At 48.7% G+C, this 142,955-nt stretch overlaps 2 protein-coding genes and 1 pseudogene across 4 annotated transcripts in view; all 3 read left to right on the top strand.

Moving 5' to 3' along the window:
• The first annotated feature begins 954 nt into the window (after positions 1–954).
• LOC117889552 lies at positions 955–1,512 on the top strand (annotated as a pseudogene).
• An 11,929-nt stretch (positions 1,513–13,441) lies between these two features.
• ARRDC1 (arrestin domain containing 1) lies at positions 13,442–78,793 on the top strand. The gene is made up of 8 exons (XM_034793902.1): positions 13,442–13,866; positions 41,137–41,247; positions 66,108–66,158; positions 67,528–67,682; positions 69,171–69,353; positions 69,994–70,170; positions 70,868–71,279; positions 76,732–78,793. Exons 1-8 carry the CDS (start codon positions 13,749–13,751, stop codon positions 76,794–76,796), a joined length of 1,272 nt encoding a protein of 423 aa, XP_034649793.1. The 5' UTR covers positions 13,442–13,748; the 3' UTR covers positions 76,797–78,793.
• Positions 78,794–103,073: 24,280 nt separating this feature from the next.
• Positions 103,074–142,955, top strand: part of EHMT1 (euchromatic histone lysine methyltransferase 1) — a 163,107-nt gene continuing 123,225 nt past the window's right edge. The window contains exons 1-2 of one of the 3 annotated variants that reach the window (XM_034793328.1): positions 103,074–103,153; positions 111,696–111,867. The gene's annotated coding sequence lies outside the window, so the exon portion shown is untranslated. Of the gene's footprint in view, positions 103,154–111,695; positions 111,868–127,468; positions 127,563–141,819; positions 141,948–142,955 lie in introns of those variants that run through there. The other 2 variants (XM_034793330.1, XM_034793331.1) reach the window with 2 other exon arrangements.

Genomic DNA, 142,955 nt, shown 5'->3' on the forward strand with positions numbered 1-142,955 from the left:
GCTTAGGTAGGGTGACCAGATGTCCTAGGGACAGTCCCAATTTTTGGGTCTTTTTCTTATATAGGCTCCTATTACCCCCCACCCCCGCCCCAATTTTTCACACTTGCTGTCTGGTCATCCTAAGCTCAGGGAATTGAATCCCAGCTCCCCACGTTGAAGGCGAGCTCCTGAACTTCTAGATCATCCTTCTTTCCGGGGGAAAGGCTGAACTGCAGTGGAAAGAGTTTCTCTCCAATGGGGAAAACAGTCAGCCTTGAGCGCTGTTTGTTGTAAGTTTCGATACGTATTTAAATCTCGGTGGGTGGGGAGGAGCAGACGTAATTGACTTTTAAATTAGCTTCTTTTTTGTTAACTTCGGGCCAATTGTGCAAGTCTCACTTACTCACAGGAGCAGTCCCAGTTGAACCACTGGTGTGAGTAGGGGATCACCCCTGTGCTGAGGGCCAACACCCCACTTAAACCCTCAAAATAGGATGTAAGCAGAGCATAATCCCTTGTACTGGCCTTTTGCACGTGTGTGCATTTCACCCCACTGTGAATAAAGGATGGCAACGGCAGTGCAGCTGTGGTTGCACAGATGGTGGGAGGGGCTAGCCGAGCCGGGTATGTACTTAGTATTTCAGACAGGATCATACTCAGGGCAGCTAGCCCATCCCACCGCTCACACCATCAGGGCTGCGCTAGTATTTTTGGAGTGCTGGCTGGACCACAGCTAGTGCACGTGTGGCTGCCTGAGCTGAAGATTACACCTGCAGCTGTTGTGCAGATGCACCCTGCAGGGAACAAGAGGTGTGTTCTCGGCTCAGGCTGGCTAACCCCAGCTGGGATCCTAGACAAGTCAAGGCAGTTGCAGTTTTCAGCCAAGTTAGTGGGTCGAGTTGAAACCCAGGCTGCCTTGTAGTCTTTGACTGGGCACTGCTGTTCCTGTTCTGTGCTGTGTGAGTAGCGATCGAGATGCCTGCGCCGGCGAAATCTGCCCTTGCATCCAAGAAGGGCTCCAAGAAAGGGGTGACTAAGACCCAGAAGAAAGGGGATAAGAAGCACCACAAGACCAGGAAGGAGAGTTACTCCATCTAAGTGTACCAGGTGCTGAAGCAGGTTTACCCTGACACCGGCATCTCTTCTAAGGCCATGGGCATCATGCAGGGCCGGCGCAACCCATTAGGCGACCTAGGCGGTTGCCTAGGATGCTACAATTTGGGGGGCGGCGACCGCGGCGGTATTTCGGCGGCGGGACCTTCCGCTGCCTCTGTGGGGGGCGGCATTTCGGGGCAGGACCTTCCACCGCCTAGGGCGGCAGAAAAGCTGGCGGCGCTCCTGGCATCATGAATTCCTTTGTCAATGACATCTTCGAGTGCATTGCTGGGGAGGCGTGGTGCATTATAACAAGCCCTCGACCATCCCTCTCGGGCCATCCAGACCGCCGTGCACCTGCTGCTGCCTGGAGAGTTGGCTAAGCACGCGGTGTCTGAAGGTACCACGGCTGTTACCAAGTACACCAGCTCCAAGTAACCGGTCTGTGTGCTCCCCAAGAGACTTCAATTTAAAAAAACTTGTGTTGGAGCTGCAGCCGCCTTGGCTTCACTAGAATTTGAATTGAAGTTGGCTAACTTCAGTTAAGAGCACACCTTCGTTTTCAGTGAAGACAAGGCCCAAAAAAACGATTCAGTGGGAAGAATGGTATCGGAATCTGCCCCTCCGTTTTAATTCAGTCTTTACTCAGGCAAAGCCCCATTGACTTCAATGAGAGCTTGGATTGAGGGAGGCCTATTTCCTGCAGGGCTTGTAGATGAAGACAGATTAACTGTAACTTCCACTATGCTCTGAACTGCATAGGGAGGGAAGAGAGATTGCCCATCTAGCCGTTGTCCCTCTCTCTGTATTTTAATGCCAAAGTCTCAAAGAGAAACTTCCCATCAGCGAGGAGAGCAGAAATCCAGCTAACCAGATTAGCATGATCATAATCATACCTTGCACGTCTCTGGTGCTTTTCAACAGAGGATCTCAAGGTGCGGTGGAGGCGTTCACCTGTTCAGGCTCACAGCACCCATGGCAGGTAAGCACGTGCAGGGTAATGGGGCTGGCCTAGCTGAGTCCTTGGCTTGCTTACAGTGCTCCTCCCTGATTCTCTTTGCTAGTCTGGAGTTAGAATTAAAAGGAAGGAGGTGACTCGCAGGGAGTGGGACTTCTCTCCCTTAGCCCTCTCCCCAGGCAGGGGCGGCTCCAGTCACCAGCGCAGCAAGCCGTGAGGGTGGGAGTCAGGCGGCCTTCGGCGGCGTTTCTGCGGGAGGTCCGTCGGTCCTGCGGCTTCGGCGGCAATTCGGCGCGGGACCGTCAGATCACCTGCAGAAACGCCACTGAATCCGCGTGACCAGCGGACCGCCCGCAGGCATGCCACTGAAGACCCCCGGAGGGTGAGGGCTGGTCTGCATGAGAGGAAGCAGTTCGGGGGTTCCATCGTTCCAAATAACGAATCCCCATCTGCCTATAACCCAACGGATTCAATGGGAGAACCCCTCCCTTTAGCATAGGTACCATCTTCACTGAAGCACTACAGCAGCATCTAAATGTAGCCAAACCCTTGGATTGGAAACTCTTTGGGGCGTGGACAGTCTTTTTGTTCTGTGTTTGTACAGCACCTAGCGTAATGGCGTGGTAAATGGTGATGAAGACAGGGCAGTCCTACAGAAGGAGCTGAATCACTAGTTATGCTGGCCCATTCAAACACAATATGTTTTAATACAGCCAAATGCAACGTTTCACATTTAGGAAAAAGGAATGCAGGCCACACCTACAGAATGGGGAACTGTATCTTGGAACAGGGCTGCCCAGAGGGGGTGGGCAAGTGGGGCAATTGCCTCAGGCCCCGGGCGCCACAGGAGCCCCCACGAGAATATAGTATTCTATAGTATTGCAACTTTTTTTATAGAAGGGGCCCCCGAAATTGCTTTGCCCCAGGCCCCCTGAATCCTCTGGACAGCCCTGTTTTGGAGAGCAGCAAGAACTGTGTCTGGAAAGGATTTAAGGATCGTAGTAGACACACAACTCAGCATGAGTCCTAGGGTGACACGACAGCAAGTGTGAAAAATCGGGACGGGGGGGTAATAGGAGCTACAGAAGAAAAAGACCCAAAAATCAGGACTGTCCCTGTAAACTCGGGACATCTGGTCCCCTAATGAGTCCTGCGTACAATGCTGTAGCAAAAGTGGGTGATCCTTGTATGGCTAAACAGGGAAGTGAGGAGATGATTTTACCACTGTATACAGAAGGGGTAAGATCAATCCTGGAATATTGTGTATGATCCGCGTTTTAAAAAGGATATTGAAAAATTGGAAAGGGTGAAGAAAAGAGCCACAAAAATTATTCGAGGGCTGGAGACTTTATGGCAGGGGTGGGCAAACTACGGCCCGTGGGCCGGATCTGGCCCCTCAGGGCTTTGGATTCGACCCGCAGGATTGCCCCTCATGGTGCTGCGGGCCCCGCACTGCTCTCAGAAGTGGACGGCACCACATCCCTGTGGCCGCCGGGTGGGGAGGCAGAGGGCTCCATGCATTGCCCTTACCTCCAGGCACTGCCCTCTGCAGCTCCCATTGGCTGGGAATGGGGAACCGCGGCCAATGGGAGCTTCGCGGGAGGGACCTGGAGGCGCGGCAAGGGCAGCGCACGCGGAGCTCTCCCCCTCCACCCCCAGGGACCGCAGCGCTTCCTGGAGCAGCACAGGGACAGGGACAGGACAGGCGTGCAGGGAGCCTGCTCTGGCCCCGGTGCGCGCCGCTGCCACCTCGGAGCCCGAACCCCTCCTGCACCCCACCCCCCAACTCCCTGCCCTAAGCCCCCTGCCTGCACCGCGCACCCGTCCTGCACCCAAACTCCCTGCCCTGAGCCACCTTTGTACACCCCACACCCCTCCTGCACCCCAACCCCTGCCCTGAACCCCCTCCTGCACTCCGCACCCCTCCTGCACCCAGAAGCACCGCCAGCTTTTCTGCCGCTCTAGGCAGCGGAAGGTCCCGCCCCGAAATGCCACCCCCCACAGAGGCGGCAGAAGGTCCCGCTGCCGAAATACTGCCGCGGTCGCCGCCCCCTAAATGGTCGCCTAATGGGTTGTGCCGGCCCTGCCTGCACCCCAGTCCTGTTCCCTGAGCCCCTTCCTGCACACACCCCCCCCCACACCCCACACTCCCTCTTGCACCCTGACCCCCTGCCCCAGCCCTGCATACAATTTCCCCACCCAGATGTGGCCCTTGGCCCTGCCTTATAGTGAGAGATTTAAAGAGCTCAATCTCTTTAGCTTATCAAGAGAGGTGAATTGATAATAGTGTATAAGGACCTTCATAGGGAGAAAATATTGGGTACTAAAGGGCTCTTTAATCTAGCTGAGAAAGGCAGAACAAAACCATTGGCTGGAAGCTGAAGCCAGACAAATTCAAATGAGAAACGAGCACAGATTTTTAACAATGAGAGTGATTAACCGCAGGAACAAACTACCAAGTGAAGTGGTGGCGTCTCCAGCTCTTGACGTCTTCAGATCAAGACTGGCTGCCTTTCTGGGAGATGCTTTAGTCCAACACAAGTTATTGGGATCAAAACGGGGTCAATGGGTGAAATTTAAAGGCCTGTGCTATCCAGGAGGTCAGACTAGATGATCTAATGGTCCCTTCTGGATTTAAACTCTGTGAGTCTATGAATGGGGTCCTGCTCGGTGGCTGGGGTTCCTAGGTGCTATGGCAGTACAAATAATAAATGGATGGGTCAAGGATTAGCAGCGACTTCTGAGTCACAGAGAATAGCTCAATAAAGACATCGGCTTGATTTTGTTATATTTTTGGACTGTTCTTAGCACAGTGGGGTCCTAGGCCATGAGTGGTGCTATCATAAATAAATAACAACACTAGAGTGTGGTGGTCAGAAACCAGCTAAGATGTTACGGCGTGCTGAGACGAGGACAGAGAATGGTGAGGGAAATGTTATAATACCAGTATTTAAATAAATCCGTGGTGTGACTTCACCTGGAATACTCTGGTATTTGCTACTTTGTCTACAAATGCCTGCAACAGAAGTCGAAAAGATCCAGACATTGGCCTGCCGAACCCAGGGTTGTGAGTTCAATCCTTGAGGGGGCCAGTTAGGGATCTGGGGCAAAATCAGTACTTGGTCCTGCTAGTGAAGGCAGGGGGCTGGACTCGATGACCTGTCAAGGTCCCTTCCAGTTCTAGGAGATAAGATATCTCCATTAATTAATTAGCTGGCTTGAGGGGTATGTGTTTTCAGATGAGGCTTCAGTTTCCTGTCATTGGTTCTTGCTATGCCTTTCTTCGCTAGATTAAAGAGCCCTGTTAGTACCCGTGAGGTGCTTAGACAGTATAATCAAGTCACCTCTTGATCTTTTTGATATAAATCCAGGGGCCCGACTCAGCTGCACGCTCTGTCTACCTTGGCTTTGCCTATTCTAGTATTTTTCTTCTCCCACCATGGCTGTAGCCTAGCTTATGACATTATGGGAGGTTCATTACACTGCACGGCTTTCTCTCCAGTGTTAATACGTTGCCTAGAAAAGATAACCGGCCAAGGAATTGTGACAGTGCTCATCAGTCTATGAAATCCACAACGCGTGCCTGGCTCCCACAGCACACTCCTGGGATCACAAATCATCTGGAAATGGTCCTGTGATTTGCAATTGCACTAAAGATAAAGAGGGGTTGCCTCACCTTGATGCGTTCACATAACTGGCCTATGTGTATGTGCCTATCAGTCATTGCGTAGTTATTTAGGGACATTTCGATAGCACTTCTCACTGAAGTCACCGGTTGCCTCACAAATTCAGCCTCACAACCTGCCTTGGCAAGGTAAGTGTTATCATCCTCAGTTTGTAGGTGGAGAAACTGAGACACACCTGGCCCAAGTCACCCAGGAAGAGACGGCGAAGGAATGGAACTTAGATCTGATTCAGAAGAAAACTCCGGTGCTTTAATCATTACCCCTTCCCCCGTACAGATAGCTCTATTATATACGAATAATATTTTGCACTTACTGCTGGTCTTTGCACATGTACATTGGTATCCTCATTTTATTTCATAAATACAGCTACTCTTTGCTCCCCGGGTAGAGGCTGGTGTCTTTGGTCCCAAAGGAGAACAGATGCGGTTATTTGTTTTTTAACCTGGGATTTTGACAACAATTACATTTTTCAAGGAAAAATTTCATATTCCTCAAGGCTTTTAGATTTTTGATGAGCTTTCCAAATGAAAAATTTGTTTTAAAATTGTAGGGAGAATCTCGCTTCGTCGTACTTTTAAAATGTATCTTTTTTCAGCAGAAAAAAAGAGGGGAAGGGAGAGGTTTTTAAAAAGTAAGAGAAAGTGGGATTACACCTCCCCGCCCACAAAAACATGTCAGAACCATTTTTTTTAAAACCTAAAATTTTTGTTTAGACATTTTTGTCAAAAAAAATTCTGTAAACATTCAAATTAAACAAAAATACTTTAATTCAAATGTTAATGTAACATACTTTTTTCCCACCAACTCTAGTTGTGATTTTCATTCCTCATGCTTCTTTATGTGCTGTTAGATAAGAATTGTACTTTCAGTGCATACATGTAGCTGCAGATGAGCAGACGATTAGGTATGTAAATAGCCTCTGAATACATACCCCATAGGCAGAACATAATCAAGAGGTGAGGAGTAGGGAATGGTGAGTGAGGCCTGGTCTACACTACGACTTTAATTCGGATTTATCAGCTTTAATTCGAATTAACCCTGTAACCGTCCACACAACGACGCCATTTAATTCGATGTAAAGGGCCCTTTAAATCGATTTCTGTACTCCACCCCAACGAGCGGAGTAGCGCCAAAATCGATTTTAGCAATTCGAATTAGGGTTAGTGTGGCCGCAATTCGATGGTATTGGCCTCCGGGAGCTATCCCACAGTGCATCATTGTGACCGCTCTGGACAGCAATCCGAACTCGGATGCACTGGCCAGGTAGACAGGAAAAGCCCCGCGAACATTTGAACTTCATTTCCTGTTTGCCCAGCGTGGAGAGCACAGGTGACCACAGATACCTCATCAGCACAGGTAACCATGCAGGCTGATAATCGAAAAAGAGCACCAGCATGGACCGTGAGGGAGGTACTGGATCTGATCGCTGTATGGGGAGAGGATTCAGTGCTTGCAGAACTTCGTTCTAAAAGACGAAATGCAAAAACTTTTGAAAAAATTTCCAAGGGCATGATGGAGAGAGGCCACAATAGGGACTCTGAGCAGTGCCGCGTGAAGGTCAAGGAGCTCAGACAAGCCTATCAAAAAACAAAGGAGGCAAACGGTCGCTCCGGGTCAGAGCCACGGACATGCCGCTACTACGCCGAGCTGCATGCAATTCTAGGGGGGGCTGCCACCACTACCCCACCTTTGTTCGTGGATTCTGGGTCGGGGATAGTCTCGACGCCTGAGGATTCTGCCGAGGGGGTAGAGGAGGAGGAGGAGGAGGAGGAGGATGAGCTTGCAGAGAGCACACAGCACTCCCTTCTCCCCAACAGCCAGGATCTTTTTCTCACCCTGACTGAAGTACCCTCCCAACCCTCCCAAGCCAGTACCCAAGACTCTGACCCCATGGAAGGGACCTCAGGTGAGTTTACCTTTTAAAATATAAAACTTGTTTTAAAAGCAAACGGTTTTTAATGATTACTTTGCCTGACTTTGCATTCGCGGTCAGTTCAGCTACTGGAAAAGTCTGTAGCTACTGGAAAAGTCTGTTAACGTGTATGGGGATGGAGCGGAAATCCTCCAGGGACATCTCAATGAAGCTCTCCTGGAGGTACTCCGAAAGCCTTGCCAGAAGGTTTCTGGGCAGTGCATCTTTATTCCCTCCTCCATGGTAGGACACTTGACCACGCCATGCTTGCAGCAAGTAATCTGGTATCATTGCCTGACAAAGCCTGGCAGCGTATGGTCCCGGTGTTTGCTGGCATTCAAGCAACATCCGTTCTTTATCTTGTTGTGTAATCCTCAGGAGAGTGATATCACTCCTGGTAACCTGGTTGAAATACGGGAACTTAATTAAGGGGACAGAGGTGGCCGTTCCTACTGGGCTGTTTGCCTGTGGCGGAAAATAAATCCTTCCCTGCAGTTAGCCAAGCGCAGATGGGAAATTGGCCCTGAGTTTTTCGCGTTTGGCTAGCAGGGATCTTCCCTGTTACCAGCCACGCGGTGGGGGGAGGGTACCGTGATCATCCCAGAGAATTCATGGAGAGGGGGGGGGTCGGCGGCGGGGGGGGGGTGGTTGTTTGGTGCCTGCAGGGATCTTCCTGCAGGGTTAGTTTGTTTTCTGGTGCTGCTGAATGTTAACAGAAAAACCGCAGCACTCTACTTGCCTGAAGGGGCCCAGACAAGCACCACCACACTGCCCCCCCCCCCAACTGGCTGAGATTGGCCAGGCTTCTGCAGCACTCTACAAGCTATGCTTGGTATGTTGGAAAGCACGGACGGCGCTGAAGCTTACCATGGCCGCATGCAAGCCGAATTCTGTTGCCCAGACCTGTGATTGATCTCTAGCAGCAAAGCCACAGGCACTCAGCATTAAGAGGCAAAATGCGACCTTGCACAGAAATCACATGTGCTATGTAATGTGAACAGTGTTGGTCACCGTGAAAGAGTATAAGCATTGTTCTGCAAAATGTAGCTTTTAAAACAATTCTCTCTTTTTTCCCCTCCCTACAGCAGCTGCAAATTCCTCAAGCCTCCCTCCTCCATCCCGAAGGTTATCACAGATAAGGCGTCGTAAGAAGAAGACGCGGGAGGACATGTTTTCTGAAATTATGCAATCCAGCAGGAGTGACAGAGCTCATCTGAATGAGTGGAAGGAAACAGTTTCAAAGTATAGGAAAGAAGTCAGTGAACGTGAGGACAGGAGGGACCAACGTGAGGAGAGGAGGGACCAACGTGAGGAGAGGAGAGACGATCGAGATGAGAGATGGCGGCAGGAAGACCAGAGGATGAAGGATGCAACGCTGGGGCTGCTCCGGCGTCTGGTGGAGGTTCAGGAACGGCTGCTGGAAAACAGACTGCCGCTTCAGCCCCTGTTCCACCCTCCCCCCTCCCCATGTTCCGTATCCTCCTCACCCAGACGTGTAAAAACGCGGGGGGGGAGGCTCCGTACACCTTCCCATTCCACCCCAGTAGACAGCCCAAGCAAAAGGCTGTCATTTTTTTAACCTTTTCTTTGTGGCTTTTTCCTTCCCAGCAATCCTCCTCCCAAATACCACCCGGGTTCCCTCCCTCTTTTTCTAATCTATTAATAAAGAATAAATGATTTTTAAATGATAGTGACTTTATTTGGTTTGAAAGAAAGCTGGGGGAAGGGGCAGGGTGGGTTCCTTACAGAAAATCAGTCAGTAAAGGGGGAGGGTATTCATGAAGGAGAAACAAACAGATATTTCACACGGTAGCCTGGCCAGCCATGAAACTGGTTTTCAAAGCTTCTCTGATGCACAGCGCTTCATGGTGTGATCTTCTAATCGCCCTGGTGTCTGGCTGCGCGTAATCAGCAGCCAGGCGATTTGCCTCAGCCTCCCACCCCGCCATAAAGGTCTCCCCCTTACTTTCACAGAGATTGTGGAGCACACAGCAAGCAGAAATAACAATGGGGAGATTTCTTTGGCTGAGGTCAGAGCGACTCAATAATGAACGCCAGCGGCCTTTTAAACGGCCAAATGCACATTCTACCACCATTCTGCACTTGCTTAGCCTGTAGTTAAACAGCTCCTGACTCCTGTCCAGGCTGCCTGTGTATGGCTTCATAAGTCATGGCATTAAGGGGTAGGCTGGGTCCCCAAGAATAACTATGGGCATTTCAACATCCCCAACGGTTATTTTCTGGTCCGGAAAGTAAGTCCCTTGCTGCAGCCCTTTAAACAGAGTAGTGTTCCTGAAGACGCGAGCGTCATGAACCCTTCCCGCCCAGCCCGCGTTGATGTTGGTGAAACGTCCCTTGTGATCCACAAGTGCTTGCAGCACCATTGAAAAGTACCCCTTGCGGTTTATGTACTCGGTGGCTTGGTGCTCCGGTGCCAAGATAGGGATATGGGTTCCGTCTATTGCCCCACCACAGTTAGGGAATCCCATTGCAGCAAAACCATCCACTATAGCCTGCACATTTCCCAGAGTCACTAACTTTCGTAGCAGCACCTGAGTGATTGCTTTGGCTACTTGCATCACAGCAGCCCCCACAGTAGATTTGCCCACTCCAAATTGATTCCCGACTGACCGGTAGCTGTCTGGCGTTGCAAGCTTCCACAGGGCTATCGCCACGCGCTTCTCAACTGTGAGGGCTGCTCTCATCTTGGTATTCTGGCGTTTCAGGGCAGGGGACAGCAAGTCACAAAGTTCCATGAAAGTGCCCTTACGCATGCGAAAGTTCCGCAGCCACTGGGAATCGTCCCAGACCTGCAACACTATGCGGTCCCACCAGTCTGTGCTTGTCTCCCGGGCCCAGAATCGGCGTTCCATGGATAGAATCTGCCCCATTAACAACATGATCTCCAAAGCACCGGGGCCTGTGGTTTCACTGAATTCTGTATCCGTGTCTGTGTCCATGTCCTCATCATGCTGCCGCCGCCGCTGCCTCCTCCTCTCCTCGTTTTTCTGGTCCTGGCTGAGCATAAACTCCACGAGAACGCGCGAGGTGTTTGCAATATTCATGAGTGCTGTCTTGACCTCAGCGGGCTCCATGCTTGCCGTGGTATGGAGTCTGCAGTGTTCACCCACCCAGGAAAAAGGGCGCGAAAATGGTTGTCTGCCGTCCGTTGCTTTCATGCAGGGAGGGAGGGAGGGAGGAAGTGAGACTGTACCCAGAACCACCTGCGACGATGTTTTTTGTCCCATCAGGCACTGGGATCTTAACCCACAATCCCAATGGGCGCGGGAGACTGCGGGAACTATGGGATAGCTATGGATTTGCTACCCACAGTGCAACGGTGCAGAAATCGACGCTAGCCCCGGTACTTGGACGCACACCACCGAATTACTGTGCTAGTGTGGCCGCACTCATTTCGACTTTATACAACCTGTTTCTCAAATCCGAATTATCTAAATTCGGATTAATCCCGTAGTGTAGACATACCCTGAGTTGGCATTCAAGTGGTAAGACATTGGGTCCATATAGTTATGTCATGTAAATTGCTAAGCAAACTGCAACCATGGATCCTTGTAGCTCCTGGCAAAAGAGTCAATTCTGAGGTTTCATAACCATCCATATAAGAAAAATACTCATTATCCAGAAAGAGATATAAAATGTATAGCTTGCAGTTGTATTACAGCACAGGGAGCATACCTAGTGGATACACCAGCGAATAGGGGGCCTATGTTCTATTCCTGGCTCCGCTACTTATTCACACTTTGGCCTTGGGCATGTCATTTCACTTTTCAGTGCCAGTTTCCCTTGTGTAAAGTGGGGATAATAATGATATCAGATTGGAGGGAGGTCTCAAGTGGGATTCCATAGGGATGTGTTCTGGGTCCGGTGTTGTTTAACATCTTTATTAATGACCTGAGCGTCCGGATCAAGTTTGCTGATGACACAAAGTTGGGTGAGTTGCCAATACTTTGGAGGATGGAACTAAAATTCAGAGGGTGACACATTGGAGAACTGGGCTATAGACCACAAAATGAAATTAATCAAAGACAAAGGTAAGGTGCTACACTTAAGGAAGAAAACCCAAATGCACAAATACAGAATGGGGGATAACTGGCTTGATGACAGCACTGCTGAGAAGAATCTGGGAGTTGTGGTGGATCACAACCTCAACATGAATCAGCAATGGGATGCTGTTGCAAAAAAATGCAAATGCAATTTTAGGTTCCATTAACAGAGGCATCGCATGCAAGTCAAGGGAAGTGATAGCACCTCTCTACTCAGCGCTGGTTAGGCCTCAGCTGGAGTACTGTGTCCAGATTTGTTCACCAATGTATAGAAAGGATCCAGAGGGAGCGACAAAGATGATGAAAGGGATAGACTCTTTAGTTTGGAAAAGAGGAGATTAAGGGAGGACCCAATAGCAGTCTTCAGATATTTGAAAGGCTGCCATAAAAAAGTTGAAGAAAAGTCTCTTGCCACAGAGGGCAGGAGAAGCGACAATCGATTCAAACTACCCCACAGCAGATCTAGATTAAATCTCAGGAAAAACTTCCTAACTGTAAGAACAGAAGGACAAAGGCACAGACTGCCTAGGGAGGTTGTGGGAGCTCCTTCACTGGAAATTTTCATAAGGAGGCTGGAGAGCCACCTGTCTTGGATGGTTTAGATGCAAATCCTGTCTCTTGGCACTAGATGACCTTTGCTCCCTTATAGCCCTATAATTCTATGCCTACTGACTTCAGAGAGTTGTGGTGAAGTTTAATTATTAGCACTGGTAAAGTACCTTGGATGAAAGCCACTAGGGATGGGATCATTAGTGGGGCAGAACACTCCCACTTTTGCTATTACAATACTAGCGGGACTGTACCAATGCTAGTGCAAAGGAGACTTTAAGAAAAGTGCTAGCAGAGCCCAGGCCTTAATCACCCGTGTGAATCCAGCCAGGTTGGTGGTAACCAATAGCTGTTCCCTTTCCCAGCTAAGGGCTGCTAAGGGATCCAGGTGAAATTAATTGGAATTTCAAGTCCATTTCTACTGGATAGCCATTCTCATCACAGGAACTACCATCAGGACTGACAGTTCTTGCCCCCCTCTTTACTGGCAGTCTCATCATAGAGAGACCCAGGACAGAATAATTGGTCATATCAACTGGAGTCTCTTAAAAGTCTGAGTTGAGAAATGGAGCAGCGTGGGGGAAGTTTACAGGGCTGCTGTCAATACTATCCCTGTTCTGTGGATAAACAGGGCTTATTAATTCTTCCAGTGTGCACAACCTGCCTGTCCTCACCCAGGCTTGAGTCTCCAGGAGGAGCCTTTCACCAGCACTAAAGTCACACCAGTTAATTGCTAAATAAATGGTATTTTGACTGTATTGACTTGCTCAGCACATACAACAGGCATGGAGACACACCAGGAGAAGGAGGGAGGGAGGGAGGTAGATGGTTCTGAGGACAGAGCATTCTCACAACCTGGCACCTCGGGTGCAAGGTGCGGCCCACCCCCCACTAGTTGAGGAAGGCTGGATTCTTCATAATCCTCCCCACTAGTCGGGTAACTGCCTGGGAATAAAGGACAGATGGCTCTTATCTTCAAGAGGCACTTGCCCACCCTGTTTCCCCTTTCCTTACGATGCAGGGTAGGAAGTGGTGCATTTGGAGCACAGTCCCTTTGCCCCTAGCCGCTGCAGGCGATTGGTTTTATCTCCCTGAGACAGGCGGGCAGTTGGACAGAGAGAGGCAGGTTGTTTTTGCTGATACAGACTAACAGGGCGACCACTCTGAAACAAACAGCTCCCTGCTTGGAAACCAGCTTTCTCCCTGGCTCGATCCAGATCTCAGGGCATCAGACCAGGAGGCAGGGGTCCCTCCCCGGCGAGCTGCAGGGTGCGGGATGGGGCGCGCCGGGGCGGGACACCCCGTTTGGGGCCACACCTCCTAGGCATCCCCCGCCGCGGGAGGCGGCTGCCAGCCCGGGGGAGGGCGGTGCTGGCCCTTTAAGAGGCAGGACATGCCCGGCCCGGCGCGTCACTAGCAGCAGGTAGAGCCGCCCCCGCGCCGGCCAGGGAAGAAGCAGCCGCCGCCGCCCGGAGCCCTGCGGGGAGCAGCAGCGGGGCCCGGCCATGGGGAAGCTGCAGCTGTTCGAGATTCGTCTGAGCGAGAGCCGGGTCGTCTACAGCCCCGGGGAGCCGCTGGCCGGCACCGTCACCGTGCGCCTCTCCGGGAGCCTGCCGTACCGCGGTGAGCCCTCATGGCCGGGCTGCGGGCTTCCCCGCCGCAGTGCCACCCTCCCCTGCTCCCCCCCCCCCGCGTGTCCGGGCCCCTCTCCCCCAATAGCCCCTCCTCGGGCTGCGGGCTTCCCCGTCGCAGTGCCAGCCCCCTCTCCCCGCGGTCCCTCTCCCCCAATAGTGCCCTCGGGCTGCGGGCTTCCCCGTCGCAGTGCCAGCGCTGCTCTCCCCACCCCCGCGCATCATCCCCGGGCGGCGAGGCCCCTCTCCCCCAATAGCGCCCTTCTCGGGCTGCGAGCTTCCCTGCCGTAGTGCCATTCCGCTCTCCTCGCCCATTGCATTTCTGGGTGTAGGGCCCCCGCTCCCCAGGGCTGTGAGATTCCCGGCCGCAGCGCCTGCTGGCTTTACCTCTCCATTTGCTGGCTTCCCCTTGTCCTCCTGGTCCATCTGCCCCTGAACTTAGAGGTTGAGTTCAGGATGACCATATTGAGCCCCATCTGACCCTCCACTCCCCCCACACACATACTACCTTAGTACTGGGAGTTTCATTATTTGTGAATGTCAAGAGACTGGTTTTCATGCAGAGGACTGGGGGAGAGGGGCAGCTTTTTGGACCATCCAGCCCCTCTCCTTGCTAGTAGGGCTTGGATTACGTTGTCTGTTGTTTCATTTCTACCTCCTGTGGGCTTCAGCAGGAGTGTGACTAATATTTCACCACCTTCCCCCATCCTCTGCTCCATTCTCCCTCCTCCCCTTCCCTTTCAGGGGAGGGGTGGGGATGGGGGAGTTTCTTCCTTGGATCATGGGCAGCAGGAACAAAACTTTCTCTGCTCAGGGTCTGTGCGTGCGGGGGCGGAATAGCCTTGGTAACAGACTGTGTATTAAGTATAGTGGGTACTAGCAGGCTTCTGGCAACTGTCTCCCTGTCTAGGGTAAGTGTGGGTTTCTCCTCTGTGTTTCAGGCGTGAGAGCCATCTGGTCAAAGCAAGTGTGTGTGTGCGTGCGCTCCCCCACCCCTGGTTTGGGGAGCAGTGGATAAACAGTGTGCACAACCTGCCTGTCCTCACCCAGGCTTGAGTCTGCAGGAGGAGCAGTTGCTTAGACCCCCTTTTTAACAATTGCTCAAATTCCGTTGTTGCAGGCATGGCTCTGACAACAGTGTTGATTTTATGCGGCAGGCACTCAGATGCTGTGGTGACGGGCGGTGGTGTAAAACCCTAAAACAGACCCGGAGTGTTGACCTAAAGCTCAGCTGTGAGTCTGAACTTCCCCATAAAGTTTGGGGAATTGCTGGGGTTTGGAACATAGGACTTGTCAGATGGGTTCAGCTCCAGGATCTATCTACTCCAGTACCTGGTCTTCAACACTGGTTCCCACGGTAAACTAATGTGGGATAAACTGCCCTTCCACCCATTTCCTCCCCCTCCTCACTAGATCTCTTCCTTATAGTTTTAAGATCTGAAGTGTGAAGTTGAATATCTGGGTTCTGGCCTGTTTCTAGTTTGTCCCAGCTTGTGTGATTAGGACTGAAGTGAGTTAAAAGTCCACAGCCATACCCAAGTCATCTTTAGCTGGGTTGGAGCATGTGTTATGTGCTTGGTCCTAACTCGATATGACTGTGTTTAGAGGCCAAACCATAGTGGAGGATATTTGAAACACAAGCAAGTGTAAGGGTTAAACTCAGTGTGTGTTTGGGGAAGGGAGGCCATATAGATACTTGCCCTAAAATCTGAATTCTCAACACCTCATGTTAAATGATTTATTTATGTTAAGACCCTGGTTCTGATATGGAAGGTGCTCGGAGAGAACTGTTTGAAGAGTGTCTTGGTGCCTCTCTTTTTATAGAATTATTGACCCTGAAGGAGCAGTTCAGGGGAGTGGGGAACGATTGTGTATACTTGTGTACCTTGCAGAGAATGTTTTCTCTCCCCCTGAATATCCCCCTTCCCTCCAAAAAAACCAACCAACAAAAAACCCCTATACCACTTGATTCACAGAAGTGCCAGCAATATGCTGACACAGCTCTGACTCCAATGCTTACCCAAACATGAGGTCAGAGAGAGATGACCACCTGAGTAGCTTGGCGGCAAAGCCCAGCAGAGCTGGGTCCAGGTGATCATCTGATGCCTCCATTTCTCACACTGTTCAGTCTATGCGGCTCCGGAGTTGTGATGTGATGGTGAGAAGCAGCTCCTTGGTGAAGGGCTCGCGCTCCAGTGTGCGGTTGAAAGTGGGATTTCTACATCTTCCCTCAGGTCCAGTTGGACTGTGACTAATGAAATTGGCAAGCAGGCCTGCTGCTCTCTGGGGACCGCTGATGTGGTGGCTGAGGAGAGGGGGAACGGAGACTTTCTCAGACAGTGGGGATGGGAGGGTAAGGGGACTATGAGGAGCTAGGCTGTATGGTGTCTGTGCCAGACACTCTGGCTGTAGTCGAGGAAGAGCACTGCGGCACCTCCTTGTTAGCAAACCTGACCATTGCAAAACTTTTCATAGCCGAGTAGGCGAATCCTGTGTTGTTTTTAGTTCACTGGAATTCTGCCAGTTGTGAAACCCAGACTTAGACCGGAATCTTCCTCTGAAAACTTCCAAACTCTAAGGCCTGGTCTATGCTAGGGGGAAATCTTCTAAAACTGTTTTAAAAAGAATTAAACCCCCTCCCATCATTGCTAATGCTAGTTCAGCTCTACCAGTGTTGGCCGTGTTGGGGACCCTAGCCCTGCAGACACCCATGGAACTGACCTGATAGTGATGGAAAGTTATCTTATAGAATTTCCTTAGCATAAACAGGGCTTCGCTGTATAAACAAGGGATGGTTAATGGGATGGGGGTGGTTGGGGATTGAACCAAGATCACCTATCTCAGCTCTGCCACAGGCTTCCTGTGTGACTTTTAAGGCAAACCACTTTTGTCTGTACCTGTTTCTCCTTTTTTTGTAAAATAGATATTAGCATCCTCCCTATCTTCATTATTGCTTGCAAAGTACTTTGATAGCCCTGGCACTTCAGAAATGCAAATTATTTCGTGCTTCCCCTAAGGCTGAGTCTCTCCCTCCTCCATCTTCTGCTCTTGTTGCCTCGGTCTCTGATTCTTGGGACTGTTTCCAAGTATTTAGATTTAGTCCTTCTGGGCCAGGACCTTGTTCTGTTGACCTTGTCTGGAAAGCACAGTTGCTGTAGAAGCAAGTATGCCTGTCTCGATTTAAAACCTCTCTCCCATTGGTCTTTCTGGCTTCTGAAAGCTATTGTACAGAACTTGTTAGAGGCTCGGTGAGGGTGGTGTTTTACACCCATTTTCTTTAAGAAATGCTACTTACCTCTTTCAGCATGAGACTTCTAATGCAGTAGTCACTGATTTCTCTCTCCTTCTCCCCCCTCCCCGTACCTATGGACTGACTTCTCTCTTCCCAAGAACCTGCTCCCAATAATAGCGCAGAGAGTTGTAGTATCACAGGCGTCTGAGCTAGTCCAACTAGCCCTGATGCATTATTGGCCAGCTGTGAGGTAATTATGGTTACACCAGACTACTGACTGCTGTTTGTGTGTGGGGCAGCCATAGGCAATTAGATTTTCTGGAGAAAGAACAAGAGTACTTGTGGCACCTTAGAGACTAACAAATTTATTAGAGCATAAGCTTTCGTGGACTACAGCCCACTTCTTCGGATGCATATAGAATGGAACATATATTGAGGAGATATATATATACACACATACAGAGAGCATGAACAGGTGGGAGTTGTCTTACCAACTCTGAGAGGCCAATTAAGTAAGAGGAAAAAAAACTTTTGAAGTGATAATCAAGCTAGCCCAGTACAGACAGGTTGATAAGAAGTGTGAGAGTACTTACAAGGGGAGATAGATTCAATGTTTGTAATGGCTCAGATTTTCTGGAGAGTGTCTCTTCTTCCCCCCCCCCCCTCCTCTTTTTTCACTTTGCCTTCAGTTACGGGTTTTCTTTAACCCCATTGACCGCTCAAGATCTGTTGTATGAGCCCTTTTTTCCCCTTCATTTTGGAAAAGTTTCCCCCCCACCCTGCTATAGCGACCTATGTGGACTTGAGCCTAGGAAATTTTGGAGTCTTGTATAAGCTTTAGCAACAAAGATAGGAAGACTTTTTCACCAGCCCCTGGCCTTTCAGTACTCGGGTAGTGTTTAGTAACCCACTGGTGAGCCGTGGGCTGTAATGGGACCTGAGCAGGGTTTTTGGAAAACTTGTTGGGAAGTGCTAGCTGATGACGGCTGCTAGACAAGTTTTATTTTTAATTGCATGCAGGGATGGCCTTCGGCATAAGCATCTGCTCTAGGCAGAGGAGTCCTGGTTGACTCGGCAGCTCACGGAGCAGCCTTTTCTCCCCTCTGGCTGTGGCACTGCAGAGGGAGACAGTCGGTGGCCCAGTTTCCCTATGACAGCTTGAGTGAGCCCTTGTGAATCTGCACGTCTGGCTCTGCTCTCCGGGGCAGGAGTCTGCATATTTTTAGACTCCAGGATTTGGTGTGATACCATCCCCTGGCTGGTGTCTGAATGTGTCCAAATGGGAAGCCTGCATGAAGGGCCAGTGGCACGCAGGCTGTCTGATTCATTCCTATCCATCCTCCCTAGTGACTTGGCTAATATCTTATTTATTGCGTTTGTGGGCGACTAGTATCTCAACTCTAAGCAGCTGAGTTGGGGGGTTGTAGTTTGCCCCCTGAGGCTTACAGCTTCTTCTGTTTGCTCTCTGGCCAATGGCAATAAGGTTGCTGTGTGCCCACGGTAGGAAGGGGACTTCTCAATGGGCTGCTGCCGGGGGGACATCCAGTTAGTTGTGGTGTGGTGGTGTGTCTAGGAGCCCTAGTCAAAGGCTGAGATCCCACCATCTTTGCCCCCAAAAATACACCGACTTGAGGCTACTTCGTGTTATGGCTCATATTGTCTGGCTCTCAGATGCTGTCTGATGCCACAATTGGCCAGCACAGAAGTATCTTGGTCATTCTGCCTTGCCCAACACATTGGAAACCTCAAGCATTTCCTTTGAAAGGACTTCGATACCAACACACCTGCACCTTTAAGATCAAAACCCATTTCTCTGATCTGCCCACCTTTCGGTGCCAGCTCCATAACTAGAAATATTTGTGTTTAGCCAGAGGTCTCCCTTAAGGAATGTCCCACAATGAAGCCATAAATACTAACTCTGCCCTGCTAAAGAACAGGAAGCCGCCATCTTGACAACTGGCGACTGAGTCAAATTGGAAGACTCGGCTTCAGAGTTGTAAGGAAAACACTACAACGGTTTGTTACTTTTTTTTATTTATTTAACCACTTGCTTCATCTGTGGAGGTGCTTTTTTTAACCTTTCAACAACTTTAAAGCTTCTGATTTCCAGTGGTAAAGCAGATTGTTTCAGTTCTGCTTTCCATTATCAAACTGAGCTCCTCCTGGAAAATATTGTTAAAAGAACAGCCCTGACTCCCACACCCCCACCAGTGACGGACCAAGAATGAAGAGACTAAGAGTGCTTCTAAAAGCAGCTCTGAAAATTCCTCTGTTCCACACACACTTATTTAGCTGTCCAGATTAATATAGTAATGGCTCTACTGAGTGAGACTTTTATACCTTTAACATTTCAAATACACACATTTTAGGTCTGATGTATACCTTTTTTTTTAAACATGCTAACTCTTTATTCAGGTACTAAAATACGGCAGTGATGGGGCTATCTGATTATCCCCTGGGTATTTATCCTTATTACAGGTATTATAGCCCCATTTGATAGATAGCAAAAGTGAGGCACAGAAATCCAGGTCACAGAGGAAATTGATAGTAGAGCTGAGAATTGAAACCATGTCATTCAATGCCAATGCTATAACACCATAGAATATCAGGGTTGGAAGGGACCTCTGGAGGTCATCTAGTCCAACCCCCTACTCAAAGCAGGACCCAATCCCCGAGACCATCTTTCTTCTCCTGGCTTGTCTAGATTAGAAAAGGATGGTGGGGTTAGCTAACTTAACTTGCACCCATGCTAGGGAAAAAACTTGTGGCGAAGTCACAGGTGGTTATCTCTATCTTCCATTTAGCTGGCCCAGTTGGACCTTCAGCTCACCCCCATGGGGATCTTGGCCAGATAAATGGAAGTGAAAGTTATTAACCTGAATCCACACTAGGGAGCAGGTCCTGGCTGGCTATGCTGAACATGGTAAAATGATATTGAAAAGATGGCATCTGAAGCAGTGCCCTATCTAAGACAGGGTCCCACTGATGCAAATGGTCAGTAACTCCAGTAAGAGTGGATTTGGAATATGTACAGATGACTACATAGCTCCTGGGTCACCCCGAATAGCGCTTCTATAAAACCGTTCTGGATGTGACAGTCAAGCAGTGGGTCCTTTTTTGGGAAATGCAGGTCAGGGACAGAGCAAACATGTTTACTGTCTAGAAGTGTGCAAATGTCCTTGTCCTTCCTTCACCCCTGGACCCCCTCCCCCATGCTAGCTATTCAAACTAGCCTGGTATTTCTTTGCTGATCTAACACTCACCACTGCATGTTCCTGTATGTCAATGCAATGAACAGTGTAATTCTGTGTCTATCAGGCTGACTGTTTACTACTTCCCAGTTTCAGAATCCAATTCCGCTACGTGGGGGAGGAGAGCACCTTAGCTCTGTGGCGGAGTCTGTCTGCTGAGACATGGAGCAAAAGGGGATTTCTGCCCCTCTGTTTAGTTCACTGGTGGATCAGAAATGCCATGTAAATAATTATTCTCAAGCTTGTGCCGTATGACTTGGTCTGTGGTGCACTCCTTTCGCCCTCCCCTCCCCCAGCCTCGCCTGTGGGCAAAGCTTTGCTGTTCAATTCCTCTTTGCTGATGGAGACATGAGAACAGGAGCCATCTGTGGTGTTTGGTGCATCGTTGGGCAGGTGGAATGTAGACCTGAGAGCTGGTGGCCAGCATCTGATATGCTGCCAAATGTGGCGAAGGGGCACTGGGGCATGACCGTTCCAGGAGAATAAGCAAATAAGAGTGGGCAGGACTGTTGCTTTGCAGCATAAAAGTCTGTTGCTAAGCAGGGGAGTGGATTTAGTGGCTCCCTTGCTTGAAGGAGTAACTTTTCTTACTGTTGGCTACCACTTGAAAATTCATAGCCTTTAATGGAGAGGGAGGCTGAGTTCATATTGGGATCCCGAGGTCCCCCTGATCTAGGGAATGTTCTGCTCTAGGGGTCAGTCTGTTAATTCATGTTTACTTTTCCATGGTGGTGGGGAAGACTTGGAAGTAGGTGGCTGGTGTATTGTCGTGTAACCTCTCTGACAGAGAGACATCTAAAGTATTTTGCAGGGAGTTGGGGGATCAACCATTTCTTGGTAGGCAGTCATGTTGGCTCTCGTAGGTTCCATGAGAACAGGTGTGATTTGGGGAGGGTTGTTGGAGTGAAGGTGGGGAGAAAGGGGAGCAGAGGATGTGGAAGAGGGCTATCGTAAAGGGGAAGGTGCAGAATGGATCTGATCAATGATCGAAAGAAGGAGGCTGAGGGTGAAGAAACAGACCAGAAAATGCATGGAAAGAAGTGGCAACTGGGCTCTTGGTGTTAGACCTCAGTATTTAAGTCTTTTATTTAATTGTTGATTAAACTTGGAGGGCAAGATACTCAAAAGTTGCTGTGCACCCAGTGAGAATGAGGAAGAATCAATCCCCCGCTGTTTTCGGTCATAATCTTGCATTTAAAAAAAAAAAAAAAAATCTATGTCCGTGTCAGGCCATTCCATGACATCTCGCCCTGTTACAGGATTGCTATGAAAGATAATCATCTTTCCTGTGGCTTCTCTAACTTCTTTTGTGTGGAAGTGAAAAGTGCTTGGAGAAGAAATGTACGAAGGCTGTAACTGCCTCCAGTTAGCAGATTTGTGTATGTATGATGTGCTCTTCTCCCATTTCCTATTTGTTTCTGGGATCTGAAAGCAGAGATGAACTGATGCCTGACCACAAAGATGCTCTTCACAGGCTGACAAAATCCTGAATTTCCTTTGCCCACTTAAAAATAGATGACACTCCAGTGTCTGGTGTGATTTGACTTTTGCTGGGTGTCTTTAAAATTTGCAATATAAAGGCCTGCCCCAGAATTAACAGGTTTTACTCTAATGGTATGGGGGATATTTGTAACTAGTTCTTGGATCGACACAATCGTGTCTGGGACCAAATACTGCCCTTGGTTATCTGCATGCAACCCCTACTGGAGTCAGATGTACATGAGTGGAATTGTAGGGCCTGATGGAAGCCCTATAATATAATGCCAGTGGAGGTGTAAGTCTTTTAGAAAGCTGGATGGCTGCAGAGGAGGGATGCTGTGAGTATCCCAGTGCAGGAAGGGATGTCTTTTGATAAGAATTTGGGGGTGAGGGGGTCATAAATTAGCTGTAGATTGCCACTTCCAGGCACTCTGTAATTGACTTTCAGCTCAGAATAAAACCTTGGGCTTCTCTGATAACAAAATGCTTGTTATGGATATGTCCACATGGAGTCATACGCTTAAATTGTGTAGGTGAACAAATACACTGTCTCAACCTTTCACCACCTCCTTGCCAAAATAGGTGCAGGTGATGTCCTTGTTCCCCATCTTCCCTGCCCCAGTGACTCAAGTCAGACCCTGCTCACGAGTGGGAATAGAGACTGAAGAGGGAAGTTCAGCTCCATATGTTTTTTTTTTTTTTTTTTTTTTTTTTAAGGCTGGCTCTGCACTACAGGCTTCTGCTGGCACAGCTTGGTCCGTCAGAAGTGCGAGGAGGTGCGATTCCCTGACCTGACAGCAGGGCCAGCTCCAGGCACCAGCTTAACAAGCAGGTGCTTGGGGCGGCCAAGGGAGAGGGGCGGCACCTGTGGCAATTCGGGGGCGGCAGGTCCCTCACTCCCTCTAGGGCGTGAACTGCCGCCGCTGATCGTGGGGGTTTTTGGCTTGGGGCGGCAGAAATGCTGGAGCCGGCCCTGCCTGACAGATGCCCCTAGTGTAGAAGCAGCTTTGCGAGGCGCTGTTTCCAATATAGCTTGGATTTGCTGGTGGGTGTGTGGAATAAGCTAAGCCATATCAGTAAAAGTGCAGCTTTGCTGGTATAGCTGCATCCACACTAGGAATACGTTGGTGGGATAGTGTCAGTAAAGTGCTCCTAGCATAGACATGGCTGAAGTGCCAGAACAGGCCCTATTTCTCCAGGAAGTGGCCTGAGGGGATAGCTCAGCGGTTTGGGCATTGTCCTGGTAAACCCAGGGTTGTGAGTTCAATCCTTGAGGGGGCCATTTAGGGATCTGGGGCAAAATTAGTACTTGGTCCTGCTAGTGAAGGCAGGAGGCTGGACTTGATGACCTTTTAAAAAAGAAATAGAGATGGGGGGGATAGCTCAGTGGTTTGAGCATTGGCCTGCAGTTTGAGCATTGGCCTGCTAAATCCACGGTTGTGAGTTCAATCCTCATTTAGGGATCTGGGGCAAAAATCTATCTGGGGATTGGTCCTGCTTTGAGCAAGGGGTTGGACTAGTTGACCTTCTGAGGTCCCTTCCGACCCTGAGATTCTATGAAGGTGCCCAAACAATTGGAAAGAGACTCTGATTGAGGTCTCACAAGGGCTAACCCCTTCTTAAAAGGTGTTTAAGGGGCCGTCATCTCTGTACCTCTGTTAACTAGTGTTTTAGGTGCATGTACATTTCTGAGCATAGTAGGCACCATTTGATATGTTGGAAAAGGAGGCCATGCAAAAATGAACATAAATGAAGGAACTGGGTGTGTACAATTTCCTGGACTGTAGTAGTTGCTAGTTAAATCCCAGAAAGACACTACATGGTGCTGTCCAAAAAAAAAGGGGGTGGGGAGGACAACTGTCCTATGCCTGGTGACCTGTGTCCTCACTTACACAAGTGCAGAGCATCGAGGATCAGGGCCAACATGAACCATTGTTTCCTTGGATATAAAAATAAACCCATGACGTGTAAATTTCCTTTCCTTATTGAAGCCCTCTCTTAAAATGAGGCTGGAAAGGCAGCAGGCCTGGTCAGTGACTAAAGCCCTTTGTGGTGATGGGTGAAATGCTGATTGGCCCCGGGAGTTTTACACGGGAGTCTCAGTGCCATATGGGGTCCCGGCCCTTTGAACCAATGTCTGTGGTACGCACAATGGCGGCTGCTGAGGGGAAGGATTGATTGTTTTCTTCCCACGGCCCTCATGAGCTAGCTTACGTTGCCGTTGGTATTGGCCAGATTTAAAGGACTCTGTGCTCCCAGGATGTCTGAGCACGAGGTCTCTGGGCCTCTGACTGCTTATTGATGATCTCGCTCATTCAGAGAATTGCTTGCTCGCCCTGGCAGACAGACAGGGATGGGATGGTTTGCTTTGTGCATGCAGGGAAAGAACAATACATGGATAACGTGTTTGAAGGGGCAGCTTATTGGGCTGTAGACTTGACTGGCATTAAAGCGCCTTGTGGGGAATGTTTGCCAGAACCTAGAGAGTCATTAGAGCTTGTCTAAATGTGAAACTGGCACCAGAATAATTTAAGGTATGAATTTAAACCAGTGTAAAATGTGGTGTGGACACTCTTACTTCAGGTTTAGCAACCTGTTTTTGTCTAGCTAAAGTCCATTTAGGATCAGATTTAAGCTAAATCAGAATGAGCCATTGGTAACTGAAATGAGAGGACGTCTGGCTCAGTGGCAAGGGTGCTAGTCTGAGACTCTATTCAGTTCCCAGTTCTGCCACAAACTTCCTGTGTGAGTAAGTCGCTAGGGGATGTCTGTACTGTGGCTTCAAAAGAAAAGTGTGCAAGCTGTGGTCTCAGAACCTGGGTAAACGGACCTAGCGATGTAGGCATGCGTACCTGCCTTGCTGGGTTTCAGAGCCAAGTGGGAACATCTACACGACTGCTAGCCCCGTAGCATGAGCCTGAATTGGTTGATCTTGGTTTTGAGACGATTACTGCTGCCGATGTTTGCTGTATAGATGTACTCTTAGTCTCCCTGTGCCTCTGTTCCCCTGAAATTAGGAAGTAATAGCACTGCCTTGGCTCACAGGAGCGTGGGGGTGTTTGTGCAGCTCTCGGACGACAGCGCTAAGGGCTGTATCGGTATACGCTGGCTTAACTCGGCCGGAGCACGCACCCCAACCTCCTGCCCCAACCCGGTGAAAATGAACGAGTGAGCGAAGGTGGGGGAGAGCAAGCAATGGAGGGAGGGGGGAATGGAGTAAGCAGGGGGCGTGGCCTCAGAAGGGGCGGGGCAAGGGTTTGGTTTTCTGCAAATAGAAAGTTGGCAACCCTACCTGTATTCCAGGGGTGGGATTCTGCACTCCTACCCCCATACACGTTTTGGGAGAAGAACAATGACCCACTGGGGAAAGGCTGGCACTGATGTTGGGCTACCAGAAGTGGCCCTACAGATGCTCCTTCTGTCTTTCCCCCCCATTTCCTTTGCAAGCCCAGGTCTAGGAATATTGTCCTTCCTGGACTTCAGTCTGGGGTAACGTGGGGGAGGAGAGTAAAGGAAACATCTGTGCAGCAGGTTGATCCTAAAAGCCCATGAACCTACTTGGGGATCTGGAGTGTTAGACTAAGTCTCCAGGAGTCAGGATTATTAGGCAGAAGGGTAAATCAAAGGTGCAGCCGATCACATGGCTCTGTAATTACCCGGACATGCCCACTGTGCATGTGTCAGATGAAGGGAGATAACGAGAGTTATCAGGGGAAAGCACCTTCCCCATTCCACAAGACTTACAGAAGCAGGATTTGGAACTAAAGCACAGTCTCTGAGTTCAATAAATCCTTGTATGTCTGGGGTTGGGGGATGGGAAATCTGTGAAGAGATGCTCCCGTGCCAGTGGAGTGACAGAAGGGGGTTAAAAATGAGATATTAACGCAAAGCTGCTGGATGTCAGTTTCTAGACTATGTCCCAGAAGGTAAGGTGCTTGATGCCTGTTGCTAAGATACTACAGTTGTCTCTGGCAGTTTTTTGAAAATTACCAGCACGCATTGGTTGTACTTTCCTTTTGTTTCTTCTTTTCCCCTCCCCCTCCAAACAACCAAAACAAAGTCTACGTGGGATGCATTGGTTCACTTTCCACTCCCCGCCTTGCAGCTTGTGTAAAGAACCAGGCGTGGTAAACATTCTCAGGTTAGATTTTGTTCCAGCTGTGCAAGGTGACTCATTTTTTCTTTCTCCAGGGGCAGCCAGTGTGCTGATAACCCGCACGGTGCTATAAATAAGTGAAGTTTAAACACACGGACTCCTGTTTATAATGAACTCAGCAGTTAACTTTTTTCTTCCCCTCCCCTGGGATGCATGCAGACGAAATCCCCGGTGGGGAAAGAGAACAGGTCCTCTTGTCATGTTCAATTTGTCTGTGATGGAAGAAAATCCTTGCAGACTGGAGACTATCGACCCATGTGTCGCATGGGGGAGATTTGGACAAGTGAACTGTACTTAGAGCCCCACGGTGAAGAATCTGTACAGCACTTTGGGAAAAAGCTGTATTTGCTTAAATCAAAACTTCTCCTTAGCATGGATGCAGTTACCCAGAAAAATAAATAAAATAAAAACCCTACCTGACCAGCTTCTTGGCATTATGGACATGGGCTACGTAACCTTTTGCAGCAATGTGCTGAAAGGCCAAGGAAGGGTAAAGTGTGGCTAGGGGGATGCTCTTTAGGATTCCTTTGAAGTAAAACCCAGGGGGAAGATGGTCTGGATATTGCTAATGCAGAGACTGCACAAACCCAGATGCTAGTCCTGCCCAAGGGGATGCAAATTGCCTGTAGCCCCAGAGCTGTGCCTAATTTGAATCTTTGCATGTATTATCCAGCTTTACTCTGCCGGAATACTTGCTCCTATTTCTCTTCCTGGTGGAACAAACTCAAACTGTCTGATGGAGTTGACCAGCAATACCGACCTGCAGCTGAACTCTACAGAGGGAGGGATGCTACAGGCTGGATTTGGCAGTTAATCTGGACTTTCTACAACCCTTCTGCAGACACAGTCCAGACGTAGTGTTGAGCTAGTGCTGAATGCAACCCCCTTGGCCATCATGATTTGTTGTAGTCAACCACTAGCTAGTCCAGTTTGTTCCATGTTAACTGGTGGGCTTCTAAGAGTAACTGTCTTCCCTAGTCCCTTTCAAGAAGCAGCTTTCAGCCGATTCCCTTAAGCAGTCCGTGTAGGTGGGAGGTTTGAGCACTTCCCTTGTTTCCCAAGGCATGATGCAACATACACAGGGCTGAATGTTGCACCCATCCAGAGGTCTAGCACCAAGTCTATGCAAAATCCTACTTATCCCCTCAAAGTGGGACTGGACCGTTGGTGTGTAGGTCTTGTGTTGGCTCTCTGCATCAGAGTCATCTTCCACCAGGATGGTGGGATTCCTAGAGCGAAGTGTGGTGAGATGGGGGCGTAAGATGCTCCCTCAGAGGAGGGTTCCTATATTTAGAATTGGTCTCTCTCTCCCGCCTCCCCTGGCTTTGGTCCCTACATACTACAGTACTCTGACTGCAGTGTTTGTTTCTGGTAGCTGTGTGCTTGAATGTCTGTAGAGCCATGTGTGCATGGCTGTTGTCAGAAATCTGGTCAGCTTAGCTACTTAAGCAGAGGGAAAACAGTGGCATTTACAGCTGCTTCTCTTGCTCCGGGGGGAGTGGTGTGTGTGTGGGGGGGTGTCTCTCTGATGGATTTGATCATGGTTGGGGTTATTGTAGAGTAGTAGGGAAGGACACATTCTGTGGAGATGCTCCTCCCCTTTGCTCAACACAACCCTTTTGCAAAACAAGGACATTCTGTCTTGCAGCTGCTGTCCTACCTGTTGGGCCATGCCGGGGGGGGGGGGGGGGAGGGCAGAACTCCTTGCTGAAATCAGTGAGGGAATCTGGCTCTAATGACCACTGTTTCATGCCTGAGCATATTGGCAACCGTAGTGAGAGGCGTGGAGAACACTGGGCAGCATTGCATTCCCGTCTGACTTTATCTACCTTCAAATAACAAGTGAATCCTGAACCCAAGAAGGTCACTGAATAGTTTATAGTCACCTGCTGGAGTAATAGCTGTTCTAGATTCCTTAATTTCTCAGCTTGATTTTGATCCCAGCCATTCTTGTGCTGTCCCTCTTGTGATGGCCTGTGTCTCCGTACAGGGTCTACCTCCCAGGCCTAGTGTACAAAACTACATAGGCTTTTTTCCACCCCTGAAGATCAATACCCATGATATTGGGTTAAAGAGGAACTCTAAAGTTACCACACTAGAATTATGCAGTGTCTTCCTAGGATTTGCTGCCGTAATATAAATGGCAGGAAAATGTACAATGGCTGTTCTCCATCTTGGGCTAATCAAGGATTGTTCTGCAGCTTCTTGGAGCTATTGGGCACTCACTGCATACCATGGCTTTTTGGTGTGTGCTAATACTTGAGGAAAACCTTATGGTCAGCCAAGAGGCCACGGCACCCTCAAGCAGAAAAGAGACCTCTAGGGCTTGGTCTAGCCCTCTCCTTACAATACACAATTGTTCTCTAAACTATTTTTCCAGTGCTTTGTTCTGTCCACTTCCAACTCTCCCAAGCAATGTGGTGTGAGTACTTCAGATTTGCATTTCTCTCCCATCACTCTTGGTATTCAGCCTACCTTTCCCTGTTAAACTCATATTAATGTAGGACCCTTGGCCTCCACCCGGCCAATCTCCCTCTTCATCCTTCATCTAATTAAAGATTGCTATCCCCTGCTTGATCATCCCTTAGCTAGACTATACATATCTGGCTCTTGGAAATCTTATACCTCTCTAGCACTGGACTGTCTTTGTTGTTGTGCTCTGAACACAGGTTGTGTTACAACATCGCCTCGGACGAGCCACAAAGGGTGGTGTAATAGTTCGAACAATGGGAGCAGAGAGTATAACCGGTCTGAGCAGAGCAGAAGCGACAAGGTCAATTGGCGGTGAAAGTAGCCTGGGTCAGAACCGCAACTTAATGTTGTCATTAGACTATAAACTGTCTGTCTGACTCTGAACAGAGAGAAAAGGTAGGTGAGGTCATATCTTTTATTGGACCAACTTTTGTTGGTGAGAGAGAGGCTTTTGAGCTACACAGTGCTCTTTCAGGTCTGGGAAAGGTACTCTGAGCGTCACCGCTAAATGCAGGAAAAAACCGATTTGTTTAGCAGAAGTAGTTAGAGCATATTCTAAGGGACTGTTCAAGGTAGAGTGGCCTGGTAACACCTCTGCAGTCATAGGACAAAAAGAGGGTTAGTGGGTTACAGAGTCCTGTAATAAGCCATAAATCCAGGGTCTCTGTTCAGTCCATGATTTTTAGTATCCAGCAGAGTTCTGAATTTAACTTCCCCAGGCTCGACTTTTGAAAATGTTGTGCAGGTTTCCTCTGAGGATGGAGACAGGTCGATAGGGAGTGATCGCTTTGTGAACAGTGTTCACCCACCGGTGATAAGGTGTTTTTGTCTCTTATCACTTCTCTGACTAGAACTATTTCAACCGTGATTCATGTGATCGCATCTGACGCAAATCCAACTCCTGGGAAGCGTGCTTTCCCTCTTGTCACGATGATCAAAGTTCAGTTACCACAAGAACTCAAGTTCTCCCACCCTTTTTAATGCTGTAATCCGTATGGGTGACAAGCATCTATTCCAGACCAGTGGAATCTGAATCCCCTTCTGTATTACAAATAGCCATGCCAGGGGGCTGGTTACACCATGGACCCCTGACATAGTCTTAAGCATGTCTGCCCCATTTTGTAGAAGCATAAACCCTGTTCCCGGAGCATGCTTTTAAGTGGGGGAATGATCCCACCCCCCTTGCAAATGAAGGGTCGGCTAAATTAGAATCTGGATCCAAACCGCTCTTGGTTTTGGTTTTGCAAAATCAAAATACTGCCTCCTCAGCACCTCTTACTATAGGTATCTCTCTTACCCTTTCCTCTCTCACCTTACTCGGATGACTTGCTCTAGTGTTTGTTATAGGACTTTTTTGTGGGTGGGTGGGTGTATATATAAAAATGTACAAGAACTGATAGGACAGCCCCAGCAGGGTGGGGACAGCTAAATTAATTAGTAGTTATTGCTTAACTAGGAGTGTCTCTTTTCCCAATTTTAGCAATTTATGCAAATTATTTAAGTTAAGGTTGCCAGCTCTTCTGTTGAGGCTTCCCAGCCCTTTCTCCAATCTATTTCCTTGCTCCTCAGACATGAAGGGGTCGAAGTTTTTTAAATCTGTGTGAACTTAAGGTGCTTTTCACCTTTTTGAAAATTAGTCCCCTTTGTTCTGCTACCAATGAAGTTTTCATTGACCTTTTCAAGATGCACTCTATTTTAATTTTCTTTCTTCTTTCTTTCTTTTGAGCAGAGACTAAAAGTAACTCCTTTTTTTACCTAGAGATTTTGTAGTTCTTCACAAATTTTCCAGCTTCCCAGAGTCTTGTCTTTATTATAACCCCATACAATGCTGGGGCCTACCATACACTCAGCAAGGCCGGCAAGAACTCCAAACACACTTGAGTTTTGACTTCTGTCTCTGAGATGAATCCTTCAAGCTGCTGATATGTTGAGACACCTGCTGCTTGTTACAGCAACTTGCTGAGAGCTTTGTAGCATTTTATAACCCGCTGCATGTCTTGGAATACAGAATCTCGTGCCTCCGCTTCAGCAAATTGATGTGGGCTTCTTATTTTTCTGAAGCCAGGTCTGCTCACTGATTCCCACTCTTGGCAGGTGGTGCAGAAGTGTGCGTGTATGTGTCCTTGTTGTGACTTGGCCATACTAGATAATTGACCCATTGCTGACAATGATAGTTCAGTAACATGTCATCAGGGCCAGCTCCAGGCACCAGCTGACCAAGCATGTGCTTGGGGCGGCCAATGTTGGGGTGGCGAGGGGCGCTCAAGGTTTGTTTTTTGTTTTCAGCGGGGCAGCGCAGGGAGTGTTTCGGCAGTGGCCCGGCCCGGCACTTCGCGGGGGCGGGGGTTTGAGCGGCCCAGTCTGGCACTTGGGGGGGGGGGGGGGCGGCGCTCTTCTTTTTTGCCTGGGGCAGCAAAAAAGTTAGAGCCGGCCCTGCATGTCCTCCATCATTCGATCATCCCACTTCAATCCCATCAACTGGTGCTAAAAGTGGTTCTTCAGCTGCTAGTGTAGGCAGAGGGACAAATGTCTTAATTATTTGTACTGCACAAGAGTCTAGCAGATCCAACTGAGATCAGACCCCGCCCCCCCAGCAGAGCTCAGTCTCCCTAGGCAAGCCAAGGATGGAAAGGGGCTGCGGCCTGAGCCTGGAGGGCTACACAGCAATGAAACAGCCTTGCAGCCCGCTCCGGAGTCAGCTGCCATGGGTCAGCAATGGGTTTTTCTTCGCTGTGTAGACGACATCCTCTCTCTGCTCAATGACTACACAAGTGGAACCGCTTCAACAAGCGACACTGAGCATGCCCTACCCCAGCGTACACTAGGGTGACCAGATATCCTGATTTTATAGGGACCGTCCTGATTTTTGGGGTCATTTTCTCACATAGGCACCTCTTACCCCCCACACCTGCTGTCCCAATTTTTGACACTTGCTATCTGGTCAGCCTAAAGGGTCACCAGAGGCAATGTTACTTGCCCCAGGCTGCCCAGCTGGTCCATGGCCAAGCTGGGCACAGAACTCATCTCATGCAGTAGCGTAGCTGGGGGGGAGTGGGGCAGCAGACGCTCCCCCCACTGAGCACAAGCAGCTCCTTGTCAATTTCTTGGCTCCTTTTTACTCACCCAGGGGAGCAATAAAAAAAAGGTGCCACCCGCTGCAGCGCTTTTATTTTACTCCCCCAGCGGCGCTCCGGGTCTTCGGTGGTGAGACCTTCACTCGCTCCGCAGGTCTTGGGTGGCATTTCAGCGCCGGGTCCTTCAGTGCCGCCGAGGAGTAAAAGCGCCGCAGCAGGTGGCACTTTCTTAATCGCTCCCCCTGTTCCCTCCACCTGGCTACACCACTGATCTCCTGTTTCCCAAGCCAGTCGGTCACTTTTGCTAGAATGGTGCTCAAGGTCTGAAAACAGCCTGTGCGATCTATACTAGCACTTAATTTGCTCTTATTACCCTACTGGGACTGGAGTGGGGACCTGGATGTACTGTTGCTATCGCCAACATTGTGCTGGTTATGAAGGGCTTCCTCCCCTTTATTCATGGGTGCTCAGGATAATTCTCTCCTTTCTCTTTAGGGAGGGAGGGCTTGGCTTGGCTATTGCTATTTTTGGTGCCTTCAGCTCTCGACTGACTCTTCTGAAAGCCTCTCTCTGGGGTCTAGCTGCAGATATGTGGGAGGCACTCCTGGTCTCAAGTGTGTGTGTGTGTGTGTACACGCGGGGAATCTAATTAAAACGTGGTGCTTGGCTGACTGCCCTCTAATTGGGGCCCAGGTCTCCTCCTCCCTCCAAGTTAAGGCTGGTGTTCAGATAAATCTCCATGTCACAAAAAATCTCTAGTTTCCCAGAGCACTTGCTGTTCCCTGCTGGATCCTAGAATGAGTGAGCTGCCCCTCAAGAGACTGAGAAATGCCATTCTCTCGCTCCATGTCACGCTGGAAAGGCCCCTCTCTAGCTCCTGGGCCGGTGGTGCTCAGTAGGGAGCGGGGTCCGTGTTTAACGTGACACACGGGCTGCAGAGACCAGCACCCTGTAGCTCAGGCAATTTAAACCGCTCTGTTTAAAGAGCATCCATCCCAAGCTCTGGGCACTCTGGATAAACTTTACAAACACACTGTATGTCTGTAGACCGGCTCCAGCGTTTACTCGGATAATGTTGCATGGAGAGCACCTGGGATAGAACAAATTTACCAAACATGCCACCGCTTCCCCTCCATCCCACCAACCCACAGCCCGGCTCTAATTTAACCTTGGTAATGGCAATGCAGCTGTTTCCCTGCCCCCAACCCCCCAGAGTAGTGACCTGAACCTTGTCTGAAATATCCCCTAAAGGAGGTCCCTGCAGTCTCCAGCCTCCCCCATCAGTGCTAGGGGTTGGTTGCGTTAGAGGCTCCAACCAGGGTGCGATTTCAGATTTTCAGGGGGAGGGGGTAACTGTAACTGATCCCAGGGGGTACTTAGGCACCTGAAAACACTATGCTGGGGGGTTGGGGGGGGGGGGATAGTTTGACTTCTCAGGCCAGCTCCACATGCTGGGGCCTAATGAGAGAGCACCACCTCCATCCTCTGACTCACATCAGCAGTTCCACCCAGCCTGTCTAGGTTTGGGGGGGGGGGGCTCAGCTCAAAGTTTGAAACCCAGTGAGGGAGCAGGCAGGGGGTAGTGCTGTGTGCCAGAAGAGGGGGTAGCTCAGGTTATAGGGAGTGGGTAGGTAGGGGTTGTGCCAGGCATCATGGCAGGGCAAGGGGTGCGCTCTACCCACCCAGGTACATGATGGAGGCCACTCCTGACATCAGCCCCCACCCAGCTCTGCGCAGCAGATCAGGGCAAGTTCCTGGTCCCTAGCAGTGCAGCCAGCCACAGCTCCATGGGCAGGGGGTGGCAGCGTCTTCCCTCCTATTGCGAACTTCACCCAAATGTGGTATGACACTTGGGGGGCAGGGATGAGGAACTACCTTCCTGCTCTCCTGAAATGGCACTCTGGCTCCAATCAAAATTGGGGCCCCTGTTTGTTAGGTGCTGTGCAGACCTACTGAGAGCTGCTTGCTAACCTGAAGAGCTTAAAATCAAGCCAAGGGTGGGCAGAGAAACAAGACACGGAGGGGAAGTGACTTGCCCAAGGTCACACAGCAAGGTAGTGGCGGAGCTGGGAACAGAGCCCTGGTCTCCTGACTCCTAGCCCCGTTGTCATGGGGATCCTCATTCACAAAGAAGTGGCTGTAGGAGGAAGACCTGCCTGAGGTGATTCAGAGTAGCTGGGGTGGGGGGAGGGATTGTGACCTTCTGGATTTTATTTTGTTGCCAAACTTCCTGCTGCGCATTGTATTCACTCCTCATGCAGGACAGCAGGTGACATTCTGTGCACATTCGCGACATCTGGTTTGCGCTCTGGGAAGTAGAAGAGATCTTAGCCCTCTGTCGCTTGCTTCCTACTCTTCCCCGTTTTCCCCTGCAGGGGAGTGTGCTGTACACAGCTTCTCATTCACATGTCTGTCCTTGCTTTTCTCCCATCTACAATGGAAATTGAGCTTCCCTGAGGGTAGGCGCTGCAACACTCTGAATCAATGGAGAAAAGCCACTCAAGCTCTGAACAGGACTTGGCCACTCTCCTAAATCACCTGGAGGGGAGGACGGTGTCAGCAGAGGAGCCTAAGCCCTCTGTTTACCCGCTAAATGTGGCTGATCTGTCTGCCTTCCTCTCACCATCACTTGATTCTCCTACTAGAGACCCATAACGTGGGGCATCACTGGATGCATGCAGATACCGCTGCCTATCTGGTAGGTTTGGCTGTTCTGCAAGTGCAGGGTACTTCTGGTTTTTGCACTGTGTACATGTGGGGGGGAGTGGGTGTCTTTGCTGTTGAACCCTGGAGCTCTTAATATTTGAATGTCAAGTCCACCCAGTGGAACAGGAAAATGCAGAAATATGGGGCTGCTGTGTCACTTTAGAGGCTGTTTTGTTTTCTTGTAAATGTGGCTCAGAGAGCTGGAATTGGCTAGTATGATGGGGAAATTACCCACACCCTTCCTCTCCCTGGGAAGTGCACCCAGGCAGAACATTTGGAACCTCTGCACCCATGAACGCCCCTCCAGGACAGCACATGCTAATCCCTGTGGCATAGACCCATAGCAGTGAGAAATGCAACTTCTGTGCCCAGGCCGTGACTGTTCACCTTTCCATCCATCACTAGGTAATGATCCAGTGGAACTTCTCTTGTGCTACAGACAGACAATACTGTATCTCAAGAGATTAAAAATCATGAGTCAGCCCACCCCAAAAATAAGGTGGCCCCCAAAATGATCAAATAGTGTTTAGTCTGTCTGATTCTCTAACTCCCCTCTGCTCTGCCTGTGTGTGGTGTTTTCAGGTTGAAAAGTCAAATTTCAATGCATGCCTCTCCCTGGCTGCTCAGATCGAGACTCCACTTGCCCTCCCTCCCCCTCCCCTCCTGAGACAGGGAAACGGCCATGAGTACTCCTGGCATATATCTTTTGATAAAAGAAGGGCTGGATGGCAAATAACTTGAGAACCACAGAGCTGATTAATGTATCACGCTGGTACAGGGTTGATGAGTTAGATACTCATTAGAGAATTTTGGACTCCTAACCATCATTGCTGTGGGTGGTGGTAGCCCCTAAAAACAATGAGACTGGCTTAACCTTTGGCAAGGAGCAGCGCTTCCCTGAACACCACCACCTGCCCCCTCACATTCTTCTCTGCCTGACAGTAAGGGCCTGGCTACACTTGCAGCTGTAGAACGCTGTGAGTTAAACCCACCTTGGTAGAGCGCAGTAGGGGAAGCGCTGCAGTCTGTCCACACTGACCGCTTCAAGCGCAGTGGCGTGGCCACATTTGCGGTACTTGCAGCAGCATTGGGAGCGGTGCATTGGGGCAGCTATCCCAGCATGCAAGTGACTGCAACGTGCTTTTCAAGTGGGGTGGGGTGGAGTGTGACAGGGAGTGTGTTGTGTGTATGTGGTGGGAGAGTGGGTTTTGGGGGGGCTGAGAGCATGTCAGCATGCTGTCTTGTAAGTTCAGACCCCCCGCGCCTCTCTCACTCCAAGCAAACAGTAAATGTTTGCTTTTTCTCAGGGCTGCTGCCGGCTTCTCCAAACAGAGCTTTGAAAGGGCATTTCCTCATTCCTGCAGCCGATTTCACAATGACAAGAGCGGCCACTTGACTTTAGGGGATTATGGGACATTTCCAGAGGCTGATCAGAGCGCAGTAGTGCAACACCTCGTTCACACTGACGCTGGGGCGCAGCAAACGTTATTCCACTCGCCGAGGTGGAGTACCAGCAGCGCTGTAGCTGTGGAGTCAGCACTGTACGTGCCTTGCCAGTGTGGACGGGGAGCGAGCTAGGGCATCCGGGGCTGCTTTATTGCGCTGTAACTCGCAAGAGTAGCCAAGCCCTAAGCGGCAGGACTCCTTCACTCCACCCTATCTCCGCCTATCTTAGGCCCCTCTTCGTCCTGCTCCCATCCATCAGTCAGTGTCTCTGCTGTCCAGCCCCCCGAGCCATAGAGTGGCAGCTGTTTTTGCCTGTGGGCATGGCAAACTCCAATCTCCTCCACACTGCCACCTCCCACTGTAAACTTTAAGGGCAGCGTCACTTCCACAAGCAGGCCGTAGGGACATAGTGGTTATGTTGCTGGCTTCAGCCCCACTGAGAGGACTAGGACACGGTAGCCATTTTGAATAAGGGAACATTCCAGAGTGGGCACCTGGCATTGTGCTTTCACGACACAGGTTAAACATCCCAAATCGCTAGTCATGATAAAATGGTGAGAGCTGGCAATATAGGGGGTGCAGTTATCTTTCCAAAGCCTTTTTCTGTCATCCACCAGCCCCTACTGCTCATTAGGGAATTTGGTTTTAAAGGATGAGGACGGCTTTAGCTTTCCTTTTTACTCTTTCAAAAGCAGGAGGGTTTTCCCACCCATGTAACTGCGGCTCAGCTCCAGGCAAGGGATTTTAGGCCTTGGTGAGCCAATCCTAACCTGAGCAAACTGGTGCTGAAATGCCGGTGCCCATGTGTGGTCTGGAAACCCTGCCGTCTAACAGCTCTTCCTGTAGCGGGTGTGGGGCTAGAACTCTCAGAAGGAACATGGCCGTAATGGAGCCTGTAACAGGATTCCACTGGATCGACAGAAAACGAATAAATGGCAGACCGTTGAGGACAGTAGCCTAGCTAGACCACAGTCTTGCTCCCATTTCCTTGACAGAAAGCCAAGGAGTCCGTAGGTGCCGAAGACGCCATGGTTCTGGCCTGTGATAAAGGGAGATCAAGCATCCACAGCTGTGCGCTAGACTAAAGCAAACCACAAGCTTGGCTGTGTCCCCTGTGTTTCACATGCATACATCTGTGCCTAGATAACACAAACTTTGCAGAGTGCCGTCTCAGATCAGGCAGGCCCTAACTGCCAGGCAGTAATCCTCCCACATTGCAACAGATGCTGATCACTTATGAACATCTGAAATGGCCCGTGGAGGTTTCCTGTTGAGACCCTGTTGTGTCCTTTGGACTATAAAGATTAAGAATTTGATAGGAAAATTACAATCTTCATTGTGAGGGAAAATGTAACTGTGGTGGGAGAGGAGCTGGCTGGGTTTTGGAACAGTTAATCTGTCACAGATGGGCTGGCTAAGCAATTGGTGTGAGCTCCCCCCTATGGGAAGGATTAAACCAAGAGACACTGGCAACTATGTAGTGGAATTCGTCTCAATGTGCGGTTGGTGTGCTTTGGAGTCCTGACGGCAGTAAACCTGGGCTTCCCTCTGCTGTTCTTTCTGGTATCTGCCCTGGTGAACAGTGACCGGTTGTAGCTGAGCCTTGAATTCCCTTCCCTGTTGTGGGCACCCCCTCCTGCTAGGGTGGAAGGGTTGGATTTTTCCAAAGCTGCCTAGCGGATTTGGAAGCACACTTCCCATTAATTTTTAATATGGGCCTGTCAGGTGACCTGTACTGGCTCAGAGACTGAGGGGTGTCTATATGTCTGCACGACTGACCAAGAGATCACCACTGGTGGCCAAACAATTTAGTCTCTCATTTGGCCACCTGCTTGGGAAATATTGTAGTGGTGAAGGCATCCCTCAAACCAGCCTGGTAGCCTTTTACAAAAGACCTTGCCTCTGAGCTAAGGGAAGTCCAATGCAGTGGACTCTCAATTGTATTGACTCTTAATGAGAATTGCCCTTTATGATGCTATATAAAGAACTCTTCTGGATTAAGCCAGTCGAGTTACGTACACATGCCAATCTCCACGCATTATGGAGTGGGAGGGATGGGGGGGTATTCCGTCTAACTACTGGTAACCAATGGATTTTCTGGTGGTTGCTCTTTGCTTCATTCTGTGATGACTATGGCCCTGCCGGCACAAGAAACCTAATGGAGTAAATTGGCACCTTGAGTCTGAATGGGGGAGAACGCTGACTAGAGAACTAAATGCAGTGCAATGGGGAAGGCAACGATTCCGAGTGGTATGGTCAGAGGACTGGCTAGGGAGACTATCTCCAGAGCTGTAGACTGGAGGGTATGACATGGGTGTGAGGGACACTGGGCAGGAGACTACAGCAATAAGGTGAATGTTGAAGCCTGGCTGAGAATCTGCATGGACCTGAAATGTTATAGCAAGATCTGGACACTGCTTGCTTGGCTGTGTCAGGAGGAGCTGAGGAGAACTCCCAGGGTATAGGCCTGTGTGGCAGGGAGGATGGTGGGATCACAACAGTGGAAGGGGAGTAAGTTTAGGCCAAGATGAGTGAAGATGGCAGGACTCCCCCCTGGCAGGAGATGTCTGAGGCAGGTTTTAGATGCAAGATTGGATGGAGGGAGACCCCTCAGGTAGGGCCGTGTAGATCTGAGTCAGATACTTAGTGGCTTCAGTTACTTCACATCAATGGGTCACCCAGAGAGGCTGCCAAAGGAGGAACCCTGTGGAAGCCTCAGAGTGGGAGAGGATGAAGACCCCAAAAAAGAGCTAAAGTTGCTGCCAGGGAACTAGAGGAGAACCAGGAGAGGACCGTATTAAGACACTGGATGTAGTCCTGGTCCCATCAACTTGTATCAGGGTCTACATGCACACCCTTCTCCCCAGCAGAGAGGTAGCGCTCCCACTGTAGGAGGACAATCTCTGTATAACAGTCTAGTTTTACATGTCTGTCTCTCTCCATGGTTCAGGATATAAAGCCATACTTTGACTCCAGCTCCACTATGAGTTTGCTGGATTAACTGCTCTGCCTGATGCTGTCTGTCAGAGCAGCCCAGAAGGCATAACCGCCAAAAGCCCAAAGTGAAAATCTTTTGGTTTAAAGAGTCTCTGATCTTGGAGATGCTGCCCAGAAGCTTGGTCTAAAAATCTGGATCTAATTATACTATAATCTGGGAAAGATCAGGTTACGTCCATAGTGCAGCTGGGGACTTCAGAGGGAAGCTGTGAACAAGTGAAGCTATTCTGCTAAAATCCTGTTTGGGAAGAATGTTTCCAGCACGGTTACGTCCTTCCAGGATTGGTGGTGCTCAGTTGGTGTGTACTAACACCGAATTGGGCCAGCCATAGCTGTGTTGTAAAGCCCAGGGTCTACTTGCTACGTAGGCAGCTCCATAAACCCAGTGGTGAGAGGGAGTTGTTCAGCGTACTGCCCTAGTTTCTGATCAGCCCTTCCTGAAACTCCGCACAAGGGCTCTTGCCTTTTGTAAAAGGTTTTGTCAAGTCACAAAGCACCAGCCTTTGTTTCAAGACCGGCCAAGGTAAACACCAATCGCTTACTTCGCTTGCCAGGGAACTGTCTTCCGGGTGAGCTGTAAGGGATCAGCAGTGAGGAAAATTCCCTCCCCCCCCCCCGCCCCTCCAGAGTGCTTTCAGAGAAACCAGAATTGCAGTGTGTTTAGTCTTGATTCTTACTGCCCCCAAGAATGCGCTATGTTCCCTCCCTGCAGCCTAGCAGAGAAGAATTCCTGCTGGTTAGTCTGGCCAGCCATCATGCCTGGTGCTGTGCTGAATGTTAACCTGCCTGCATGAGACTTTTCCACCCCTACTCCTTTTCCCTAGTAGAAAGGGAAGGTTTGTGCTTTCAGAACCACCAGGATGGGAAAGATGGTCTAGTGCAGCATCTCCCAGGTGGTGGGAAGGTTTTAGGTGGGCCATAGGCCAGGTGCAGACAGGTGGCCTCAGGGAGGAGGGGGGTGGAGACCAAGCCCATCCTGCACACACCCTCCAGTGGCAACTCCTACCCCTCGGGGCTGGCCCTGATTCTCTTCCTCCTCCCCCTCCCCAATTGGTTCAAACTGGGCTCCAGGGTCACAATACCACTTGCTCAACCCCACCCACCTCAGCCTCCGTTCTGGGCTGGGATTAGGTCTGCAGTGCAGGGGCAGAGAGCGCTGTTGCAGGTGGCTGGTGCGCCGTCAGTGGGGCAAGGAGAAGGACACTGGCCTGTGACCTTGGGGGGAACCCCCCATGAATTTGGACCCCCTGTGGATAACAAAATAGACAGTGCAGTTGGTGGGTTGCTTAAGTAAAGTTTGGGAACCTTTGCTCTAGCAGCTAGGATGTTGGAGTGGGATTAGACCCAGGTTCAGTTCCTTGCTCTCCCATAGAGTCCCTGCGTGACCTTGAGGAAGCTTCATCATCTACTTGTACTTCAATTTCCCCATCTTTGCAACCCTTCCCCTCCTCCCATAGGCGTGTGGTGAGGGTAAAATCCATTAACTTTTGTGAGATGCTCAGATAGTCTGTATAGGTACTTGCAGAACTCACTGTCCTATCTCGGCTCCCGTCCCCTAAACAGTTTTGTCTTGTGTCCCGCTGAGCGAGTGGCGTTGCTGCCCCTTTGAGAACAGGTAGGCCAGATGGTGTCACAGGTTCTCCTTTCTTCATACAATTCCTAGGTTAGTGTGTGAACTGACTTTGCTGTGAAGGGGCAGAGGGAGCTATTGGTGGGCTTGGTACATCTGGCTCCCTTCAAATGAAAGGAGACACAGTCCTTTTCCCTGAAGGGTTCAAGGGTTGTGGGGCTCTTGCCGCTCTCTGCTCCCTTCGCTGCATTAACAGGTCCTTCTGGCACTGAGAACGACCCACCTTTGGATCAGTGGTTGCTCTGCTTGTGCACAGGAATTGGGGCTGAAACCACAAGTTACCTGGTGTGGGGGTGTTTGAGGAGGATTAGTTGAACTGAAGGGGAGGGGAGCCAGAGAAAAATGGGAGACCAGGTAAAATTTTCAAAGACCCCTAAGTCCCACTGATTTTTCTAGGAGGTTTGAGCTCCTAGTTGCTAGGCAAGTTAAAAGCCTCTGGGTAAGATTTTTCAAGAGCAAGTGTGATGAGACTAGCTTAGAAAATGCCCTGGCTTGCTGGAGAAAGATGCTGCATTTAGAGCAATCCCTTTTGAGTAAAGGGAGAAAAATACCCTTTGAACTGAGAGCCACTGACCTCCGTCTCATCTCCACTCGTGTGTGTGTGTGTGTGTGTGTGTGTTTAAAAGGGGCACTGTCAACAGCAACTAGTGCACAGATGCTCTACTTAAAAGTAAATTGGCTGTGTCTCAGCAGAGGAGGAAGCCCACAGGAGGTAGCAGGATGAGACCCAAGTTGGGACCTGTAAATTTCTTTTACTGGCCTGGGAAGACCACTGAAAACTCTATTGCAGTATTGATGTAGATGTATTTTTTTTCCTAGCTATCAAAGTGAGCTGCGTTGGATCTTGCGGCGTGTCCAACAAGGCCAATGACACCGCATGGACTGTAGAGGAGCAGTACTTTAACAGCACGCTCTCGCTGGCGGATAAAGGTAAGATCAGCAAGGGATGGGGCTATAGGTGGTGGAGAACTGTGTCTGATTAGTAGGAAGGGTCCTTCCCTTTGGATACCTTTTTTGGGCAGGTTTTTATTATGATGCAAGTTCTGCACGTGTGTGCCAACGAGATACCGAACGCCTCCATCTCCTGAAATACCCCTACGTTGAAACTGGCTCAGCTGCATGCAAAGTACAGGTGACTTCATGTTAGCGGGGCTATATGCAAGACAGCTAGGGGTTGTCTACACAATGCAGAAAGGCCATGGAATGCCAGTACAACACAGCACCTGTCTCCTGTAGCTTTCAAACATTGCTTGCAACATCTGGGCCAAGATCTCTAGCTCATGTCTACACTGCACAGTGATTGCTCTCTGGTGCAATCAGAGTCGACAGGTGTTGCAGCGGCACCAGTTTTGCACAAAGTCTTTAGAAACGACAAAGGCCCTGCCTGCCGCTTCAGGCAGGGTGCTTCAGGAACCGCAGAGTGCACTGGCCTAACCATAGGGCTGAGGTGCACTGTAGCGATTCAGTGCTAGGACTGTTGCAAGAACGAAATCCCTGCAATGCTTCCCTTGCTTAGCAGATGCACACCTAGTGAGGAGCTGTGTTTTAGATATTCCTGCCACAAGTCAGAATGACTTGGGTGAGCTCCAGGGACTCTGCGTTTGAATGAATGCCGCCTTTCAGCCAGTAAATAGGTCAGTACACCACAAATAATTCACGCTGTATCTAGGCTTCAAGTGAAACCGATCGGTACCAGCATTCACCTGCCACAGCGGTGTATGTAGTTATAACTTGTATACTGAAGTGTGTGTGGCAAGGAAACAAACTAATGGGCCTTCAGAGGCTTCCTCGCCTAGTAGGAAATGGGTAAGAGGCAGTAAAACAGGACTGACAGCTTTTGCTAAGTCAGCAGTCTGCAAGCAGAGCTTTTAGCACATGCCGGGGAAAGATCAACTCTATCCTGCAGTGTTTCCTGGGATAAACCTCTCTCCAGCCCAGACCCCGGGGGTGAAGAGGAACCAGCAGGGTTACTTTCCTGTTGGGTTGCCACACAGATCGATACGCTGGAGGAGTGGGTTGAATCACAACTTTTGTTTTCCACATGCAGCGTGGGAGGGGGAGTAGGAAAAGCCCCAGAACAAAGCCAGACAGTGCATACCCCCGGCTGGTGAATATCTGGTGAATCCCAAAGGGTTTTATAAAGCACTCCAGGTAAAACAGCCCTAAGTGAGTTGAGAGCTGGATGCTTTCTGTGCTGGACTGTAGGGCTTTTGGCTGGCTTAAGACTCCATTTAAGTCACTTTAAGGTGGTTACAGGTTAAAGTCTGAGCATTGGAGCGTGGTGATTTTTTTTTTTTTTTTTTTTTTCTTTTTTTCTTTTTCGTGCCAATGATTTCTGTGAGGATCCTGGATCTGAAGGACTGTCTGCTCTAGAAAAGCTTAACCATGTAGCCGCCTAGGTGGCGGACAGGGAAAGGGAGCCGCATGGACTATGCGACTTTGAAGTGTCCCAACCCCAGAAGTTCAATTGAGGGATTCAGGCAAAATAAGCAAATACATTCTGTCCTAGCAGTGCTGTTGCCATCAGGCATCCTCCTATTTTTCTGGACTAAAGCACAGGCTTCAGTCTCCCCACCCTAGCACCCAGGTGGAGGCAGAACTGTCCATTGGGGGCATGCATTGCCTGTGGAATCTTTACATCATTGTCAAGGGAGAAACAGTCATACGTGTGCTTCTGTCCTGAGTCACTCAAAGTAGATGAAACCGGTGTGGCCCTTGGGATCCTTGGAGCCTCTAAATCAGGACTCCCCTGCCCTAACCTGGGGGGTGGAGGAAGGAATGGAAATCCCTGGCACAGATGGAGAATGGACTGTTGAAGTCATGAGAGCTCAGACTCTTTAATGTCTTCAAAATGAACCAAGAGACTTAAGCCTGGGTTTCCAAAGCAGCTGCAGTTAACTGGCCAGTTCCCACCGAGTTTCACTGAAGTGTGGGTGCCCTGCTTCCTGGGCTCACTTGACAAGCCCTGCCAGTGCCCTTAAAATCTCTAAAGTCCGGTAACCGTGTCTTGGCTAACATTGAGAGAGGCTAGGAGGCGGCTGGGAGTCAGTCCGTCCCAAGCTGTGGCCACAGACCACTCACTTAAGACCTGATTTATCTTCAGAGGTGTTGAGTGCTTAATCTCCAGTTCAAGACCGTGGGAGCTGGAAGTGCTCAACACCTGTGAAAACAGACCTGGGCTGTCTTTCACTTCATCCTTATTTTCAGTGCACTTAATACAGACCTCGCAGAGGTGCCTGTGTTGAATTAGATGTTTGTAAGGGGCTTTGGAATGCACCAAAAGGTAAAGTCAAACCCTAATTTTGGTGGCTTTCCTACAGTTTTGTTGCTTGATTAATTGGCTAAGTAGAAGGGACTGTCTGAGTAAGGCGGCTAAAAACCAGCTAGTGAATACCTGCCAAGGGTAAAATCTGATACATTTGAAGGTGTGCTCAGCTACATACTGGGGAGTTGAGTATTATCCCTATTTTTATAGATTTGGAAACTGAGGTGAAAAAGGTCAAGCCACTTGCTTGGAGCTGGTGACGTGGACTGGCAGATTGGGCATTAGACACACAGACGTGGGTATAAGAACTCAGATCAGATACGGACTTTGCTGTGTAACCATGGGCATGTCACTGTTTGCAGCACTGTAGTGGCTGTGTTGGTCCCAAGGTGGGTGAAGTGATGTCTTTTATTGGACCAATGTCTGTTGGTGATCTTCGCCTATTCCTCAGGCATAAATAATCCTGTACAGTGCTTTTTAAATACAACGTAGTACTGAGGCCGGTGCAGTCGCTTTAGGTGAATGTAGCACTCATGACCTCCTGCCTCCCATCCCTCTTGCTCATTTCCCTAGAAGAGCATGTTGTTTGTGCTAGGCTCTAGTCTCCCCTGCCAGCATCTGTCTTTCAAAATCCTCCAGTACAAAGCTTGGCAAGAAAGTGCCTGTCTATTTTCCACACTAGAACAGGAACAAACCATTCAGCAAAAAGTCCACCTTTTTTAAATGGCTGCATTTTTTTAAAATGAAGTCTCAGGCAAACTTCATAGAGAGAGTCTTAGACTAGGTACTATTATTCATAAATAAAAATATTATTGATCTGAGTTCATGCTGTCATAAACTGAAAAATGACTGAACTTGTAAAGTGCTGTCATCTTAGTGGTCCAGCGTTAAATGTTACACACCTGTTCAGATTACACACAAAAATCCACCCTGTGTTAACTGCCAGCCCTGCAGACTCCACCTGAGATCTGAGGGTCAAGCTGGGCACTTTGAGGCTTGCCTACAATTGCCAGGAAGTAAGTGTGTGTGTGTGTGTGTGTGTGTGTTTTCCAGTTGGCACTTACCCACCAGTTTTGTTTGAAGCATGATGAACAGAATGCAGCTCATTCGCCTATAGCTGTGTTGGTTTTGCAGGGCTAGCAGGGGTAAAAAGCACTCGCAAATGGTTCTTTGTCAGTAAAGTCAGCAGATGCGTCTCAAAAATGCACAGGGAGCAGATCTGTTGAGTAATAAGATGGTTTAGCTATTTATTGCTATTCAACTGCACTCTAAAGCAGTCATTAGTCACTTCACTTCTCTCCCCACACACCTGTCACTTATTCTGCTGTCTTGCAAATTTGTAGTACAATTATGGGAAGAGACTTGGTACTATTTCAAATAGAAATTCACAGCTGAGTACCAGGTAGTCAGGTCAGTGACTTCCAACTGTATTATTGCCTTTTGCATCTCAAAACCACGGTGGCACCATCAGTTGCTGTCGCCCAGGAAGTGACAGACACAGAGGCCCTGGCTGTGCTGAGTGCTATGACGCGGTCATGTAGATGGGGAGTTTTTCCGTCACTGTAGTTTAATCCACAGGAGAACGGTGGGTGGGTGGGTTTCCCAGGACTACACCAGGAGTTGGGGTCAGCAAAGCTACAGCATTCAGGGGGTATGAATTTTTCACACGTCTGAGCGCTGTGGCTATGTCAACCTAATTTTTAAATGGTGTGGGGGTGTGTGTGTGGGGGGGGGGTGTGTGTAACCCACACACCACCTGAGTGTGGTGCTCTGTCCCATCTACGGGCACAAGACCACTTAGAGAGAGAGAATGATGAGTCTGCTCTACAGCTGCGAAGGGCCATATGGCTTTTAGCTCATGCAATACAGGGTTATGGATTTAGCTCCAGAGGTCCCAGGTTCGATCCCGCCCGCCGACGACTGGGGTCTGTTGGGGTTACATGTGCACCATTGGTGCATTACTCCCCTGACCTTTGTTCCTGTTCTGTCCGGCTTTCCCGAGAGACTTTCTGATGAGGCAGGCAGTGGTTTCCAACTCCTAGATCTACTGACCTCCAGCTCAGCTGCTGTCCCCTGGTCCGTTGGCTTGCGGTTGAGGTACAGTCCTGTGGAAACTAACTGTAGATTTGAATATGTATACGGTCTACTCATTGTGCGAGCCTGCTATGTAGTGCGACATTCCCAACTGCCTGCCAAAGGCAAAATAACGAGTTACAGGCCCCTTTGAAATGGTTCACCATCTTCTGGGTATGGGTGGGGGGAGGGAGAAAGGACAAACCGCTCTTTGTGTAGGATCTTTGCTAAGGGTGGCATTTGCTGGGCGTTCGCTGTTGAATGAATGGTATGTGCTAGAACCGCAGACTCACTGTGTTAGTCATCCCATCTGGGCGACTGGAGGCTGGATTGCAGCAGAAGCCGGCTGTAAGAGAGAAGCTGGTACCTCGGGGTGGTAGAGAATGGAACTAGGTTGGCCTTGTGTGTTCATCCTTCCATTTGCATCTTGGCTCTGTGTTCAGACCGTGCAATAAACTCGCTTGGTGAGCTCGGCAGTCCCAAGTTCTCAAGCTTAGGCAAGTTGACCTCTTCTCTTCCCCTTTAATCACGCGTCTGTGTCTCCAGTTACCTCGCCCCTCTGTTCTGTGGGTGCGCCAGTGAGAGCCAGGCAGATCCAGCATGACAAATTGTCCCCTTCTTTATTTGAAGGACAAGGCCTTTATTATAAGCAGCTGAACAGGAAGGAATCTCCAATTTTCCATTCATTTGGCTGCTTTTCTCTTCTGTATGTGCTGGAGGAAGGTGTGTGACTTCTAAATATGGGTTATTAGTACAGTGCCTCAGGACATGCCAGAAAGCGTACCCAGAACTCACAATCTGGAGGTGGGTTGGGTTCCTCCTCCTGGACTATGCTCCTACTTTGTGCCTTGTCGGGGGGGAGGAATGCCCCCTGCCCCGTTACTCCTTGCATGCTGAAGCACACAAGAAGCTATTTCTGATGAGCAAAAAAGAAGCCCAAGAAGGGACAGCTGCGTAGCCTACAGTGGTCCTGTCCTTGTGTGTTTAGACGTGTCCGCTGACAGCCTAGTTCTTAAAAGGGAACTGCAGGCAAACGGCCTGTGTGCTTTGCTCCCCTGTGATGTACAAAGATGCCCCATGAGTTCTTGTACCCATCTCTTGGCTCGGGAGATCTCTTGACCCTGAATTTCCATCTTCTAGTGGGAGGACTTCAGCTGGAGCTCTGGAGGACCATAGTGGTGGCTTCATGTGAGGCTGAAGCCTGGGCCTCCGCTTCCCTATCACACTCCCTGTAAAGCCGTGGTTCTCAACCGATTTACCATTGTGGTCTGCATATGCAACTCTGTTATGGGAGCCACATCCACACAATCTGTATACTACCTGTATGGCCCTGAGGATGTCACATGGGCCACAGCTATGTGCTGATTGGGCTGCAAGTGGCCCATGGGCCACAAGGGGGTTGAGAGCCACTGCTGTAGGGGGTGAGGGAGGGAATGTAAAGTTTAATGGGAGGTGGGGGTTTGGGCTGGAGCTTAGCTTCAGCCAAGGGAATAGCACTTACAGCTACCGAGGCCCTCCAGTTGGCAGGCAGGAGGGGAGAGCCTTCCTCTGAAGGCATTCTTGGCTCTGGAATGTGTTTTCCCTCTTTCTCTGGGCTGGCTTTGCATAGCCAATGTGCAACTCCCCCTCCCCCTGCCAGAATTTGGCAAAAATGTGAGCTTTTTTTGGAGTGGGGGGGCAGGCATGTATTTACATACGTTTCTGGAACCAAGGACTAGTTGCAACTACACCATAAACTGTGCATCCCTTCTGCTCCCTCTCCCCCTGCCCCACACTGTTAGGGGTCCGGGTTGCTGGGACAGCTGATGCTCAGGTTTGGGTTTCCCATATATCCCTGTTCAGGCCTCTCCAAAACTGAATGACGTTCCCTGTGTCTCTAACGAAAGCCGAGCAAGCAGAGGAAAGCCAGTCTTACGGCTGTAACTGCTCCTTTGTTCTGTACACCGCATCCTCTCCTTAAAACCGCTTCGGTTCTCTGTCCAAGGTCTGTCACCGCTTTCTGTATCCCTGCCGCTCAGCGCTGCCCGCCCTGCTGCGGAACAACCCCCATCTCTGGAGATCGCACCACAAAAGCTGCCTTGTTTCGGTTGGGAAAGGCACAAGTTGGGCAGGCCGCTGAGCTGTGTAAAAGCTCCTTGACCTTTAACCAGTTGTATCTTCACTCCCAGCCGACCGAAACCCACGCACCGGGGAGCAGCTTGGGGAGAATGTGGCGAAGCAGCAGGAGGTGGAAAGCAGCCAAGAGACCGGACTTTCCAAAGTCTCCCATCTGCACATTTCTCCTTCCTCCCTCCTGCCCAACCCAGACTCCCTCCTAAGACACTTGAGTGCTAATTTGGAGTGTTTCTGGAACTGGGATGGGCAGGGAGAACAAGCCCCTGGGAGTTGAGTAACCAGCAAGAAGGTGGTTGAAAAGTGTTCTGATCAAAGCATCTAACCTGTCTTTTCCCCCCCCCCCCACCCCTCCCTTCTCTCCCAGCTTTGTCCTAAACAATCAGGTCAACCAGCCCATTGTGACTTTATTCCAGATTCCTGAATGGGGCCAGGAGGTCAGGCTGCCACCCCGTATCTGGAGGTGGGGTGGCAGATGTGATGGGAAAATCTGGCTTTTCTCCAGCATTAGTATGTCTCACTCTTGCAAGAAGCCAGTTTATCAAGCCCGACAGCATGTCTGTTCCAATTCAGAGGAAACCCAGCAGGTGGGCTGCAAGGCCAGGTTACAAACAGATCTTGCCTGTTTTTCATGGAACTGTTTTCTCTCTAACAGTTCAGCCACATATTTCCCCCCCCCCCCCCCCCCGCCTTGTAACCAGACGGGGGAAAACCTGAATTCAGGGAGATGCTCCCTAAGATAAATAAAATCCCTGGCTTCCTCTGTACTTCAATCAGTCTCTTCCCTACCCACCCACCCCCTTAAAAAAAACAACCCCAAGCTTGCGGATTTTAGACTGGACACATTTTGGAGCACTGGTGCTGTCAGCCTGGAAGGTCCTGGTCTGCACCTCGCTAGGGAAACTGCAACAACTCAGCAAAAACAGCCATTGAAACTGGCCCGCAGTCTCCAAGATACCATTATAAGTAGCCTGGCATCTTCTTTGTTTTCCCCAACCTCCACCCACACCACCCTGCCCAGAAATCAGTGGGGGGTTGAAAAATCTTGTTTCCATAAGCTTTAGGCTTCATTTAAACACACTGGGCGGGGGGGGGGCAGTTGTACTGACCCAAACTATTTTGATTAGAGGTAACTTTTATTTATATATAATATATATTAAATAAACCTAAAATAGCATGGAAACTGTTTATATACAGCACCTTTTACACTAGTGTAACTGCATCCATTCTACAGGGTGGTATACCTTAAACCGGTGGGGGGTGTCAGCCTTTTTCTTTGAGGCCCCCCACAACATGGTATTAAAAACTCCAGGGCCCAGGGGGACACTCAGGGCTCTGGGCTGTGGGGATGGTGGTGGTGGTGGTGGGGGCCATAACCAAAAATTATAATAAAAGATTGGGGGGGGGGCTCAGCTCAAAAAGTTTGAAAACTGCTCAGGGTGCAGGCAGACAGATAGCTGGGGGCTGTGTGAGGGCAGGGGTAGCTCTGGGCAGGGGGGTAGCCCTGGGTGGGCAGGGAAGAGTAGCTAGGAGTTGTGTGAGGGCAGGGGGGTAGCTCTGTGGGCAGGGGTGTAGCTCAGGGGGCAGGGAAGGGAGTAGCTAGGGGCTGTGTGAGGGCAGGGGGGTAGCTAGTGGCTGGGTGCTGGGGGAGCTCCCCTGCGGTCCGTGTTCCCAGAGGGCTCTGCCAGCTACTGAGCTGGGTCCCCTACCGAGGCGGCTCTTACTGGCTGTATGAGCAAAGGTGTTGAGAGCTGAAGAGCAGCTTCAACCTCCAGCAGCAGCTGGAGACGAGGGAACCCTGCATCACTACCCTGCCTCTGGCTTCCTGCCTCTGACCTGGCCAGGGGGCTGGGAGAGAAGGAGGTGGAGTGGATGTGTGGAGCTGCCCTGGGACCGCATTGGTCTTGCACGGTGGGGGTGTTTTTTTGGGGGGGGGGGGGGAAGGGCAGAGGGGAGCAATGACCCCTGTGCCCCCCAACTCTGCCCATGGGCTCAGGGCTTCTGCCCTGTGGGGAGCACTAGAGCTCGGGAATTCAGCTCTGCTGCTCCCAGTTTCAACCCCACAGGGGGCAGCAGGGATCAGGGCTTCAGCGCCGCAGGAGGTGCTCTGGGTTTTAGCTGTGGGGCTCCGTGGCCCACCTGAAAGGCTTTGTGGACCCCCAGGGGGCTGCAGACCCCCTGTTGAGAACTGGTGCCTTAAACCATACTTGTCTCAAATGCAGTTAAAGCAGTAAAGAAACTGCATAGACAAACTCTTGAACTGTGACAGGGAAGACGCTTGTTAAATACGACGTGTAAACTTTATTTTTAAAATGCCAATTTTGTCTTTCACAGCACGATAATGTTGCCCTGCTTGGGGGACGGGGTGTGAGAGGGAATCACTGGAATTCATTTATCTTAAAATCTGACGGGAACCAAGTAGGTTTGAACTCCCTCGTTCTGTAGCTATGTCAGGGTCAGAAATGGGCTTGTGGCTTGCTGTGGTTTGAAGAGTCATGCGCGCAGTATGTGATCGCGTGCTGCGGTCTGTAGCCTTGGCCTGTTTGCACTAACGTGTGACATAATGGGCTCTGATTTTTCACATAAAAAAACCACTGGAAACTGGTGAGTGACCCAGGTGATTTCGAATGGAATTGGGCAAGAGGCTTTCCAAGATCTCTGGTTTCTGCTGTTTGCTTGAGTACACACCAAGTTAGGTCATCTCCTTCTGACTGCAGTGTTGCCCTTTAGTGGAGCTTAGTTAAATGTCTGCTTTCCATAGTGAGGAAAAGGCGCATTTGCAGACTCTCTCCCACTTGGTTTGGCTTTTGTGGTTTGTCTGTTCGTCTTGGACTCTCGCTTATTTCCTCTTGTGTATTCAGTGGGTGGCGTTGCTCTTGTACGACACCCTGAGCACTGGGGGGTGAGCGCACTAGTATTTATAAACTAGAGATATCTGAGGCATTAAGTGAATCCATCATGGGGGTAAAAGCCTGTCAGCTGGTTCCATTAAGCTGGGCAGCCCCTGTGGAGCTGCCTGCTCGTGAGATCCCCAAGAGGACTGCAGCTCCCACTTGCTGTCCACGTGTGATTCTGGGCTTGCTCTTGCTGGGGGAGGAGCAGCAGCACAGGACACCTGTGCACCCACACGTACCTGTTCTGAGCAGCAGGTGTAAAAACCATTCCCTCTTCAAGAGCAGGAACACTTCCAGGGGACGTGGTAATGGCGTGAGTCAGCGGAGTGTCCCCATCTCAAGGTGGCTCAAGCCTGATCTAGGTCTATAGAACGCCTCGAACAAGGGGATGTTCTGTGGCGGGGCAGGGTTGGAGAAATCCAACCTCGCACCCACATTGTTGGGCAGATTTGGTGCTGCATCTTCTGACAGACAGAGCATAGACAGCCCGGTGGGGTGGGTGTGAAGGCACAGGTGGACTTAAATACCCTTTGGTGGCCTGGATTCTGCCTATCCTGCTGGCTGGCACAGGTCTCAATTGTCCCTTGCATTGGTACAGCTGCTTTCCATCCTGCCACGCTCCTTACATCAGCAGCTGCAAGGGGGAGCAGCATAGAGCCCCCTACGCATGCTCAGTCCTCTGATAGCCTGTCATGTGCGTCTCCTCCACTGGAGGAGTTCTCTTTGCCTGGCTATGCCACCCAAGCGCTGTATGGGGGGGCTAGAGCAGCATCTCCACGCTCAGTATAATTCATTTTCAATACCTTTTTAAAGGGCAGGCTGACTGGCTGTTGACTGGCATGGAGTCTCTGTTCCGGGCTCAGAAATAACTTCCATCTAACATGCGCCCCAGGCCTCTGAGCAACAGCGTGGGAGGCAGTGTGGCTGAGTGGTTAAAGCACTAGACTAGGGCTTAGGAGACCTATTTCCAGCTCTGCTACTGATTCTACTGGGTGACCTTGGGCAGGTCACTTCATCTCCTCCTGCCTCAGGTTTCCCCACTTGTTTTTAAAAGGGGGGGGGGAAGGAGGTAAAGATCCCAATCTCTGCTGTATCGCTCGCTCCATCAGATCTCAAAGCACTGCACAAAGGCTAGTGGTTTTATACTGTCTGCAGTGGATAGTTGATCCCATCATACAAACCTTCACTACGGTGAGTGGCCTCACCAGGTACCAGGAACAGAGTGGCACCTCTAGAGACAGTCCCTCCAGCTCTGGTCTGGGAAGAACATGCAGAGGGGGCCGAGCCTGCTCAGTGGTGGAGCGGCCCTTGAGATGCTGTCTTCCTTCACCTTGATCAGCTGTGCCACTAAGTCGCTGCCTGTGCTCTCCTTCCAGAGAGCTGGAATACCTCCCATCTGAGGCCCTTGGGCTACGGCTGCCTGGGAGCAAGCCCCAGGGGTTGTACAAGCCCTGACCTCTTGGTAACTTGCAGCAGCAACTTACGAGCCTGGGAAGGAGAGGTGGATGACCTGAAGATGACATTTAATCTGAAAGCCTGCGCGGTGGGAAGCCCACTGGCTGACTATCGTGATTGTAGTAACCTAGAGGAGAGCTGCTACTCTTGCTGAGATGCCCTATTACCACAGCGCCTCGGGACTCTAGTCCTAGGCTCAGACCCCAGGGTGCCAGGCGCCCTGCAAGCACAGAACAAAAACCCTAGTGTCTTGAAACATAGCAGAACTTCGGCTCCTTCCCCGTCTCTTTCTGGGCCCTGACAAAAACTTGAAGTTCCGATGCCTATAGAGAAGCAAGAAGCTTTAAGTGGAATCCACCAGACCTGGAAGAGAATTCGTGCTGGGACAGAGCCGTGCTAACAGCACTGTAAATACCAGACGTCTGCAGGAGCCCCTCTCTCCTCTAATGAAATCTTCGGCGCTGGAGGGCTAATTACAGCATACAGGAGGGTTGTGCTATTGTGATGGGCGGCAGGGGGACCAACAAAAGGCACTGTGTAATTTCTTCCTCTCCGGAGGATTCGGCTGAGCGTGTTAATGCATCATTCTCTAATAAGTAGCCTGAGAGAAATTACCATATTGCCGGGCCTGCTGTTTGTCAAATGGTCTTGAAAGTCTCTTGCATTTTTGTTTAAAGCAGCAGCAGCGTTTTTATGCATTTGGTGAGAGAATGCCATGCGAACTGCTGTGCGTGTAGCCAACAGCCTCCTCTCGCATGGCGGGGGGGCTGGGGCCCCCAGCCTCTCCCACACAGGGAAGCCTGAGTTTAAAGGTCATGGCCTGGCTCTGTTCCATTTGGGCTGTATCTACATCCAAGGATGAAACACTTCAGCCGTTTCTAGTCTAGGTCTAGTGAGGTGATGGACATGCTAACATGACTTCTAAGCTAAGTTCCCTGTAAGCAGCCTATTAAGTGCCATACAGGCGCTCAGGGAACCTGCCAGGCTGGGGAAGGGGCGCCCCAACTCCAGCTCAAACCGGCTGTGGCTGGGGTGCCCCTCCCCCAGCCTGGACCCAGCCTTGGGCCGGACCTGCCGTGGCTGGGAGAGGGGTGCCTCTTCCGCCCAGCCCCAGTGCTGCTGTGGCAGGAGAGAGCTGGGGGGGGTCTCTCTCTCCCTCCCCCCCCACCCCCACTGTAGCCCTGGGGCAGCCTGCACCCCAAACCCCTTATCCCTGGCCCCACCTCAGAACCCATGCACCCAGCTGGAGCTCTCAGCCACCCCCCACCCCAACCCTCTGCCCCAGCCCTGAGCCCCCCCCCACACTCCAAACCCCTCGGCCCCAGCCCCACCACATGAATTTTGTTACCTGCACCAATATGAAGGTGAACAAAATTCATTCTGCACATGGGTGGGGAAAAATGAGAGGGAACACTGCCTCAGAGTCCTACGATACCCAAAGCAATGGGCAAGCGCCGGTGGCGTCTGGCCTGCACTAGCTGTGAACTGCATTTCTGCCCTTGCACTTCCCTCTGGGACAGGTAGTGGAGGTTGTTTTGACAACATACATGGAGAGCTGGAGACTGAGGCCAGTCCTGCTGCATGGACATGTAATTCCCTCCCCACACGCCTCCCCTGCCCAGTGTTCCTGCAGTAAAGCTGGCTGTGTGCTGATGGGGCCAGGTCCTTCAGACTCAAGACAAGCATTGGTTGCAGAAACTCTGAACTAAGACTTTTTCTGTACCTCAGGGTGGGGGGTTGCTTTCAATTCACAATAAAAACAACAAGGCGTCCTTGTGGCACCTTAGAGACAAATTTATTTGGGTATAAGCTTTTGTGGGCTAGAACCCACTTTAGATGAAGTTGCATCTGATGAAGTGGGTTTTAGCCCACAAAAGCTTATACCCAAATAAATTTGTCTCTAAGGTGCCACAAGGACGCCTTGTTGTTTTTGCTGATATTAAACAATGGATCTCAAGTTAAACTTGATTAGCCAGTTTCGCCCTGCTAATAAGCCTTCTCAGAGGCTCCTCTTATCATATTGGGTCCTATCTACACTGAGAGAAAACAGTGGCAGCTATGCTCTAGTCATGCCTGACCGGAATAACAATAGCTACCTGTATATAGCACTTTCCATGATTTCTCAAATGAGTGGGGAAGGTGAGGCACAGTTGAAAGCACAGGTGAAGTGACTTGCCCAAGGTCACCCACCGGGCCAGTGGCAGAGCTGGGAGAAGAATCCAGGTCCCCAGTGTGGTGCTCTAACCTCTAGATGTGGCTCTGTCTGGCAGATGGAACCAAGTCCTGTCTTCAGACATGGCTCAAGCCTAGGGCTTTGCAGGTATATAGGATGGCTTGGGATCATGGTCTAAACCAGAGGTCCTCTGCCTTTAGCTTTCTGAGGTGCCTCCTCCCCTGAACATGCTATCAAAACTCCACGGCCCACCTGTACCACACAGAGCTGACGTTGGGGGGGGGGGAGCAAGCGGGGCAGTTCCCTGGGGCCCCATGCCACAGGGGTCCATGCAAAGGTAAGTGGCTCAGGCTTCATTTGTAGCCCTGCTTTCTGGTTTATTTTGGCAGACCCCTTGAAACCTGCTTGCAGCTCCTAGGGGGCCACAGACCCACGGTTGAGAACCGCTGGCCTAAGCTTTAAACCATGATTTGGTCTTGTCCCACCTGCATTGCAAGACTAATCTGTGTCCAGTGGTTTGTAGCCAGGAAACCACCACAACACAGGAGCTGAATGTAATTCTAAACCAGTCTGAACTGTCTGCCCTGACAAAACGCTGCGTAACCTCCCCCTCCCTGGAAGGGAGGGGGCCCATGTGAGTAGGGTTGTCATTGGTCCTCTGGCTGCTGTTTTAACCCCTTGCCTCCCCTCTAGATCAGCCCTGCTTAGCTGCCTCAGTACTGCAAGTCATGCTGTTTAAGGGATGATGCAAAGGTTCTCTCCCTGCCCCTTTTCTTTTCTGGTGCCTGTATGTCTAAAGACCAAACAAAGTCTTTATTCTTCTGGGAATGTGGGGGTACTTTCAATTGCTCTGGCAGCCAGTGGGCAATGGGGTCGCCCTGGGTCGTTAGCCTTTAGAGTCTGTGCATCCCATTGCAAGTGGCCAGTGCAGCCAGTGTATTCAGCACATCAGGCCTCATCACATTGGGCAGAAACCCGAAGTCCTTGTTTATTAGTACGTCTACACAGAGAGAGAACCTGTGATTGGCCTGGGCCAGCTGGCACTGGCTCAGGGGCTGAACATCTACACAGACTTTTTTTCCTGCCCCGTGAGCCCAGCCCAGTCATAGCTCTGTGGTTTGAGCATTGGCCTGCTAAACCCAGGGTTGTGAGATCAATTCTCATTTAGGGATCTAGGGCAAAAATCTGTCTGGGGATTGGCCCTGCTTTGAGCAGGGGGTTGGACTAGATGACCTCAGGAGGTCCCTTCCAACCCTGATATTCTAGGATTCAGGTCTTTTTATCCCTGTATAGGTGTACCCTGAGAGAGCTGCATAGGGTCCTGCCTGGGGAAGAGGGCAGATGGCTGTAGCAGGAACCCATTTAAGAGAGCGAGTGATCCTACTGGAATCCTATTTCCATGCTCCTCTTGTTGTCACTGTGCGCTTTGTACATGGGGTGACCTCCTTTTGTGATGCTTCTCGAACGGCGTTCATTCAAGGGTCTAGTGCTTTGCAAAGGCTAGTGGATTAAGAGCTGGGGTGCACGTGGGGGTTTTGTTTTCACCAGCATCAGTTTAGTTCTCATCAAAGCAAACTTCCAATGTAGATGCGCTTAGACTGTTAACTCACTGAATTAAAATAAACTGTTTTAGATCCTGCTTATTACCCAGTAAGTGGATCTACATTAGAGGCTGTTTTCTTCTGACCATGGCTCAGTGCTGATCTCTTCTGCCATGCAAGCTTTCCTGTTCATCTAGCATGTCTAGAATACTTGCACCTGGACAAACTGCAGGGGTCAGCTCTCCATCAACACGTCCCTTTCATAGTTCCAGCACTTCTTCAGCACTTGTTTCTGCAGCATTGAATATTCCTCACTAACTTTAGAAAATTGGTGGTGTTGCCTTGGACTTAAAATAAACTCCAAGAAGACAGAGTGGCTGCGTCTTGGAAAGGGGGTGCTAGAGGAAGTGTTTGAAAGGCAGCCGTGGTGAAGTTGTAGAACAGGTAGAATCTTGTGTGGACCTCGGAAGCTTGAGTCCCAATGGCTCCGTCCAGATCAGGTGCAAAGCCGGTGTGCCTTCGCCACAAGTGCTGCATAGAATCAGACACAAGTGTGGATGGCTAAAGGTATGTTCTGGTACTGAAGTGGAAAATGTGAGCACGTGGGTTTGATACCCCATTACTCTATGGCCTGAAGCAGACCTCAGAAGGCTGGAAGCAATAGAGATGAGTTCCTCCAAAGATGGCGAGTGTAAAGTGGAGTGACTCAGGCCTTGGCTACACTCAGGACTTCCCAGCGCTGCCGCGGCAGTGCTGTGAAGCGCGAGTGTAGTTGCGCTGCGAGATCTGTCTCGCAGCGCTGTATGTACTCCACCTCTCCGAGGGGAATAGCGTGCAGCGCTGCAGGCTCTGATTACGCTGGCGCTGTACTCGCTGCGCTCGGGGGGGGGGGGCATTTTCACACCCCTGAGCGCAGCAAGTTGCAGCGTTGTACAGCGCCGGTGTAGCCAAGGCCTCAGAGAAATGAAGACCAGCACGTCCGTGCTACGGGCACTACAGCACTATGTAGATGCAGCGCCGCAGTGTAGACGCTTCCTGCAGTGACAGAAGGGGTTTTCCTGTCTATTTGTAGCAAGCCACCTCCCTGAGCGGCAGTTACTAGGACAACAGAAGAATTCTTCCATTGACTTAGCCACATCTACACCAGGGGTTCGATTGGCGTAACAGCTCTTGGGTGTAGATCAGGGCTAAGAGGAGAGTGGGATGCAAAATCAAAGTAGGGGGTTGGCTGCATTTCAAGAGATTAGTGGTGGGGATACTATAGAAGACGCACACATGATAGGATGCCAAAGAACATGATGCAGATATAATCAACGTCAGTCAGACAGAGAGGCTGATCGCTGACTAGGTGACTCTTTGCAGCACATGATGATATTAAAACACTGGGTGATTGGTTAGTTAAATCAGGATACTTTTACTATGTTATTAACTAAGTTATCAACTTGCACTATGTTGTTAACTTATTTGCTGTGAGAATTTTATATGTTGATTTTTAAATTTAAATATTTGCCCCGTCTTACTGTTTCTAGTACAATAGCCAGCTACTATTGTGGGGTCTTCTGGGGAATGTTGATTGCTAATTGGGCTCTTGAACCGCTGAGCTCTGAGTATCGCTGCATTAGAGACTTGTGTTGGTGGTTATGGTAGGGACCGGAATTGAGGCCCCGTTGTACTACTGGGCACTGGTCAGAGTAGTAGACTGTCCTACTGACCAGCAGAGTCTCATTTCCTTCTGCTCTCTTCTGTGTTCACCTGTTGTCTCGTTTATACATCATAAGACTCTTTGGGGCAGGGATCATCTCTGTTCTGTTTGCTCACTCATGGGCACAGTGGGGTCCTGGCCCATGACGGGGCTCACATACTGCAGCACAAATCACAAACGTGGTAGGCAATCCTGCGCAAAGAGCTCTCAATCTAAGTCCTTGTCCATAGGCTGTGCCTTTCTTTTTATTGGGAAAGCGAAGGTATGAACTTTAATATAAACTCTGACGCTTATGCTGGTGTCTCCCCCATGTGGAATCTTACTCTGGTACAAAAGTGTTTTGGGGGTTGGGTTGACTGGGGATTTGCCTACTGGTGCTGCTTGGGAAGGGGTTTTAAACTAAACCCAAAAAAGGCCTCTTCTACCTGGAGAAGTGTTAACACTTGGAGTTCCCCCGGTCTGTCTAGACCTGTGTAACTGGTAACACTTCCCCATGTAGAGAAGGCCCTACCTAGCTAAGAAAGGCAAAGGGTTGGAGAGGACTAGACCACGGGAGCAGAATGATGGCTTGTGAACAGCAGGCTAGTGCCATGATGTTAATTCATTGGATGTGGTGTAGGTGGGACGGAGGTCCCTCAATGAAGAGACAAAGGGAGTAAAGTGGACAGAGGGCAACTGGAGTGAAGCTGAGGTGAAGACTGGCTGTGCCTTCATTAGGGTTTTAAAAAAAATTGTCTTCAAGTTAAGATAAGGAAGTTTGTAGTTTCCACACCTGGCCTGGGGGAGGGGTGCTGGTGCCACATGGGTCCTTGTGCCCTGAGGGGAGAGCTCAGGTACACTGGTACATTCTTGTTCCATTAGGCCTGGTCTACCCTTAAAATTTAGATCTACATTGCTTGGGTGTGAAAAATTCACTGTGCCTCAGTTTCCCATCTGTACAGTGGGGATAATAGCACTGCTTTGAGCTCCCGGGTGGTGTGAGGGCAGGGCATTGGAGTCTATGCTGGTGCCCCCTTGTGGTTTGTGCTGGAGAACTGGAACGGGGTCCTTGTCAGTTTCATGGCTGATATATTTTTGCATTTGGTCTGGGGCTCCAGCTGTCAGCCCCAGAGCCTATGGTCTCCAGCTGTCAGCCCAGCCAGAGACCAAATGTGAAATCATACCAGCTGTGGCACTGCCAGTTGGCTCCCTGCTGTGAAATAGAGCCCCGTGCCTGGCTCACAGCTGCAGTTGTCCAGCTGTGAGCCCTGCACAGCTGTCCATGCCCCACACTCCAGCTGTCGGCTCCTGGTGAGGACACGCACCAATGGCAGAAGTGGGGTAGTGTGGACATCCATAGCCAATTTAATTACTGCGGTGGCTGTAGGTTGGCCTAATTTTGTAGTGTAGACAAGCAGTTATTCCCCTCAGGAGTCTGTAGGGGGGAAGTTTCAAAGGCCCCAAGTTCTGCTCGTCAACCTGGAGGAGAAGCTGCTGCAGGTGGAATCCTCATCACTGAGCCCTGCTAATCCGGCTGCCTCCGCGGCATCATGACTTTCTCAGGGGTATTTTTAGCCGCATGTAAACTTCAGGAAAAGCTTGTCTGTACAAACTACACCCTTTGTTCAGGCTTCTGGAAATCCTGAGTTAGTCACTTGCGGAGGGTGGTAACTCTCAACCCCTTCCTCTCCATAGTTCTTATTTTAAAGCTGCTGTTAGGAGTAAGAACAGGATCATGCGGACTAGACAGTGTCAAGAGGAGACTCTCTGGGTATCCAAGCCAGGAGGGGGAGGAAATGGGGTTGAATTTGTGGGCTTTGCTTTAAAGACCTGCTTCACACCCCCTCTGACAGTGCGGGGGGCAGTCTGCACACAGGTTCCTGTAAAACGCACTCGTACCAGACAGCATGTGGACGCTTCTCATGTTGCTCTAGAAACACATCTCTCAGCCCTGCTGGTTCTGTGTAACAAGACTTAACATCAGGCTGCAGACTAAAGAGGAAACCTCCCCTTTTTTTTGCATCGAAGGGAAAACCTTTTTTGTTAAAATTGGCTCTTAGAACTTTTGCAGGGAGCACAATTAATACCAGTAAGATCCAGAACAATTTTCTTATGATGGTGCCCAAAGGCCCCAGTTGGGGAATTGGGGGAGCTATTGGGAGAAGGGAGGTGTCTGTCTCTTCCCCCACATCCACTGCTCATGGTCCATGCGGTGCTTGTCATCCAGGCCTTCCTCCTACCAGCAGGTCCACCAGACTGACTGCCCGGCAGTCAGTGAGTGACAGCTGCTGGTTGATCTGTACTGGTGGACGTGAGATGTAGAAGTAGCAGCAAAGCATAGGCCAAAACTCTTCACCACTGACCCTGGACTCTCCTCCTGGCAAAGTGTGCTGGGTGCAGAGCGGGTGGATGGAGGCACCCTGGCCTTTTCACCAGCGTGGCACCAACAAGAAGAGAGCAATCTGCCTGCTTCCAGGAACAGGGCTGTGGACTGTTCCCTCTCCTCTTTGGAATCCCACTAGTGTGCACCTGCCCAAATCTACCTTGCACTGTGGACCTGCCTTCAACAGGAATAAACCAGAAGCGCGGCCGGTGTCCTATCACGTGAGCACTGTCTGCTAGTGCCTGAGCAAAGCTTTATCCCCTTTAGGCAGGTTATCTAATGCACATCCTCCACCAGGGTGAAGAAGGCTGCATCTTCCCCTTCCCATTTCATGGAGGCTTCAGTGAAGGGACCACAGAAGTTAAGCCACACTGGCATGAGGTGGGATGGTGAGTCATGGGACTCGAGCCATCCGGGCGATACGGAGCTAGTGGAGATTATCTCGTACATTTCTCTGCAACGGCCTGTTGCCTCTCCCGCACACCTGCCTCCCAACTCTGCTCCCTCCCTGGTATTGGGGGGGGTGGTAGGGGGCTGTTCCTCCACCGAGGTATCTGGAGTTGCACCTGCTTAGTGCGTGGGGGATTTGTGGCAGTGGTGCAGGATGGAGCTTGTGCCCCAAATGGGTCAGACGTAGCAGCTAATTAGAATGAGTCTCCCTGCTCTGTGTGCGTTGCGGGAGAGGGGTGTCTCTTCCTCCAAGGACAGCGAACAAGGGATCTGGGAGGAATGGCATGACGACTAAACACCCCACTCTCGCTGGGTGGAGAGGCAGCAAGCCAGTGACCTGGAATCCCTGTGCTGTGACAGCTGCGTGATCTGCCAAGCAGGGTCCCCTGGCATGTTCACAACCTCCTGACGCTTCCTACCAAACCTGTGGCTTTGGGTATGTGGACACTGCAAAAAAACCCACCCGCACCCTGCAGCAACAAGTGTTGGAATCCAGCTCCGGCAACTTGGGCTTGTGCTGCGGGGCTAAGAATAGCTGGGTAGATGTGCCTCGGGCTGGAGCCTGGCCTCTGACCCACTCCCCTCGCTGGGTTTCCGAGCCCAAGCTCTAGCCCAGGCGGGAGTGTCTGCACTGCTGTTCTTCGCCCCATAGCATGACCCTGAGTCAGCAGAGCCGGCTCGGAGCCTTGCTGTCATGGGGGTTTTGCAGTGAAGATGCACCTTTAACGCCTTGCTTTGGAGCATAAACCCTGCCTGCTTTCTCCCCAAACTGACACTTCAGTTGAGTGCTCCTGAAAATGCTAGACTGCCATAGAGCCACTCCCAGCGGAGGCTCCACCCACTCTGCAAATGCAGCCGCATCCTTCCAGTCATCATCATGACCTGCAGCCTCTTACAGTTCCTGGTGCGCACTCAACAGTGGTGAGAACCGTGGGCTCCATCTCCGTTCAGCCAGGAGCCCAGGATCCTCTCTGGTGGATACGTGTTGCTCTGCCTGGGGATGTAGGTTGAAACCCTTCAGCCACTCCAGTTTGCACTCCCCACATACACACGCACCCAGCAGCCTGTCTGATGAGCTGGGCTCAGTCTGCCGTCCACCAAGACCACTGGAGAACTCCCTGTGTGCAAGGGGTCTCTTGGCGTAAAGTTACCCTACCCTTGGCAGGAGGAGGGGGCTGTGCATGGGCAGGACAGAGTGGGGACAGGGTGGAGCAACTCTGACCTGGGTCACCTGTGAGCAGACCTGAACTGGGGAGATGCTGCTGGCTGCCTGCAGCCTCTCTGTTTGACAAAGTAGAGACTCGAGCATGTTGTTCCACTGGCTTCCTGTTCAGTTTCTGGCGCAGCATAATGACCCAGACCCTAGTCTTCATGGCCAGTAGCCAGGCCTTAATCTATCCGCCTCTAGGCAGCTTCTGTCTCCAAAGTCCCACTTGAGGGGATGCTGTGGTTGGCAGAGCCCACGGTGGCATTCTGAGGGCTGGGGGCTTTGGGGCAGGATGGTCGTGCTTACCTCACTGAGCCTACACCCTTGACTTTATCAAGCATGGTGCAAACCCACCCTTTAGCAATAAGGAAGACTGAAGAGAGTGACCGTTGCTGCTCTGTGAGGAGGGGCTGGAAAAGTAATTTCAGGCAACAGCACAAATAGAGTTCATATTCAGTGAGCTCTTGGTCATGGGAGCATCACAAATGTCACTGATACCTTAAGGCTCACCTGTCTGTTTCCTGAGGCAGGCTGAAAACCACCCAGCCGAGCTCCGTTTCTCTCCACTGCACTGATCGCTTGCAATAACTAGAACAAGTGGCCCAGCCACAGCAATGGACATAACAGACTTCAAGATTCAGCACGGCCCTTGGAAGTGCAGCTGTCTGAGGGGGGCCTGGTCTGCATCCAGCCGGGGCAGGAGTTGGCTAGCCAGCCTCTATCTTACGGGAGGGCACAAAATGCCAGACTTGTATTTTTTTTTATTCCTTTTCCCTCCTCGCGCCACACGCGAGCACACACACTTTAATAGTTCTCATAAATAGTCTTTGTGTGCAGCCACTGGAAATCCTCCTGGGCACAGGTGCCTCTCCGAGGAAGGCCACGTGTTGTCTCCTGTGTATCCTCTTTGGAAAGCTTCCAGAATAGCAAAGCCAACTGTCTGATGCTGCAACCACACTTCAACCGTGCACGACTAGGGCCGAGAAGCCAAAAGACAGCAGTCGGGGGTTTTGACTGTAGCAATGAACGCTTGATACGGAGTTTGGCATCTCCACAGTGCTTTGCAAATAACTAATCCTTGCAACCACTCCAGTGTTGTGGGTGAATACATTACCTTGTTTACATGTAGGGAAACTGAGGCACACAGGTGAAACAATTTGCCTGAGCCTTGGTGTGAGTTGATGGCAGAGCTGGGGATTGGAAATCAGGTCTCCTGTCTCCCAGGCCTGTGCTTCAGCCACTCTATGTATGAATTACATTGGTAGAGCTGGGGTGGGAGGTGTGTGTTTATTTTAAATAGCTTCAGTCCAGCAAGTTTATAGCATGATCTTTATCATGGATTGGTCTGAACCTATAGCTGTATGCCAGTGCTGGGCAAATAAAGGAAATGAGAAATCTACTCCACACAGACACCTCCTCCAACCCCTTCTAAAAACATTAGGATTTCCTTCTACCCTGGAAATCCTAATGTAATTCCCAGCAAGGGCTTGAGTAGGCCTGCAATTGAAGAGTTGCTACAGAACACCACCTAGTGACTAGACTAGTTATTAGACTTTAGCCTACACCTTGGGGGGGGGGGGGGGGTGGTTTTGTTTTTGGGGGGGGAACGGGGGGAGAGGATTGAAACCTAACAGCATGTCTAATGGATGATTCCTTTTCCTGTTCTAGAGGACAAGGTGCCTATACATTTGTTCAGTCATGAGGAGTTTGGGAGGAATTAAGATCTTAACGCTTGTCACATTCTGTGTGCCTTTCCATTGAAGGTCAGAGAGGCTTGTTGATTTCTGTATGTACCGAGTCGTGTGTGCAGCTGTGTTGTTGTTGTTGTTGTTTGTTGTTGTTGTCTCCCCCCCCCCCCCTTGCACAGCCCCCACCACTCGGCTGCGTGAATAAAAAACAGAATTCCTAGCAAAGCTTGCAACTGGGCAGACCTTGATTCAAACTCTTCCAACTTTGGGGTGTGAATGAAATCTGTCTGGAGTTGTCAGAGGGTGGCATGCCTTGAGCAGGAGAGCCTGGGGCTACCGGTCCCTGATCACAGAATAAGCCCCACCTGAGGGCAGGAAGGGTTAAGATCAGGAAATTGTAGAGCAGGAGATGGGCTCCTGCAAAAAGACTGAGACCAAGGGAGCTGGGACCAAAAGGAGGCTCTTGGATGGGAGTTGAGCTGAGTAGTTTGGGGGCCTAGAGGCCAGTGCCAGGGGGCTGAGCTCCAGCTGGGAAGATGGCCTGGGAGAACAGACCGGGACAGAAGAAGAGCTCTGGTCGTGAAAAGTCTGGAATCGTATGCAGCGATGGACTTTAGTTTGGGGCCCTGAGGACTGTTCAGAACTCTGTGAAGCTGGCTCCAGGCAGGGGTGGTGCTGACCCAGAGAGAAGTCCGTGCGCCGTTCTGGTGTGGCCCTGAAGGGGTGGGGAAAACAGAAGCAGGTGTCAGCAGAGGCACCCCGACTGCAAACAGGCATTCAGGAAGTGGCCAACCCTGTTACAGGATTCCATGTTGCAAAAATGTCTCCCTGCAAATGGGGAAGAGGAAACTCCGTTGCTGTCCATGTCTCTCTTCCCATCTGCAGCCGATAACCTGCTTAGTCTGCTGACAAATGGGTCCTACTATTACGTTAACATAGCGACTGGCAGCTGTATTGTAGCCCATTTCTTGCATCAACAAACTAGCGCGCTCAGTTCTGGGTTTTGGCTCTGGCTTGCTGACGTAAGTAACCTGCAGAACGTGCACAGCTTCAGTTCATAGGTAGCAGGTTCCTCTTGCTATGCTACCAATTAAAAACCTCACGTGTACATATAAACAACAATTCTGTAAAACCCTCTTGGTTCTTGCTGTTTATTGCTGGAGATTAAATAGTGAGTATAAAGGTATCGCTTATCTGCCCTTAACTATAATTTATCAACTGCTGATGAACTAGGTTGGAATGAGAACGGCGCACAGAGCATTGCAGTTGGCTTGTCATTTAAAAGGCAGGATTGGCTAATTGCTTTAGCCATGCCAAGCGAATCTTGGCTCTTTGCTGCTTGTTTCTCCAGATTGCAAAGAAGCGCTCTTGCGGTAGGTTACAATGCCACTAATGTGGTCCAAAGACCTTTAACTAGAGTTGCTGCCTGGCCACTGTAGTTACAGTAATGGTGGGTTTGGAAAAGGGGCGGCACATGCTGAAGCGGAGAACTTGATACCAAATAAAATGAAGTCTCTGGTACAAAATCTAAACCCTTCTCCCAATGCCTGATCAAATCCAAGTGTCTCTAATACCCGTAACTGCTAAGGCAAACCACCAGACCAGCAATTACACCTCTACCCCGATAGAACACAAATTCGGATACAACGCGGTAAAGCAGTGCTCGGGGGGGCAGGGCCGCGCACTCCAGTGGATCAAAGCAAGTTTGATATAATGCGGTTTCACCTATAACGCGGTAAGTGGGTGTGTTTTGGCTCCCGAGGGCAGCGTTCTATCGGGGTAGAGGTGTATCTCTCATGCCAGTCTCTTGAATTCTGTTCCCATCTCAAAGGATGGAAGTGGGACACAGGAGCCATAGGTGCTGGAACTAGGGGTGCTGAGGGGGCTGCCGCACGCCCTGCTTGAAGTGTTTTCCATTATATACAGGGTGGTTCAATGGCTCTCCGCACCCCCACTGTACAAATGGTTCAGTGCCCCTGCTGGAGCCCATCCAGCTCTTTAGATGAGGGCCTGGGGTGTAGGTGCCAGGCAAAACGGAGGGAGGGGAGACTACCTGCTGTGTTGAAAGCACAAAGACCATGTCTGGGATCTGCAATCTATCTAGGCCTGATTATTGCATTACAGGCCTTGTTCACGGTATGACCCTTGCACTTAGTTGTGGGACAAATCCAGTCGACTGCACTGAAGGCTTTTTCAAGCTGATATATGTGAGATCTCAACCATGGCTTCTAAACACCTGGCTCAAAACCATAGGCTCTCAGAGTCTGAATCTGGACTCTGCCTTTAATCCTACCGGGGCTCAGGAGGGCCAAAGCTGGAATATCGCTGATGAGAGCCAGAGACTGCAAAGCAACCTGGCTGAAGGAGGGGGAGTTTAGTCTTACCTAGGTAAATGGGCTCCTTGAGGGGGAGCAGCATGTGGGGAAGATTAAGATTATACTGGTCTGACACCACCAAACTTCCCCCAAGCCCAGGACAGCCAGCAGAACATACTGCACATCCTGGCCTTGTTCACATGCATCTCCTTCCTGGGTTCCACACCGGTCACCTGTGGCCAGCCAGTAGCTATAGACCTTGCCCCTCTGACTACTGCATGTGCTGCCCCAAGGATCGTGCCCCACATCTCCCCTGTTGCTAGTGTTTAGACAGGCAAATGGATCTTGACCTATTACATGCACTGAGCGTGGGAGTGCTTCAGCTGTGGCGAGAGCACTGCTTTGTGGGGATGAGTCCTGTACATGTGCTCTCAGCTGGCAGTTTGTCTTCCGGGGGGGGAGCCTCATGCTAATGCACTGAGATCCCGTTTCCCGCCATTCGTGCCCAGGATGCTTCCAGGTTGTCTCACTTGCCTTTTGCTGTCTCTTGCAGGGGTTCTGACAGCTGGCGAGCACACCTTTCCCTTCCAGTTCCTGCCGCCAGGTACGGTGGAGATACTGACTGCTTGGGATGCTCTCTGGGGCTCAGGGTTGTGAAAACTTAGTGACTCTAGTGTTTCCAGGAGACTCTCCTCTCCTCTGGCTGATATGGTAAAAATCGCACGCTGGCCAAGTGGGGAAAGGACCTTTGTCAAGCCTTTAAGACCTTGCCTCCACTAGGAGACCAGGTGATGATTCAGAGCTGGCTGGCTGTGATTTTTAAACGTGACTTTTTTATCTACTGGCAACGCTGGCAGGAGCCCAGAGTCAGCCACAAACAGCTAGTGACTCTTGGTGGTATTAAAGCATGTCCGTGCCAGGTGCAAAGTCACATTTAAGGTTGCGTACGCCAGTATGTTTTCAAACCAGAGCTATTCTCCTGGTCTAGTCCAGGCCTAAGAGCACATTAAGCATTGGAGAGCGCTAGCAGTAAGAGCATAACCTCTATTAAAGTGAGGCCCTCAGGACAGCCTCTCAATGCACAGCTGGAGTTGGTCTTAAATTGACTCCAGCTCTTTAGAAGAGCAACTTTGCTGAGTAAACTGGCCCTTTAAGGAATTATCCCTCTAGAGGTTGTCTCTTCATTAGAGAATCTCCGCGGAACCCATCTCCTCGGGAGCTGTAGTACTGATGGGAGCCCTGACTTGTGTCTCCAGGGGCCAAATTCAGATCCCTACACCCCTGCTGGGGATAGTGATGATGGAAGCTGTGTTGTAGTCCTGCCTCTTGACTCCACTGCTGGCTCACCTGAAAAGGAACTACACTATTCTTCTTTGCCTAGTGCCGATGAGGCTCTGGGAACCTCTGGTGCCTCTACGGCCATATTAACTAAACCACACGGTAGTAAAATAAGCTGGAAGCTGCTGGAGTCTGCCTGCATTAGCGACCCCACCTCCTCACCAGAGCTGGTGGGGGCACCGGTGGGAACTCTGTATTGTAAACTTCTCCAGAGCAGAGTGGGGAGAAGATGGTCAGGACCTTGGGGCAGGGACAGTCTGTTCACTGTTTTGTATAGTGCCTAGCACCATGAGGCCAGGTCCATGACTGGAGCTCCTAGGCACTACCATAGTACAAATAAGAGGAGTTAGTGCTGTCCCTACTTCTCCATATGCCATAACTGCATGGCACGGGTTGCCCCTTCAGTAAAAAGGAGGCTACAGTGATCCCAGTGGACCAAATTTGGTCTCAGATTCTTCACACACATAGGCTCAAATGCACTTGGGAGACCCTAACCCCCAAATAGTTGCAAGGTTCTGCCTCTCCTCTTGCTTTGAGCCACAGGAAAGTGTTTCAGGCTCAGTGGTTAAGTCCGAGCTCCCCTTTCGATGGCTTGAGGCGTTCTCTTTTGACTGCCTTCTCCCCTGTGAATCCAGCATCAGCCCCCACGTCATTTGAAGGCCCTTTTGGAAAGGTGGTCCATCAGGTCAAAGCCGTGATAGATACGCCCCGATTTGCCAAGGACTACAAGTGCAACAAGGTCTTCTACATTCTCTGCCCGCTCAACCTGAATGACATCCCTGACATTGAGGTAAGAGAGCAGCAACGGGGCGGGCAAGAGCCTTTTGCACCCTGGAGCGTCTCCCATTGGAATAAAGGGGAAGCCAAGCATCTCTCCCCCTATGCAGTGTGGCCCTCAAAGCCAGGGGAGTAACTCGAACTCGGAGGAGAGGGTTGCTCATGGAGCGCATTGCATGGGATGAGCTGCAGTAGGGGTTAGCACGTTGTCACCCAAAGCACTGCAGGGCATCGTTGGTCTGGGCCGTAAATCCATGGGCCTGTTTCCACTAGCGCCAGTGGTGCAAGTAGTATAAATTTCTTACCGGTACGTTGCACCAGTTAAAGGGGGAGGGGAGGATGTGACCTCCCTGTGTGACCCCACTTCTCCCCTAGCCTGGGGCCCCCTGGTCTCCCCCGCCCCTCCCCATGATCCATCCCACGTTACCGGAGGGGAGGGGAGCGCTCGCAGTGAGTGGACATGGCACAGCTGCTGTGTGGGCTGCTAAGAGAAGAGGAACAATAGCCGGCTCAGAGTCACACCTGCTTTGAGAATCGCCAGCAGAGGAGCTTCAAACCAGCTCCCTCTGACAGCCGAGAATATTTATTTCAGACACGTTGGCAACCGAGCCCCACGCTGGCTGCTCCTCCAGCGCGGCTGTACCAGCCCAGCCCTGTCCTCCGGCGGGGCTGCTGTACAGACCCCGGACAGGAGACCCGGGTGCACAGCTGTGTGGAAGGCCTGGGGACGGTAGAGCTGTGCTGGAGGAGCTGCTGGCCTGGGGTCACTGCACAGCCCCACTGTCTGCTCCTCCTGTGTCTTTCCTGTACACTGTACTGGCTATAAATAGCTTACGGCAGACCAGACTGGACCACCCTACTTGCCCCACTGACTATCTCAGCCACCTTCATGCGTGGGCTGCAGAGATCTGCATGAGAACCAGCCTTTTTCTAGGTGATCCCACTGGGTGTAGGCCTGGGGGAGCGTGTAACCAGCCTTATCCTAGGGGTTGTTGTAATGGCCCTTTGGGTCTAATGACACCATCGTCTGGCTTTTGCCAGCCTGGAATCTTTCCTGAGGAATAGACCCTTGTTCTGGGGTGGCTGTGTCACTGCTGGTGTGAAAGAGGAATGCTCCAGGCCTGCACAGACTAGCCCTCCCTGGGCACTGGCCCTTGAGATCACTGTACAGCATGTACGGGAAAGGTAGCTGCTTTGTGTTTGTTTACCTGTGGTTTGCACGGCCCTCTGGGGATCAGCGAAGTCTGCCCTACTCTGGAAGACGATCTGTGGGGTACAGTAGCTCATAGCATTGTATTTGTCCACATGTGGGAGATGTGGCATCCACCCAGAGGTGCCTGCAGCCTCATTCAAACTGCATAGGATACCAGGGTTGTTGGAAGACCACGTGTTTAGGATTTTGCGTGGGGGACAAACCCTCATTCCCTTTGACCATTTTTTTCTGAAAACTGCAAACTCCCTCTTGAGCCCCCACATCTGACCACCTGCTGTCCTCCCACAGCAACCCAACACCACGTCCATCACCAAGAAGTTCAACTACAAGCTGGTGAAGAGTGGAAACATCATCTTAACTGCCACCTCGGACCTCAAAGGGTATATCGTGGGGCAGGCAATCCAGCTACGCACCGACATCGAGAACAAGTCTGGCCGGGACACTGGCACGGTGGTGGCCAGTCTCCTCCAGGTAAGAGTCATCGGCAGGGACTGGGACTGATGCTGGGCTGGCTTGGATGGAGCCACATCCAGACAGGTGCTGAGAGCAGTGTCTCAAGACCTGCTTTCCTTTCTAGGCGCAATGATAATATCAATGTGGGGGGGGTCTGCTAAACTCTAAATCCTTGTGCATCTCCCTTCCCCAGGTGCACAGTAGGTGGTGGTGGGAGGAGGTCAGGTGGAAACCAAACCCTGAGAGGGGAACCAGAATTAACTAACTTGGGCACGGTGGGAGGAGAGAAGCCCCCTTGAATGCAGTCCAGGTGTAACTCAGTGCGCGGGCAGAGGGCAGGTTACAGATCCTCACCCCACTCTGTGCCTGCTCCACTGAGTCTCTTGCAGCCCCAGTTAGAGCTGTAGTAGTCCATGCTTTCAGCTCTGGAGTCCTTGATATAGTCTCCAGAGTGTCCACCAAGATGGCGACTGTCACATAATTGAAACAGGGCAGAAACTCCGGGTTGCTGTCCGTCATGCCAGACCTCTGCTTACTCTCGCTCGGCAACGCTTAAGGGGTTTCTAGTTCTTGGCAGCCCTGAGCAAAACTGGAAGCCTAGGGAAATGGACCTTGTAGAAATCTTTTTGCTTAATCCCCTCTTCGCTCCTCTCTCTAGAAGGTCGCTTATAAATCCAAGCGCTGGATTTATGACTTGAGGACCATTGCTGAGGTGGAGGGCTCGGGGGTGAAGGCCTGGAAGCACGCGGAATGGAAGGAGCAGATCCTTGTCCCCGCGCTGCCGCAGTCTGTGCTGCACGGCTGCAGCCTCATACATGTCGACTACTATATCCAAGTAGGTACTGCCCTGCCCCTTCCTACCAGCAGAACACCCGAGGGTGCTTCCAATGGGCTGGGCCAGAGCAGGCAGAGTCCTTGGGGAGGGTGGAGCCAGAGGCGTTTGTGCCTGGGGGAAGCTCTCCAAACTATACTGCGCTCCTGGGAGTGAACACCACTGGTCTGGAGGAGACGCCCATGTGGTAGGACTGGCCTGTCAGACTGCTCAGCAGATGTGTCTGCAGCTCCCTGGGTTACAGAGGTCCAGTCCACTTCCCGATTTGGTGCAGGGGAAATACTACAATTCCCACCCATAGATGCATGGCTTTACGTAGCATTTTTCAGCAGCAAGCCGAACAGAGCTGTCCCAACTTCAGCAAGTCTGGGGTTAGCCGGCTAGAGGTAGAAATAAAGATGATGCTTCTGGCCAAGCTTTCAGCAGAATTCTGCACGTTGGGTCCTGAGTACTTGGAAATTTGGCCCTGAGCTCTCTTAAAAACTTGGTTAAGGCACCAAACAAGACCATGTGGGTGCTCCAGCGTGAGACTGGGGATCTCCCAGTAACTCGCTCCCACTCGGGCACGTTTGGGCCTAGAGCTGTAACTGGCTCGTTAATCTCTGCTCAGTGGCTGGAACTACCTGTGTTTGGAGCAACTGGTCCTTTGGCAGAACCTGGATTGACCGACTTGGATGCCCCTTGTTTCCCCTCTCCCCAGGTTTCCCTGAAGTCGCCAGAGGTTTCAGTCACTCTGCCGATTTACATCGGCAACATCGCTGTGAACAGGGTTCCTGTGACCCCGGCTAGGTCGGTCCAGCACATTCCGTCCGTTGTGGTTCCGTCCGCCCCACCAGAAGAGGAGGAAGCGGCCAGTGGCTATCACCCAATGGACAATGTTTCAATCCCCACCAAAAGCCATTCCCAGCTTCAGGCGTTCAGCTACGCTCCAGGACTGAGCTTCCAGGACCTAAGGCTGGACTCAGACCAGACTGCCTCCCCAAACCACCCCACGCTTTGCTTGGCGACAGGAGCGACCGTCCCTTACTATGCTGAGGGGACAGTGGTTCCGGTTCCCACCGCCGGCTCTCTCATCTTGCCTCCGGAGTACAGCACGTGGGGTTACCCCTATGGTGAGCGCTCCCTCACGGAGCTCTAAAAAAGCCACTGTCCAGGTTCTGAGGGGAAATCAATCTAGTGGCTGTTGGGAGTACAGAATTGTCCCTTACCCCGCTGCTTACGGAGCAGTGGTTGAAGCCCTGCCGTGTGGTGTAGTGGTTCTTTCCATGGCTGCTGAGCCAGGCCAGGACATGGGGAGAGCCTTGTAGGAGGAGACAAGGCCACACGGTCTGTTAGTCAGGAAAGCCACATAGTTTCTGTGTCCAGTAGCCCCCATAAAGGATCTTTTTTCTCTCTCCCCGCCCTCCCCCCTTATAGCCATGACAGTCATGTCACATGTCTGAGTGAGGCTACCTACCCACAGCCACCATTATCTTGGATAGCTGTGGAAGAGGAGAAGATCTTTGTAAAAGATGGTGTTGGTCCAACAGGATGGTGCAAATGTCTGGGCCCATGCTGGTGGGCAACAGAGCTGGAAAAGCGAGTTTAACGGGAGTCTTTTCTTTGATGTGAATGGGCATTTGGTCTGGCTCAAAGAGGGGAAATTCTACATGTCTGAGATGGTCCAGCATGTAAGAATTTGGGAATGCGTTTATACACGAGGAGAAAATCCATGGAACCCTGCCTATCCCAGAACTGCCCATTTAGGGTCTGAGAGAGCAGGCTTAGACCAAACCAATATCCTAAGGCAGTAAGAACACCCTTCGCACCCAGGGTAAAAACTGAGGCACTAGGCAGCATCTTGGCTGTGTAACTGACCCAAGCCGTTTCTTTGAGGCCAAACATCCGCAAACAAGGGATGGCTGAATTGCAAGGGGGAATGAGAGGATGCTGATTGACTGGGAGGGCAGGGAGATCTAGGGGTACGAACCTAACCGCTGCATAGGTAAGCAAAACCATGACTACTACTTCGAGGGCTGGTCCCTATGTGTATTGCACACGTGGGTCTGCACGCATGCCATGCACCTGAGACTGGAGATTTCTAGCCAGTAGTGTCGGTCGGTCCGTGCCTGCGCAGATGCCCTCCTTGTGCTCCGAACTGAGGGGATAAGAGTCAGTGCAGACGGAGACTTCTCCAGTTCTTACCACCGCGTGGCCCGAGTTCGGAATCTTCTGTGGCCGTAGATACCCCTGTGTTTTGTCTTTGTCTTCAGAACCTGTAAGTCTGCTGGATGGAGTCTTGGTGGCAGTCGTTTGTCTTTTAGTAGTAAGTTTAGCTTCGCTGAAGAACTGTATCTCTATCCCCGTTCCTTCTCTGCGAGCATCAAACAGTGCTGCCTTTGAGGAGGGGGATCTCCATCTGAGAACTCAGTCAGATACCGGCCAGGGAGACTCCCTCTACCCTCCCCCACACACCGTACATCGGCTTCCACCAATGAGCAACGGCCCTCCAAGCACGCGCTCCAGAGCTGCGACACCCAAATAGTCATCAGCTAGAGCTGCTCACGAGAGCAAGGGGCGCGCTCGTGAGTACGAGGACACGTGTCCTCCTAGGTCTGCTCCCAAAAGACGGAATCCCTCCTCGTGCCCAAATCGTAAGACTTTAGCCAGCGTAAGCCCTCTGATCGTGAGGCTAAGGCGCGAAGATGAAAGGCTCTGCCAGTCCTGACCACGTCTCCAGTTGATAAGCCGAAGGATCGGCACACCAAGACCACCTGAGGTCCCAGTTAGACTTTGACGATACCAACCCATTCCTGGACTAGGGACATGCCGGATCTGTTAGTCCCAACTATAGGAACACCTCGTACTTCAAGACAAACCAAAACCTACACCTCCCTGTAGGGCAGTCGTCTCCAACCTTTTTACACCCAAGATCACTTTTGAATTTAAGGGCAAGCCAGGATCTACCCCATCCTGCTCACTCCATCCCCCCTCCCTCACTAGCTCTCCCCCACCCTCATTCACTTTCTCTGGGCTGGGGCTGAGGGCTTCACAGGGTAGGAAGGGGCTCTGGGCTGAGCCTGGGGCAGGCGGTTGGGGTGCAGGAGGGAGGAGGTGTGCAAGCTCTGGGAGAGAGTTTGGGTGCAGGGGGGGCCCTCTGGGCTGCGGCAGAGTGTTGGGGTGCAGGAGGGGGTTTGGGGTGCTGGCTCTGGGCTGGGGATTGGGGTGTGGCCTCCCACCAGGCAGCACTTGCCTCAGGTGGCTCCCAGTTGGCAGCGCAGCGAGGCTAAGGCAGGCTCCCAGCCTACCCTGGCGCCGCACCATGCCAATCCCAGAAGGGGCCAACATGCCCCTGCGGCCTCTGGGGGCGGGCGGGGGCATGTGGCTCTGTGTGCTGCCCCTCTCTGTAAGCACCACCCCTGCAGCTCCTATTGGCCACAGCTCCCTGTTCCTGGCCAATGGGAGCTGCAGGGGCAGTGCTTGCAGGCACGGAGGGAGTTCCCTGCCCCCCCCCTTACTCCCCGGGGCTGCGTTGGCTGCTTCTGGGACCAGTGTGGGGCTGGGGCAGCAGGGAGCCTGCCTTAGTGGCAGCCCCATTGCACCACCAGAGATCTTCGAGAATCGACTGGGTGGTGATCACTGCTGTAGTGTACATCTTCACCCTCCCCTTCCTCAACCTCCCCTTCTTTCAGGTCTTGAGACATTTTGACACTGGAGGAGGGAACCTTGAGGAAATGGAGATGCTCCCCTCTCCCATCCATAGGCAGGAGCTTTACCCACCAGTGCAGATGGCTCTGGTTGAACAGGAACCAGCTTTCTCTCTAGGTGGGTTGGAAGCTCCAGATGAACCATCATCCCCACATATGGAGGGGAGTTCAGATACTCAAAGATCTGGAGTCCATCCTCCACCCAGATACAACTATCCAAGGGACTGATGTAATGTGATTCTTGGGATCCCCCACAACTGGTCAGCCCTTCGTATTGGACCTGTTCAGGTCTATGGGATCCCTATTTTAGACAAGCTGGAGCCATCCATGAGTCCCATTGACTCTCTTCTACACTACACAGTGGAGCTGGTTGGTAGTACAAGGGAGGAGAAATTCAAGCTGGATCTTGAGGTACCAATGGGTGTTTCTCACCTTCACTAAATGAGGCAATTTGCCCCTTCTTCCCTATCCCTGCATGATGGCCACAGGCAATATCAGGAGCTCCTGCAGAGAGTGGGGGATGAACTCCAGGTTTCACTTGAGGATGTCCAAGATACTCGGCACGCTCTCCGACATCTTGCAGCCTTCTGCTTCCAGCCAAGTAGCCCTCCCAGTAAGTGAGGGCATCCTGGAACCAGCCAGGGTAGCGTGGCATTCTCCAGCCTCCTGTGCCCCACCCTGAAAAGGGGCAAGGGGTGAGATTTTTGTACTAGCCAAGGAGTGGAGTTTCTTTTCACACATTCAGCAATCAACTCCCTGGTGGTGCAAGCAGCCTCCGGGAGATCTAGGCTGCAGCATCCTAAAGCAGCACCTGTGGACAAGGGCTCCAAATGGCTTGACCTTCTAGGGAGGAAGGTATCTTCTACCAGCCTGCTGTTTCATATTGCTAACTACCAGGCTCTGTTGGCAAAATGACTTCAACAGTTACTGGGCGTTTTTGTCCCTGAAGTCCAAAATCTTCCTCAAGAAGACCGGACCCAATTTCAAGACTTCATTGAGGATGGCAAATTGGTGGTGAAAACATCCCTTCAAGTTGCCATGGATGCTGCTAACATGGCGTCTAGTGGGATGGAGACAGGAATACTCCATGAGGCATGAGTCTTGGCTACACTCCTCTGGGTTTCCCCAGGAGGTTCAGAATGTCCTAGAGAACTTGCCCATCGAGTGTAATGTATCTACTGTGAAGTTTGAGTCTCTACAAACACTGAAGGACTCTAGGACAATCCTCTGCTCCCCAGGCATTTACACCCCTGCCCCAAAGAGAAAGCACAAGTGCATGAGCCAAATCTGCTACCTCCACCATTCCACCACCCGCGCCCTTTCAAACCACCATGCAAACGTCAGCGGATACAAAGACGTAGGTATTCTGTCCCTGTGCCACACCTGCAAATACTCCAACACATCCACCACCCAGGGATTACTTTTGATGGGATGATCAAGAACCTCCTATCCCTACTGATGCCATCTACTTCTGCCCCTGGAGCATTTGGTGGCCCCCTCCACCTCTTTGCCCACAACTGGGTGGTAATCACAACAGAGAAGTAGATATTAGAAATCTGCCACCTTGGCTACTCCATAGAAAACCTCTCCCCTTCCTGGTTCCTCTTCAGGGACCACTCAGGAGGAGATTCTCCATCCAACAAGTGCCACCTCCGCACCAAGGGAAAGGTTTCTACTCCCCGTATTCCATCATTCCCAAGAAAAAGGAGGATGGAGACCTGTTCTCCGCCTTCAGCCATTACGTGTTTATATCGGCAAATCAAAATGCCAGCTGGTTAACCTGGCATAAATCCCCTTCCTGGTGGAGGGAATGTGGTTTGCAGCTCTCGGCATGAAAGACTCTTACATTCATTTGGACATTAACCTAGCTCCATTCATAGTTTTGTGAAACATTAGGCATTGGTCCAGGCCTTGTCTGCAGATGGAGCAGGGCCAGCAGTATTAAACCTCTATACCAACTGCATCCTTGCACCCCCGCGCACACACCTGATTTGAATACAGTTTACCAATCACCCGTGTGTGGAATACACATAGGAACACACACTTTAAAAAGAAATGGAGGCTACTTACCTGTAACTGGAGGTTCTTTGAGATGTGAGGTCCCTATCCGTATTGCACTACCCACCCTCCTTCCCCTCTGCTGCGGATTGTATCTGATTGGCAGAAATAAAGGAACTGGGGAGGTGTTGGTCTGCACCTTCTCTTATCCCCTGGGTTCAGCGCAGGAGGAGGACAACTGCAGGACGCTCTTGCTAGAATTCTCTGATCTCTGGCACACGGTGTGCTTGTGTACGCACGTGTCGAACACAGATAGGAACCACCTGTAAAACTGAGTGTTAATCCCTACCAGACCAGGGAGTTGTGAAGTTTAACCTTTAAAGAGCTCTGAAGGACTATGTAAGTGCCTGTGTTGATGGCCATCCACCTAATTGAAAGTGGTTTTTTTTTTTTGTTTGTTTTTTTCTTTCTTGCATGAACGGACAAATTCTAGGGGTATGAGTCTCTTTCAGTAGCTACAGACCGTCCTTTACAGCCTCGCAAGTGACCAGTTCATGTACTTCCCGGGCAGACGGCAGGGCTGGGGGCTGCATCTCCGGTGTTCTGTGGGCCACAAAAGTCATTCCTGGCTCCTCTGTCCTCCGGTTCATGCCCTGACAGGAGCAGAATGGCAGATTGTCCACAAAAAGAAACTCACTCAGTTGTGCATCTCTCTTTATGGGCTCTAATCCTGTAAAGTCTGAGATGACTTTTTGCCATTGGCTTCAGTGGGATTTGCATCTGGCCCTAGCTGGAGGAGCAGAGTGGTGGGAAGGAAACCTTCAAAGTAAGCTGTAGATGCTGACTCCTAAACTTTTTTTTTTTTTCCTCTCCCCTATAGAGGCACCTCCTTCCTATGAACAGAGCTGCAGCAGCGCCAACTCCAGCCTCAGCAATGGCAACTAGCCCTGTGCTTGGAACCCTGACGGTGCTGGCCCCGAGGCCCCATGGCTCCCCGTCTGCTGCCAAGTCTGGTACCGCGCAAAGCATCTTGTACTTGGGGCCACCGGCTACTCCTGGGCTGAGATTTTTAAGTCTTTTTTTTTTTTTTTTTTTTTAAGAAATCGAGCGGTGAGAAGCAGTGTGGGGCGTGGTGTGTGTATGTATGTGGGGGGGAGGGGAATTGTACAGCCCCCCTCACACCCACTCTCCTGACGCAGCAGGGCGGAGATGTTGCCTGCCCTCGGGACACCTTGCACAATGGTCTGTGTTCCCGTACTGTAATCCAACACTTTATTTACTGCTTTATTATTGAAGCACCTGTGATGCCTTATGGAAAATGCTACTGAATTGTTGTCTCTACTGTCCGCAATAGTGGGCTCGTGTGGGTTCTTTTGATACATATTTTTTTTTTTTTATGTGGTGGGTTTTTTGAGTGCTGTTTCTAATCGGGACTGGACTCAGCAGCCTTAGTCATCCTTCCACATGGGCCTTTGGTGTAGCTGACTTCCTCAACGCCCTTCCTACCTGCTCTGCACCCCCACTTTACACCAAATCAATGGGGCAACCTCTGCCCCAACAGATCTCCGGAAGGTACAGCCACAGACCGAGGGAGTAAATAGGGCCTACAGGGCAGGCTCTCGGCAGTGCCATGCTGCCAAGTGACTGGCCAGCTTCCAGCAGTTGCAAGCTAAAATGTTGCCAGCACGTGACGAGACAAGGGCTGCTGGAGCCAGGGCCTTGACCTAGGCACTCGTCAGTAACCCTAACAGGGTTCGTATTGGGGATAGTCCTGGGCGGTGAGGGGGGGAAGGGGCCCGTGCTATACAACTTAATACCTTTTCGTGGCACTTTTAAAGCCAGTCTTTAGAGGTCTCCTGCAGGAATAGAATTGTCTATAAAAACCTTATAGGATTTTCTGAGCACCACCTGCAGTACCCTATTGGCTTCATCCCTTTTAAATGCTGTAGGGCTTTGGTATAAAGGGGATAAGCTCTGCCATGCCACTCAAATCCGCTGGAGGGCGTAACCTCTTCGCTCCCACTCTCCACTGCTCTCAGCTAGCTGGAAACTGACAATCATGCTTCAAACTTCTGTCTAACACTACCTCTGAATTCTCCCAAGGCGCCTGATGGGGAACACCCCCCCCCCCCCCCCTTTGAAACGACCCTATACCACGAAATGCTCTCCTCCCAAAGAGCCTTGCTGGGCAGCGGCTGGGAGTGCCAGGAAGGCCCTTGGACTGTGGCCTACTCCTGCTTCTCACCACATCAAAGCTGTCTGCAGCTCCCCCCACAAGCTTGTGCTGTCTTGGGGGGGGGGGGGGAGGCTGATCTGCCACTGGAATAGGGTTCCCTGGCTCATAAGGAAAACTAGCTTTGCAAGCCACAGTGCAAAACCAAACCAAATGTGCATGCTCCAGGAGCAGAGTTAGGGGCAACTTCCCCCCCCCCCCCACAACAGGGGACCTCTGCCATGGTGGTTTTTGTTTTTTGAGGGTGCCCATCTTGACCTCCTACCAGTGTGATAATCAGACATGCTGATCACCTACAGCTGCATTTGACAGTGATGGGAGCTGTGGACATTTTTCACCCGTGAGAGCTGAACCCAAGATAAGGGGTCTCAAGTTCTGCACCTGCTAGCAGAAGCCAATTCTTGAGAGCTTAAACCTTTCCATCACCCCTGCTTCCACCTGCCTCTACCTAACCTAGGGCTGGCTGCTGGGGGACAGCTCTCGCTTTTCTGTGCAAATGTCATTAATTGTGTGGAACAGCTTTGGGGGAAGGGAGGATGGGGAAATAACCATTCCCTAGCAGCAGCACTGGCACTGTTGGTCGGTCTCTCTCTCTCTCTGCACCGATAGTGTTAAAATGATTGTCCAGGTCCATAAATATATGAAATACAAACTTGTTTTTAATGACTGAATTCATAACAAATAAAATTTTAATGCTGTATTTAATAAATTATTCTGAGAAAAATAGTGATTCTTGCAAAATGATCATTTCTATCTGTACGTGTGACCTAGAACGCTGCACCTGTGATTTGGGATCACAGGGGATGTGTGTGGCCCTTTAACTGCCATGGGAGGGGCTTTCCTAGGAGTGGTTCTGCACTTCCACCAAGGGTCTGATGTTTGCAGGCGCATCTATTCATTCTGTAGCCTGATGACTTTGAGATGGGGGAGCGGGTATGCGCCTTAATGGCGGAATCGCATTTCCTAGTCACTAGTGAATTGCCTGCTCTCAAGCTACCCTATAATATGGTAGAGTCTGATCCTCCGGGAGTTCCCTCAACTCCCATTGGCTTGGATCAGCTCGGGGGGGCGGGGCGGGGGGAAGTAGCTGCTAGATTTAATTCACTACCTCTATTATGTGCCTTGCTGTGCTGAGAACGTACAGTTCATCAAAATGGCCAGCAGGTGTTGTCCGATCACTGGTGTAGTCAGTGTGCTCTGCAATTTCGTATGCAGGCTCACCACAGGCTAGGGAATTAGAGGAGGAAAATCATCTCCAGGAAATGGAATAGCCAAGACTTGGGAGAAAAGGTTGGAGCCTAATCAGTTTGTGCCCACTGCTAGGGACAACACTCCTTGAAAATGCATTTAAAAAAAAAAAAAACAACCACCCACCAACCAACCAATGGTTGTAAACCGGCTGCAGCCCTCCAGCTGCATCATCTCAGAACTAAAGAAAATCTAGAGCCAGGAAACTTTTTATCATCCAGACACAGAAGGAAGCGACGCCTGGGCAGTGGATGGGAACGTGCAAGTGGCATGGCTCTTTTAGAAGGCTTTGACACGAGTAATATCGCCGAGGCTTAGGAGGGAAATTAAAAGCCACTTCCTGCTGCTGTTCCAGTTTTGAAGGATCGCTCAAACGTGTGAACCAGATCCAGCCTCTCCAGTCCCATGCCCTGCTCCCATGCTGAAGGGGCTGGTGCTGCTCCCTGTAAATATTCATGGTGTGCCACAGGACCAAAGTTCATCCCCCAACCCTCAGCTGTTTTGTTGTCCTCGTATGTTTTCACCTGAATCTGACTGCTGGCCAGAGCCTGTCCCCCACCTGCACCCTGCAATGAGCTGCTACCTCCTCCCTACAAGCAGTTTTCTCCTGGAACTGCTGCCCAGTCCTAGCTCTGTTTGTTCAGTGAACGTTGGCAGCTGCCAGGATCCTCACACTTCATCCACCGTAGTCTCTGCTGCCCCTTTCCCGCACCAACTCTGCTGTTGCTCATGTTCCTCCTTTAAAGCCTAATCCAAATCCCAGTGAAGTTAATTATCTACATCATGGTTGCACCTAGGAGTCCTTCCTGTGGCGCAGGTATTGTGCCAGGTGCTGTACAAACAGCAGAAAGACCATGGAAAGAAACCTATGGACTTGAATGGGTTTTGGATTAACCTGAGTTTTGGGCATGCTGCAGGGCTCTACCTAGCGATGGGTTTGGGAGACGGCCGTATGAGCTGCCTCTGCCCAGTTGGTTCTGAGCCCAAATCCCTGTGCAGCAGGCCTGTGTTTTCTGAACAGAAGAATCCAGTGCGAGTCCCAGGGGAATTTCCTTATTCGAGGGGGAATATGTGAAGCTAAAGGGATGCTGTGACCCAAGATAATAGGAAACAGTGTGCTGCATATATGTGGGGGTGCTGCTTCGCTCACCAGGCTAGCGTCTACGTTTGCAGCTGGTGAGTTAAATGCCATGCTGTGGAACTCCCATGCACCCCTTGTGCGCTCAGTGGGGTTGAAATGTCAGGGGGTGACAGAACAGAGTCTGAGATGGCCCTCGGGAGAGGAAAAGCCGGCTGGGGCTGAGGGAGGATAGCTGTTCCCTACACAGAAGGGTGGTGGTTCAGGGCTTTCCCACTGTGCCTTCCTCTCTCTTTGGCCACAGAGGGAAAGGGAGGGTCTCTCTACCTATGAAGCTCCTTTGCTGGTGCTCAGTGGGCAATTCTGGGGTTAGTGGCGTCTCCTGCCTCTAGCTGAACCGTGAGATTGAACTGCGGCGCCAGAGCCCCTGCGGAATTGAGCCCCCGGCGTGTCCTCCTGCTTACTCAGCCAGCATTTGTCAGCCTAGTTTTCCCTTTTAAATAATGCAGGTGCCTCTTGCCTGTGAGCCTCTGGCCTAGGCTTCCAGCCAGTGCAGGTGCAAGAGGCCTGCTTTGCCCTAGACAGCACGTCTTGCTTGGGCCTTCGTCTCCCTTGGCTTCTCCCGCGCGCCAATGTGCTGGAGCTTGCTCACCCCAACTAGCGCCTCTAGCACATTGTGTTGGTTTAAAAGCCCCGTCGCCTTAAACGTGTCTCCACTTCCCCAGGAAGGAGCAGGCGAACGGGCTGCAGGTCGCGTCCCCTTGCTGAGCAGCGTCTCCATCCGCCCGCTGCGCTGGGGGGGGGGCCTGCGGAATCGGATCTCTGATGGCTGCTGCCAGGAAAATTCGACGCCTCTCGATGCATCGTTATGGGAGCCTTTAGGATGCCCCGGTTGAGCAGCAGCAAACTGACTATCAAGGAATTGGCAGGTAACCTGCGTGAGACTCCCCTCGAGTGTTTCCCAGCTTGCTCCTGGGGTAGGCTATTTGCTGCTCCAGTTTATAACCGCTTAGGGCCTAGTCCTGTTCCACTGGAGCTAGGGTTGCCAACTTTGGTTGAATGAATTCCTGGAGGTTTCATCACGTGACATTCTCTTTAATTAAAGGTTAATCTTTCATTCCTGGAGACTCCAGGATAATCCTGGAGGGTTGGCAACCCTAACTGGAGCCCACTAGCAAAGCTGCCATTGAAGTCACTGGGAGCCAGTTTGGATTATAAATTTCCACTGGATGACACCCTAACCTAGCTTAGCATTTTCTAAAGTAGCATCATGGTTCATAGGAATTGCCAGACTGGATCATGGTCCATCCAGTCCAATATTTTGTCTCCCAAGAGATGCTCCAGAAGAAGGTGCAAGATACCTTGCAGTCCACGTGTATGGGATAACTGCTTCCCCTGAGGTCAGGTTCTCCTGACTCCCAATAGAGTGGCTCCCTTTCAAGATTCTTGTTTGTTTAATATTTACTGTTAGAACTCTGGGTGTTTATGTGGATAACAAGAATATCCAATCTCCAATCCCTTTTTGAATCCTACTAAAGTCATAGTCGCAATATCCTGTGGCAGTGAGTTCCACAGGGTAAATGGGCATTTGTGTGGAAAAAGTCTATTTCCTTTTATCCATTTTGAATTCATTCTTCAGTTTGTTCTATTGTGGAAAGGGTGAACGGAAGATCTACCGCCTCTATCCCATTCGTTAGTTTGTTACTTTTGTCTCCTTTCTAATTAGTCCCAATCCTTTCAATTGCTTTCCATTCTGACAGCTTTATCCAGGCCCTTGGTCGTCTTCCGCTCTGATCTCTGAACTCCAAAACTGAGCCAGGGAAAGATTGTTCCTTGTCCATTGCTGTTTCTGGGCAGAGAATGGCACCCTAGTGCATTGTGATTCATTTAAATTCCTAGAGCAAACTTCTTAAGTAACTGTTCTATTTTAAATGGAGAGGGTAGGGGCGTTAGTGATTTTTTTTTTTTTTTTTTTGCAAACTAATTGTTTCTATATTGAGCATTTATTGGAGAATACCAAAAATAGCTCCTTTGTCCTTTCTATTTGCTTCCTCCTTTGTCTTTTTTTGTTTGTTCTCGTCCTGCCGTCCAATTGTGGAGCCTCCATCTTTCCAGCTCTTTCAATGCTTTGTGTTCCGCTAAACACTGTTTTGGCACCTGTCACTTTACAGTGTGTGTGAGGGACACATTTGGGGGGAGAGGAGGGAAGGGAAGATGTCCTCGTCTTACAGATCACTTTTCTCCTCCTTGATTGAGCAATTTTGGTTATTCACCATGTGCATGCTTCCAAATGCATTTAGAACTGCCTGCTTTCCGTCTCTCCCCTTTGTCTGTTCAAACTGTAATCTCGCTTGTTTGACAGCAGTTCGATTTTTAACCTTATCTCTTCATCTTAAGCTACTAGGGAAACAGAACTCAAATAATCTGATCTTTTCCCCTTTAATTTGGGGGGGGGTGGATTTTGCTTCTCCTGCTCTCCCTGACCCATATCCTTTATTTCTTGGTACTGCATTTTAAAAAAGCTTTTTATTGTACTGAACTTTCAGTTCAATAAATTTAAATAGTCTCTGCTAGTGACTGGAGAGAAAGGAAGCTCCCTGAACTTTCAGAATAATCTAGAATATACGGGGTGTTTTTAAGGGGCTGTATTTTAAAATACCTCTCTCTGTTAGGATGGAGAAAATTTTGGAATCACACCCCCCCCCCCAAATTTCCCCCGAAAAATCTAGTAGAAACACTCCTGGGTCTTTCGTTACAGCAATTCTCATGGTTTTAATGCTTCAGTGATCCTTTTTACCCTTTTTTGGATTCTATACGACAGAATTGCTGATGGTTCTGTACTGCTTTGCACGTTGGCACATTTATTGTGTTTAAAAAAAAAAAAAAAAGAATTTAAATAAATGAACGGAGTTTCACACACCCACCACAGTGTTTTTGTCCTGGGTTTTTAAACTGCCAAATGTAACGATTGTTCCAATTCTAGGTGTAAATAAAATTCTTGCTTTTTGTAAGATTGTGTGTTGGCTCAAGATCAATGTGCCCATTGAGTTTCCCACCTGCCTTCTGCCAGCGGAGGTACAGTGGGGGTTTGCGCGCCATACGTAAATTGCACCACGGTTCTATAGCATATTCTGATATGCTCCATTAGGATCCCTCAACTGGGGTCTGCTGGTTCCTACAGAAGACCGACTAGCACCAATACCAGGTGGACCTGCTCCACCATCTGTCTTACAACTCGAGCTAATTGGAATGGGAAAATCTGGAGGAGGGGGGAGGAGGGAAATTGAGCTGACCTGAAACACCTTGGGTTTTTTTTTTTTTTCCATTTTTTTATTTTAATAGAGAACTTTGAGGGGAAAAAATTTGGTTTCAGTTTCTCTCAAAGCAGATTTTGCCTGAAGGTACAGCCAATGGGCTGGATATTAAATGTCCAGCACCAGTGTTGGTCTAGCTACTGGTCTTACTTTGCCTGTCACTCAAGATATTGGGGAGTTACCAAGCTGATTTGCCAGGGCCCGACATAGTTGCTTCACTTTCAGCTTCCGCAACAGTCAAAAACATGTTCTTCTATGTGAGCAGCATGGTCCAGTGCATAGGGCTCCAGACTAGGGCTTGGATCATGACTAGGTCATGGGCTTTCATGCCAAGTGGTCAGAGCAGCGGGCAGTTAGAGACCAGGAACAGCGCTGAGGGTCAGAGCCAGAATCAGGAGTCCGAGCCAAAGGACAGAGCCAGGAACTGATCAGGGCTGGGAACAAGGCAGGCACAGGAGCAATCGCAGTTGTGGGCATAAGCATTGAGCGACCGATGACCTACTGGTGCTGCTGAACTTAAGAGTACGACCGATCAAGTGGGTCGGCCCATCTAGGCGGTTCTGCTGTAGTCTATCTGGGTTCATTCGTCTGCCTAGAGATCGAAATAGCTAGTCCGAGGCTCACCCGCAGGCCCTCGTTCCTGATAGCAGGAGACCGATGAGCTTCATTTGTGGCCCTGCCAGAGACTCACTGGGTGACGTGCACGGGCCACTTCAGCCCACGCTTCCAGTCCTGACGTCTGTTTCTGGGTGACCAACTCCGATGAGCCAGGCCCATGCTCGGAGCTCCCGCTGCCTTGGGAGTGACAGGTACGTCTCCAAACAAGGCACAGATACCAGTTTGCAAAAAGAGTGACTGGGATTGTCCAAAGAAACCTATGTTTAAATTTAAAACAAGTCAGTGGGAGCTGAACTAACTCTGTCGGGCTCCAAGGCAAGTCCCAGCCATAAATGTTTCACTTCATGGCTGTGCATTTAGCGGGGGAAGGGGAAAGAAGAAGCTATACATTTTAATATGTGGAGAACATCTGCAACGCTGTACCCTTAAAGTTGCACTGTACAGGATCTTTCATGCACATCATCCTTCACAGGCATAATCATACCTTGCCCTCACATAACCTTTTCAGCCAAGGATTATTAAACTTCCCAAAGCCACTGTATGATAGGCAGGTATCTGTGACAGAGGTGGACCTGTAATAATGTTCTGAACACTGAGATGTATCACTTTTATGAACACAGTATGTGACTGGAAAATTATTAGGCTATTTTAATTTTGTGTATGACTCAATTGAGCTAACTCGTAGTGGAAGGTTCATTGTGTGCCTATAATGCTCAAATTTAATGGGGATCTGCGCCTGAAGGTGACACCCAAGCATACACAATAGGACAAGCTGTTAGCTTCATGTAGGGTTGCCACCCATCTGGTTTTCACCCAGACAGTATGGGTTTCGGCTATTGTGTCCAGGTGCCATTTGACAATCCTGGATGTCTGTGTCTTCTTTTTTTTAATTGGGGGGAGGAGGAGGGTGAAGAGGTGGAGCAGAGGCAGGGCCATTGGAGAAGAGGCGGGACCAGGAGGGAAGAGGTGGAGAAGGGGGCAAGGCCTTGGGGGAAAGAGTTATCTAAAGTGCGTATACACAAATGCAAGAAGCCTGGGAAACAAGCAGGGAGAACTGGAAGTCCTGGCACAATCAAGGAACTATGATGTGATGGGAATAACAGACTTGGTGGGATAACTCACGTGACTGGAGCACTGTCATGGATGGATATAAACTGTTCAGGAAGGACAGGCAGGGCAGAAAAGGTGGGGGAGTTGTCTTGTATGTAAGAGAGGAGTATGACTGCTCAGAGCTCCAGTATGAAACTGCAGAAAGTCTCTGGATTAAGTTTAGAAGTATGAGAACAAGGGTGATGTGGTGGTGGGAGTCTGCTATAGACCACCAGACCAGGGGGATGAGGTGGACGAGGCTTTCTTCCGGCAACTAACAGAAGTTAATAGATCGCAGGCCCTGGTTCTCATGGGAGACTTCAATCACCCCAATATCTGCTGGGAGACCAATACAGCGGTGCACAGACAATCCAGGAAGTTTTTGGAAAGTGTAGGGGACAATTTCCTGGTGCAAGTGCTGGAGGAACCAACTAGGGGCAGAGCTCTTTTTGACCTGCTTGCTTACAAACTGGGAAGAATTAATAGGGGAAGCAAAAGTGGATGGGAACCTGGGAAGCAATGACCATGAGATGGTCAAGTTCAGGATCCTGACACAAGGAAGAAAGGAGAGCAGCAGAATATGGACCCTGGACTTCAGAAAAGCAGACTTTGACTCCCTCGGGGAACTGGTGGGCAGGATCCCCTGGGAGAATAACATGAGGGGGAAAGGAGTCCAGGAAAGCTGGCTGTATTTTAAAGAATCCTTACTGAGGTTGCAGGAACAAACCATCCTGATGTGTAGAAAGAATAGTAAATATGGCAGGTGACCAGCTTGGCTTAACAGTGAACTCCTTGCTGATCTTAAACACAAAAAAGAAGCTTACAAGAAGTGGAAGATTGGACAAATGACCAGGGAGGAGTATAAAAATATTGCTCAGGCATACAGGAGTGAAATCAGGAAGGCCAAATCACACTTAGAGTTGCAGTTAGCAAGAGATGTTAAGAGTAACAAGAAGGGTTTCTTCAGCTATGTTAGCAACAAGAAGAAAATCAAGGAAAATGTGGGCCCCTTACTGAATGAGGGAGGCAACCTAGTGACATAGGATGTGGAAAAAGCTAATGTACTCAATGCTTTTTTTTTGCCTCTGTCTTCACGAACAAGGTCAGCTCCCAAACTGCTGCACTGGGCAGCACAGCATGGGGAGGAGGTGACAAGCCCTCTGTGGAGAAAGAAGTGGTTCAGGTCTATTTAGAAAAGCTGGACGAGCACAAGTCCATGGGGCCGGATGTGCTACATCCGAGGGTGCTAAAGGAGTTGGCGGATGTGATTGTAGAGCCATTGACCATTATCTTTGAGAACTTATGGCGATCCGGGGAGATCCCAGATGACAGGAAAAAGGGTAATGTAGTACCCATCTTTTAAAAAGGGAAGGAGGAGGATCTGGGGAATTACAGGCCAGTCAGCCTCACCTCAGTCCCTGGAAAAATCATGGAGCAGGTCCTTAAGGAATCAATGCTAAAGCACTTAGAGGAGAGGAAAGTGATCAGGAGAGTCCGTATCGATTCACCAAGGACAAGTCATGCCTGACTCACCTAATTACCTTCTATGACGATATAACTGGCTCTGTGGATGAGGGGAAAGCAGTGGATGTGTTATTCCTTTACTTTAGCAAAGCTTTTGATACGGTCTCCCACAGTATTCTTGCCGGCAAGTTAAAGTAGTATGGGCCAGATGAATGGACTATAAGGTGGATAGAAAGCTGGCTAGATCATCGGGCTCAACGGTAGTGATCAATGGCTCCATATCTAGTTGGCAGCTGGTATCAAGCGGAGTGCCCCAAGGGTCGGTCCTGGGGCCGGTTTTGTTCAATATCTTTGTTAATAATCTGGAGGATGGTGTGGACTGCACCCTCAGCAAGTTTGCAGATGACACTAAACTGGGAGCAGTGGTAGATATGCTGGAGATTAGGGATAGCATACAGAGGGACCTAGACAAATTAGAGGGTTGGGCCAAAAGAAATCTGAGGTTCAACAAGGACAAGTGCAGAGTCCTGCACTTAGGACAGAAGAATCCCATGCACTGCTACAGATTAGGGACCTAATGGCTAGGCAGCAGTTCTGCAGAAAAGGACCTAGGAGTTACAGTGGACGAGAAGCTGGGTATGAGTCGACAGTGTGCCCTTGTTGCCAAGAAAGCTAACGGCATTTTGAGCTGTATAAGTAGGAGCATTGCCAGCAGATCGAGGGACACATGATCATTCCCCTCTATTCGACATTGGTGAGGCCTCATCTGGAGTACTGTGTCCAGTTTTGGGCCCCACGCTACAAGAAGGATGTGGAAAAATTGGAAAGAGTCCAGCGGAGGGCAACAAAAATGATTAGCGAGCTGGAGCACATGACTTATGAGGAGAGGCTGAGGGAACTGGGATTATTTAGTCTGCAGAAGAGAAGAATGAGGGGGGATTTGATAGCTGCTTTCAACTACCTGAAGGGGGGGTTCCAAAGAGGATGGAGCTCGGCTGTTCTCAGTGGTAGCAGATGACAGAACAAGGAGCAATGGTCTCTAGTTGCAGTGGGGGAGGTCCAGGTTGGATATTAGGAAACACTATTTCACTAGGAGGGTGGTGAAGCACTGGAATGGGTTACCTAGGGAGGTAGTGGAATCTCCATCCTTAGAGGTTTTTAAGGCCCAGCTTGACAAAGCCCTGGCTGGGATGATTTAGTTGGGAATTGGTCCTGCTTTGAGCAGGGGGTTGGACTAGATACCTCTTGAGGTCTCTTCCAACCCTGATATTCTATGATTCTAAGAGGCGGAGCAGGGGACGGGGCCTCATGGTCTGGTTACCAGCCATTAGAAAGGTGGCAACCCTGGGTCCTGTTGCCTGTCTCCAACAAGTTGCAAACCTTTTTTTTACCAGAGCTGGGAGCTGCAAGATGGAAGGGCAGTTTAAGAGAGGCTTGATTCATGACCAGGGGAGTGAGCTGCTGTAGGGTGCCCAGGGGACGGGACAGAGGCTCTAACAGGGAGACAAGCAGAGAGAGAGAGAGAGAGAGGCTCTGCAGGAAAGTCCGCAGGGAGTTAGGCCCACGTCCTCAAAGTTATTTAGCTGCCACTGATTTCAAGGGGACTTAGGTGCCCACATACCTTTTGAGGGTCTGGGCCTTAGTCCTACCAGCATCACGTTGTGGAAGATGGTTCGCTACCAGCAATGCTAGACATGCATACAGTGTCCTTTATTGTTTTTAAGGTGTCTTTTCGGTGAAATGCTTTTGTTCTAAATACATGAGACGTTGCTTTAAGGAGGCTGTTTGGTCACTGATTAGCACTGTCTGTGCCCCGGAGGGAACAGAGGTGCAGGGTCTACTCTGGACATAAGTCAGACCTGCTGAGGTAAATCATGATTGATACACAGGCCACTGCAACCTAAGGCCTGGGTTAAAAGTGGGAGAATCTCAAGTCCAACCTGAGAGACAGGCAGTGGCCTGAGATCTAGAGGGTGTGCACTTGGCTATACCAGGAGGAGTTGGAAGGGCAGTTACACTGGTAATAGTAACATGGTTATTCCTACTTTACAGACAGGGAAATGGGTACAGAGCAGTTACAGGCCTGACCCTGCAACACTGCAGTTGATGGAACTTTTACCGTTTTACTCCAGTGGAAGCAGGATCGGCCGTTTAAGAGACAGATTTTCCAAAAGGCAAAGAACTCACAATCGGGGCATGTCGGGTGCTGAGCTCTCTAGGAAATCCGGCCTTTATTTCAGTGCCTGAGCAGGAGCCGAGCTCCTCTGAAAATCAAACCCCAGTTGTGGACGCCAAGCACTTGGAAATCTGGCCCAGATCTCTTTGGAAAATCTGAGCCTTAGCGACTTGGCCACGTCTACCCAATAGGTCAGTGGCAGATGAGGGAATAGAACCCAGAAGTCCTCACATCAAGTCCCCTGTCCTAACCTCTAGTTCTCCCTCCTTCCCTCTGTAACAATTGTAAAAAGCAGCAGCAGGCAAGAGAAAATGAGGGAAGAAAACGTATTTCAGAAGAGATTTGAAAAGAGAGGGGAAGGTGTGGGGTTATCTTGGAAATAAGTTAGTATTAAGGGGGCTGTCGGAAGCACAAATGAATACCCCAGATGTTTATGAAGTGTAAAGGGGACACAGTAGGAAAAATAGAGGCCTCTGTCTTCTAGTGTTTGAAAACTAAGAGAAACATGGATTAATAGATTCCGAGGCCAGAAGGGACTATTGTGATCCTCTAGTCTGACCTCCTGTCTCACATAGGCCAGAGAACTTCCCCGAAATAATTCCTAGAGCAGATCTCTTGGAAAATCAGTTTTTTAAATCAAGACTGGCTGTCAGTGCTGGAGAATCCACCAGAACCCTTGGTAAATTGGTCCAATGATTAATTACCCTCGCTGTTAAAAATGTGCACCTTAGTTTCAGTCTGAATTTGTCTAGTTTCAACTTGCATCCATTAGATTGTTATACCTTTCTCTGCTGGACTGAAGAGCCCATTATGAAATATTTGTTCCCCCTATAGGTACTTATAAGCTGTAATCAAGTCACCCCTTATCCATCTCTTTGTTAAACTCAAGGAGCTCAATCTATTTAGCTTATCACTATAAGGCTTGTTTTCTAATCCTTTTAATCATTCTCGTGACTCATCTCTGAACCTTCTCCAATTTATCAGTGGCCTTCTTGAATTGTGAACATCAGAACTGGACACTGGATTCCAGCAGCGGTCACAGCAGTGTCAAATACAGAGATAAAATAACCTCTCTACTTTTATTTGAGATTTACCCATTTATGCATCCCAGGATCACGTTAATGCTCTTGGCCACACAGTCGCACTGGGAGCTCATGTTCAGCTGATTATCCACCACAACCTCCAAATCTTTTTCGGAGTCATTGCTTCCCAAGATAGTCCCTGTAGTGGGGCAGCTGCCCTACTCCCTAGAGAAAAGGAGTAAAAGCAGCCAAACCAGGCTGATTGGGGAAGTAGCCACGGCTGGGGCTATGCCCCAATCAGGCCACAGCTGGCCCTATAAAAGGGCTGTGAACCAGGAGCTGAGTCAGTCTCAGTCTCTCTCTCTGGCGAGAGAAGGACCAGGCTGCCCGGGAGCTCAGGGGTACAGGGAATGGAGCAGGGCTGGGGATAGGCAAGAGGAGCTGGGGAGCTCCAGCCTGGTAAATCCCCAGACTGCTGGCCTTGCTAAAAGGGCCAAAATAGGTACTGAGGTTGCAGAGGCTGCAGCCTGGGGTTAGGCAGAGACAGCTGCTCCAACCTCCTTGCCAATGATGCGTGGCCATGACAGACTGCAGTTTGCACCAGTGAGAGGGGGCTAGATGACGATTGGCAGTAGCCACTGAGGTAAGGTGGGTAAGAGTTGGGGTTCCCCAGAAGGGGAGACCCAGAGTGGGGGTACTGCAGGGGCAGAACCCAAAGGTAAGGGGCCCTGGGGTCAAGGAGGTACATGGGGGGCCCTAAGGCAGGCGAGACACCGGCCTGCAGAGGGTGCTCCGGGCTGGACAAGAGCTAATTCCCAAGACGACCAGCAGGAGGCGCCACATGGGAGAGTCTCGACCTCGCTACAGCCCCCCCATCCTGCAAGTTTGGTCTACATTCTTTGTCCTAGATAGATACATTTCCATTTAGCTGTATTAAAACACACATTGTTTTCTTGTGCCCAGTTTACCAAGTGATCCCAATTGCTCTGTCCTCTTCATTATTTACTACTCCCCCACTTTTTGTCATCTGCACACTTTATCAGTGATTTTTTTTGTGTTTCCTTCCAGGTCATTGATAAAAATGTTAAATAGAATTGTGCCAAGAACTGATGCCTGAGGGACCCCACTGGAAACATACCTGCTCGATGATAATTCCCCATTTACAATTACATTTTGAGACCTAAAAGCTAGCCAGTTTTTAATCCATGTAATGTGTGCGGTGTTCATTTTTATATCATTCTAGTTTTTAAATCAAAATGTCATGTGGTACCAAGTCAAACACCTTCCAGAAGTCTATTACATCAACGCTATTACCTTTATCAACCAAACTTGTAATCTCATCAAAAAAATCAAGTTAGTTTGACAGGCTCTATTTTCCATAAACCCATGTTGATTTTCACTAGTTACATTACTCTTAATTCTTTATTCATCAAGTACAGTATCAGCTGCTCTATTATTTTGCCTGGGATTGATGTCAGGCCTATAATTACTCAGGTCATCCAGTGCTGAGATCCCCCCGGGGTGCAGCCTGGGACTGTGGGGCTGCTGCTACCCCCTGAACTCTCTCCAGCCTGGGCTGTCTCACAATGTCTTGCTAGTGACCAGCAGCAAACCCCTGCAGGCGCTGTGATCACTCAGCACAACAGCATGTGGAGCCCTACACACAGCTAGATTGCATGAACGCTCCCAGAGCCACTCATGAATCACACAGAGAGAGGCACCAGAGCCAAATCCCCCCCAGCTCCCAGCACTGTACCTCAGGAATATACCGTCTTGCACTGCTCAAGACAAGCAACGCAGTTCTATTAATCGGTTCACCACTTCATCAATAGAAAGTGGACACATACCAGCCTTTGTCAAACCTGAGCAGATTTGCCACACACTTCATACAAACTCACTGGTAAAGATAAACAGCAAAACAAATGTATTGACTACAAAGGGTAGATTTTAAGTGATAGGCAAAAAGTCAGAGTTAGTTACCAAAAGAAATAAAATATAACCACGCAGTTTAAACTCTCAGCCCTATTCGACTGGGCAACAACCAGATTGAGCAGTTTTTCTCACCCCATTGGGGTCTGGGAGGGACATGGGGGCCCTAAGGCATGCGAGACACCGACCTGCAGAGGGTGCTCCGGGCTGGACAAGAGCTAACTCCCAAGATGAATTAGCAGTCCTTTGGCGCAGATTTCAAGGGTGAAATCTGTATACTATCTCCTCTGTTGGAATCTTGTCTTCTTCTCAGTGTCTTAGTTGCTTGCAGCGTAGGTTGGTGCAGGAGAAGGGGCCAAGCATATGACAACTCTGTTTTATACCCTCAGTCCACGTGCTTGGAAAACACAGGTCCAGGCATGTCTGGGGCATTGCTGAGTCTCCCAGCAAGGTTGAGCAATTCCCTTGGTGTGGCCTCATGCAGGTGAGTCATTGCATTGTAGCTCCCTTGCTGGACAATGACTGTTGATGGGTTGATTGATACCCGCCTGGGTGTTGGTTATTTTCCATGCTGTTGCCTCTGGGGAGCTAATATCTGGCTGATTCCCCAACTTACAGCATGTTTTAGTGACCACCATACAACACAATTCTTATAACTTCATATGCTTTAATGATATACACATATGGATAGAGAAATGACTTTCAGCAGAGTATAACCTTTCCCCCAATACCGTACAAGGCCTGCTTTATATGTAAGATCATGATTATAGAAAAATGAGGAATATGGTGTTCCAGGATGCTCCCCCAAGCTATAGAATCATAGAATATCAGAGTTGGAAGGGACCTCAAGAGGTCATCTAGTCCAACCCCCTGCTCAAAGCAGGACCAATTCCCAGCTAAATCATCCCAGCCAGGGCTTTGTCAAGCCGGGATTTACCCTTTTTACCCATTTACCCTTTTTAAAGCCGACACAATATTAGCATTCTTCTAGAACTTCCCCAGTGCTCCAAGACTTATTGAAAATCAACATTAATGGTCCAGAAATATCCTCAATCCACTCTTCTAAAACTCTTGGATGCAAGTTATCTGGACCTGCTGATTTTAAAATGTCTAACTTTAGGAGTTTCTGTTTCACATCCTGCTGAGAATACTAATGAAATGAAAATACTATCTCATCTGTTTTGATTCTGAAATACAGACCAGAAATATTTATTGAACACTTCTGCCTTTTCTGAATTATTATTGATAATTCTACCATTTCCATCTAGTAATGGACCAATACCATTGTCAGGATTAATTATGTTCTTAATATATTTTAAAAAGTCCTTACTGTCTCTAACTCTGTTGTTCCATAGCTTTCTCCTTGTCTCTTTGCTTTCCTTATCAGTTTTCTACAATTCCTGTCTTCTGATTTATATTCATTACTATCAACTTCTCTTTTCTTCCATTTGTTATATAGTGCTATTCACTTTCCCGCTAAACCAAGTCAGTTTTTTTTAACCACTACGGTCTTCTTTTTTATTGTATTTTGGGGGCCCCTAAGGTAGGGGGTAGTCCAATTATTTTTTTTGTCCAGGTCCAAATTTCTTGGTCAAGGTATAGTCAAGAATCAGACTCCCGAGAAACATTTTTCACACCGCAATAACAAGTGACTAAAAAATGTTGCAGTCTATTCAAAAGTGTCTGACCATCCAGATTTGGCCTGTGGTTGACCTATTGACTACCCTATAGTAACATGTTCTTAAATGATTCCCAATTATTCACATTTTTCTAATTAAATTCTTGCTCTCAGTAGATTTGGTTCATAATTGTTTTCAGCTTCGTGAAACTGTCCCTATTAAAACATCAAATAATTATTACTGGCCTGGGCTTTATTCTGCTTGCACATTATAAATGTGAACTTCATGATCACGTGTACCTGAGCTACTATTAATTTTTAGCTCAGTGATCGGTTCCTTTTGATCTGTGAAGGCAAAGTCTAATATAGAATTCCTTGTGTTGGCTGCAACACTTTTGGAATTAGGATCATGTTTAGAAATTCTGAGGCTGTTTTAGTACTGGCAGCATGAGACCTCCAGCATATGTCACTCAAATTGAAGTCCCCCCTAATCAGACAGCTTTTTTCCCCTACACGTGTTAGATAGGTCATCTTGTTCCCTAGCATGATTTGGTCTGTAACAAACACCAGCTGAGATCCCCCGCTTGTTCTTTATTTGTTAGGACACTGATTCATAAGCCTTCAAGATCACTGTCTTCTGAGTGATCAGTGGCTCAGAAACAGGTAATGCCTTTTTGGATGTAGGGTGCCACTCCCCCTTTCCCCACTCTATCCTTCTTAAATAGGTTATAACCATTGATTTTTAACACTTCAATAGTGTGAATCATCACACCAGGTTTCAGTAATACCAACTAGATCAAAGTTAGGCTCATAACTGAGCAAGTCCATTTCCTCTTGTTTGGCACCCAGGCTTGTAGCAGTGGTGTAGAGGCCATTCAAGAATATTTTCTCTGCGAACCCTTTGGTTCCTTGATTAATTTTGTCATAAACTTGTCCCTCTGGATGCGGCTGGACAGACTCCTGTTGCATGCGTCTTTCACAGAGAATTGTCTTTGGAGGATGGTCTGCAGTTTGGGGAGTGGCAGAAGAGACTGGTACCTGCAAGATCCTATTGGGCCTACATAACAATGAGATGAGAACCAAAGGTGACCAGGTGCCTGGCAAGCCGCAGGGCACCCTCATAAGATAAGTCCCTGTCTTAAATACCTACAAGGTCTGAGGGTTGTGGGGTGGAGGAGGAGAGAGAATTCTATATAACCAATGCCATAATGAAGGAGCTCTACCTGGTAATAAGACCAGTAGCATATAAATGGTTCTTGGACCCAGATCTGAGTTGTGCAGAATATATGCAGAAATACATGTTTCTGTTGAAGTTAATGGCAAAACTCCTATGGACTTTGAAGGGAGTACTCGGGTCTTTAGAAGAAGAAATAGCAAAGATCAATGTCTCTCTAATCCGAAGAGACTGTCTCCCCTGCTCCCTTGCCCCAGCAGTTCAATTGATTTTACTGTAGCCTCCCTTGAAGCTTTCATACGGTTCCATAAACACGGTTCAGAAGGAGGAAGCGTAAGCAATCCCACTGTGATTGTAACCAGATGACCCCTGTGCTCTTGGAAATCAGACACATACAGTATCCGGCATGTTCCACTTTTAGCCTCAATTTGCATTGATTCTCAGCTGGCTTCCCTTCTCCCCCGCCCCTTGCACAGCAAAGGCGGAACTGACAGCTGTCAGGTAATTAAGGCTCCATGTCCTTCTCTTAGAGAACAAAAGACCGTGGGTGTGCTGAAGCGTGTGTTAGGAAGCTCATGGTTCTCTAGAGCCCTCTGGATCCATGCGCCCAGTCCACTCACACTGCAAGGAGGTATTAAAATCCCTTTAACCCGAGCACCCTTTGCAAGAGAGAATGCTACACATGCACAAAGCCCCACTTCCTGGTGCACTACAGCTCCTGGTCTACGCTTGGTTCTTAGGCCGGGGAAGATGCCCAGCCCTGGGGATTGCTTTCCTTTTAAAGACAGCAGCAACCGCCCTCCAGCAGCTCCTTTCTCTCGGGCTCCCACCCTTTGTTGCTTCACTCCCTGCTCTGGAGGGATGGCGGGCAAGGCTCAGGCCTGTTCTCCTGCCAGTTGCAATAAGGCGGGGGGGAAGGAAGGACTTTTATTTTGACTGCAGCCTTCCCTGCTCGTTCTGCCCTGCTGCCATGGGGTGGCAGCAGCCTGCCTCTCATCTCTGCTTCTCCTCCTGCATGGGGCCTCCGTGGCCTAGTTAGGCTGGGGCGCTCGGGCCTGTGGCCTTCTGCTTTTGTGCGTCTTGTGTTCTGCAAAGGATCCGTGGGTTGCTTTTTCCTCTCCCCTTCCAGCCCGTTCGCTGGGGCGTCTTCAGGTTTCCAGCAAGGCGGTGGAGGGGAAAGCAGAAGCCCAGGGCCGATGCACTGCTGTGTAGCATATGACGGGCCTACTCACACGTCCGTGCAATGCAAGAACCCCGAGCCCACCAAGTGGGAGTTGCAAAGCCTTTTGAGTTGGCCTTTTATGTCTCTTTGAAATGGCTGATCCTGGGAGGGGGGAAGACATGAGCGTTCTCAAGGAGGGACAGCAATGACTAAGCTCCCGGTCAGAACCCCAAACCTGTCATCAGAGGCTGGATGTGACCCATGTGATCCGCTCACGGCCAGAGAGATGGTGCTCAGAGCTGCTGATTTGGGGCAGGGGGTAAGCGACCACACCTGGGGAAAGGGCCCTGGGCTGTTTTCCCCATACCTGCCTTTTTGGTATGGCCAGTGCATTCTAAAAGCAATGTAACAGACCTGCAGAAATATCATGGTGAGCCAGGGCCAGATGTCCGGCCTAGCAGGCCTGGCTGAGTGGTATTCAGACAAAGAGAAACTCCTCCAGAGGCTGGGAAATAGCCCCGCATTGGGCTTCAAGCTAGACCCTGTATGGAGACCTACCTTGAGAAGACGATGCCTGGAGTGTGGCCCCCCTGCCAGTCTTGGATTAGGGAGGGGATTGGGGGGAGGGGAAGGGGATTGTGTTTCCCAAACCCATAGGATCCTCCCACCCACATGGCATGGAGAGAACATGCGGATCTGCCTCTAGCTATAACGAGTAGAAAGCAGACTGGTCTAGTGATAAGAGCAGGGAGCCTTGGAGTTAGGACTCCTGGCTCTATCCTTGTCTCTACCTCTGATTCATTGTGTGACCTTGGGCAAATCACTTAACCTGCCTGTGCCGCAGTTGCCCCATCTAAAACATAGGATACACTATCTCCTTGTCCAGAGAGCTGTGCATCTTTACCCATTCATGGTGGTGAAGGAGCTCAGCACATTTTATCAAAGGATCCCAGAGAAGCACGGGATATGGTTCCATTAAACACTCCCATCTGATTTTTTGTTTTCAGCTGTTCCCTTTAGGTGGCCACATTTGAAACACATGAAACAAGCAGCCTGACGGTTTTCCTTCCTGGCTGAGCCATTTCTACTTTGGACTCAGTGGAAGCCGACCCAGCTGTAGAATATTTAGTGGTGAGCGGTTAGTATTCCCTAGCAGTTCTGCTTTTCTGAGCTCCCCAGGGAAATGACAAGGTGAGAATGAGACTATATCCCTTTTCTCCCCTTTACCTGGCTATGTTTGAGCTGCTCCTGGAAGGCACTGGGGTTGCTCTGGGGCTTTTAGAAAGACTGTGTTAGGGGATTGACCACCACACACCACCATCAGAGGGGGGGAAACTGCAGCAGCGTTCAGGCAGGTGCAGAGCTCGGCGTCATCTTCATTTCCAGCCTGCTCCTTTCTTTACCTCCTGTTTCCGGAAGCACAGATGCCCTTCTCTCGGAGGAGCTACGTGATGGTGTCTATCCCTGCCTGTGGGCACTGTCTGCATCTCCCAGACCCACAGACTAAAGAGCCTCTTGCTACCAGAAAAGGCAGCAACCCCATCACAACACACCCCGTGCTTTGGCAATTCAGGAATCTCTGCTTCCTGTAATGCCAAGTTCACAATGAAAAGGTGGAAGAAGCAACTGAGTAAACCAGGGGTTCTCAAACTGGGGGTCGGGACCCCTTAGGGGGTCATGAGGTCATTACATGGGGGGTCGCGAGCGGTCAGCCTCCAACCCAAATCCTACTTTGCCTCCAGCATTTACACTGGTGTTAAATAAGTAAAAACGTGTTTTTAATGTATAAGGGGGGTCGCACACAGAGGCTTGCTGTGTGAAAGGGGTCACCAGTACAAAAGGTTGAGAATCACTGGAGTAAACTGCTGCAGTTTTGGGACAGGAATTGCACCAAACTGCCCCTGAAAACGCAGTTATTCATTTCAGGACAAAACGTTTACAGATTTCAGGTGGCTCCAGTTTTGGGTGCTCTACTTAAGACACCTTAGGCCATGTTTACACTAGGAGCACTTCACTGGCATCGTTATATCCACAAAGTGCTCCGGGTGTTTAGCTTGTACAGGTGAAGCTGTGCTTTGTAGGAGTTCAGTAAAACCACCCCTAGGAGTGAAACAGGCTCTACGGGTAAAAGCGCAGCTCTGCCAGGACAACTGCACCTACACTAGGGACTTCTGCCAGCAAAGCTGTGTCAGGGATCACACCTCTTCTCACCCTTGACTGACTATAGCTACGCCTGCAGAAGTCTGTAGGGTAGTGCTGGCCTAGGGCCCAATTTTCAGAGATGCGAATTAGGGAATTAAGGAGTCCTCTGCACCACAGAAAATGAAGCAAAGGACATCTCACTGTAGAAACCCCAAAACTGCAGCACCCCAAATTGGGGAAAACTGAAAATCTGCCTGTATCTCTCAACACTTGAGTTCTCCCTGGGATTTCACTCAAAACAACCAATCGGCCAGAGGACTCAGGTTTGAACAATTCTTTCTTGAATCAAGAGCTTTGGAACTCTGTGCACACCGCACAGACAAGACGAGCACATTGTTGGCCGTTGCATTAAATTCCAACAGGTGCATAAACTTTCTGGTCTTCTTAAGTTTCATCAGACAAATTCACAAACAAATGTATCCCTTATTTTGTTACTGAGACATGTCTAAATTCTATAGAAATTTTTTTACATTATCATGGTGGAAAATGTGGACCCCGTTACGCTCTTAGCAACCCTGGTGTGAATCTAGAGTGGGCCTTTTTAACACAATCGTAGACACAAGCACAGGAAGGAAGAGAATTTGTCCCTACAATGCCAAGTCCTGCTCTACACACAGTTGCACCAGTTTCACTAAATCTTTAATGAAACTGGTGCCGTTTCTGTGCAAGCCCTACCCAAGCAATGCTCTATAGCAGTGGTTTTCAACCTTTTTTCATTTGTGGATCCCTAAAAAAATTTCAAATGGAGGTGAAGACCCCTTTGGAAATCGTAGACATAGTCTGTGGACCCTAGGTTGAAAACCTCTCCTCTAGAGCTACTTGTTTTGGATAGGGCAACCCTGTTGTGTAAACACCCACTCCATTAAGAAGATGCCAGTTTCTCTTGTGCAGGGTACAAAGGGAACTGTCAAGATTTATGGGGAGTTTCTTAAGGGAAAGGGAGAAAGAAAAACACCCCCCCACACACACACACACACCCGCCTGCCTTTAATGCCCTCTCCTCTCCCAGTGAATTCTTGGTGAGGTCAGATGGCCAGATAAGTTCAAACTGAGGTGATTAGGAGAGGAGACAAGGAAAAGAAGTTGGGATTCACCTGAGTCTGTTGTTGGCTGACATGTTTGTTTCACATCATAACTCAGTGACAGAATGGCAGCTGTCACAGGGACCGGTACCTGCTCATTCCTCACCCCTGAAAGAGCATAGAGATGGCGTGAAGAGATGGAACAGGGGGACAAAGATGCCTAATAGAGAGGGGCCCATTCCGGATTCTAACACTCCTGAACTTTGGGGTAGGGAAGCGAGAGGAGGTTTCAAGTATGAGGCAGAGTCCAGAATGTTGCAAAGGGCCCTTATCTCTATCTTGGACCATAAGCCAGACTCTGCATCACCCCCGGAGTCACAATTTGCATGTTGTTGGTTGCACCCCTCTCTAATGAGCACCCTGTACTGGAGAGCAGCAGCTCCCGGAAAAGTGGAGGTGGTAGGTGTGGGTTGTTTTTTTTTAATTAATTTCGTTCTATATTGTACAAATCAAACCATTCACTCAGCACTGCCAGTTACAGTTCACAGACCCATGATAAGCTTCTAATCTGATGTATAACCTGGTAAGTGGGCAAAGCACAAGCTATGTGAATGTGTAAAGAGAATAAACACACAGGGCAGCGACTCTCTTTTTGTTCTGGGTTTGTACAGCACCTAAGGACAATGAGGTCCTGGTTGGTGACTAGGGCTCAGGTGCTACCATGAAACAAATATAGAATAATAGCAATACACAGAGAACCTCGCCATCTGCCAAAGACAAACAGATACATCAACACAATATTGCCGGTCCTTCGCGTTGGCTGCACAATGGAGCGAACCTCCCTGCCCCCAACGGGTTGCAGGCTCTAGGAAATCAATCAATTTATGGGGCAAGGGAGGGGAATATTGTTTCCTGAGGGAGCTGATGTATGTGTAAATTTAAATCAATACGCATTGACATTTCTCACTTCATAAAATTGGAGGCCCTCAGAAAAAGAGGCTTCTTTATACAACAGGGGAACTTATGGGGCTAAATCTGCTATCCCCGCTCATAGTTTGTCACGGGTGTTACTTTGTTGATTTCTATTGTTAGGAAGATCAGAATCAGGCCCAACGAGCTAATTCAACTGTTAAATTTATAGTATTTATTCCTCTATTTACAGAGCCTAAAGTGTCCTTGTCCAATACTTGTAAAAGAGTTAATTGTTTCACATTAATGGATTTACAATTCTGTGGATTAGGGGATTCCTTTCAGGTATTCCCAGCAGGAGGGCTGCTAACTGTGGGACTTTCACACCACCATTGTGGAGAATGTGACAGATGCAGGTGAAAATCTTCTTCAACACCCCTCTGGTCCTGAAATGATGTGTGGGTTTTTTCAAGCAATTCTGTCTCTTTCTTCAGGAAAGGCTATTAATACATTTCACCCACTCTTAAAAAGAAAAAATAATGTGGGGGAGGGAGAGGGCTGGAGGGGATTTTGCAAAGGTTCAATCTTCTCAGTCTTTGACAAAAGGATAGGGGAACCGTCCTGAAGGATAGAAAAGAATTTTCTGGTTTAAATAGGTGGTAACTTTTGCTTGGCCCTTAGCACAGGGGTGGGCAAACTTTTTGGCCTGAGGGCCACATCGGAGTTCTGAAACAGTATGGAGGGCTGGGTAGGAAAGGCTGTGCCTTCCCAAACTGCCTGGCCCCTACCCCCTATCCGCCCCCCTCAGAACTCCTGACCCATTGAACCCCCCTGCTCCTTGTCCCCTGACTGCCCCAACCCCTATTCACACCCCCGCCCCTTGACAGGCCCCCTGGGACTCCCACACCTATCTAACCGCCCCCTGCTTCCTGTCCCCTGGAATCCCCTTACTATGCCACTCAGAGCACCAGGACTGGCAGCTGCACCGCCTGGCCAGAGCCAGCCATGCTGCCACGCAGTCTAGAGCACGGGGGCAGGCTGGCGGCTCGGCGCGGCGAGCTGAGGCTGTGGGGGAGGGGGGACAGCCGGGGAGGGGCTGGGGGCTAACCTCCCCGGCTGGGAGCTCAAGGGCCGGGCAGGAGGGTACTGTGGGCCGCAGTTTGCCAACCTCTGCCTTAGCACCTCACTGCTGGACACCATCAGCTAAAACCGCGGCTAATACTACGTAATTCTAAAATATTTTTGAATTTTAGAGACTTATTAATCAGAGACATTAACACATCTGTATTTGGTTAAAAATTAATGGATTTCCCCACTCTTACCCCCCCCCCAACACACCACCAGCCTTTTCTTTTACAGAGAATGTTGGTAATTTTCCATCCTAAAACAGTTTATTATATGCAGCAGGCATGAGATTGGATTAATTTTTCATGTACAATAATCAAAACCCAGCTTCCTACAGAAAAGAATTCTGAGTGTCTAGTGTCCTAGGAAACCCCTGCTGTGAAATCATAAAAATCAACATTTATGATTTGAAAAAATAATGATCCTTAGGTATCAAGGTTCTCCAGTTACTGTTTTGTTTCTTTTAGCTGCTTTATTCCATACGTCTTTCCCTTACTGACTTCAATGGAAACTGCTGCGTGCTCCTCACTTTTGAAAATCTGTCCACTTATTTGAGCACCTAAATACAGATTTAGGAGCCCAAACTGAAAATCTTGGCCCAGGACATATTGTGGTGCTCACAGGGAAAGCAACAGCACCAAGTACTCAGAAATTGCTTTATGATTAAATAACAAGCCACCTTTGTCTGAAAAGCAAAGCTAATGCCATTTACCTGGAGAATGTCAGAAAGGATCACACGAAACATGATCGCCTAATGCACTTGACTGTAGTTGTTGCATATTCCTCATAAATGCCCTCAGCAACCAACACAATATACCTTCCTGGGCTCTTTCGATTATTCTCAGCATGGCCCATTAACAATCCCTTGACCGTTCATAAGAGTAGAGGATTTGGCCAAAATGCTCCATTGTTGTGCAGCATGCTGGGTGGTTTCTTCCTTGCACCCAAGAAGTGGCTGATTTTCCGGGTGCCGTGCTATGTAGTTTACTAAATTCTGTAACACCCTTCAGTATAAAGGGTACAATGTAATCCCATAGATAGATAGATATAGATATAGAAAGAGCTAGAGAGAGAGAGAGAAGGCATTTGCAGTGCTGTGGCAGATACAATAAGAGTATATTTGAAGGGGAAGGAGGAGGGAAATCCGGGTAAGATTTTAAATGTCTCATTGAAACACATGCAGCAAATTCCTTCCCCTGCGGAATTATTCTTTTTTTTTTTGTTAAAACGGCCCTAAATGCTCTTTTCTGGTGCCGAGTTTCTTCGGCACTATGCCGAGTAGCAGGAGTCTCTCGAGAAAACCAGTAAGGGCAATCGTTTCAAAGACAGCCTGTCCATTCAGTGGTATGGGGGCCGAGCTGTGGCTGTGCCCGCCTGCCAGGGGCCGGGCGGATCTTGGGGCGGGAGGTGAATGCCGGGCCGCCCCGAGGTGCAAACTAGGATGCCAACGGGGCGAGCTTGGGCAGCTGTTTGCAGGGCGGAGGCGTTGGCGGCGGGCTCAATACAACCGCAGTAAAACGTACAGGTGTCACACAAGGAATGAATTAATCAATCCTCAGATGACACACGCCCAGATGAAAGGGCTGGATTCCGCCCCCACCGCTCTCCCTGGGCGCTGCGCGGATCTGCCTCTGGGTCCCAGCGCCCGACCGCGGCCGCGGCTGCCTCTGCCGCCCATGTGTTCGGAGCTGTACGGAATCAGCACTCGTGGGAGCCGCCATGACGCTACGCGGGGGGAGTGGGGGGAGACATGGGTGCCGCCATGATATTAGGCGCATGCGTGGTCGCTCACGGAGACTCTCCATTGAGAAGAATCCGGGGAGGGGGAGGAGCCGAGGCGTGAGGCGCCACCGAAGGGGCGGGGCTAGGCTCCGGGGCGCCGCTCCCTCCCTCCGGCCATGGCCACTGTGGATACCGAGGTGAGTGAGAGCGGCAGCGTCCATCTACCCCGGGCGGGGGAGAAGGCGGGGGGGGGGAGGGTTGAGTGGTATCACCCAGGGCCAAACAGGCTCTGTGGGAGGGGAGGAGGGGCCCTGCCCCCCGCCCGCCCCATGGTTCAGTCCAACTCCGCGCTGAGGGGAAGAATGTGGGAGCCGCTGCCATTGTGTGTGTGGGGCCCGGGACTCTGTATAACTCACACCCCTCCCCGGCTAGCGAGTGGTATGGGCCATCCAGGTGCCGGGGCCCCCGATGGGCAGCAGCCATGCAGGTTCCGGGGCCCACGTGGCTCTGAGCCCGGCAGCGGTGGAACTGAGCCGTGCAGCGTCCGGGGCCCGCGGAGGGGGGGGGGTGTGAGCGCCGCGGGGGCAGTATGGATCATGCAGGGTCCCGGGCCCGAGGCTCCTCTGAGCCGTTCAGGAGGCAGGGCCTCGTGCGGGGCGTTATGAGCCATTCAGTGTCCTGGGCCCACGGGGCGGGGATGAGCCGGGCAGGGGGCGGGGCAGTCACGTGGTGGGGGCGGGGCTTGCGAGGGGTCGGTCCCCCTCAGAGCCAGCCTGGGGGTCCAGGGGGTGCTTGAGGGGGGCGGGGGCCCCAAGAGCATCATTGGCCCCGAGGGGGTTGGGGGCCGCATGGGGCCATTGCTGGCCCCGGGGGGATCGCTGGTTGCAGGTGTCACTGGCCCCAGGAGACCCATTTGCCAAGTAGCTGCCGACCCTCAAGCACTGGTTGAAAGTTTTCCACTTGAAGGGCCATTAGGGACAAGCCATGCGCGGCTCCCGGTGGGGTGTGCATGTGCGTGGGTCTCAACATAGAAGTTTGGGGAGCCTCAGCCTTTTAGGGTGACCGTGTGTCCCTGACCCCTGTGTGTAGCCCTGTTCCATCCTGGCCAGGTTTGTAAGGAGCAGCTCTTCGTCCTGGTTTTCGTAAAACCTGCTGGCTCCGCGTCTGAAGGGTGCTGAACCGGTGACTTTGACAGCGGGCTGCTTAATCACATGTGTGCCTCAAGCACCATCCCCCACACCCATCCCATCCCGACACTGGGGTGCAGGTTCTGAGAGCCCTGTCCTGGCAAGAGGAACGAGTCCTAGGGATCATTGACCCAGAGCTCACTAGGGAGCTGCATAGTGTGGGCCCCAATGGTTAGCTATGAAAGGAAGATTGTCTGTTTCTTACCCACTGCTGGGATTTTAAGCACCCACTAGAGGGGGAAATGAATCCCCCCCCCTCCAGTGGGGACAGCTGATACCCACTTATACTTTACACATGCACACATTCAGGGCTTCTCTCAAGACCAGCTCCCTCTCCCCCCAAAATAACCGTGTGACTAATGTATCAGTATCACCACAGTCCCAAGTAACTCCAAGGGTACTGTGTCAATACTCTTTTGCTCTGCCCTTCCCCGCACGTTGAAATCAATATAAAATTTCCCTCTTCCTCCAACTTAACCAATGAGTACAACATAACCCCCCCTCCCCCCGCATATGCACAACCAATTAATCAAGGGGGTGGTGTTTCATTGCCATCCACTCACCTCAGTTATAGGATGTGTGGAGATTTTGGAGGGATACATTTAAAATCAATACAACCTCTTCTCAGTCAAACAAGTGAAGTTGGAGGTGGTGAAAAGGAAATACATTTTTATTAAACAGGCCCATTCCAAATTACATTGAGGAAAATGAGCATTCAGAAAGAGCTAGTTGGCATCTTGAGCAGGAGTGGGGATGATGGGACTGTAGGGAATGGGGTAGGCAAATTTTCCATTGGAGAAAACAACTTTTGGGGCCTAGGAACTTTTAGTGTTCCATGAAAACAAAGGAGATTCCAGGCTCTCTTTGGTTACCGAGCGTGTATCCGTTGGCATCCTTTCACTTTCCCTTTGCCTGCTTGGCAGTAGTTTAGATGAGGGGGGCTCCCAGTTACTACAGAGAATTCTTTCCCCTGTGTCTGGCTGCTGGGTCTCGCCCACATGCTCAGGGCCTAATGGATCGCCATATTTGGGGTCGGGAAGGAATTTCCCCCTGGGTCAGATTGGCGGAGATCCTGTTTTTTTATTTTTTCCTTCCTCTGCATCATGGGGCATGGGTCATTTGTTGCTTTAAACTAGTGTAAATGGTGGATGCTCCTGTAACTTGAAAGTCTTTACATCATGATTTGAGGCCTTCAGTAACTCAGCCAGAGGGTCTGGGTGTATTACAGAAGTGGGGGGGTGAGGTTCTGTGACCTGCGATGTGCAGGAGGTGAGACTAGATGTTCATGATGGTCCCTTCTGGCCTTAAAGTGTGAGTTGGTGCAGCAGCCTCTACAGTCAAGGTTATGTTGATCAGAAAAAGGTGATATTGAAGGACCGGAGAGCCCCCTGGGTCATAAATGGAGCTGGAGGTTGTGACACACTTTCTGTGGGAGGTTTGTCAGAAATCTGTCAGTGAACTCAGACCATAAAGTTTCCATCCATGAAGATTTTATTTTGACTCAACACTCACGTTCAGTCGTTTGAAATGCACCGAGTCTGAAATGCTAGGGAATGTATCAAATTCAAATCCAAAATCCCTGAAGGAGGTGGTGTTTGCCAGCTACCCTCACCACATGATGGCAATTAGTCATCAGATTCATAGCTCTAAATATCCCCAAAGATTACGTAGATTCATAGCTCTAAATGTCCCAATAAAGAAATACAGGCATCACACTGAGCGAAGATGCCTTTTGCTTGCTTTGCTACCGAACGCAAGACTAAGACTTTCCCCCAAGCTTTCTTTTTGAACATAGTTTCAGAATATACAAGTTGCACTGAAGTGAAGAGTAAACACTAGCTTGCAGCAGTGAACAAGATTTTTCATGTGCATAAGAGAACAGACAAGATGATATATAAATATACAATAGCATTATTAACTGGTTACAAATAGCGGCTGCAGATTGATAATTGGATACATCATAATCATATCCACTAAGCACTTAATGATCAGTATCCGCCAACAGCCGGGCTGTACCTGACATTCAGGTGTGCAGTAGTATATGCTGTCACCTTTCACCGCTTTCTGGTTTAATCCTGTATCCAAAATACTGCAGTGTGGCAGAGGAAATTTCAGCCCCATGTGCGATGAAGTTTGTGGGAGAGTTATGCAGATGGTAACATTAGCAGTTCTTTGTAAAATAGTTCGAAGGTGGAACGCTCAATCTAAATGCTTGTCGGGTGAGATCTTGAATTTCTTACTCAGGGGAAGCCTTCATTAACTTCAGTAGGCATTTTGCTCAAGTAAGGACCACATACATCATATTCAGTCACAATTGCAGTCTAGAGGCCTGATCCTGCTGCCCTTATTCATGTGAGTAATAACAGTAGGGCTTTTAAAGGGGATCAGGTATTAATCTTGCTGTGTGATTTAAGAGTTAGTATCCAGGCAATTCCATCATTTTAATACACCAAATTCTGCCTTCAGCTACAGTGGCTGATTGATGTGGTGCTGCATGGTTGTAACTGAGGGCTCTTTCCCCATGAACTCTTTATATATAGTTTAGTCTTGCAAATAAAAATGTACACATACTGTGGGGGAAATCTCCAAGGATCTTGCCTGAGGGGCTATTCCGTATACAATTCTCTGGAGGATTATTGAGCATTATTGCTCTGAGGGCACTGGCTTAATATCTACAGCAGTGGGACATGGAGGGCGGAGGGGAAATGGTGAGTTATTTAGATCACTCTCATAGTTTAATCTCCCCCTCTGTCCCTCCCAGCTCCAAGAAGTTTAGGGACCAGATTCTCCCCTGGTTTATACCATATGTAACCCCACTGACATCAGTGGGGATGGAGTGCATGTAAATGAGGGCAGAATATTGGAAACTGATGCAGATTTTTAGACTAGAGGCTAGCAGTTGGGTTTGTAAGGAGGAGTAGTCCTTACATCCCACAACTGGAATGGGAAAGCAGGGAGTGACAGATCCTTCTCTGTCATCCCATGATCAATTTGTATTGCCAGATAATAACACGTAGCTCTTTATATAACGCTTATCCTTAGTGGATCTCACAGCACTTTACGCGAGAGGTAAGCACCTTAGCGAAGAAATTGAGTGGGATTGGGGAATTGGTTGTGGCCAAGAGTCGTGGTTTGTTCTTTCCCGTGTGAGCTTTGTGCTCAGAAAACAGGATATGTCTGATATACCCTAAGTAAAGAATAAGCCTTTATAATCTAGAACAAACATGTGGGCAGTGTCCACACCAGACTTTACAAACGTGTTAAGTACCTCAAGTTAAATGGCAGTCCGTTAACTCTAGGGAAAATGCCTAGAGTAATAAAGTCCGTGCTGAGGCTGGGGGCAGAAATATGTATTTAGCACCAACCTAAGCACTGAAAGGCAGGTTTGTTCTCCAGTGATTACTACCTTGTGGCAAGCCCTATAGGGTGGGATTCATAGATTCTGAGGCTGGATGGGACCATTGTGATCATCTAGTGTGACCTCCTGTATAACACAGGCCAGAGAATGTCTCCAAAATAATTCCTAGAGCGATCTTCTAGAAAAACAGCCAGTCTTGATTTAAAAATGGTCGGTGATGGAGAATCCACCACAACCCTTGGGAGATTGTTCCAATGGTTAATTACCCTCACTGTTAAAAATGTACACCTTACTTCCAGTCTGAATTTGTCTAGCTTCATCTCCCAGCCAGTGGACTGTATTACCCCTTTCTCTGCTAGACTGAAGAGCCCATTATGAAATATTTGTTCCCCATGTAGGTACTTATCGACTGTAATCAAGTCACCCCTTAATCTTCTGTTTGTTAAGCTAAATAGATTGAGCTCCTTGAGTCTATCACTTCAAGGCAGGTTTTCCAATCCTTTAATCATTCTTGTGGCTCTTCTCTGAGCCCTTTTTAATTTATCGACATCCTTCTTGAATTGTGGGCACTAGACCTGGATGCAGAATTCTAGCAGGGGTCGCACCAGGGCCATATACAAAGGTAAAATAACCTCTCCACACCTACTCAAGATTTCCCTGTTTACACATTCCAGGATCACATTAGCTTTTTGGCCACAGCGTCACCCTGGGAGCTCATATTCAGCTTTTTATCCACCACAACCCCCAAATCTTTTTCAGAGTCACTGCTCCCTAGGATAGAATCCCCCATCCTGTAAGTATGGCCTGCGTTCTTTGTTCCTAGATGGATACATTTACATTTAGCCATATGTAAACGCATATTGTTTTCTTGCACCTAGTTTACCAAGCACTCTGAATCAGTGACTTGTCCTCTTCATTATTTACCACTTTCCCAATTTTTGTGTCATCTGCAAAGTTTATCCGTGATGATTTTATGTTTTCTTCCAGATCATTGATAAAAATGATAAATAGTGTAGGGCCAAGAACTGATCCCTGCAGGAACCCATTGGAAACACACCCACTCAATAATGACTCCCTGTTGACAGCTACATTTTGAGACCTATCTGTAGAACCATATCTGTGCCTCTGTAGTGTAGATATCCTTCCGTTTTTACACCTAGAGTAGTTCATCTGCATGGTAGCTAATGGTTGAGAGCCTAGTTAATTAACTGTCCTGCAAGTATGATACAGATAGGACTCACACAGGGGATACCTGCCTTCTTTACTTCTCCTGTGGATGATTTTTGTTCATTGCAGGTTTTTACATAAGGTTAGTTTGATTCTTTAGGTCTTAGACCTTAGGTCAGGGGTGGGCAAACTTTTTGGCCCGAGGGCCACATCTGTGAATAGAAAATTGTATGATGGGCCATGAATGCTCACAGAATTGGGGTTGGGGTGTGGGAGGGGGTGAGGGCTCTGGTTGGGGGTGTGGGCTCTGGGGTAGGGCCAGAAATGAGGAGTTCAGGGTGTGGGAGGGGGCTCTGGGCTGGGGTAGGGGGTTGGGGAGCAGGAAGGGGTGCAGGCTCCGACTGGGGATGTGGGCTCTGGGGTGGGGCTGGAGATGAGAGGTTTGGGGTTCAGGAGGGTGCTCTGGGCTGGGATTGAAGGATTTGGAGGGTGGGAGGAGGATCAGGGCTGGGGCAGGGGGTTGGAGCGTGGGGGGAGGGTCAGGTGTGCAAGCTCTGGGCGGTGCTTACCTCAAGCGGCTTCCGGAAGCAGCGACATGTCCCTTCTCCGGCTCCTATGTAGAGGCGCGGTCAGGTGGCTCTGTACGCAGGGCCGGCTCCAGCATTTCTGCCGCCCCAAGCAAAAAAAAAAAAAAAAAGCCGCAATCGCAATTGCGATCGGCGGCGGCAGTTGGGGAAAAAAAAAAAAAGCCGCGATCGGCGGCGGCAGTTCAGCGGCAGGTCGTTCGCTCCTAGAGGGAGTGAGGGACCTGCCGCCCCCGAATTGCCACAGGTGCCGCCTCTCTCCCTTGGCCGCCCCAAGCACTGGCTTGTTAAGCTGGTGCCTGGAGCCGGCCCTGTCTGTACGCTGCCCTGTCCGCAGGCACCGCCCCTGCAGCTCCCATTGGAGCGCTGGAGGGGGCTTTTGGAGTGCATAGGAGCGAGAGTGGGGCCTTGCTGTGCCTTCCGAGAGCCGCGTGGTGCGGCCCCCGACCCTGCGCCCTAGCTGGAGCACTGGAGCAGGGCAAGCCCCAGACCCCACTCTCCAGCGGGAGCTCACGGGCCGTCTTAAAATGGCTTGCGGGCCGAATCCGGCCTGCGGGCGGTAGTTTGCCCACCCCCGCCTTAGAGTCAACAACATGCTGAAGATTAAAGCTTGGGGGCCTGACTTGCTTCTTGCTCCCTCCAATTTTACCCCAGTGCACCGGCAGGTTCATTGAGTTTGGTGGAGATACTCCTGATTTGCACCAGCCTCAAGCCCTGGGGCTTTTGGAAATGTGCCCTTTCTAAAATGATAACTTGGGGTACAGCTCCTCCACAGTACATGGGGCCCAGGCAAAGCCACTAAGGGGTGCATTTTATCTGTGATGAATAAGAAGTGCGGTATCCTCCCCTCTCCCCCCAGACATCTGTCCAGGGTTGTGTCAGTTTGCTAGTCAAGGCATGTCTTCCCAAGGCCTGTTGATGAACAAAGCTGCTGGCCTACCTGTTGTGTGATACAGTCACCAACAGGTTCTGCAGTTTTCACCTTGGAAGAGTAGCCCTTAGATAAGTTTGAAAACAAGTAGATTCCAACAAGGATGCAGTTTCTCCTGGGTCCGGAGCAATTTCTGTGAAAATTGGTGTCTAGTTTCTGTGCTTTGAATAAACCAGCTCTAGTTAGAAATGATTTTTTTCTTCATCTGTTCATCAGTAAGCTATTTTTTCTGGAGATGCTTTTATCTTTACGGATGACAAGCCAACCCCAGAGGGCCAGATTCTCAAGTGCTCAGCATCCGTCATTGGGACCAGACGGTCCGAGAAACTCAGCACCCAGGGCTCCTGTTGTGACACGCCTGGCTAGCTTTTCAACAGAGCACCAACATGCTGAGCACATTTGAAAAGATGGCTCAGTGATAAGACTCTGCCGGGCTTTGAGTCTTGAGCCTGGTCCACACTAACCCCTCACTTCGAACTAAGGTACGCAAATTCGAATTCGAAGTACCTTAGTTCGAACTTACCGCGGGTCCAGACGCGGCAGGCAGGCTCCCCCGTCGATGCTGCGTACTCCTCTCACCGAGCTGGAGTACCGGCGTTGACGGCGAGCACTTCCGGGATCGATCCCAGAAGATCAATTGCTTACCTCCGGGTCCGTCAGTAAGTGTAGACCTACCCTTGCTCTTAACCCCTGAGCCAGCAAGGGTTGGGTCTGCTCTCTCATCAGTCCCTGGAAATACTTTGTCTTGTGGATTAAGGGACAGCATTTACTGGTTCAAGCGGGGTTTCTGTTCCCTGGCTGGAAGGACAATATTGTAATAGAGGGTCCTGTGGCACCTTTGAGACTAACAGAAGTACTGGGAGCATAAGCTTTCGTGGGTAAGAACCTCACTTCTTCAGATGCAAGTAATGGAAATCTCCAGAGGCAGGTATATATCAGTGTGGAGTTAACGAGGTTAGTTCAATCAGGGAGGGTGAGGTGCTCTGCTAGCAGTTGAGGTGTGAACACCAAGGGAGGAGAAACTGTTTCTGTAGTTGGATAGCCATTCACAGTCTTTGTTTAATCCTGATCTGATGGTGTCAAATTTGCAAATGAACTGGAGCTCAGCAGTTTCTCTTTGGAGTCTGGTCCTGAAGTTTTTTTGCTGTAAGATGGCTACCTTAACATCTGCTATTGTGTGGCCAGGGAGGTTGAAGTGTTCTCCTACAGGTTTTTGTATATTGCCATTCCTGATATCTGACTTGTGTCCATTTATCCTCTTGCGTAGTGACTGTCCAGTTTGGCCAATGTACATAGCAGAGGGGCATTGCTGGCATATGATGGCATATATAACATTGGTGGACGTGCAGGTGAATGAGCCGGTGATGTTTGTTGCTTTTTACAGATTCAGACTAACACGGCTACCCCTCTGAATATTGTAATAGGCCATTGAGTGTAGGATGCGGGAAGAGCTCTGGGCAGAATGAGAAACCACTCCACATAGATGACTTCCTCAGAGTTTCCCACTTTCAGTTTTGTAGGTGACGTGATCTCCTGTGGTTCTTTCAGTCCTGCCCTGCTCTGCCTCCTCTTCTCAGATACTCCTGATGGCTGATATCCTCTCAGGATCCCCAGCTCACAAGTGAGGAGAGTGCTCTGCTCTGCTTGCCTAGGCCCATTATTTTTAACACTTAAGCTGCTTCAGGTAAGTTAAAATAAGAAAACCTCTTGCATTTTAAATCCCCCTCTCTCTTTTTCACATGAGTGATTCAGAAGGCCATGACTTGATGGATCAAAAAAAAAATGTTTTCTTCAATCAGTGTTAACTCAGTAGAGTTAGCTTAATGGTAAGCCAGTGTGAGCTCGTCTACACAGGCAAAAATGGGTGTGTTTGCAGCCACGTTAGCTCTGCTCTAGGCTAAAATGTGGCCAGTTAATCCAGCTTCAGAGGTTTTAGTCTTCACTAGGGAAAAAAGGGGTGTTTTTGTCTTTGTTTGTTTTACCACATGTTAGCTAACGTGGTAAGATCCTAATGTGGACAAGGCAGTTGGTAGTTTTCGCATGTTAGCACGTCACAGTAAACTCTGTGGGGATGCCTTGGGTTTACTTATCCTGCTAACAAGCATGAAAATTACCAACTGCCTTGTCTATGTTAGGTGCTAATAAACCACCTTTTTTCCTAGTGTGGATGCTCCCAATGGGGCTTTAATAGTGTTAAACTAGCACCCTTTTCTGCCCATGTAGACAAACCCAAAGCTACAATACATTCAGCTAATATGAGTTCAAATGTGTTAGTCTGTGTATTAAGGAGCATTAAAAGAGGGCCTTTCAGTTGCTTTAAGCTAATTCAATTGAGCAAACAAGATTGAAGAAAGCCCCCTTTATGCCCATCAAGACAGAGCCTAGGAGGTCTGATAAACCCTCTAACAAGTGAGAAATATTCTTCCGTGAGGACTGCTTGCATTCTTAAGGCTATATTCTGGGCCCCTCCTTACCATCCTGCAGTTTATATATTACATGGTTTTGTTTGAGTCTAAATTTGAATGTAGGTTGGTTCCACGGGATGACACATTGCAGAGGATTCCTTGCTGCTGTGACATAACGCACAGATAACTGCTGAACAAGATGAGCATGTATGATACTGGGAGTAAACTACTTGTGTGGATAAGGAACTGGATGGAGGGTAAAGACAGGCCATTCAATATTAAATTCACCCCTGTCAATGTCTTTGCCAGAGGGATTTCTCAAGAGCGGTGATGAGTGGTAAGCGGGATGGCAGTGAATTGGAATGGTAAATCAGTGCATTCAGGCCTACTTTTGTCTGCATATCAATAGCCTGGAAGAAGCAGCACGGAATACAGGGAGGAAAGTTGCAGGTGGACAGCTAGGGAGGAAATAAGTGCAGAGGAAGGAGGCAACCAGATTCTGATTGATTTGGATAGATTAGGATTATCACCTGGTAAATGGCTTTTGCTATTCCGTGTTGGGAAATGTAAAGTAATGAGAGTAAGGGCAAAAATTCAAAAAGGGGTTATTGCTTCTCAGGGCAGACAGCACAACACACAGATCAGGAAAAGGATTTGGGGCTTATAGCGGATAGAGCACCCAAAACCGTCAGCACAACATTTGGGGCTGAATGAATAGATAGCGGTAATATTGGTGCCCAAAGGCTACAATGACAGGCACTTTAGAGACAGACAGCTGGGTTCTGAAATAAGGTATTTTAGCACCGTGCAGGAAATCAGTGATTCTGCATGTGGTGTGATGTGCTCATTGGTGGTTGTGCTTTGATTAAAAAAGGAAGGGGACACAGGGCTTCTTCCCATGTGGAGAATGAATAGTATAGAGTAGCAAGAATTAATCTGTTGACCGTGGCTATACAGAGAGCCATGGGGACCCAGGACTGAAATGAGGGGACCTCAGTGAGGTGCTAATGATGACTTTTGTATGACTTGAAGGGAACAGAAATGCTGTGTGCTTCAGCCCGGTTTAGACTATGATGAAAGGTGTATTTGTAAAACCTATTAGCTTAGATGTTATAACAAACACATTTTAAACCTCTAGTGTAGAGAGGGCAAGTTGTATTTTAATGCATATTAGTTGGTCAAGATGAATCCTAAGTTTCCCTTTACGGTTCACCTTGAGCTGCTAATATGTTAAAATACAAATTGCAGTGTTGCCAACTCTTATGATATTTGTTTCCCCCCCCCCAAGCTCCAGTTCCTGGAGTCATGTGATTATGTGAGAAATCTTATCTTCTTTCTTTCTTAGATTTTTCTGCATGGATGGTAGGGGAGTTGAGTTAGAATCCAGGTTAACTGTGCAGCGTAGACCTACCCTATCTGGGTGCTTAACTCTCTTGGATTTTCAGAGGGGCCTGAAGAAGTACTGGGTCAGGGAATTTTGAGGGGTCTGTTAGGTGCAGGGGGTAGTTACAAACTGCAAACCATTAAAAGTGGTTAGTGGAAACCAGTGGGGCGCAACCCACGGGCCGCACGTGGCCTGTCAAGGTAATCCGCTGGTGGGCTGCGGGCCACCCACCACTGGTGTAAATGGTCTGTAAAAGGTGTTGAAGTATATAGAGAGTAAAATGTTGATGGGCATGGGCACTGACTAGTTTATCTAGTTCCATCTGGTGTCCTATTGCCCTATAACTTTTTATATAAAGATGTCCAGATTGCTAGAGCATAGAGCCCGAGTCTAAATAATGTATTAATTGAGGGGCATAATAAATATTTGATAAACTAAATCAGCATCTCGAATGCTTTGCACCCACAGACAGGCTTCTACCAAGATACTAGGAGTTTTTAATTGAATGCATGTAAATAATAGTCATTGTCAGTTAGTCTGAATTCTAAATGTTAAGGGAATGGGATTTCCTTGCACGTGGAATTTACCTTGTGGTCCTTGTAATGGTGTTTTTTAATGCCAAGCCAGGTTGAAGTGTTACAATTTGGTGCTTATAAGATTCTTTAAAAAGCAAATCTCTTTAAAGTCCAAACCTTTGTTGTTCGTAAGCAAATGTCTTATAGGATTTAGAGGCTTCACCTAGAATATTTCAACTTCCCTCCAAAATATTGAGGATAAACAACTAACACTTCTTTAAAGAGTGGACCTGACCTATACAAAGCTAGGTGCAATATTTACTTTTCCTACTGTTCCTTCATGTGCAGATGGCAATTAATACTGAGATGTGCTACCAGTATTTCAACAAGAAGCTCCCACAAAGCCTTTCACCCTTAGTGACGAGCACTGTGTCCTAGGGGTGCATGTGCTTGCAGAGAGGCGCAAGGAGAGGTCATGCAGTCTGTTTGTTTTACTCGTTGAACTAAAACACAAGGAGGCAGCACCACTAGCCCAGCAAATTGATATTTGCTGGAAATGTTTATGCTTTGGTCCATGAAGAATGTACAGCGAATAGAGAGAGTCCAACGTACATCATTTGAAATGGTGGAGAAAGGGTAAGTTTGTTCCCTCGGTGTGTTTTTTGTTTTTTCCAGACACTGTCTTTAGTTCGGTGTCCGTCTTATGATCTGGAGACTGTCCCGGTCGTAGCCCCAGCAGGTCTGGTTTCTCTCAACACAAATATGGGGCACTATGCTTATTCTGAATATTTGGAATCAGCCTGTGGTGTATTCGATAGCATCCTCTCCCAAACAGGATACCCTAGATCCTGGTGACAAGGCTGCCCTGCTGGTTTCCTAACAGTGCCAGCCTTCTCCCTGATGCAGCGTGATGTTTATAGCAAAGTGTTTTTAATCATTCATGGCTCATTGATTTAATTTCTTTCCAAAGTCTTTGCTACTAAACTGAGAATGCCGGGAAGATGTTGAAAGACACGTTTATCCTGCCCCGACCCCCATGTGGTATTAGATCAGACTTTGAATAAGTGCTTTGGGATGAAAATACCCCTTGGTTGTGCATCTGTACTAATAGGTATACCTTCTGTTGTTGTTATTGTGGTTTATTATTTGTATTGTGGTAGTGGCTAGAGGCCACGGTTAGGAATCAGGGACCCCTTGTGCTAGGTGCTGTACACAAATATAACACAAAGTTGGCCCCTGCCCTTTGCAGTTTAAGGGTCTGTATCTATACTGCAGAAAAGCCAGGTTCGCTAGCCCGCATTAGGTAACTCAGCTTCAAATAGCAACTCGGCTTTTCACTCGGGTTAGCAATTCGAGTTAAAGCCTGTGGGTTGAACTGGAGCTGGTAACTCAAGTTAAAATCCGAGTTGTGTGTCCTCACTGCTTTTTTAACCTGGGTTTGCTAACCTGAATGATGGATACACCTTTTTTTTTTTTTTGCAATGTAGACATATCCAATGTTTATGACCCCGTCTCACTGTAGTATTGTCACAGATTCCATGCAGTCTGGTTAGAAAGGAAAAGATTGTGAGGAGATGGTGGGCAAGTTTGCCTCACCTGACCTACAAGCCAGGTACAAGAGGCCCCATCATGGGCACATATTTAGATATTCAGCACCCACAGAAACCTGACCAGTTTTTTCAAGTGACAGAAGCTCCCTCATCACCTGTGAGAATGGAGTGATCCATAATTCCTGCTGGATGCAACAATATCTTTTTATTTTATTTTAACGGATAACAGTCAGTGACATGCAGGCCTATGGTTCCCCTCTTAATTCTGTGATGAGTTAGATGTCTGAGCTTGCACTGGGATGGACGTGCTAATGCTGCCACTGATCATTGCCAAAGCAGGGAGTCGGAGTCCATGTCGGGGCAATGGAGAACATTCCTCCCCTCCCTTTGCTGGGAATTCATTAACGTTTTCTTGCTACTATATTATTAATAAAATGAATTTCTATAGCACTGTAATTGGTGCTTTGCAAATGCAGAGTAGGAACTGTTTGCTTCCTCAAGAACTTCTGGTCTCTGTTTTGTACAGGAAGTAAAATATTGAGAAGCCGACTGTGCTTCTGAGTACTGAAAGAAAAACCACATTTGTCTTCTCTGTATAAGAAGATGCCCAGCTTCAAGGCTGGTCACTCATGGTGAATGTAGAGATGCATGAGTAGAGACCTGTAAACTTGCTCTGTGCTGAGCTATCAGGGTGAGTCAATGGGAGTTCTGTGCAGGCAGAGCCCCTCAGACAGAGGGCTGCACTTCCTTGTTTTCAACAAAGGCAGAACAGTGAACTAAAAATGTTCCTGGGAGCTGATCCTGTACCCTGGATGCTTTGCCATTGACTTCACTGGGAGTGGGATTGGCCCCTAGGATGTTTAAGCATTCAGCCGTTTCTAACAAAATTTGCTCTTTTGCTCTTTTCAAGTTTTAATACAGAGGCCTTGGAAACTTCCAAGGAAGATCTGGTTGGCTGAGCCTGATTATGAGCTTTAGAATTTCTCTCAACTGAAAAGCAGCCGTGTTCGAAATGTATTAGTTGACTTGTTCAATCCAACATGTCCAAAATTCTGCTAATTGCCCTTGTATCGTCATTGCATTGCTTTAGTCTATTGCGAACACACACTGCCCTTGCAATCTGTAGTGCAGTGTCTCAACATCCAGCCATGCACAAACAGCAGCCGGCGCATCTATAGAGGAGGTGGTTATGTTCTGCTCGCTGTGAATTTGCCATTTTATGTCAATAAGTTGGATTTATTTATTATTGCATATATAAGTCCAGATCTGTGTATTTTGCAATTGGCGTAGTCTGCTGAGGACAAGTATGCGTCTATACCAGTTGTTTTCTAGTTCGGTGAGCGCTAGCAGGCTGCTTCTCTTTCTTTGACCTGAAGCAAGTCACTTAAACCCTTCTTTGTAGATGTGGACGGGTGGCATGGGCAGGGAACTGGGAGTCAGATGTCTAAAGTGCTAATCTAATGGGGAGAAAGTATGGTCTTGTAGCTATGGCCTGGGACTGGCCACTGGCCGAGCTGTGTTCTGTGCTCTCATCTGCCACAGCCTTCCTCTGTGATCAGGGGCAAGTGATTTAATCTCTGTCTCTGCCTCCATTCTGTATCTGTAAAATGGGGACAATGCTACTAACTGACCACAGAGGGGCTTAATTTATTTATATACCTAAATTGCTTTGAGATCCGTAAATGGAAGGTGCTATAGAAGTGCAAATCATTATTATTGTTCGGTATTAGTCCGCCTTCCTCTGCAACTGACTGCAAGTCACTTCGCTGAAATTTCCACAAAGGGTCACAGGTTTTTTTGTGCTTCAGTTTTTGGCTGAGACGCTTGGGCCTGGTTTCCAGAAGCACTCAACATCCACGGCTCTGATCAGGGTCGGTGGGAACTGCAGATGCTCAACGCCGCTGCATGCAGGCTCTAGGTGTCTGAATTGGGATACTCAAAATCTGAACCATCCAACTTAGAGCCCCCTTTTGAAAATGCTGGCCTTAATCTCTCTGTGTTTCTGTAAAATGGGGATAATACTGTATCCCTGCCTCAGAGGAGTGCTGTGAGGATTAGGTAGTTTATGTCTTCAAAGCACTTTGAAGGAGAAAAAAGCGACATAGGTGATAAGTATTCTCATTGGCTTCTTAAATTACATATTAAAAAAAACCTTACAAATATGGTAGCTACTACACATTCTTTATATACCCTTTTTAACATTGATCATTACACACAAACAAACAGAATTAGCTCTGAAATATTGTCAGTGATTTTCCAGGGTAGCTTGGGAAATGATGTAAAGGAAGGTGTCACTTTGAATGGATAATTGTTCAATTAGCTATTTCTTTACCATTCCAGTTTCAAATGCTTCTTTCAAAAAGTATGAGACGACTGCACCCGAAGACCATAACCATTGTAAAAAGCGGTGTACCCTTGGTCAATGTAACCTCTTTCTGCATAGAATAAAGGCCCTAATATTTTTAGCATGAGTTCACAGTACTTCCTTTTATTCTAAGGGTGGCAAAATTGTGCATTACTCAATTTCATGTTCAGTTTAGCTGAAGTGCAGAGCAGAGCACTATTGTAAGACCAATGCACAATTTAAATTATAATGGACCACCAGGTCTACTATAGTTAAGGTCTAAACCAGCTTTCTCTTTAAAGCTGGTCTCTTCTAAGTGCTCTAACATCTGCAGAGTTACTTGAATAGCCTTGAGATTGGTTGTGACTCCTGGGGGTGCAGGATAGGGTTAGTGATCCAAATCTTACTTAAGTCTTATTCTCAATTAGAAAGGTTTTGGTCTGGCCCTCTCTGCAGGGGGTCTTTTTCACCTTTTGTGAAGGAATACTGTGTAATGCAAGTACAAGTTAAATTGCATGTAAGGAACACTAACCAGGATTGGGTTTTTTGCAAGACGGCATTTGAGCTTTTGAAGAAATTGGCCATATTTGACCCAAGTAAAGGAACTCTTGGATCTGAAAGGCAATGTTAGGTTACCCATTAGTTAGTTCTTTGGGTTGGCAGACACGAATGGGTGAACAGGTCTGTTCAGGGCATAGTAATCCAGGGAATGTCAGAAGCAGGCCACCTTTGGGAGTCTGTTCATTCTGTAAACAGATTTCCAGAAGATGCAGTCATTTCCCCAGCTGCTTTCTACAACTGTATTTGAATCATTGTTTATATTTTTTGCCCCAGGAACCTCAGGATGATGTTGTCCACAGTCTGATCTCAGAGCTAACTGTTTATTCACCCACATGCTGTCATTTTCTAGGTTACATTTCCCCTCCCTGTACGCTCACAGCTGCATTGTGGTACGAACTTTGCAAGCTGTGATGACTGTCTTCCTTGAAACTAGATGCTGTCTCTTGGCTGGGTACCTGGGGTCTGTAGGGGGTTGGAGAAGCAATTATAATCTGTCCCCTCTCCAGTGAATACTTTGGGTCACCTCTGTGACAATTGCAGCCTCTTCTAGGACAAGGGACCCAATGTCACTTGGAAACTATCTCCTATGCTATCAGCACAGCATGGTATTTGTGACCGAGCCATGTGACCTGCCCGTGGCCAAAGATTTCCCATGGAAACACAGCTCAAAGTGGGAATAAAAAACAGGGTATATCTTATAATGCTACAGTGTAGGTCTAAGCTTGGTGGGGGTGGGGACTGCACACTACCGAGTTTTGCACTCTATAAATACATGACAGTGACAGACAGGTAGGGCCTGATCTTGCAGGCACTTAGGAACTTGAGTAGCAGTTATGTCTGTGCCTTGGGGCATGTCTACACTGCAGCCACTATAGCGGCACAGGTACGGCACAGCTTTGCCGCTGGAGTGTAGATGCTTCCTATGTCGACGGAAGGGGTTTTTCTCTCAGTGTAGGCAATCCACTTCTCAGACAGGCAAAGAGTCCTTCCGTCGACGTAGCCACGTCAGCACTGGGAATCAGGTCAATCTAACCACAGTGCTCAGGATATGAAGTTTTTCACAGTGACGTAGCTAGGGTGGTCTAAGTTTTAGGTGGAGACCAGGCCTTAACGTTCACTGGATCAGGCCTATAGAGAACACTAAAGCCCAGTGCCTAATGGCTACAATACCAACTTCCTAAATTAGGGATTGTGAGTTTGAATGCCAGCTGGCCTAATATGGGAGTATTTTCATCTACAAGCTGTTGGCTTTCAGTCACATGCTGTTGGGTTTAATGCAGGGACCACTGGATGAAATGTGAGACTAGGATCACAATGGTTCTTCTGGACTTCAAAATCCATGAGCATAAGGTACATGGCAAGGGTAAGAGTGAACAGAGTGAAGGCTTGTGTACACATAGCTTATGTATTGCTCTAAATATGTCCGTTTCAAAACTGCTATATTTACACTGATACAACCCCTAGTGTGGATGCAGTTTTACTAGTTAAAGGTGATTGTACTAGTATAACTTATTCCTGTAAATGTACAGGAATAGGCTATATTGATATAAGCACCTTTATGCCAGTATACCTGCATTCCCACTACGGGTTGTCCCAGTATAAATATTTCATTATAAAGTCCCCCCCCAACCCAAATAGTATTGGTACAAAAACTGTGTGCAGCCCAGGGTGAAATCTGATCAGACCCTTGGATTCATTTTCTTTCTCACACCCTTTGAGGACAGTCGTTGTCTTTGCCCGGTTTTTCACTCATTCAGACGAAACGGTGAGAAAAGTTTGTATAATCTGTAGAAGAGGTAGTGCTTAGCTCCCAGAGGTGGAGCCCAACCCAGAGCATGCTTGCTTTGCATACTGGGTAAACAGTGCATTGTTGAACAAAAGGGAGATGCTCCCGGAACAAGGTGTAAGAGAGGTCCCGCAGGAGGTTCCTTTAGGTTGCGAGCCTTTTGGAGCACTGGACCTACTCTGTGTTTGGCTCTGATCTCCCACTGTCTGACACCTTGCACGTTTACAGCATGGTACACATGAACGTAACAGATACTAGGGAGGGCCCAGGCATTGTTAGTACATTGTTTAAAGGGGCTCGATCCAAAGCCCACTGAAGTCAATGGCAGGTGTTCCACTGACTCCTGTGGGCTTTGGATCAAGCCCAAGGTCAGGAGAGGTCAAAAGCTTAGGGCCAAATCCTGCAGTCCTTCCTCAGGTCTGAATTCCCGTTGGCTGCATTGGGAGATATGGCTGTTAAAAACTGTACAATTTGACCCTTTTGGTCTTATTTCCAGTGCTAAGCAATTGGTCATTTTCTAATTCCATGACTGTGAGCCAGTTACTTAACCTTTCTGCCTCTGTTTCTTCTGCTGTAAGATTGGGATAATAAGGCTTGCGTACGTCACTGGCAGGGTTGTTAGTGCTAGTTTGGTAACATGCATATAGTGCTTTGAAATATAAAGGGCTGTTTGACGGCTAAATAGTGTTATTAGCTTGAGCTATGGATAGCTCTGTATTCAGTAAGCCGGCAGATTCATTTTTACAAGCCTGTGCAAGAGTATTTGCCTTTCCTACACTCTGCTAAACCACTTGTGACCTTGGGGTTTTTTGCCTTCCTCTGAAGCGTGTGTGTGTGTGCGGGTCGCTTGCCAAGATTATCTGGGTCTATCTCACTCAATCGTTTCCCTGCCATTGCAGGGGCGTCAGGCATTGGTGCATCTCGGGCCCTCCTGTTCTCTGCCTGTGATACATACTAGTCTAGTCTCCTGTGGGCTGTGATATGGTCTCATTTGGGTGGTTGGGTTTAGTGGGCAGCTGCTGGGTGGGGTTGGTGGCTGTGATATACAGGAGGTCGAACTAGATGATCTGGTCACCTTTTCTGGCCTCAAACTCTTATCACTTGTCTAGAATTGGGGAGTGCTATTCTCTGTTCACAGTTGCACCATGGTAACCCCATGGACTTCACTGGACCTCCTCCTGCTTTACATTTAGGTAAGTGAGGGGAGAATCAGGTCCTAAGATTACTTTTCAATCGTCAGAAGCACCATTACCTTGAGCGACAATTTGTTTCTCTTCAGGGACTGAAAACAAAGCAAGACTTGGAACAATAAGTCCCAAATGAGTGTATGACGTCCATGGATTCTGAGGATCATCCCCCTATTCCAAATGTTTCCAGAATGAAAACTTTTATCACAGATAACATGCCACAAGGAACTACAACTATAATGGGCTGATTTTGGCAATAGGCTATAGCCTTGTCATGTAATTGCATAGAACACCCCAAAAGGTAGTCCTTGCAGATAGAACCATCTAAATCCACCTTGGGTCCAACCTATCTGGAGAAGATTGTAGCAGCAGTACACAGGCCCTGAGCCAGCCTGCATGATTAATGTTCTACAAAATGCCTATATTCATGCAAGCAATCGGGACACCCCGATAATGGAAGAGCCCTAGTAGATAATTGGGATCTAGTCATATCCCGCTGCATGATTAGTATTAACTCCCCTGCCTAATGCCCTTCCTGGATTTAGGCCTAACCACAAGTGTCCTATCAGGGATACTTCCATGAAGCCTCCCCCTGCAAGGATTAGCCACTACAAAACCCAAGTAGCAGTTTGCTTAGGTGGAACTCCAACTCCCTCACCCAATGCACCGATGCACACACTACCAGCTATAAACATTTCAACCCACAGTGGTATGTCCAGGCTGAGCATATCCGAGTGGATCACGGAGCGCTGCAACACATCAGCACAAAACAGCCCAGAGCAATGATAAGGAATGCCCCCCTGATGCTGAGCCATGTTGCCATGTCACATCTCACAGGTGGGGTGTTTCCCAACTTGATCAGCTGCACCAGGATTGTCATCACCCCCATCAAATCCATTGTGGTTGGCGGTTGGTCCCCTGCTAACATCACATTGAGAAGATAAACAGGGCCTGGCCTTTTGCCTGGGCAGAGTGGATGCAAATCACTGTCAAGTCAGAGTTGTCTGCTCACTTATGCTAGTGTGTATTCAAGGCTGTGGGGAATCAGGTCCATTAAAGCCTACCCAGAGCCTTCCACCAAGTAATGTTCCCAGCAGTGCACAGTGACTGTATCTTGCTCGAAGGGAAGCAACTTGTTCCCATTTTATGTCCCCGATCTCCTCTGCAGAGAGCATCCATTGTGGTACCCAGCCAGGAGCCTTGCTTCATTTTGCTCCCATTGCTAGAATTCATTGCTGTGACCACACAGCCAAACTCAAAGAGGAATGGCTCCCAATGGCAATGGAGCTGATCGGAAATAAAGGAAGCACACCGCAGGGGGCCAAGAATACCCTCATGAAAGTGCCGCAAACACATCGGAAGTATGAACAGACAGTCTTTATAGCCTGCAGTTCTTCAGCCCAAATGCTCCCAGAAAAAACAGCGTTGCTGCCCCAGCTGTGAATGGGTGGAGTCTAAATTTCCCTTGGGGTAAACCCTGGAAGACTGAGGCCTTGCCGCTGACAGACTCACGCCATCTGGAAAAGAACTCCTTACATTGCCAGCATTATTAATCATTTTGCAAGCTGCACATCCAGCTAATGCACTTACCCAGAGAGGTTGGATATACCTGTCATGCTCTGGGTTGCCATTCACTTCTCTTCCATAGGAAAAAGACAGCAAGTTTTACCTCGGAAAAGCAGCAGCGATTCTATGGAAAATTATTTGAATTGATCATGGAACCGAGGGAGCTGTGACTGTTCTGCAGTGTGGTTTGTGGGATTCTGTCAGCGGGGCTGGCATTTTGTGGCTTTGCTATGAAACAGCGATAGCAATATTGTCAGCTAACACCTTTTTATTTTTTTGCATGTCCCTCTATGCTTTGCCATGCTATAGAGTGGTAAACTAAAAAGGCAAGGCTAGATGGAGTAGCTGGAGTCTGCAGCAATTATGTGGGTAAGAGGAGGAAGAGAGATCCTTGCAGACTTTGGCATGCCTTCCCACAGCTTCCTGTTGTCCCAGGCAATGATGAAACAAAGAACCAAAAGCATTTCACGTAGTAAATAGATGAAGGCCCAATAGGCCCAGCTCTGCAGTGATTGGTTACAACAGCTCACAGTGTATAACCCACCCCATCAAGTGTATTCAGTAAGAATGATACAATTAAAGCAACTCATCTTCTGTTCTTCTGCACCTGTTTGCAGTGTTGGGGTAGCCTTATCGGTCCCTAGCCATTAGAGAGGCCAGGTGGGTGAGGTAATAGCTTACATTGGACCAGCTTCTGTTGGCGAAAGATACAAGCTTTCGAGCTTATGCAGAGCTCTGTGTAAACTTGAAAGCTTTTCTTTTTCACCAACAGAAGTTGGCCCAATAAAAGATACCACCTCACCCACCTTGTCTCTCCGTCTTCACCTGCACGTTCTTTCCAAAGCTATGAAAGTCACTGAAAATGGAGGCCACAAGGTATAACCGTCCCCTCCCCCCCAAATGCCTGCATTTTATCGGGCGAGTGATTCTGGTGTCCCATTCAGTGATGCTGCAGTAAAGCATATGTTATAGTAAGGACGAAGGGGTTGATCCTGCTTCCATTGGATTGAGTGATAACCTTCCTATTAATTCTAATGGGAGTAGTATTAAGCCCCAAATCCCTGCTCGTCTTCATCACCCAAGTAGTCCATTGAAGTCAGCGGGGCTACTCATGTGGTTCAGATTTGGTCCTAATCATTTATAAAAATGATTAAGCTCACGTGAAGCAAGGTGGGAGTCTTGGGGGGGCCCCCCAATTCCATGCCTGCTCTGCAACTTGCAGGCTTCCTCACTTCCTCTCCTGCAATAAGACTTGACACAGAGGAAACTGTTTCACCGCCTCCAGTAACAGGAGCAGAAGGAAAGTAACTATTATGATTTGTATTGTCGGAGCATCCATGGGCCTTAATAATGGATTGTGGTAGGCTCTGTACAAATGCATGTTTTTTATACTCCTGCAGCCCCAAGAGATCCTGCTCAGGCTCTCTTTGTAGTGGCTTAGTGCCCAGCAAATCATACAAACTATCCCCGTTCCTTGTCCTGTGAAGGGGCCTTTTAAAAGTCATCTGCACCCGATAGCATAACATGCTGTCTTGAATCTTCTGAGTGGGGCTGGTGCTCCTCTTACTGGCACTTTGTTGGTACCCGTGTTAAACTCCCTGTTGACTTGGAAGAACAAAGAAGCGAGTTTCCATAAGATGAACAGGAATATTGATTTTATTGGATTTAAATCCACCGCTGAATTTAAAGAAGAGAAAAGTACCCGAGTTTTGCTGGCCTGGTGCCATTAAACACACCCTTATCTGGAAGCTCTGGGGTTCCGCTAAAGAGTGAAATGGGTCATCATGATTAAGGCTTGAATGGTAAACATTTCACAAGGGCCGCTCCATTCTGCTCTTGCCTTGCAACTATTTATACTAAGCAGATTCCTCCCCCGTGTGGCCCATTCTACACCCAACTAATGCTTTCACGATGGCAGTGAAAAATGAGGAGTGCCCTGGGCTGATTTCGCAGCATCGCCCATAACCAGCCCATTTGGTCACTTAGGAAGGCACAATTTGCTCCTTTGCCAGAACACCACTGGGTTGGTTGCTCTTTTCAGCCAGGCTGCAGGTCGGGCGGTTTTGTAAATGCTGATTTTTTTAAAATTGAGAAGGGCTTTGATTTATTGACCCATTGCCTCTGCAAATCGAGTTGTCTGGGCTGGCATCTGCAGATAAGAGGCTGTCAAGTAATTGCTTATTATTGATGGATTGCCAGCGTGGACCGTTTGCTTGAAGAAGAATCAATGGCAACCAATCTTCAAAGTATAAACTTTCAAGGAGTGAGACTCGTTTCCAAATTGGGTGCAACGGGTCAGGACGACACCATATCTGACATCCCGACTGTGTTCGGCTGTAATCCTGCCGCGATGTAGGAAGTGCAGAACAAAATTGTTTTCACATCTGCCTGCTTTCAAGTCTGGGATTTTCCTTCTCTGCATTTCAGGGCCAGATTATGCATTATTTTAAACTCTTCCTGCAGCGTACAGAGCACTCTCAACTCCTGTGTATATTGATGGGAGTTGAGAGAGCTCAGCACCTTTCAGGTTGGATGCGGCCCTAAATTCACTGAATCCCCAAATCATGGAACAGGGAGGAGTGGTTGAACAGCCTGTGCTATGACACATCAAAACCAACCAGTCTGAACACTTTATAAATAAAACAAAACATCTATTTTAATGCATGGTAACAGAGGTTTCCTTCCTGTGGGTGACTCTATTTAGGTGATAGCAGAGCAAAATATCCACTGTCACCAAATGTTTATTGTTTCTTATGGATACTGTCACTCTAGTTTGAGTTCATTTTAAAAAGTAGACATAATCCTTATTTAACACTCCCGTGACATTTTGGATTTTTAGTGCAGTTTCAAAAGAATAGTTTAAAAAACAAAATGGGATTTGTGATATTTTAAGAATGTAACACTCTTTAAAATGTTTAGAGCGTTAGTATCAAGCGGGGAAAATTGAGGGCTGGATTCTAATCTCGTGCTACTGGCTTCAACTGAGATAATCCAGATTTACACTGATGTTCATATGATCAGACCTGTCCCCTAAATCTTCTAGATTGAAGCAGCAATCATAGCCCTAAAATATGAGTGTTTATGGGGGTAGGGTGGGAGGGGGAGCTCGGATTCCTACCGGCTATGAAGAGTAATTAAGTAAAGGATCATAAAATAGATGAGAGGGAAAAGGAGGAAATGTTGCTATGATGATAATACAAGAAGATAAAAACGGAAGAATATAAGAGAATCTATTTCTAGGGGATCAGTCTTGTCTTTCAGTTGCAATCTTGTCATTTTAACCAAGAAAGCTCTGATTGAGATGCACAGCTATAGGGTGAGGGAGAGGGAATTAAGTTGCTCCAATTAAGATATGATGTCGGGTGGCTGGAGAATGAGTGGACAAGATTACTTCCAACTGTCTTGTTTAGCTATTGGATTTGTTGCCAGTAAGCAAATCCTCATTTGCATTGGCCTTTAATCTGTAGAGTAAAATGTGTTTGTCGGGAGCTGTTACTTACTGTGCTGCACTATTGAAAACTATATTTTTAAAACAGTTCCTTTTGACTAAAAACACTTCCCCCCTCAAATCTTTTCTGCCATTTTTAAAGCAGAGATGAGCTAAGAAATGATAAGAAGGAAAAAAATGCCAGGGAGAAAGAGCTATTTTGACTAAAGCTTCATTAGAGGGACCCTCCACCAGTTTGTCGGGAGAAAGTCAAGAGCAGACATTTAAACCATGTGTCTTACAGAGAAACCATTGTAAAAAATGTGGGGAAGTGCATGTTAGTCTCAGGGTTTTTAAAGTCATTGGAGGTAGGGAGTTTGACAGAGACTCTTGCTAGAACTTCAGAAAGGGATTAGCACTTGTTTATGGAGCTATTCAACTTTGCATGTAGTCCTGAAATGGCATTTCCTCATGTCTGCAGCAGCCCTCATTTCATGAAATGGATGCAACTGCTGAAAAAAGATCTCGCGTGAGCATGCTCACTGGAAGATTAATCCTTTAGAGGGAGTTGGAGAGTTAAGCTACTGTAATTTCTCTGCAGTTGGCTGCAGTAAACAACTGCTCTAAAGACACGAGGAAAAAAAATTGACAGAGGTACATGGGACTAATGTACATATCTTTTTGTGTTTCTACTTTAACATAGAGGGGTTGATAAAGGTTTTCTCAATAGAGAACTGGGAAAGAAGGATCTTTGTTATGATTTTATGGGTAACCTTCATGTTGTGGGTTTATTTTGTTTTCCAGGCCACTGTAATCCTATTGCAGTGCAAGGCCATACTGCGAAGCTGGTTTACTTTCTAGAAGTGGATAGAGCCCTGTTCTGCCTTCACGTTGGGCTAAATGAATATACCAGTTGAGGCCTGCTGCACGTTGTGCTGTGTTGGCAGGAAGGAGCTGATAACACGCAGTACTTTTCAGTTGTGAGCAGAGCCCAGTGTGCTTTTTTTGTTTTGTTTTGTTTGAAATATCATGCTTCTGTTGAAAGTAAATTTGTAAAGGGATTAGCTTTGCTTGCTTGTAGAAGAATAGTCTTTTTATTCTATTTTTAAAAAAAAATGCATAAAGAACTGCCAACTTGTTATATTGGTGAGATAGCGTAGCTTTGGTCTAAAGGGCGATCACTTTTGAATGCTGAGGGACGCCTGTCTTGGTGGCGAGGGACTGGTTGTGTGCACAAGGACTGTGTCAAGGTGAAACTGGGCCATTTTGTTTTTCAGTCGCTCTTTTGTGAGTGCAGCCTGAAAGAGTGAAATCCTCTGGCAGTTATTAGTGAAAGGAATCCGCTCTTGCCCCGAAAGCATGGGCAGAGGAAAACATTGTTTACCATCCTTGATCCTTTAATTAACAACAACATCAGCAACAAGAAGCTTAAGACACTGCAGATCAAGGGCCAGTCTGGGCCCTGCTGTAACTCCATTGAAGCCCAGCCCAGTTTAGTTTCTTTCTTGGACTGAGTCAGCACTGTGTGAGTGCTGGGAAGGGCAGAACTCAGTAACCCAGCTTGGGTATTTGCCATTGAAAACTTCTAACTAACCCTTGTGGGGGATGATGGAATCGAGGTGAACTGATTGTCACTGAAGCATGCTGGGGATTTTTTTTGGAGTGGGGTAGCATTGATTATGACATCACTAGCTTTAGTAATTCACCTGTCTTCAGTAGCAAGAGTGCTTATGGATTGCTCCCTACCTTGTTAGTTCCAGGACTGTATTACTGGAGCAAAACGGGGGAAGAGTGCACTCCTCCTAGTTCGGAGGAAGCTAAAGTATCTTGCAATATGATGAGAAAGCGTGAACAGTAGGCAACAGTTCTTTTTGTACAGTCTATGCCATTGAGAAACTCTGTTGGATGGCTGTAATGTTAGTCCTGGCATTGCCCGTTGTTCATGAATTTCCAGCAGCAGCAGGAGTATGTCTTTGCAGTGCTGCATGTTGGAAAATGGCTACTTACGTCCTTGGTGGTGGTGTGAAGAAGGGGATTGTGTTTTAACAGGTAGGCAAATGCTGATGGCTCCCACTGGATTCTTCCTGCAATAGCTGTGGGCTTAAACACAATACGCAGGTGAAAGTTACTGCAGTCAAATGAGTTCAAAAGGGCATTTCTGTGACAGACTTTGCTGAGCTAGTTGCACTGTGTTTTTCAGGAAGATTTTGCCAGACAGTTGTTGAGTTTCTTAGGTTTATTTTTCACTCGGAGCCATCTTCTTTCACTCCTTTCCAAAAGCTTTGGCTAGCACAGATTGTCAATGTTCTGTGGACATTTTTAGGGAATACCGATGGGTGTGTATGTAGGGGGAATAATTAGCTACTAAATGCAAATGGGTTTGCATTTTACTGTTTTAAATACCATTGTTGTCTCTCTGAGGGTGGGTTAATTATGTCTTCCTTTTGTTGGGTGCGAGGAAAGGGTTTTTTATATATATGGGGAGGAGCATTGTTTTCAGAATATGTTTTCAAATGTGACGGAACAAAGCTGTGTTTGTCATCTTGGAAAAGCTACAGTTCTGCTGGGATCCAGCAATGCAGCCTGGTTTCTCAATGTGTGTGTGTTCCTAACAAGGGTTTTTTATCTTTTGTCTGATGCCAGTGAAGGATCCGCAGGCACTAGAAGGATTTTCATGATGAGAAAAACCACTCAAACTCGGGGCAAATTACAACTGGCTGAAGCAAAGGGGGCTGTTTTCAATTTTTTAAGGTAAAATACAAGGAAAAATTGAAGCAAGAAAACTAAAACAGGACTTAAAATCTGATTGCTATGCCCACCACAAACCAAGTAATCATCTCACATTAACCCACCATGTGTAAGTGCTGGCGTGTCTTGCAAATATAGAATCCAAAGGTCTCATAACACCAGGGCTGTGGGCATACAGTGAAGAAACCTCCTGTTGAGGTAGGATCCATATATCATGGTGTCTCTCCCAAAGTGCAGACAGTTCTTGTTTCCGTCCTCTTTTTGTAGAAAGTGACTATAGCGCCTGGATCAGTGCTCTTCGCCCTCCTCATTCATCTCAACCTCATCCAGGGGATGGGTGAGAATTAACTAGTCACTAAAACAATTCCAAATGCTTATCTCGAAATCTCTTCCAGCCTCTGGCCTGGCCTCCTCTCACTTGTCCTGTCGGAAGGTGGTCTAGGGATGTAGTGTCTGGCACCAGAAATTAAAGGGAAGACTCAACAAGGAGAAATAGGACACTTCAATGCACATGCCTTTTGGCTCAGAACCTCTCTGCAGTGGTCAGCTTACATGGGGTAGGACTAAGACTTTGCTCAGCTCGATTCAGACTTAAAAAGAGGAAACAGTTTGAGTGTATTTAGCAAGAAGTCCAGTCCTTTGGTGTCACCAAACATGCAGCTTCTCAGGGTGTTCCTGTGTCCTGGTCAAAGCTTGGTCTGGCTTGGTAGGGCACTAGGACTTCCTCCTGACAGATCCCCCAAGCTACCTCCCCTTCCTGCTGATGAACCCATGTAGAACACTTTTCTCTTTCCAGCTAGGACGCTGGGCAGCTTCTCCATGACAGGCAAGGCCCTCCCACTGGTTCATTTGAAGGGAATTAGCCACATCCCTGTCTGACCACCCCCTAGGTTTAGTCTGGACTAAGTTTCAAAAGTGAGCTCTTAGAAGTGTTAGGTAACGTCCTAACACACACATTTTGAAAGTCTAATGTAGACAAGGCAGTGTAGATTTTAACAGGTGCTAAGCTGGTTGAGCCAGAGGCCGGGCTTCCCCCAGTGTAGCTCTGCTGCTAGGAGGGCTGGGATAGACAGACTGCCAAAGGCAAGTTAGCCACCAGTTGTCTGGACCCCATCTGAGCAAGGTAGGAGAACATAGTGATTTAATCGCCAGCAGCCTGTTGATATTAGTGCTCCCATCATTGCTGTTGTAGCTGGAGCTGCACCATTGCTGGTGCAGTGTTGGGAAAACGCCAGTGCAGAGCAGGCCTTGATGTCTTTTACTGGACTCCTAGACTCCATTGTAAGCCCCACCTAAGGAAGTTAGGTGCCCAAATCCCATTGGATTTTCAGTGACTCCTTTGCAAATCCCAGCTTTAGGGCCAGTTTCTGCTTTTTGTTCCACTAGTGCAACTCTGCTTAATTCAGTGGAGGAATTGAAAGCAAAATAGAGTCTTGTTGATTAGTAGCTGCCTAGCTCTTTGGCAGACATCAGCCCCTGAGTTTGTTAAAAGCAGTTCATAAGAAATAAAAGAAAGTGGAACTGACCAGCCTTTCAGACACCTGAGACCAGTCCTTAAAAATGTTATAGGGCTGCAGCAGTGATCCGAAGGCAAAAGCGACTCACCAGCTAGGCTATATAGCATATTCCTCAGTCGTTACTAGCCAAATAATGACCATTGGAGGCTCATTGCCTTTGCTTCAGTATCTTAACTCCTTCAGCCAGTCGTTATCTGATTGGTAATGACCTTAAAGCCAGACATATGGCTTAAGCATTGTAATTGTCCATTGTGCTGAATCCTCTTTTTGCTGGGAAACTGGGCAAGGGTTTTCTTTAAAACATGGAGTTTGTCTCTGCTTGTGCCTTGTTGTGTCTTGCACTAGAAGTGGAATCATATCACCCCTCTCCTCAAACACTTGTCCTGGCTTGCTGGCCCTTTTGGAATCCAATGTAAAGATTGCTTTTCAGCTTTTCAGAACCCTCAAAGGGCTCCTAACTGCTGCACTCCTGCTCTGGCAACATGAACTGCCAGTCCCTCCACTACTGGGGGACCTACTCATTCAGTATGACTGTCCATCTGCCGGAGTCAGGTCCCCACCTTCCCGCAGCATACACCAGCTCTGTGGAGTGTTCTGCAATGACCTGCGGTGGATGGGCAAGAAGAATTGGACTGTATTATACCATAATCAGCCATGGCAGTTCTGCTCCAGGAAAACTGGCCAGCTTCATGGGGTGATGCCACTAGGAGAGGATAGAGCAGGGTGTGGGTGGAAAGAGGATTCTTGCCTGGGCTTATCAAGGCAGGTATATAAAGAGAAAGTGGGAAGTAGTTTAGAGGCTCTCTCGGGGACAGAGAGGGTCTTTTACACATCTGCAAAACAAGGTTAATCACTCCGCTACCAGCAGGAGGACAAGGCTTAATTAATTAATGAGCATAGGTAAAGTACCTTGGGGTTCTTGGATGAAAGGTGCCACAGGGGAACAAAATGTTGTTATTGTCATAAAGTATCTTTGAAAAATGATATACAGTGAAAGGAGAGAGTGATGGGTGTGCAACTTGCAGGGGAAGAACAATAAATTAAACAGTGAAGGGAAAGATCTGAAATTTAACTGATATATATGCGAGGATGCTAGTTACAAGGAGGGGAAAATGGAAAGACCCAGGAAAGGACAGGTGGTTGGGGTGTAGAGTCAGGAACAGGCAGGTTTTTAAGGTAGTATTTGAAGAGAGGAAGTGACATAGTGGCTCGTGAAGAGAAGGAAGTGCACAACAGAACATTCTTAGAGCGTCCTCTACCCCTGACCTACTTGCTGTCAGTAATTCGCAGTTAGAAAGGAAAACAAAAGAAATTGAAGTTCTCCTTAGAAAAGATATAGATCCATCTTTCCACTCTGCTTTCTCCGGGAACTCTGCGTCAGCTTTACGGAGAAGGGGAGAGGCAGATGTCTGGAACTTACAGTGAACCCTCTGGAGAAAGCAGAAGGGTAAATCCCAGGCCACATATTTCACTCTGGTGTTATGAATCATGATACTGAAGGAGAACAGTATTGGAATCCTGAAACCAGACTCCGATTTATCTACCAACTTTAATGTGCAAGCCCCTTAATGCAAGAGCAGCTATTTCCCCAAGAACGACACAGGTGTTACTTAATTGGCTTGCCTGGGGATACATCTCACCATGACACATTATGAGCGTTAGAAATGATCTGTCCCTAACCTCCCTCATAATCCATTGCAAACTAAAAGTCTGCTTTCCCTGCCTCTGCGCCTGGAGGAGCCCCCACTAACTTGATATATCTTAATCTCATTTTATTTTCCAGATCATTTGATTTCTCAGTGCTTCTGCAGTCCTTAGTGTTCTCGGGAATCTTTGGGTCCATCAATCGTTATCTCGGTGTCTTCTCAGGCCCTTAGCAACCTTGGAACAAAGTTCCCAAACTGTCTCTCATATAGAACCCAAACTGTTTATAATCTGGAATCTTTCAGTAGTATGTGTAAATCAAATTCTGCCCTCTTTGTAGTATGACACTGGTGATCTCCTTTCCCCTCTCCCTCCTCTACTGTTGGAGATTGGGAATTAAATGCCAAATATTTAATAGATCTACCTGTGTGTTTAAAGGTTGTAGGGTATTTTAGACATCCCAGTAACTGGATTAATCACAAAACAGAGAACCAAATATCTCAAATAGTTAAAAAAAAAAAAAAGTGAATAAGCAAATGAAACCGAAAGCAGTACCCTTCTACTCTGCATTCAGCACCAAACCTTGTCCAAGTAACTGTCCTCCCACACTTAATTTAGGTACAGATTCCAATCTTCTCGAAACTGATGGAAATCCATTCAAACTGCAGTGACTTCAGTGGAGTTACTCTAGATTTACACCAGAGCAAGGAGATCAGTCTGGCCCTTAATTTCTGTATTGTTCTTTACTTTCTAAATAGCAGTTATTGTGTCTGAAATGACGATAATCTCTTAAGTATTCCTCCTGCTGATTACAGCCAGGGAGTGGCGTGGGTTAGCTCTCCCAAGCTATTTACCTCCAGAAGTTCTGCAGTTGCCTTGCAGCCTTCGTCCAAGAACACCTTGAATGGGAAGGAAAAATGAGAAAGTCCCCTGGTTTTCGAAGTTGTCAATTGTGCTCTTGGCTAAGCTGATTATTTTATTTATTCCAATAATCCTCTCTTCCAGAATAAAAGAAAATTAGTTGTCTGCCTATTTCTGGAGTGATTTGCCCTTCAGACCGAGTTGCTAGGCAAAGTGCTTAAAATCTGGACTGAAAAGATGGCTGTGTGTTTAAAATCAGAGTTGCTATAAGAGAGGGTTTGGATTTTAATAGGCTAGTATTCAAGTTGCCACAAAGAATACCATTTGCTCAGTGTTCTGTAGGATTATGAAGTCCTGTCTCTACATATTACAAATGGGGTCAAACCTGTTGTGATAGATAGTGTGTCTTATCTAGGATTTTGTTGGTAATATGAACTGGCTGGAATTGAAGCCCTAAAAATTATACAGCATTAAACACAAACTATTTTTTTTTTAAATGTGGAGCATTGTCATTGTTTTTCATTGGGTTTACTTGTTTGTCTGCTCGTCAGTTTCAGCGGCATTAAACTGCTTGAAAACAGTTAAAGATCTATTTCAGTGAGCTGTGGTGGAACAATGAGACTTTTACTGTGTATCATACCTGGCTCTTCGGACTGTTAAATATCACGTGATTTCTTGTCTGCACAGGGACAAGCTAAATTTACTACAGCAAAATGCTGTATGGCTTCTTGGCAAAGATCAAAAGCAATGTCATAATATTTAGTGATGAGAGTAGCTACTGCAGAGAGATCTAGGTCAGTGTCTGTGTGTGGTGAAGAGGAGAATTTCATCTTTCTCTCAGGTCATATTGTCTTTGATCCTGCTGCTAAGTTTTGTTCTTGTTTAAGAATGCTTTTACCCTGGAATTTACACCGGTGTATCTCCATTAACATCTATGGAGTGACTCCAGATTCAGGCAGGTGCAACTCCTCCATTTTGCCATTTAGATTCATTCCCAACCCAAATGGCCACATCCAAATTTCCTCCTGCCTCCGCCACGAGATTAGGTTCAACACGTGGCAGAATGATGCATGCGTGGCTACTAACTGGCAAACAAGGCTTCTTGTGGCTGATATGATCCGCCTCCTGCCCACCAGGAATGCCAAGTGCTCGGGCCTGTGTCATCCATTGCATTTGTCAGGGGTGCTTCAGGTTGTGTTGCAGTGAATGTTAATCCTAATACACACTGGTGGTTTTGGCCCAGTTTGGATTGTGCTGAACTATGGGAAGTACAGAAAAGTTTAGAACTGTGAATATTGTCTGACCGAAGGCATGCCTGGTATGAGGGCAGGAGAGACCAAGGGAATGAACAGGGGGTTGCTTGTCCAAACCATTCGTTTTCCCCACCAGCATTATACACTGGCATATGTGGGTGCATCACCCTCGAATTCAGTGGAGTTACTCACTTACACCAGGACTGAGTTTGGTCTGACACTTCCCTCCTCACCTCGCTGCATGATCAGAAGGCAGCAAGGACAGAGCCTTGACAGCTTCAATGCTGTTTCAACACAGAAGGATACCAAGAAGCCACATGGCAGTAAATCCCATGTATCTGTCATGTGTGTTTTTGTGAGGCTGTCCCAGAAGAGCTGGGAGGTAATCCGTCATAGTAAGGAGCGGGGTAGGAGTTAATGAATTTCCACGATCTTTCCGTAGTACTTAGTCCAGCTAGTAGTAACGGTTTTACTAGGCTGCTGCAAGAATCCCATAGGGGAGCAGGCTCAGCGCAAGAATCCCATAAGGGAGCAGGCTCAGCGCAAAGGATCCAGAGCCCAGGGATGTTTCCATCAGCCCAATCGCACAGGTGAGAATCCCTTGCATTTCCATCCACAATTTGGCTGTGCCACCATGTACGGGAGAGCAAATCTCTGCCCTCTTTGTTCAGCATAGATCTTGGGATGGGCTTTTATTTTTATTTAAATAACACCAAAGTAGTGAGACAGTTAATTAGTGAGGCTCCTACTAGCTTTCGGTTTTGCCAGAGAGTGATTTAGAATTGGTCTGGGTAGCATGTTACAACAGAACTCTCATTCCTTCCCAGGCTGAAGTCCTCAAGGGATATGCTGCAGCATAAAGCTGTCCAAGTCTGTCCCTTCTTTTGCTGCTTAGTATGATGATGATGACGTGTTGAGCACTGTTGACGTGCTTGGCACTTAAACGTGGAGGAAAACATTGTCCCAGCCCTGAGGAGCTTACAATTTCACAGTCTGCTCTCCTTGAATTCAACAGGAAAACTCCCAATGATTTCAATGTTTCAGGATCAGTTCCTTAGTTAAACACAGGGCCAGTTTCCCTGCTAATATAAACCAACATAATTCCACTGAAGTAAATGGAGCTCTGCTGATTTATATCCGCTGAGGATCTGACCCACAGGCAGTGTATTTCCTATGTTCCTGATACATGAGTTGAAAGCTGAATCTATAAGCCATGCAGGGCTTTGTTGTAAAGATATGATCTGTTCTTGGTGGGTTATTGTCAAAAACACATTTTTGTGTAACTGTAGCACCCTAATATCCAAGATGGAGTCCGCTCTGCAGGGCAGCTTCCGCCAAAAAAATGCATGCACAGGAATACAGCAGGGAAACTCCCTACCATCCCAGGGACACCTGTTCAGTACCCTGTGGAGTACCCTCCCTCCCTCCCCTGGAATGGTACAATGAATATAGGAAAGGGAAGTATTTATTTACAGAAGGATGAATGGAGAAAAACAACAGAGAGAGAGAGAGCAGTAAAACAGAGTAACATCCAACACAAGGACTCGAGGGTCCAGGGGTATCACAATATAAAAGTATAGATGCTGAGCAATGCATCTAGACTCTGAGGCTAGGAATCCTGGGCAGAGTTTCAGTCCAGCAATGAGTCTTGGGTGCTCCTGGTTGTCTTCAGCGCCAGTGAACTTTCCCCAACAAACCCCTCTGGTGCCTTCTTCTGCCCCTCTCTGCAAATCCACACAGAGCAACAACCTCCCTCCTTATTCCCAATGCGAAGTCACAAGCCCCACTACTCCTGGTGCCATACAGTTCTGGCTGATGATGGAGATACTGGGTCCAGCTCCGGTTTGTCCTTCTCAGGTGATTCCTTCCTGGCACGGTGCCCCATGGCTCCCATCCTGGAAGGCTGCTTTGTCCCTCCTGGGCTCCAGGCCGGTTCTCGGCTGCTTTGGTATATGAGGGCCTGCTCCATGTAGGCACTCTTGTCTGGAGCTATAGACACCACATGGCCCTGTCCTCTCCCTCTCTTGACGCCTCTCCCCCTGGAACAACCAGCACTTCCTCTCCCTCAGGATGAGGTTTTAAAGGTGCCATGCTCTCCAAACCCCATGGGGTTACAGTTGGTAGGTATTTTGCATGACAGGAGGAGCGTGTCATGGTGAAAAGTCAAAGTTTATGAAATTCACAGCAAAGCTCCTGAAAGACCAGAGACTTGTTTTAACCAAAATGCATCGGTTCATTTTGACATCTGCAAAACAAAGAATAGAGAGGATGGATGGTAGAGGCCAACATTTGCAGGGCATTGTAGACCTTCTCAGGACCCTAGCTTGTGTCCCCTTCACTAGTCTTTTCAAAAGCCTGGTGTTTTACAGGTACCTCTCTCTTTCCTCCAAGTTCTTTGTGGTGCTTCACTGCTGCACCTGCTTTGGCTAACTGGGTCCCATTACTAGTCCACCCCAGTGTGACAGTCCTGTCTTGTTGTGTCGACTTAATGTTGCTGCCACGCTTCTACTGTGTTTTCCACTATGTGATACCAGCACTCTCTGAGCCTGACTCTGATCTCTGTTCCACCAGTGTCAATCTGGAGTAACCCACTCAAGTCAAGGGGCTGATTGGCCGATGCACTGCATCTTGTGTGATTGTTTACACTTGTGCAAAGCAGGTGTAAAATTGTACCAGATTAGAATGGCAGCGTGTTACACACAGAGCAGGGCAAAAGAAAATCGGGCCCAGGGTGCTTACTGTAGATTTACACTTGTTTAACAGAGGTCAGAATCTGGCCCTCAGAGTTTAACTCTTCATCTGTGTTTTAAGATGTTAAGATTGCTTGAGAGACCACAATGGCCAGGATCAGTAGGATTTGGCCTGTTAGGGTACGTCCAGACTACCCGCTGTATCGGCGGGTAGCGATCGATTTATCGGGGATCGATATATTGCGTCTCGTTAAGACGCGATATATCGATCCCTGAATGCACTCCCCATCGACTACGGAACTCCACCGGAGCAAGCGGTGGTAGCGGAGTCGACGGGGGAGCCACGGCCGTCGATCCCGCGCCATAAGGACGGGAGGTAAGTCAGAATAAGATATGTCAACTTCAGCTACGGTATTCCCATAGCTGAAGTTGCGTATCTTACATCAACACCCCCACTACCCCTCCCCCCAGTGTAGACCAGGCCTTAGTTGCAGCTTTGGTGCAACTGATGAAGCAGGTTACTTACGGGGTACACAACAGGAATGTAGCTGCATTACACCCCTTGATATCTTCACAAAATGCTGAAAGCTGGACCATGACCCAAAGCCTGTGTATCTGGGTGTTATACTGGGCTGTGCTTTGACAGGACTAGTAGACAGTCAGTTGAATGAAACCGTTCATATGATAACAGGTACCATGAGACTGACCAACCTAGCTTAGCTACCCATTCTGTCCAATAGTGCCTCTCTGGACATTAGGCAGCAAGTCACCTTGCAGAATTTGCTCCATAGGGTACAAGACTTGCCACATCTATCCCTGTTTAAAAGTGGGTTTAATTTACTGAGCCACTGTTTCAGCTCAAGGCACCCCACTTGGAGAGTTCCCCTAAGGTGGGAGTTCTCAACCTTTTTCTTTTTGAGGCCCCCCCCAGCATGCTATAAATCCTCCATGGCCCACCTGTGTCACAACAACTGATTTTCTGCATATAAAAGCCAAGGTCGGCATTAGGGAGTAGGAAACAGGGCAATTGCTTGGGGCCCCATGCCACAGGGACCCCTGCGAAGCTAAGTTGCTCAGGCTTTGGCTTCAGCCACAGTTGACAAGGCTCAGGGCCCTGGACTTCAGCCCCATCTTTGGGTGCTCCATCTTTGGGTAGAAATCAATCGCTTCAGAGGTGGAATGACCATGACTCCCCCTTTTGCCACCATGGCTGTTAAAAAGATGTAGGTCGTATATTTGCAAGTTGCTTCTATCAAACAGGACTATCTGGTTCCATCCTGGACATTGTACAATGCTCTTCCCTCATCTGTTGACTGGTTAAGACACTTAGATCAACACGCTTGACTTGACTATCTATGCAGATGTATATATCTCCACGCGTTCCCTTTCTCCTTTGCCCACTCACAAACTCATCCCTGAAACTCTGAGGCTTTGCAGGTGTTATGTTTAAACCCGAATACTGCAGGATCAATAACACAACTGCACAGTCTTCATCCTGAGGGAGACCAGGCTGAGCTCCCTAATCTGCGGCATTGCTCATTTTTCTGGGGTGACGGGTGCGTACCCCTATAAAGAAATAAACTTGTATTTCAAGCATGTTTCTTGCATCAGCATAGGAAGGAACAAAAAGCAGTGGGGTTGGCACACAATGAAGTGATAGTGATATAAATTAGCAGACTGCGTAGGCACACAGCTCTACAAAGCCAATAGGGTCCTACACGTATGTGATAACTCAAATGCTATCGTTTATCCCATAATCAGCCAACGCTCTGTCTTTGTGTCTAGCTCCCCTGCCATCCACATTTCGAGGGGCCCATTCTGCATGCTTTGCGCACCCAAAACTCCAGCTGAAGTCAGTGGGAGGAGTTCTTCCTCTTGGTCTCCTGGCTTGGATTGATCCTAGCAGCAGTTTACAGTCTGACACCTCCTGTGGTAGGGGACTATACTCTGCACATGCAGAGGGGATGGATTTGAGGATCCAGTAGATCACCAAACACTGCGTTCTGCTCTTTCTCCCCCCTGACCCCAAAGATGAGAACATGGTCAGGCATCCCTGTAGCCAGAGAAACCTGCTAGTGCTGTCCATGCAGCGTCTCTTCTTAGTGAGCAACAAGAGACTCCTCGTTAAGAAACAGTCGTGTCAATTCTGTATATCCGTGGGAAAGGCCCATTTCAACTCTCCTTCAGGCTTAGCCATCTAGCCTGTGTATTTTTCCAGTGGGTACCTTGTTAGTGAGCTCTTGGCATCTCTGTGTTATAAGACTAGACCCCAAGGCAGTGCCACATACTATGCATGAACTTTAGGTGTAACAGAAAACCACAGCGATAGTGCATTCAGAAGGGGTCCCCTCCCCCCCACCCCCAACCCCCAGGTGCGGTGATACTTATTCCCATGATTTTCTTAAGCTGTTTTTTCCCCTGGTTGCAGCTTTCTTTGTCTCCATGGCAGCTGCGCCTGTAAATTTACAGGTTTCAGAGTAGCAGCCGTGTTAGTCTGTATCCGCAAAAAGAGCAGGGGAACTTGTGGCACCTTAGAGACTAACACATTTATTTGAGCGTAAGCTTTCGTGGACTACAGCCCACTTCATCGGATGCACAGAATGGAACATATAGTGAGGAGATATATATACACACTACAGAGAGCATGAAAAGGTGGGAGTTGTCTTACCAACTCTGAGAGGCCAATTAAGTAAGAGAAAAAAACTTCTGAAGTGATAATCAAGCTAGCCCAGTACAGACAGTTTGATAAGAGGTGTGAGAATACTTACATGGGGAGATAGATTCAATGTTTGTAATGAAATAAAACCTATAGATCACTTTACACCAGCTCACTAGAAGGTTATTAAGCGTTATCTCATTGAAAGTTACATAATGCTTTACAGTTCTGCATAGTTCTGAGCAGGAGTGTTGACTATAAAAATGGAATTGTTTGCAGGGTGTGGTGGGGTTGTTGCTTATGGTTGGTTAAAAAAACAAACTACTTTGTTTCCCAGTAATAGTTCAACAGCTGCTGTTTGCCTCTGGGTACTTTTACTTTGAGTTTGAGAACATGCATAGGCCTCAATTCTGCAGTCTGATCTGGGCAGAGGGCCCTTTATAGGCAAACAGAGTTCCAATGAAATGAGCGTGTTGGTATTGGGGTCTACCCACGTGCTTCAAATTGCAGGATTGTGGCCACAGTCATTCCTAACCCAGAGCTATCTCATCAGGATTCACTGGTGTGGTTTTTTGCTGTTCCAAAATCCTGGTTGGAGAGCTGGAATAAAATTTTTTTGAAAAACCCAGACTGACTGAATAAACTTTCGTTTCCTCTTTCTGAGTTGCCACTGCACATTAAAGCAGGTGGAAATGTTCAAATGGCTAAGATCATGGCTTCGTGGCCTTTTTCAGGCTACCGTGGCTCAGAGAAAATGGGAATGGATGCCCTGGACAGAAAAAACAACAACCCTCTAACATGTTTCAGGCTCTTTTTTCCCCTCCCAAATGCTCTTTTTAAAGAATTACAAATGCATGTTGGCATAGAAACTACAGAAACTGATTGAAGCATGCAAATGTAAAAGGAGCCTTTTCTGTGTGAACAACATGGACTGAGTCTCAGAAAAAGCTGGCTAAAATCTTTTACAAGGCAAAGAAAATTGTCCAGATGTTGTTGGAATTATCATGGCACTAAATATTTAGGGTTTTTAATTTGCATTTAAAATTCAAAAAGGCTCTAATGTAGGGAATGCAGATATATTACCATTGGGTTTTCTTCCCCTCCCTCCTTCTTTTGAAAGAATTTATGGCCTACCAATATTACTGAAATCTGTTTGGCTTTGAATAGTGCCAAATCCTCATTAAAAATGTGGCTATTTCTGTGGTTTAATCTGTTGGAAAGGTACCCGAGATCCAGTTATGTTCAATTAAGGAATAATATTGGCGTGGCTGTTGTTTGAAATATTAAATGTGGCAGTCGGCACACCAAGCAAAATGTTTGCACATTTTAATCGCTTAATGATTAATCTCGTAGTTTAGTCCGAGACATGATCTGGAGTGCTTAAAACTGTCCCAGCTCTCCGTTTGGAAGGGAAATCTTTGCTTCCTTTCCCCCTGAAACACCCAAAGAGTAACACAGTATCTCCTGCACCTTGCTTCCACTCACTTCCTCTTCAGCTGGCTAGCACAACTGCAGTACCATGAGCTGAAGGAAGCTGTGGAGCATTGTAAGAAAACTCTCACTGAGCATGCTCCTCAGCACCTACCGTGGGGTTGGAACTCATGGACAGACCAGTGTAGGCCTCTGAAATCTTTGATGAAAATCTCAAAAGCCAGCACAGCCAAACAGAGGTATGGATCACGTCGAGCTTTATTTAAGAGGTTTTTACTGCTGATTCTTCTGTCCTTTGGGGTTTTCTAAAGACTGTCTTAGAGGAAATGCTTCTCTAAACTTAAATGGCTTAGCAGCACATATCAGTAGTTTGTCTCTCTGATATTTTATCTGCTCTGCTGAAGGCCAGGCTAGTTCTGGTAGCATGGAACCTTTGCACTTTTCATTTGTGCTGTGTAAGGTGCCATTTCTAAGGTGCTGCCTTTTGCTTGCATGCTGCTGCTGTTGGAAATATTCCCTTTTCATGTGTTCCTTCAGAAGCAGGTAAGGCCACAAATTGCAACGTCAGTTGATTTATTTATTTTTAATTGCCTGTGGTAAGTCCCACCAAGTCTTTCTCTCTTTAATGAAGCAGAATTAAGGCAACCCTTCGTCGTTTTGAGTGTTGAAGTAAGTAGGCAAAGAGAGCCATGAAATGCAGCTTACAAACCACAGTGCCTTGGGATCCATTCATAATGTATAGATATGGAGAAAAGATAAGGGCTGGGTGGATTTGTTGCATAGCATTTTGGGGACTGTTTACTTTGAATATTACATTTTCCAGAGTTCAATAATAGTTTTGTTGATTATTTTCTTTTTTAAAGACAGAAATGAGGGTAACCCTGGTAAATAGGCCCGTTTTTAAAAAAACCGTTGAGTCCTTATTTTGGATTTTTTGCCTTGGTTTTCAGATGATGTTGTATTAAAATGGGCATCTAGGAGAAAGGTCTGTGCAGTTTCTTAAATAGCATAATTCTAGAAGAACGTTACTAAACAGCATTGTGTTGCCCTGGAGTGTGTAGCATTCGCACCCCATCAGTTAAATATGTGATCATTCCGATTTCAAAGGGGCACTGTTTAAGGTCAATAGGCCCATAACTCGATCGATTTCCCCCTCCCCCCTTCTGACTTAAAACTCCATGTAATTCTTTCTGTTTGAGGGTTTGGATTAAAATAAATAATTAGTGCAATTTCCATTTTTTTTTTTA

Source organism: Trachemys scripta, chromosome 17 (genome assembly GCF_013100865.1).
Source record: "Trachemys scripta elegans isolate TJP31775 chromosome 17, CAS_Tse_1.0, whole genome shotgun sequence".
NCBI classification, from domain to species: Eukaryota; Metazoa; Chordata; order Testudines; family Emydidae; genus Trachemys; species Trachemys scripta.

Excerpts from the sequence above, each read along its gene's own strand:
- ARRDC1 (XM_034793902.1), top strand. The coding sequence starts at position 13,749 with ATGGGGAAGCTGCAGCTGTTCGAGATTCGTCTGAGCGAGAGCCGGGTC. Across the intron at positions 13,867-41,136 it reads CGGGAGCCTGCCGTACCGCG|CTATCAAAGTGAGCTGCGTT; the intron begins GTGAGCCCTCAT and ends TTTTTTTCCTAG. Across the intron at positions 66,159-67,527 it reads CTTCCAGTTCCTGCCGCCAG|CATCAGCCCCCACGTCATTT; the intron begins GTACGGTGGAGA and ends CTGTGAATCCAG.